Source organism: Serinus canaria, chromosome 1A, assembly GCF_022539315.1.
Source record: "Serinus canaria isolate serCan28SL12 chromosome 1A, serCan2020, whole genome shotgun sequence".
Taxonomy (NCBI): domain Eukaryota; kingdom Metazoa; phylum Chordata; class Aves; order Passeriformes; family Fringillidae; genus Serinus; species Serinus canaria.
In genome coordinates this window covers 55,237,602-55,381,780 of record NC_066314.1, presented here as the reverse complement: position 1 = coordinate 55,381,780, position 144,179 = coordinate 55,237,602, and the positions used below count along the sequence as shown (strand labels likewise).

Sequence of the window (144,179 nt, the reverse complement as noted above, 5' to 3'; positions counted from 1 at the left end):
GGATAGTTTAGATTCAGGACAGGATAAACAAAAGATTAAACAACCTACACACCATGATTTAAGCAATCACTTAGATACAACATACCAAATTAATTCCTCGTTTATGGTATTACAGTGGGGTTACACAAAGTTATGAATTTAGCATGCTGACCCTGTTCAGTGAGAGATGAAGAGATGTACAAATAAGCATCACAAAACACTACAATGTCATTTCACAGAATGCTTTCCTTTCCCTTCAGACATCAATGGTGACCAGAAGTAGTTGGAGCAGAGCTGGTCAGCAAAGGCTACCAGTAGAAAAATACTGAGGAAGAAGAACCACAAGCCATTGCTCTAAGTGAACAACACTGTTTTGTCATGACTGTGTTTGAGTATTTACACTCCAGATTAGTTCTGAGTGTTAAAAAATTACTAGAAGCATATTCCTCTGTGAGTTGAAGCTCACCTTTGTCACAGATAAATAGTATAAATTGCCATGTAATACTTATTCACTGCTGGCTCACTCTTGAGTCAACATTATTTCCCCTTAGTCTCTAGAGCTGAAGAGATTGTGAACAGGATGGTACAGGCTATGCTGCTGAGATAGAATGCTGAAAACAGAAACCATATCAAAACAAATTGCTGACTGCTATCTGTTACTGGTGGAATTTATTTTCTTTTCTTCATGCATTCAGGCTTGTAAGTAGGTGCCCCAAAAAGCTTTACACTAATGCTAGCTCCCCTTCAATGAGGAATAGGTTCTTTTCCTCATTTACCAACGTGCTGCACCAGATGGCCAGAAGTGGGACTCTTCAGGCAGATGTACAGGACTAGACACAAAGAAATACAGGAACATAACTGGACAGCTAACAAAACATGACAGCACAGACAAAATTAACTTGATTCTCGACAGTATTTATTCCACTGCCACAGTGCTACTAATCTTAACAGAATTAAAAGCACTCAACAGAATTAAGAGCATTTTGTCAACGATGTGTGGCACAGATCTCTGCATATGGATAGTCAGCTTTCTACCAGCATAAACCACCCATGTAGACCAGCCCACCACGAACAACTCGGGTGTTTACAGGGGTTAGCCTATCATGCAGATTAAGTCTGAGTTGAAGCAGCCAAGTGTTTTGATCCTCTGGCAGAGTGCAGAGCAAATGGAATATTAATCCTCTGAAATATCATACCATGCAATTTATAATAATCAGGGGAATGATGAGAAAAACCCAGGACAATATTATGGAAAATGGGCCATTTTAATAATCTGGCTTTGGCACACTTGGAGAAGTGGACAAGAGATTCCAGACATATTTGAAGACTTTGAAGGCACCAAGGAAATAATCCATTTAATTCAATAAAAGCTCAGTCTGGAATTGCCTCATTTGCAGCTTGCTTGACATTTGCTGAAATTTTTGGTGCCAGTAAAATAAAATTGCTCTCTTGGTATAATTAACTCACTAACACATTATTGAATTAGACATTAAGTGTGTGTCTAAACTTTTTGTCTCAAAACCAAGAACATGAAATATTTTAACCTAAATGAGACATGAGACTTGACTAGTGACATTTGAATGCAGGGACTGGTCTGTACTCTGTCTCTCAAGAGATTCTGCCATGGGGTCCTACTGTACTGTGTGCCATTTCAAAAGCACACTTAAAAAAATGTTCTGGTTTTGGCTGGGGTGGACATAATTTTCTTCTTAGTTGCTGGTACAGTGCTATGTTTTGAGTTTAGGATGAGAATAGTGTTGATAACACACTGATGTTTTAGTTGTTGCTGAGCAGGGCTTACACTAAATCAAGGATTTTTCAGCTTCTCCTGCCCTGCCAGGAAGCGAGGCTGGGCAGCACAAGAAGCTGGCAGTGAACACAGCCAGGACAGCTGACCCCAACTGGCCAAAGGAATATTCTAGACCATATGACCGCAAGTTGATCAAGGAAACTGGGGGAGTTGGCTGGAATGTGGGAACCTGCTTCTCAGGGATTGGCTGGGCCTAAGTCAGCAGGTAGTGAGCAATTACACTGTGCATCACTTGTGTCACATGTTCTTTTATCTTCATTATTATTTTAACTTCCTTTTCTGTCCTACTAACCTGTCTTTATGGTAGCCCATGACTTTACCTTTTTTTCTGATTTTCTTCCCCCACAGTGCAGGGGAAAGAGGGAACAGCTGTGCTGTGTTAAGCTGCCTGCTGGATGAAACCACAACAAAAAACTTCAATTCACAGTGGGTTTTGTTGGTTTTTGGTTCTTTTGGGTTTTTTGTTGTTTTTTTTTTTTTTCAGATGGACTGCTATGGACATATTGTGACACCTCTATCCATAATGGAGCCTTGTTAGCTATGTTATAAATCACATCAGCACAGAAGCAGATGGCCCGTGGGTGCATGTCACTGAGCACACACTGGAGCTCCTGACACAGTGGCTGAGCCATAACCCAGTACTAAACCATCAAACCACTATTTATGACCTTATTTGTCTCCCTAGACCAATGGGGATAAACCAACCTCATGTTTGGACTGATGGAATGCATCCTCTGACTGGACACTGAAAGTCAGTGACAAATCAACAGTCACTGCCTGCCAGAATTTCTCAAATGGTAGGAAAGGTCCACAACCAATAAGCCACAAGAGCTTAGCATCTAACACAAGCACAAAGCCAAGCGGGACACTCCCCTCTCACCTGCTCAAGGAACAGAGGCTGTCAGTGCACTGCAGCTTGTCCATGAGCTGCATCCTGATACAGCCAGATAGTGTTGTGCAAAACAGGGACTGCATAGAAGAACTGGATTGGTTTTGTGTGATATAACTCTCTTGCATTTGTTCCCCAGGTCATTTGCTTGCAAATTGGTCTCTTACTTCATCAGAAAGGCCAATCAAGATTAGTAAAGAAATCATTGAACCTGCAAAGTATAGCATCAGGGCTATGTGGCATTTCAGGTAAAAGGAATATATTGAATAAAGATTAAAGAATAATTGGTTAAAGGACAAAAAGGAAGGATAATATTTTATTTGACTAAAAGTACTCCTGACAGAGGATGGATGGACTCACTTTTACTTAGAAACACCATCCAGTTCCTGAAATGTCAACAGAAAATAATTCAGGAATTACAAATGTGGTCAAATTTCAAACAAAAGATGCAATTTCAAGTCATGAAGCAACAGATTTCAGTGGCATGACATATCCTTCAGTTGGTCTGCAGATTGTGCCACACAGCTGCAAACAAACTTTGTGGGTGGTAACACAAAGGAGGCATAGAGACTCTCTGGATATATTACAGTATTATGGCACAATTCTGTTTATTAAGTCAATCTTTCATTCTCTGCTTTAATATGTCTACAGTTATATTCCCTCTTCCATTCTCCTCCAATCCAGTTGCACAAATGGAATATTTGCACAAGTCTAACCCAGGCCAACAAGGCTGAATCTCAGCTCTCTCCTGGGGAGGTTATACAGGATACAAGTGCTGCTGTATGGCTGCAGCACTTGCCCCTTCCTGATTTTGGTCTGTGTGCCCAGGTGTTGGTAGTAGAGGGAGGGCTACAGGGGTGGCTTCTGTGAGAAGCTCCCAGAATCATCACCCATGTCCAGCAGAGCCAATGCCAGCCCAGCCTCCAGGACAGACCTGCCACTGGCCAAGGTCAAGCCTAGCAGAGAAGGTGGTGATACCTAGGGGATAATGGATTTAAGAACAAATAAAAAAGTTTTTGTGCAGCTTTAATTTGGTACAGAGAAGAGAGGGATGAGAACACATGAGAGGAACAGTTCTGCAAACACCCAGGGCAGGGCAGAAGGAGGGCTCCAGAGCTGGAATTTGCCTGAGATTCTGTGGTGCAGCCCACAGAGAGGCAGCTGAGGCCCTGCAGCCCTTGGAGGGCAGGAGGTGCAGAGATCCACCCTGTGCTGGAGCAGGGTCCTGGTAGAATCTGTGGAGACAGGATCCCAGGGTGGAGCAGGTGTGCTCCCACTCTGGAGCAGCCTGTTCCTGAAGGACTGACCCTGTGGAAGGGACCCACTCTGGAGTAGTTTATGAAGAACTGCAGGGAAGGACTCATGTTGAAGAAGTTGCTGAAACACTGTCTCCTCTGGGAGGGACCCACTCTGGAGTGGGGAGAGAGTTTTAGGAGCCCTTCCCTGGAGGAGGAAGGAGCAGCAGAAACAATGTGAGATCAATTCACCACAACCCACATTCCTGGTTCCCCTGTACTACTGCAGAGAAAGAGGTAGAAAATTTGTGAATAAAATTAAACCCAGGAAGAAAGGAAGGGTGGAGAAAGGGGTTTTACGATTTGGTTTTATTTCTCATTATCCTGCTCTGATAAATTCAGTTAAGTTCTCTGAGTCTGTTTTGCCCCATGACAGTAACTAGTGAGTGATCTCTTGCTGTCCTTATCTCAACCCAGAAGCCTTTAATTATATTTTTCTTTCCCCTGTCCATTTGAGTGAGGAGGGCAGTAATAGAGCAGCTTTGGTGGGCACTTGGGTCAACCCACCACACCTCCCTACCAGCAGCCTGCAGGGCTCCTGGGAAGTGCCCAGAACAAGAGGGCTATCCACTGACGTATCCCAATCCTACCAGCTTCTAGCTGCTTCCATGCAAAGAAATCTCATGGTTTTTTGTCCCTGGGAATCCTTCTGTCATTGGAAGGAGACTAGCAAAAAGCTCTAGCAGTACTGTCTTGTTAGCAGGAGCAAAAGCCTAACCTACAGGAGCAACTTCCCCCTACTTACAGAAATTTATGCCCTTTAGATGTGCTCTCCCACATATAAGAGCAGTGATACTTTTATTTGCTTGTCCTGTCTTTTTCCTTCTGACATACTCCCATGTACTGTTTATAATTTCAACTTGTATTCTAAAGCATTCCATAGAGGCATCACTCACTACTTTTCAGGATATGTTCATTTAAGTCACCAATAATGAGATTTTTTTTGAATGTTTTTTGCAGTCACACATAGCTCACATAAGGTTTGTACAGTGTATTTTTGGTCATAATTCTCACACGAAAATAAAACATTTAAAAACAGAATAATAGAATGATGGTGATTGAATTTTGTTGCTGACCTGCTGTGGGGTGAGTAATTGCTCAGTAATTAAAGCTCCAAAGACCATTTTATACTTTTCAGTCCTTCACTAACACTGGAACAGCATTGCTTCCTGCTCCAACACTGATGCAGAGGTAATAATTATTTGCAGGGCTGCTTTCTAGCTCTCCAGACAAGAGGTGCTGTTTAAAAAAAGCGCATCTCAAACAACAGGCATGACTTAGGCAATAAAGGAATTATCAAAATACATGCCAATATCTGGATTGATTCAGGATTATTTCTGGTTATACATGCCAGAGAATTGATGGGTGCAAAAAAAAAAAAAATTGAATATAAATTGGTTATCCTAAGAAAATACAAGGAAAAAACCCAAACACTTTACACATATGTACTTCTATAGTTGAAGTCTTTACACTGCCAATACAAATAAAAATAATTAAAGCAGAGATGGCTGTTGTTGGCAGCCCCCAATATTTAGGATCAATATAACAATAAAGAGTGTATAATGCCACTTCAGGTGAACCATTCTACTTGATGTGGCCAAAAGCCACATCCTTATGTAAGTGAAATAACTCAACTGTTAATTATATAGGCCTAGGATACCTGCCTCGATCTGCATCTAATATTGATATATTTGACAGAATTATGGGAGAATACTAAAGAAACCTACGTGGTTTTCACTCATTCTGTCAAGTTCTGACAGCTGTGTCAGCCTCAGGAGATCACTGAGTCCATTTGACATAAGGCATGGAGCATTGCAGTGGATTATTTGGTCTCAGCTGCAGAGCTGGGGAGTCTTCCTGCTTTCAGGAATACAGGATACAGCAGCTCCATGGGAGCTGGGGGTAGGACACCTTCAGGGTGACCAAGGCAACCACATTTGTCTCTTTGTCTCTCTTTAGTTTTCAAACCACTGACAGAAAAAATTAATAATGTTTTTTAACCAAGTCAACAATACTGAGTGATGTGGAGCACTCCAAAAGGCAAAGGCCAAAATCAGTGAATTTTTGATCAGGCTGCAGATTTTTGCTGCTCAGGTTAAGGGCATGCATTCACTCATCTCTTTCTTTCTCACCACCCACAAAGGGCAGTTACACCAAATTAGCAGGAGACACATTGATAGAGTAGAGCAGAGGAAGAGGAGTTTTAAAAAAAAAAGTCCTTTGTACCTCAGTAAGATGGTCCCATCATGAATTTTAGTTAGGACTGGTGATCTCACTGGAATACTCTGGGCAGTTTCAAGGAGGTGACATGCAAGACCACATTGAGCGAAAGCAGAAATCGAGAGAGAGCCTTCAGATAAGAATAGCACAAATATTTTGAATTTTCACTTTACCCATCTTAAACCTATTTGTAGAGATGTCAGTGCATGGTACCTCGCTTCTGCAGCCACCCTAGTGATGCTGCAGTCAGACAAGGTGTCACTTCTTCACTGGATTGTCTCATTGAAGCTGCATAAATTGATTTTCTTTTCTTCAGCTACTTGAAAACCATCATTCTTTTTAATAATGTGGTGCACTTTGAATTAATTTGACTTGGGGTAAGTCACAGGTACTAGAATGCAAGGAAATTCCCTTGAACAATGAAGAGATGTCTTTCAGCTGAAAACAAACTTATGATTGGTCTTAATCTCTGAAAGTTACTACCAGTACTAAACTTGCAAAAAGTGCAGGCTAGCAGAAAGCAGCAGAGCACAGCAGTAAATCTGCAAACCCATTAGTCTTCTAGACAGCTGTTACAAATACAGCAGAAACTTATAGATCTACATAATCTCAAATGTAAAACGTCATACCTTTCATTCAGAGGAGTGCTTTACAACCATTAATTAAACCTCATGACACTTCAGGGAGTTAGTAAAATGCTAATGCCAGTTTGGCAGATGTGTAAATTAGCCTATTTATCATTCAATATTTGAATGTACTTGATCACATCCAAGGGAAACTGAACTGGAACCTTTTTATCTATTGATTTTCCTATGCTAGAGGATATGCATGATACCTCAAGAGATTTGGAGAAGGAATGTTCTGTTTTAAAATTAATTTATTTGGAATAATAGAGCCTCTTTAATTTCCTACCCTTCCACAACAAAATTTAAAAGAAATATTCTCCTTCTACTGTACCTAACACTTCAGAAAAAAACATATACAAGTTGAGGAAGGTATGCAATAAGTTACTATTTCTCTGTTTTATTTGCTTACTCAACATTTTCAAGGGTCCTTTTCCTGCAGAGATAATTAAAGATAAGTGTGACTAAATTACCAACTTACTTTCAAGTCAACCCATTCCTAAAAGCAAGGAAGCAGCACCAGGGGCACAACACCACATGACTCATGATTTCCAAGGAGGAGGGGAAGGCAGATAAGAAGTAAGAAAATTCCTAATTTTCAGGTAATTTAGAAAACCTTAGGTCCATTTGCTCTGGTTGACTAATTTAGTTAATGCTGTAAGTTTTCAAAAGATGAGGCACATTGAAAGAATATATGGAATAAAATACTTGGTGTTGTGAAGCCTAAGTAGCACACTTGGTGAAGGGTAATTTAAGATGTCTGGCCTCTGAAGTCAATAGACACTTGAAAGGACTGGTGGTATCTCTAGCATATGGCACTTTTCAGAAGTGTTATGGAAGGCCTGACCTTGTAATTTGGTGCGCAGGAAAGCAGCTGAAGCTGAGTGGTCTTAAGGCTTTCAGCTCTCTGCCCACTTTCCATCTGTTTCAAAAATCAGGACCCAGCAGAAAATACATTGCAGAATAATCACATAACTGGTCACACATTGTGTCTCCCCATTGAGCTGTACCCTATTTTGGTTCTAAAACCTTTGGAAAACATAGCAGATGCTGAACAGGTAACTGAAAGGGACAATGTAATGACCTGGCAAAGCTGTAGAAGCCTGAATATGATTGCTACTAACATTACAGCTCTACAACTTACTAAGCCAGGGGTAATCAGATCTCCTCCTATGGGCAGAAAGCTGAGTCCTGCACCGCAAAGAGATGCTTACCTCAGTTCTCTCCATCTTTAGTTAGTCATGCTTTGGCTACGCAAACTCATCCAACTTCCTTTGAAGCATCGTGTCCTGACAGCTGCTAGGAACAGGATATCTGACCTGATAGGTATAGCAAATCCTAAATTCCTGGAAAGGATCTCCTTTGAGTGTACTCTTTGGTATTTCCTTTCCTATGGAAATGGGCAGAACTGTCAGCCTCCTTGGAAACTGCAATTAATCCAAGGTGAGGAGCTCATTGCTGCAACAAAGATGCAGACAAAATTGTTTTTTTTCTTTCAGTATGTCTACTATGCAAACATTCTGGCCAAGCCAAACTCAGTAGGTTCAGCTTTGAGCTAGAAGCCAGGTGCTGGAGCTGTGCTCCAAGGCTGTGCTCCTGTCCGTGATCCTATTAAAAAGTACTGTGCTAAATAAATGTCTGATATATCTGGGACTTATTCCCTGAAAGGATCACAAAGTGTTTTGGGTGCTATATATAGGAATCACTTCATCTACCACCAAAATGTGATTACATATGAAGTGAAAGGGAGGGCAGTGAACAGAAACACTGCAGCTATGATGTGAAAAATAGATCAGCTAATTTTAAAGGCAGATGAATTTCTTGAGCCTGAATCAGAGCCTTTGAATGTATTTAACAGAAAACATCAGAAAAATCTTCATTGATGCCCTGTTGTCAGATTCTTGGCTCTCCATTACTGCTGAAACACAGTGGACCTATATTTCTGTAGCCCTACTGGGATTCAGGTTCTGATGCACTTTTGCTCTTTAATCGTAATATGATTGTTTTAAATGTAATTGTGAATACCAGAAGGACCTGCCACAATGATACCAATACCAAACACTGGAGAAAAAAAGCAGCAAAGAAGGAAAGACTGTTGATAAATTACCTGACAACAGCCATCCCTGTAGTTCACCGGAACAGTGACTAATGCATTCACCCTCCCAGCAATCCTGCAAAATAGAGATCATCAGTTACACTGAGGAGGAACCAAAGGCTCAGAAAGACTCACACCCTCCAGGCCCAGCAGCTGTCCTTCCTCTTAGATCACAGTATCAAAGTCCCATCAATGCCTCTTGGAAGAGGCTGAGGATCATCCTGTCTCCCTGGCAACTGGACAGGCCCCACCAGGGTCTGGGACCTAAAGCACTCCCAGGGTCACAGATCAAGACTGACAGCTTGGTGGTTTCTTCCAGCTGTTGCTGTGGAAATTAAGTGTATTCTGGGGTATTTTCTTAACTAGGCTGTGCCAAATCTTTCAGTTCTTGTTTAACACTGACCATGGAGCTGGAGCTTTTCTTTTGGCTCTTCCCTAATGCCACACCATCTATCTCCCCTAGGCCTCTAACCCTGCCCTTTGGCTCAGGGTAGCAGCTAACACTGGGAATGAGGCACCTACAAAGCAGAGAGAGTGATGTTAGAGCTGAAGAAGGAACCCAGTGCCCCACCAGAGCATGACATTACCAGCTACTTGAAAACCACCATTCTTTTAAGTAACGTGGTGCACTTTGTATTAATTTGACATGCTGTAAATTACAGGTACTAGAATGCCTATAACCAGGTTCCAGAGGGACTACACAGCTCACAATTCTGGTTGCCAGTTCTGGAGCTTTTCACCTCGAGGTTACAGGTTCAGTCTCCCTTGGTTATGATTGTAAGCCACTCTTTGGTGCTTGCCCTGACTTATGTGTGTTCCTTGCAAGGCAGTTACCTCTACCTCTCTCTACCTCTTGCCTGTTTCACCAGATTTTTTTTAATGGAACCCATTGTTTGGGTGGATCAATGAAAAAGAATATGAAGAAAAGATCTGTACATGGTAAAAACATGCTAGAATTTTTAAGGGTTTTACTTTCAACAGAATTTTGAGGGACAGAAAAACACAAAATATTCCTCTTCCTTTTTCCTAAGTAGACAGGGGTTGAACAAAACACATCTAGTACTGTGCTGCAAAGAAATTACCATGAAGCAAGCAAGATCCAGTCTCCTGGAGATAGCCAAAAAAAGATGTCAAGTCAGTGAACCTGTGAGAATAGTCTAAAACCCCCAGTCTTACCAGGAACATAGAATTTGCCACCCTGGATCAATTAAGAGACTCCTCATGAGAGCAGTATTTTTGCAAATACATGGAGTAAAGGAGCTTAGAAAGCTTATTTGGGATGTCTTCTGTGAAGTGAAATTCAGAGGCAGACTGATATCTATTTCAGGACAATATGAAAGAAATGTGTGCCGCTCCTAGCAATGAGACAGATAAAGCTAACAGTTAGAAATTATGAATTTGCATTTGAGAAAACCCCAAACAAACAACAAAAAAACCACCAATCAACCAAGCCCCAAAAAATGAACCATCCCCCCCAAACAACAAAAAACAGCCTCCACCCCCAAAACCAATCAATGTGAAAATCTATCTTTTCTCTGAAGGGCACATTTAAATTCAACCAGTTATGACTGAAGCAAATACATAGTTTAAATATTTCTGGCTTGTCCATTCTGATTTAAAACATTTCTGACTCTATTTCCTAGCAAGCTACTGTAAGCATATAGGCAGCTCAGAAAAGTTATGTAGCTGAATTTAGTGAAGATATGAAGTCTTGATATTTGAAAATTTTTTCCAAAGTTCAGCTTTCATGGTCATGCAAGCATGCAAAAAATCTCAACTTCCATTTAGAAAAAGGGAAAAAGCAAAATGTTTTTAGCCCCTGTGGCTACAAGGAAAGATTTGAAAATAGAGATCATAAAGTCTCACAAGGCAGAAGACAAGCAAAAAACCTATGTATATTATTTTAAAACTTTCACCTTCAATGATATTTAAATGCCCGGCTTGGAAATGCTGGACTTTATAATATTTTCTACTTATTTTATATTTTTAGTATTGAGTACTAAAATTCCAAGTTTCAGTGGATTAGAATGCTTTCTTCTCCTGAAGTGATAAATCCCTGAAAATAATGGAAACACTGACAGAATGTAACTTCACTGTCTCAAAAGAGTCACCCTGATTTTTAGTTTCTAATTAAAAACATATTTCTTTCAAAATTGGCTCTTTTATAACTTGTAAATCATTTTGGTGGCAGCTCAGAGGGAAATAAGGGGAATGTTGATCTTGGCAAGCTTAATCTTGGCAAAAAAAAAGAATTTTCATCTGAACTTCGAATTCTTAAAACCTCTTAATACAAACAATATATATACTGGGTCAAAGACCTCTTCAAAAGAAGAAGAAAAAGCAAGTTTGTTAGAAGAATGCACAAGTTTAAAGTTGCAAAGAAATTGTCAGGTATTCTGCTGCCTCCCTGTGGAAGCTGGGATGCTTTAACTAGAATTCCTTTTGAAACCAGAATCGAGTGCAACAGCATTTTTAGTTCAAACTAATTTGCAAGAGTATTTCTAATTATCTGCTGGGTTTAAACACACAAACAATGCACGAGAGCTAAACAGATGGATGCTGTTGAAGGACATGGGTGGGGGGATGGCCATGAAGGTGCTGTGGGTGCTGCACAGGCCCCAAGGGCTGTACCTGTTGCTGGTCTAGTGGCCAAGGCTATGCTTTGAGTGATCAAGGAACCACATCCTGCTACACATTCCTGCTACTCCTATACTAAGCTGAAGAAGAAAAAACAAGTTATTTTTCTACTGTTTTAGCCCCAAACCTGCTCTTTAGTTAGTGCAGGTAGGGAAGCAGCAAAGTGCTGCCAGTGGGTTCAAATGCTCAGTAAATGGAGCTTTCACTTTGGGTCTCCTTCACCTCTGTGGAGCACAACAATGTGTGCTTCTCTTCTGTGCAACTTCTGAGGAAAAAGTGTGGGGTAAATAACTCTGACCCTTCTCTGAAGGAGGAATGTAATACAGAAGACAATAGCAAACCAAGGCATTCTGGAAAAAGCTCTTGTAGAGAGGGAAGCCCTGGAGAGAGCAGCACAGGGGACCTGTGCAGAAGAATACGGGGAAGCAGTGGCACTCCTTGGCCAACACTAGAGGAGACGAGCCAGTCCTGACTCAGCAGGCACTGCCTGCCAGAATCAGGTCATGTTAGGGTCAGCACTGCCCTGCCTGCCCTTCTCCAGCACTGAAAGGACTGATCAGATCTTTGTTGCTCCTCATCTTATATTTCTACTTCCCAAATTTCTTCAGCAGCTGGCACTTACTGCTATGTGATCCAGGTGCAATACAGCCTATCCTGGCATTTCTATTAAAGAAGAGATGGTGATTTGATTCCATCTCCTCTGAGCCACCTGAGCGAGCTGGAGATGCACTGCTCCTTGCTTAAGAATTGAATTACATTCAGGGATATGGGTGGGAGAAACCTTCCTCTAGAGATTAGAAAGGAAACTCAGGAGAGCTTCTTGATTTATGTGCTTGGAATTATACAGGATTAATAACAAGTGCATGAGCACAGACTGGGTGTTCAGCCTACCAGCTCATTAAACATATCTAGGACAAGACACCACTGATTGACCACCACTCTCTGGGGCACTTGTCCAAGAATCATGATAAGGTGAGTCCACAAGAATGCAGGTTTAATGGGGATTTGTGTCATTTGTCCTCTACAAAGTTGACAGTGTGCTCTCCAGGCTCAGGCCAGCACAAACTGTGAGATCATTGCCCCACACTCAAGCTCTACAAAAGATCTCAATGAATCCACCAAAACTGCAGAAAGCCACAGCATATAACCTGCCAACCGTTAATAAAATATCATTAAGATTGGGTTTCCCCTGCAATAATTCTCCCTAGACATTTTCTGTCACATATTTCTCATGTGGCTTTAAACATATCAGGACATGCCTAGTCCACTGAGAAATAACAGAGCAGGACATCACTGAGCTTGGAAGATGCTTATGGAGACATCTGAGCAATCGACCTGCAGGAGTAACTTAATCTTCAAATAATCACAATATTTTGTTTTATTAGCATTAAATGTTGCCGCAGGCTGAAAAATTATCAACTCCTAAAAATATAAGATTGCTTTTTTGGCACAAAGAGCCTCAATCTGTACGTAACTGTCATATTTCTGACCACGCTGATGAGCAAACATTAATTCCTGGTTTTCTTCTCCCTTACCCTGCTCCCTTTTTCATTCCTGTGAGGGTGGTATATCCTCCCAGGGAGCCACTTGTTCTGTCTAGGATGCCCTCATGTTTAAGGCCTGACCTGAACAGTCCTAGAACACAGGCTTTACCTAGAAACCACACCCCACTGAGTTCCTAACTCCAGAAAGGTCCAGGAGGACACTGGATCTCACCTGATTTCCACCCTACCAATGTGAATTTTCTCATGCAGACCAGATGTAAGTTGAGCAAGAAACAGCAGCACCAGCAATGGCTCCATTTTCCACTTCATATAACTACGGAAGCTCTTTGGTAGGATTTTTGTTCCTGCCAAATTTCTCACTTTTTTTTTTTCCTCCCTCTGTTGAAACTCTAAGAGAAAACTTCAGTTTTCAGATTTTTGACTAAAAAAGTGAAACAACTTAAAAAAACGCTAGCAGACACTTCAGGGGAAGGGAAAATAATTTATAAAACTAAGAAAAGCACTACTTTAATTCCTAGTACCACCTTTAAAAGGAAACACTTCTGTTATTTGCTGTCTTGCATTTCTGTCTTTCTCACAGGAAGAAATATTAAAAAAAATATTTGGAGGGATTTTTTTCAGTTCTGTGATCTCTAAACCCCTTCTTCTCAAAGAAAAGGGCACAGAACTCAAAATAAGAGTGTGTGGGAAGAAATGTTCTGTAACCATGTTCTTCCATGGAATAAAAAGGACAATGTAAGTAAGGAGAAAGAAGCCCTTCCATTTACTTACTTTTCATCCATTCTCCATTAAAAAAAAAATAGATGGAACACCTTTCAAGTAAAACAAAGCAGGCAATTCACTTTTCCAAGGGAATATATAAATTATGGAGAAAGCACCAAAGCAGTTTTTCTGATGTTTACGCCCTTTTTCACCTGTGGGTAAGGAATAAGAATGGGAAAGTTCTACAAAAGCAGGAATAAAAGAATATGAGTCTTTTGAATGAGTCAACAGTTCCTGTTTCTTTTTTTTTTTTTCCCTTCCAAAGAACATCCAACACTTTCTCAAAACCTGAAAAAAAACCCCATAAAGTATTTACCTTTTAATGCATCAGTTCTGAGGCCACATCAGTGATTAATGAATGACCAGGAAGATGCCACCCAATGATCAATAGATTGAATGAAAAATTTGTGTTGCTATTTTCCACCTACCTACTTACCACTGCCTGGATGCAGGTGTTTCTTCAGTCTCAGGTCAGACTCTGCTTAGCATTTTCACCTAAATATTAAAAACAAGGGGCATAAAGATCGAGAAGTTGGTAGAGTGTAGAGATGAAATACTACAAGTGTGTGTGGTGTGGTCTTCAGCAAAAAAACTTCAGTATTCAGTGCACATTTAAGGTTTCCAGGGGTGAGGATCTGAGCAGTGTCATCATCCCCTCCACTCTGCCAGCTACAACATGGTTGCCTGAAGAGTCAAAACAGACAAAGGATCCACATATTTCCCTTCTTTGGAAACAGGACTAGCTCCAACAGGACTTTTGTCCACAAGGCCCTATTCCCATATATAACAATCTGTTGGACTCCAGCTGAACACAGAGCCCATAGTTTAGGCAAATAAACAACTACAAATCTGTGGGAAAATGTCTGAAGCAGGCAGAATTTCCAGTTAGCCTGAAAGAAAAAGGGAGAAACATGTTCAGGCTGTAGCCTGTGTGTCATACAGGTAATTTATCCCCTTTATAATCTTTAGGGAGGGAAAAGAAACAGGTCAGCTTCTTGCTTTTTCTACATGGGTAATTTATACTTGAGGACCTACTCAGTCGCACCAGTTTTTAACTAAGTGGCACTTGAGCAATCAGGATGAGCATAACTGTCCCGTGGAGGAAACTTCAGGAAAGCACAGGGAGAGAGTTCAGCTCAGCACCCTGCAGGGCTGCCAAAGCCAGGAAGGGATGGACAGCAGGACTGTGAGAAACACGGCACTTCTGGTCATCTTCTGGTGACCGATCATGGAATCAGTAAGGTTGGAAAAGACCTCCCAGGTCATTGAGTCCAACCAGCAACATCGCAGTGACAGCCCTACCACAGAGCATGTCCCTAATGAAATGAATAAGGTGAATGTGCTACAAACAAACCATGGGAATCTGCTTGTAGATAGGGCCAGGACCTTGCAGATAGGGAGCTAATGAAAGAAATTGTCAGTTCTAGAAAATATTGCTAATTGACACAGAGTGCTGCTTAGCCAAGGCTGAGTAAAGTTCCTCAGCTTAGAGAAAACGAACAAAGACTTAATCCAATTATGAATAGTGTTTTGTTATAAGAGGGGGGAAAAAAAGGGGGGTGTGGAGCATATTAGAGGGGGGCACAGAGTAGGTGATTTGGGAAATCTGTACTTTCCATATTCCTCAGCCAGTGAGGGAAGGAAGAGGGTGATGTGTCTGGAAAATGAGAATAAAAAGGTGGCTGCATCCCCCAACAATTTGAGAGACCCCATGACCTCTTCCTTTATTCAAATAATGTTCTAATAACTCTGTCTCCTTTTTGGACATAAACCTGCAGCATTGTGAATTTTACCACACACTAAGCACCATATCCACGAGTTTCTGCAACACTCTGACAGTTGGCAAATCAAACCCTTCCCTGGGCAGCCTGTCCCAAAGCTTCCCTACCCTTTCGGTGAAGAATTTCCCAACGCCAACTCCCAAACGAGCGCTCCTTCGGCGCCACTCGCGGCCTTCCCCTGAGGGCAGGCCCCGGGCCGGAGGAGGCCGAGCGGCCGCTCCCGCGCCTGCCACGAGGGGGCGCCCCCGCCCCGCCCGCGCCGCCTCAGGCGCCGCCGCGGGATTGGGCCGGGCCCGGGGCCGCGGGAAAGCGGGGAGAAAACCGGGTGAAAAGCGGAGTATAAAAGGAAAGTGAAGGTCGGTACCTCACAGGAAATGCCTTCTCAATATCCTTCTCCAGACGAATTTTTTTTAAGAGCCTGTTAAAAAAAAAAAGTAAGTGGCTTAAATAACATGTTTTTTAAACAAATTCTTATTTTAGACCTTGATTTCAAGTATTAGGAAGAACGTGAGAGTGTGAGTGCTCCCCGAGTCATCGGCGTGGTGTAGGAGAACTTAGTCTTTTACTTCCAAAACCATGATGAAGAGCTGTTTCTGAGTTCTGATTGAAAAAGTTTCTTGTTTATGTTTTAACGAAAAAAAAAAGATATTTTGTCACCTCGGTCTAAAAAACTAAAGGATATCTATGAGTACTACTGACTTGTTTTCAAATAATAGGAGTAATATACAGAGAAATGTAATACAGCTGGAAAATCAAGCCTGTGATGCACGTCCTTGCTTTTTTTTCCTGGACTGAAAAAGATTATTTCACTCATTAAGTATTGATTTAAATTAAATGGATTTGAGTTTAATGAACAAAATTAGATTTTTTTTTAATAGTTCTTAAGCAGCAAATTTCTAGCCAGCTTTGTGAGTTCCACTGTATCAGCAATAGCCTGGAAAAATTTCTCAGTTTTAGGGACTGTTCCTTTATTCCTTAACACTTTTGGGAGTCTGTTTCTCTCTACCTAGATAAGAATGCTTAATTATGAGTATTCTGTAGAGAGTGGTGGAATACAGGTTTCCGTGCCCACACTCTCAACAACGCTGCTTTAAATGACCTTAAGCCATGCTACAGAGAGTAATCACTAAATTCTACCTTAAATTGTTTGGATTTTTTTTGTTTGTTTCCTTTTCTTAAGTAAAAAAATATGTTTCAGACAGGAAAAAAAATAATGTTGCCAGGGAAAAAAAAAATCATTCAATGCACTGATTTTTCAGCACAATCCTAAAGAATTCTTCAAGAGGTTAAAACTGCTGGGCTGAATGTGTTCCTTATCTTCTCCTATTCCTTTTAAATAAACATGTACCTAAAACAAAAGAGTATCTCCCTTAAGGAAATACTAAAGAGAAATTGCCTGTTTTTTAATATGCCTTTGATTTGCAAACCTTTAGAATTTCTATATTCAAACAGTTCTCTGCTATCACAAAAGCTGAAACCTGGCCATTTTTGAGGGGGAGGTATAATCCTCATTCCAGCAAGGAAGATGCTGCACGTTGTGATGGATGGCAAGAGAGTAAACTTGGAGCTCACACAGTGGGAATGGGATCAGTGACATCCTCCACTGCCAGCAGGAAAGGAGCAAAACCAGGGGAGAGACAAAGGATACAGCCCAGTGTCCCCACAGAGAGCCCTGGGCAAAGCCCCCGTGTGGGTATCATGGGTAACTTTGAGCTGAAGGAGATGGCCCTGATCTACCTTTTGATTCTTGGCTACTGATTGCCAAACCACCCTCAAACTTTGCAGGTATTTATAAAAGACCTGCTATTTTCAAGGGGGCTGGGGACCACTGTTCAGCAGAAATTAATACATTATTTAGTTTGGAAAGCATATTAAATTCCTTTTTTAGTTCATTACACTTCACTCCCCGTGAAAGCAGCTCTGTCATTACAAGTAAGATTGCTTTGATATTTACCTGAGCTCAAAAAAATGCCATTTCTCAATCTTACTGAAGATGACAAGTAATAATTAGGAGGGGGAACACTGTCTGAGGAATAAAGGATAATAACAAAGGCAGCATTGCATCTGTTGTTAAAATACTGCAATAAAATAAGACTAGGCATGTACCATCCCATTTTCTCTTACAAAGGGTATGGTTTGAAGGCCAATTAATATGGGCCTTGTATGGCATTACCACCAGGTTTTTAAAATGAATGTTCTTGCTAGGTCAGATTTGGGAGGTGAAAGGAATATATTTATTTTAAAATTTCTGTCACAAAGTTAAAATAGCACAGGTATGTACGTGTGCACTTTGTAGTGACTCCTGTATCACATTCTTCCAATAAGGATGCACATCCATTAGGGATCAGGGGAGGCAGCAGGGCAGAAGGCAAGCACTGGCATGATGTTCCAGGTACAGGGTGAACACAGGGTTCCTCCTCTGTGGCTTTGTTCACCTCTCATCATTTGCCATAACTGTTTTGTCATAAACTCCTCAGTTGCAGAGACCCTTCCTCCCCATGAGCACAGAGTGCCTAGAGGTGGAGTTTTGATACCAGCCTAGGCTTCCATGCCCTACTCTAATGCAAATAATGAATGAAAAGCTTATTGTGCCTTCATGCTGAAGACAGCACCTGAAACACAATCATGATAAATGAAAAACAATCTCTCTCATTTTATCCAGGTCTTTTTTTGTTCTGCCAAAGCCACAAACAAACAGGAAAGAAGAAGATAAAAATAGCACATTTAGTCTTGCACTCTCCTAGTAGGGGTTTGATGACAACACATCGTGGATTATATATACTTCATTTTCCAGCTAATAACATGAACTATTCATTCCTTTCCAGCAGACTACACATTCCAAAAATATTTCATGTATGTTTAATATGCTGATTATTTCCTCCATCATTTTACTAAAGGCAAATTAAATAGACCAAATGATCCCTTCCAGTTGTATAATCCCTTTCATCCAAAGGTCTTAAGGCACACTAGAGTTGTTAATTTGCCATGAAAAACACCCTGCCATAGAGCTGTGCTAATAAATTATTTTGGTAGCTGAATCTAATATACATTTGGCTTCAGAATGACCCACAGTTACATTTTTAGCTTTAAGGAAAGGGAAAACATTCCTTTCCAAGTGAAAGGAAACATTTTGTTTGACCTGAAGTGTTTTATTTCTGAAGAATGAAGATTTGGAAAGAAGTGGCCAGATTCATAAGGAAAGTTGTTTAAATGAAGTTGAGGTTATTTAGCCTTGTGTAGTTTAATGGTTAGGACAGTTTTGGAGGAAAAGAAAAAAATATAAAAGGGGATTTGAAGATAGGTGTATTCAAAAAAGTCATCTTCTTTCTACTTAGGGCTTTTCCTGGAAAGCAGAGAATCCATCAACCTCTCCAGAACCAAGCATCTAAAGTATAAACTCAGGTTTACCTCACAGGGACTTTAGGTACAAGAGAAAGTGTAAGGGAACATCTGAGCACCGCTTAGAAATCCTTTGTGTAGCAACTCAAATCTCCAATTTAGATATATTTTTTCCTCTCCCAGTAGTTTGTTTATTCCCCTTTTTCATCGTCCCCCTAGAATTGTTTTCTCAGGGAAAAAAAGCTTATTCTATTCTATTCTTCATTCAGTACCTTTTTTGCCAAAGTAAATGAAGGCATAATATTGCATGACTCAAAACAAGTCACTAACCACTGAGTTCTAATATTAACATCAGTGAAAGTTGCATGGTATCCAGAATCACTTATTAGTGAAACTGAGTGTAGACCAGAGAATCTTCCTCTGTGGTGACCTTGCTACAGCACAGGTGCCTCAGCAGCTGCAGAATTAACAGGTCTAGGGACTTTTTATGCTTTCTTTTTGGATAGTGATAAGCACAATTCATTCTGTAGATGTTCTTTTATGTGGTTTAAGAGTGTGGGAAGTAATTAAACAAAATTAAGGAGAGTAATTAGGAAAAAAAATTTAACATATAACAAATTTAGGAAGGTGGAAACCATTGCATAATATACATGCAGAATGTAATAGGCATTTTGTAGACAAAGCACTCAACTTTGTAAAATCTTCTGACTAAGCATCCCCTTAGTAGATTTAATTTCAGCATGTTTGCAGCATGTTTAATGACATTTTTGTCTCAGATGCTATTGCTTTGTGATTTGGGTCTCTTGAAGATTATTTTATCTTCTATTCTCTTGCTCCAGATCCGTAATTAGGGTCCTTCTATTAATCTGGGCATGGTGCAAGTGCTGAGAAAGAATTAGAGCGTGCTCCATAGAGTTTACAAGAACACTGCAATTCCATCTTGTTTTCTTCTTTTCCCCTGAATTTTAAGTACCTCACTTGTTATTGCTCAGATTTAGACAAACCTAGCTCTAATTCATTACATTCACAGTAAAATCCAAAAAAAAAGATTACAGTGTGGGCACAGACCTCGATTTGAAGTGTCCCATTACAAGTCATGCATTATTAGTGCAAATACACTTCAGCTATAACCTTAACACCATCAGATATCAAGAAGATATTTTTATGCCTCTGTCATTTCATCCACTTTAGAGGAATAACTCAAATCTTTCTGGATCCAGCACACTGAGCTCTTGCCTTTTAAAGGATTTGCATCACTGAAACTAAGTGGAGATTCTTCCAACTTCCAGACCTATTTCAACAGCTACAAGTGTGCTTCTCACCTCATTTTGCTTTGTGGTTTGAATAATATCCAAATTTTAGGTCTCAAGTGAGAGTTTTGGTAGCTGATTGGAGGTTTGTTTATTTATTTATTTTTGTTTAGTCTCGCTTTTATAAAGTTCCCAGCATTGTTGCTGAATGAATTCACATTGTGTGAGCCCTAGAGGACCTTAACAGAGCGGCCAAATGCTGAATTTAGAAATGTTATTAAGGCACCCCTATTTGTGAATAGGCCTGCCCATGTACCAATAACTGTATTGAGTGCTTGCCACTGTCCAAAATTCAGATACAAATGCGACCTCTGCCACCAGAGCTCTTTGTTCTTTCAGGAAAAGCAATAAAACTAAGAGAAGTATCCAGCTTCTCCATCTATGCACATTGGTACAAAACTGTTTTTTCAGCTGCCTTGTGCTAAGTTAAAATATCCTTAAACCCAAAAACTTGTAGTGCTCCCTGAAAGTAGTTTATATACATTATTTTATGTGTTCACAGGATACCTACACTTGGCCTATTTTGGCAGGTGATGATCTGAGCTACAGAAGACAGGAGAAGGAACCTGTAACCTTAAACCCATGGAAACTTAAGGGAGTGCTGGTATAAGAAAGCATTACACCCAATGAAAACAATAGAAAGTGAGGCAACATTATCAGGTATGTCAGTGAGGGGAAATAAACAGGGTGCGTAACAATAAAACATAAATATCATGTCCACAAACATTAAAAGCTTCTTTCTAGGGTTTTCACGTGTGCAATCATGTTCTCAGTGTGCACATGCACATCTGTCTCTCCCAGAGTACCTCCACAAGTCATTAACTGATTTTAACAAATTTGCCAGGCAGCAAGGTTCCGGACAAACCAAACTTTCAAGCATTAGTGAATTAAGTGACCAGAAACATTACAACTAGCTCTGCTGACGAAAAGAAGGTTATTTAGATTAGGATATTTTTAGATGTCAAGGATCCGTGTGTGCAAGAGTGCCCATGCAAACATCTCAACCATGACAATATTTTCAGTCAGAGATTGCTCTTCCTCGAGACACCACAGTGAACAATAAGATGTACATCTCCATAAAGCACCAGCCTAGTTTTGATATTTAAGGGCTGGACTGTTTATTTTGGACATTTAATATCATTAATGGCAAGATTCAGAAAAATGAGATTACTGCAGTACAGCTGATAAGTGAGGCTACAAGCCACAACATGAAGCACAATGTTCCAGGCACATGGGCTTGGTTTAAGCGAGCAGGGAAGGAGGATGGTCCATACCAGTTTGTAGAAGGAGAGTGTTTGCTGGGTTCAAGCTGACAGAAATGTCACCAGACAGGCACTAAGTGCTGAAAGGCAACTGATGACGTTCTGCTCAGTGTGAAAATCTGACACAACAATTTAAAGTGGAGAGGGAAAGAGAGACTGAGCTTTGGGACTGACATCCAAGAACTATGGCTTCTAGTGGCTTAGCTTGAATAAGCAAGGTTGCTGTTATAAAGCCAAAGGAGAACAGATTGTAGTATCTATGACATAAGACACAGTATGGCAAGGACCCCTATTTTAGCAAGAGAAGAAGCCAGTCATGTTTTGAAGAAATATTTGGCAGAGTAGGGAAGAAAAGGAGAGAGGTGTCAGACCATGACTCTCAAGTTGTGAACCCCTTAGACTTGTTTGGCTTCAGCCTGCTTGTTATCCTCTCTCTGCATATGATACCACCTTTCACATGATTAGCAAAAGCAGCTATGTCACCTCTGCTTGAAGGGGGGAAAATCAAACATATGGCATCCCTCTCAGAAACAGGATGGCATTTAAGGATTAATTAATCATGTAGAAATATTACCAAACCTACCTATGGTAAGTGGTACAAGGATTTTTAGATATTTTAATTATATGGGATGACTGCTCTGCAGAAATGTACATGTTGAGGTTTGACCAACAGCCATTGAAAGTGGAGGAAATACAAAGCTGCTTAGAAAATAAAAAGTAAGTGTTGAAAAAGATGAGACTGGAGGAATTATCTGCCTTGAGAGGGAAATTTATGCAGGGAAAAATGAAAAGGGCAAAAGTTAAAAATGTAAAGAGCATATATTTAAATTAGATTTTCAGGGTGAAGTTTCAAATAAACAACCACTGATCTTAAACAGATTGCAGGAAAATATCGGGGAATGTAGGTACAGGAATACACACAGTCACAATCTCAGTTGTGTGTGTGTACAGGAAACAGGCATTTAGGAAAAGTAACAGGGAAAATACCAAAGGTGTTTGGCAGCTGCCAAGTGGGAAAGGGGACATGAAAAGAACAGACATAGAAGTCCAGTACTATGGAGACCACGTGCAGGAAGAGCACCTCAGTCAGAAGCAACTCTTAGAGAGGTGGAGTCTCTTGAATATTGCTGCAAAATATGGAATTAGCACAAAGTAGCCCAACTTCTGGCTGGATTTTAGTATGTACAGCAGCAGAGAGGGATGTTGTACTGCACAGGTTGTACCAGACAGTGAAAAAACAACTTGGTCAGAAGGAGCAGACTGGACAACTGAGACCCTTGGAATCACACAACAGGTATAAACCAGCCAGAGTTAAAAATAAGAAAAATGCAAAGGGTTGAGTTTCATTTGCTCTATCAAAACCTGCAGGAAAGGTGTAACAAAGTTAACATTAAGGCAGAAAAAGAGAAAAAATTCTTCCTGTACATCACAAAGAGCAACACAAAATTAAGTCAAAAAAGATGGAGCTGAGAAGATTAGAGCAATGCATGAAGCAGAAAGGGGACCAATACTTCAAGGTCAGCAAGAAAAGGTATCTTAGGGTATCATTCTGAGAGATAATTTGTGTAGGGAAGATGGATGAGTACCTGGTTTGAGAGCAGTTTAAGCAAAGTAACAAGAGCCAAATAAACTAGTCTGTGTTTCTTCAACACCACAGGCAGGGTTACCCCCAGCATATTTCTTCTTTGTTAAAGCCATTTTTCTAAGAAGCAGTATTCTCACACCTGCCCGGGTGTTGAATATGTGGTATTTTCTGTCAGAAAAAATACAGTTTTCAAGAGTGCAAATATAAGTTAGCATTCTCCCTTGTAATACTTTATAAATACGGTTAGCTTGCCCTCCTACACACAGTACATTTAACATGTTGAAGACAAATTGACTCAAAATCTCCTGTCTCAGAAAATAGTGAGAACAACATGTTGATGACATTGAAACAGTAAAAGATTGTATTCTAAATGTTCCAACATCTTTGACACATTATTTCTGAGGTTCTAACATCAGTGGCATGAGATTCCTATTTTCCAACCTTCATAGTATTATCTTTCATACTTTTTCTTGGCACCATGAGTAAAAAAATTCCTACTGTAGAATTTTCCTTTCCTTGTCCCTATTCCTTAACTTTAGTATGAAAGGATCCTCATCTCTCTGTACCAACACTTTTTTTCTCCTTACTGCCCATTTGAAAACAGTAAGGTGACAAACAGGATCCATGCAGTGAATAAAAGAAACTAGCTCCTAAACTGTGAAAATTATTCTAGCAAGTTACATGTGTGTGTTATAACATCTGCTACCTGCTGACTCACAACTTAGGCCATTGCAGGTTGCTCCAATTGGAGGAGGAACTGGTTGGTCAGCTATTTCTCTGATGCCACCCTGTTGGCTTGAGCAGAAGGGAACTCAAAGAAGACTCTTTGTATCATCACTTCTACTGTAGTGTTTCTTGGAGAAGCTTTACAGCTTCTTATGGCTTACTAGAATTATAAGGGAGGCTCTAGGATCCAATTCAAGACAATTCACAGCCATATCTGTTAGCTTCACTTACTCATCACAGCAGCTTAGGACAGAAGGTTGACTTCAAAAGAAAATAAAAGTCAAGGAGTCTTTCTAGAGGACTCAATACAAATTACGTCATTTTAAGCAGCTATGTATAGTATAGATCTGTAGTATCTATCTATTAGGGGTTTTCATGTGCTACTCCAAATTGTAGCTCAGCACACCTGTCTTCAGAGCTTTTCACTCCCTGCCAGGTCTCTTTCAGGCTGCTTGCAGGGATGCATGACTAAAGGCTCCTGAGGAGTGTCAGGTATATGAGCAGAAATTTCTGGCTGTGGCATCCTACACATTGTGTCCTAATGAGGGGGGCAGGGGCAGCAGCTTCTTACTGAAAGAGCCTTTGCAATTTTGAGATTGACAAGTACTTCCTCAAATTTTAGGATGAGAAAGGGAAAGGAGCAGTCTTAACCCTGGAAATGCTCTCAGTTGGATATGACAATTTATATCCAGGGCTGAACCCCAAATTATATCCAGTGACACTACTTGCATTCACATCAGATCCATGCAGGGCCCTATCCAAGGTTTAGACGGTTTAAGTTTTCCAATCAGACTTGGCTCAAAAGCAAGATTTGCAGTTCAATGGAAATTTGAGGGGGCTTTTCAGACTTGATTCTAGTCCAAATCAAATCTAAGTGAGATATTTTCAGGAATTCTTCTGAACTGGAAGTTCCCCAAACCATTCAGCTGCTCAGTGATTATCACAGATAAAATGAGCATTGACTTCACAAAGCAGTGATAGGGACTCAAACTCCCAGTTCCAAGTAGTTCCATCTGTGATATGTTCTGTGGGGAGGACATGATAATCTCCAAAGTTTGCCAGAAACTTAGGAACTATCTTAGATCCAGTAAAATCAAACAGGGCCTAAGATGCTTTGAACAAATCTCTTTATCTGAGGAATGACACTTGCTGCTGAAAAAGAGTCATCTCTGGCACACCCTTCAGTCCTGATCTCCACAGCTGAGAAACTCCAAGCTTCTTTTGAATGAAGGGCTCATGTGCTCGGGGTCTTCTCTCAGCACAGCACCCACACCTAAGAGTAGGGGAATACTTCTGGCTTACACCCTCAGAATATCAGTAGTGGATAGTCCCATTTATCACAAGCTGTATTTAAACATATCCAGCAAGCATAGAACGTTTTGGTTTTCCTCCCTTTGGAGTTACGGGCTTCTGAATGACCTAAATAATTGCTACTCCACAAAAAAGTCCAGTAAAAGATTTTCCAAAGTCTTCAGCCCCCAGTCAAGAGTGAGGAGCACTGGCCCACACTCCTGTAGCTTCAAAAGGAGCACAAAGTGCTAATTTCTGCCTCTTGTTGATAAGAAAGTCAGCTGAACTGCCAGCATCCACTCTGAATTCCTCCACTACCTTATCAGAAGTTGTTGCACTGAGATGGCAGGTATTTAATGCTTTTCCTAGCATCTCTACTCAAACACTTTCAATTCAAAACTTCCCTGACCTGTGTATGACCCACCCCAAAATGTCATCTCTAATTAATCCTCTTTGTTACACTCTACTCTACTTTGTATCTGTGAGGAAGCAACCTGGGCAGGGCTCTTTCCTAGAGGAAGGAGAGCCAAGGGAAGTGCTGGGGCCACCAAGCCAGGTGCCTCACTTGCCAAGCCCCATCCCACAGAACTTCAGAATATCTGTAGGTACAAATCCAGAGATGGTGGCCAGGTCCAGTGAAGAATCCAGGTCCTAAGGCAAGACTGTGAAGATGAGACAGGTTCAGGTCAAGCTAGGAAGCCTAGGATTTGAAGTATGGCTTCAGATCTGGCTGCATAGCAGGGCTCTAACCCATAACTTCTCCAGCAAAGATTAAAGAGAGAATGAAGGGGCTGAGGCTGAGCTTAAATAGAGCTCCTGGTCTCTCAAGGATTGCGAGTAGAGGGCTAAGGTGGGGCTAATCAGGGACATTAAGACTTATTAGGGCAATCAGGGCCCTGACAATGCCTTCCCAATGACAATGCCTTCTATGTAATTTTGGGAACTCCTGCAAAATTCCCGAGCAAATAATAAATACTAGTCCTTATTAAAAATATCAGAAAGAGCTGCTTAGCAAAATCCTGCTCAAGAGAGGCTTTTCCTATGTCTCAATGGTTCTTAGCAACTTCTACATCCATTTGTAACCCATGCAAAGGAGATAATATCACTTTACAACACTTCAAATTTCCAGCAGTTTTTAAATTATGACATTGCACTACAGCCTTCTTTTTCAGTAGACCTTGAGCTGGCTAATAAATCTTATAACCTACTGCTTTCCCCTCATCTTTTATAGAGAACTTGATGGTAAACTCTGAACCATTCCCCTGTGAATGCAGTTTTCACTCTTGTGAAAAAAACTCAGGAGTTTTCACTCGCACTGGGACAGATTGTATTCCAGGATGGCTGTTGCAAATGGCATAGTACTCCGGTAGCAGATTTTCTCTGTGGGAATCACTCAGTTTCTTGGGAATCCCTGGAGCAACTGTTCCACTGGATAAGCACTTGTGAAAACTACAGGAGAGGAGGAAAAAATCACCTCTCCCCAAACATTCTCATTACTCTGAACAATCAATTCTTTGCTCCTTTTTTGTTTGGGCTGGCATTTGCAATCAATTCCACAATGAAGTTATTTGGACAAGACATCAATATCAGTCAATGTTAAAGCCTCAGTCTTTTGGGTTTATACAAAACCATAGCTCCACTTATTTTAGTCTGTAGTGGAAGTAAGTTGCCCCTCTGGTTCTGAATCTGAAGAACCACTGCTGGTCCATTCCTACGAGAAACCCCTTTCTTACAAGTAGCTGTGAACATATTCTACAGTTTTTACCTCTTGCAGAACATAAGGTAATTTTTTCTTGTAAGAGGTTCACCTTTGACTCTTAATAGGCTGTCATCCTCTTCAGTAATTTTAATTCCTGTATCAATACCCAGTCCATAAACAGTAGCATCTGTGTCTAACTGAAAATGAGGTTTGCACTCCTGGTCAGTTAACAGAGAAAAAGTCAAAAGAACCATTTCAACTCTGAATAGTAAATCACACAATGATCACTGAAATGACATGGTTTATGCAAATGTTGTATGATATTGCAAAAAAAAAAAAACCAGGAAAAACCTTTTTCTGGTAGGATTAAAGTCCCTCAGAACTGCACATCTGGAAGTCTCTGGGGAGTTCTCTGGTGTCCAAAGATCCTAAGAGTAGAATTCCCCTCTCTGCTGTTATATGTGTCCTAACTTCATTTATTTTAATACAATCCCCATTGCTTTGGGTGCAGTTTCAGGCCCGCAGCTTTGGGTTGATCCCAACCTATTTGTAAATATATCTTATTTTGTTCAAAGATACCAACATATGCCCAAGGTGTTATTTAGTGCAGTGAGTAAGGCAGGAGTAGTCATGGACCAAAGCCTCTGTTAGCAATGCCTCAAATGTAGCTGCCCACTATGACAACCAAAGGCCACCACATTAAATGATGCAAACCTTGCTCGCAGTAAAAGCATTTTCTCTCATTTTTAGGGCAATTTGTATTGCCAAACTTCACGTAGTATTTAGTCTGAAAATCAGATTAAATTTTTACAGAGTCTTGGGAATCATCTATTCATGGAAACTCAGAGCAAGTCTTTTAAAGTGTTCAAGGTAGTTTCTACACAGGAACCAAATCTGCCATGTTTTTTTTTCCTAACAAGAATTATGGTTGACACACAAGAACAGCTGAAGGCTCAGTTATGCCTTTCTGATATGTTTTTTCCATGTCCTTTGTGGCCTTTTCTTTCTTTGCTTGATGGCAAAAACAGATGAGGTGGGTGTTTGATGTGCTGTTTCTCCCTCTGAGGGCCTGGAGCTGGCTTGGAACACTGCAGCCTTGATCTTTGCTGAATCAAGTAGAAAATCATGACACTCAACCAAAATGTCTTTTGGGCCATTTTGCAACTGGCTGTTTAAAGCAACAGTAATGTATCATAACAAATCTAACAGAAACCTCCAACTCCATATCTTTAGTGTTTTCCTTATACAACTATGATTTTTATCCAGTGGGTTTACATTTTTATGTTTTACTTGCCTCCATTTTTTTTCCTTTTTGCTTTTCACTACACTTTAGCCACATTAGCAGGCATATAAAAAAATCACCCCAGCTCTAGACCTACAAGAAATCCTGCTTTAAACTTTGTCTAAAAGATTATTTCAGCCAAAGTTTTCTTCCTTTGGAAAATTATCATCATACTGAGCTGCTTTTAGTATTTTAGGACAATTTGTTCAGAGTTGTAAATGACTTACTCCACAGAACTTACATATTTACTTACAGTATGTACTGAACAGTTCCTCAGAGAATTTGGCACAGGCTGGATTTATAAGGTACCACCTGTCAGCTAACAGTCACCATTATTCACCCAAATTGCACAAGCAGACAGACTTAGTCTGTTTAGCCAAGCTGGCCTAAGGGTTTGGACAAATACAAGCTGAGAAAGGTCCTAGCTTTTCCATTTTGAATATGGTGCCCCTTGTTTCTGGCTAGTTGTGTAATAGCCCTTATTTTCTTCTGTCAGCATTTAGTCCCACTATTCCTTTGCATTACTGTAAAGTTGCTTTTTCTTGTAAGCCAACTGTGTTACTTTTAAGGATGTCTTGAAGGATGAGACAGGCTCTGTTGCTAGCCTCAGAGCTGTGCTAACAGAGCTCGTGGCAGGCAGTTCTCAGCCTCCTTAGGAGTGCTTGCTTCCCATCCTAGAACACTGCTGCGCGAAATCAGAGGTTTATGGGGAAATTCCATTGCTTTTCTATGAGCCAGTAACTTCTTCACTGGCCTCAATCCAGGGAAACATATATATATATATTTATATTTATATTTATATTCATCTCCTGATAGTTTATCTGCTTCTGTGGTGTATGTGCTTTCCACAGATTTCCACAGTGCCCTGCAAGTGAGGTGAGGACTCTGGTTTTGACCTTCTCCTGACTCCTGGCTGTCCTCTAGCCACTACAGACATTAAACCTAAGACTCAAGGCTTCCTCAAAGCTCAGGAGAATGCCATGTCCTTCTGGTGGCCAAGGTGTGCAGTGCTGCCTAGACTGTACATTCTGACCCCCATCCTTCTTGTTCCTTATCCAGCCATCCCCTACATGGGGGACAGCAGATCACTTGTGGGAGAAGCTAATCATTCCCTTTATGCTTAACCCAAAGGTGCAACAGGAGGGGAAACACTGGAGGCCTTTCCCGAGGCTGTAAGAGAGTGGTTCCTGGATGCTGGACTCATTGTCTCACCAAAGGTCAAACACTGCAGTCACTGGAGTGCCAGGAAAGGAAAGGAAGACTCTGCTCATGTTTCTCTCTAAATGATAGATCCACACTTCCCTTACCTCTGAATTTCCTTGTCGTGATGGGTTTATTTGACTGAATTGTGTGCTTCTCTGATTTAATTGTTATGTTATTAGGGTGAGTAAAATAAAGCTGCAGCTTTTCTTTTGCTGTATTAGTGCATTTGGGAAAGGCAAAAAGGAGAGTGGGAGCTTGCCAACATTAATGCTGTCTGTCATTCACAGCCCATTGATGACAAGGAGTTGAAAGCTTGGCAGTTACTCTGGTAATCAGCAACCTGGCTGATGACGAATGGAAAAGATTATGTGAAATTTCCTGAAAGGGGGGAAAAAAGAGTTCTCCAAAGAAATAAAATACAACATGAGAACAAAGGGCAAAAAACCCCAAACCCCAACTTCTAAATCCAACACTAAATCCTTTTTATAATGTTTACATGAAAGACCCTACATGAAGCAGATGTAATAAATGAAAATTTTCCAATAGTAAACTGTGTTTAATGCCTATAAAAGGAATATGTTCCTAAAATAGGAGCAGAAATATGTCCTCTTGATTGTTGAAATGGACTTTTTCTCCTCAGCTGAACAATACATATCACTGATGAAAACCAACCAGCCAAACAAAAAACCTTTTATTGCTCTAGATGGCCTCCCAGTAATATTTTTTGATTTACAATACTGAAAAGCATCTCATCTTTTAGAGCTGTTCCAGATATATATTTCTACAGTTTTCAAAATGCAAATACTTTGTTTTCTCTTTTTTTTTTCTACTTCATTTTCTATTTTTAATGCAGGAGGATACAGATATTTCATCTTACTATTAGGAACATAAGCAACTGCTGTTCAGGTTTTAGAGTCATTTGCAGTACCTCAGCCTCTGACACAGTAGTAAAGTTCAAGAAAAACTCATGTTAAATGAGACTTGGAATTTCATCAGTGTTTAAGGAGAAACTCTGCAGGAGTTTCTCTACATTCCACATGGTTTTGTTGTGACCTGTAACATGCATTATTTGTGACATTTCTCATTTGTCTTAATTAAAAGCTGAATATTATTCCAAAGCCTTTTTTTATTGGCATCTTAGGGAAGAAACAATGATAGCTTGTTTGAGGTTTTGTCCCACCATTTTTCAGTAGCTGCTGGATATACCTACTCAGTTTCACAAGTCACAGAATTGCACTTTGGTATTCAAGACTTCAGCTTTTCATTTTGCTCACAATGGGCAAATGAAAAGGTCTTCTGGTATCTATAGTATTATTAGACCATATTTTTAAGAACAAGAAAAACCCATACAATTGGACAATGTGCAATTGTTTGCTGGGTATGCAAGCAATTGTGAGACTTTTGTTCCTTCTGTTTTGCCAAACACAGCATAGGACAGGAAAGAAACAAATGGCTTTTAATCCTGACATTAAGCAACTCGGGCAATTTAAAGTTTACCAGCAGGCAATGTTGACTGTGCAGGGCTGTGAATAGGGAATTTCTGTCTCACACTGCTGAACAGATACATCACTATGTAGCTCCAGGCTTTTTCCCCACAGGCAGAGTACCACAGCTCTGTATTTTATGAGGAGTTGCAGGGAACACCTAACCCCAGCTGAAAAGAGATCGCTAAGGTTTACTGCAATACAACATGAGGCTGATTTGATTGGTAAGTTTAGTGTTAAGAATTAGCTGTCTATTTATTAGCTTAAAAATATCACACAGGTTAGAGGCCTCCTCCCCAATAAAGAAATGACAATGCAATATTAGTCATTCATCAGACCCACTTCCAAATTTCTGTGGAAAATATGTAAAATTTAGCAAAAAAAAACCCTTTAAACTTTTATTCTTGTGTGTGTGTGTTAGCAGCATGAAGCTCCACTGCCTGAGGAACAGATCTTTCCATTCTGGACAACACGTGATAACGTGATAACCATGTGATAACCATGTGATAACCATGCCCACGCACAATCTGATGTTCCTCTGTATTTGTCTGGGTTTCATGGACATTCAGCCATGCCTCAGAGCTCAGGTGCACCACATACCCTCCTGTCCTGGCAAAGACCACCCAGACTGCGTGGATCAGCTACTCCTTGCACACATGCATTCCATCTGATGCCTCAGGAAAGCACCTGGGAGGTGCAGGCTGGAGTGCACAGGCACAGATGAGCTCTGCAGGGCATGTGCAGGAAGTCTGACGTCCCAGAAGTGATGGGGAACAGAGAACCTGCGAGGAGATGGATGGCACATTTCAGAGCTGTAGGATGTCACTCAGCAGTGATCTACTGCTCCTCTTCTGCTGTGACACTGTGCTGGACAGAAGTCTGCAATAACTCTTATCTGGAAAAACTGCTCAAGAAACATTAAAAAAAAATCCTAAACTGCGCTGGATTTGTTAATTTAATGGGTGGTTTTGATGCACAGGTTTAATTTAAACTATATATAAATAATTGCCAACCACCAAGAAGCCAAATCAAGTACAAAAATTCAGCCAAAATGATGCACTGGTATACAGGTTTATGCTTATCATCTATTTCTGCCTTCCCCAGTGATCATCTGAACTTCATTTGCCCAACTGCCTTTCACTTTAGATAAGAGGATCATTTCCTCCCCTATCAGTTGAAATTAATTTTTGTCTGTTGCTACCTAAGTGCTCACACAGAGTGTTTTCCATCTTCAAAAATAGTAATTCAAAAATGAGATATATAAGCCCTTCCACCTTGAAGTAACAATCTTTAAAACCAAAGCTAACTATTTAGGGGTCCCTTGCTTCATTATCCCAGAATTTGATCAAATTCCCCACAAACTGGGATTGTCCTTGCTAGACAACATAATTCCTTAGTATCTTCCCCAAATTTTTTTTATTTAAAACAAAAAAATCACGTAACATTTTGTTGAAATTTTGTCTGCACCTCTTCAATTGACACAAAGAGATGTTTGCTGCTCCTGAGCTTCAGAAGGTGACAACACCAGCCTGACTGAGTGCCCTGGCTAAGCAGATGGAACAGGATGTAACTGATGCAGGAAAGCAATTTTTGAGAGCTGCAGTTTCTTCTGCAGGCAGGGTGAGTATCTTCTTTGTTTCAATCCATTTAAGTAGTTCAGTTAAGGACTATTAAAGCTGAAAAATCAGCATTAGAGAAGAAAAAGTATGATTGCCTATTTTCCTCTGTGAATCTACAGCTAAACCCAAGTGAGAGGATAAGATCTGCTTTTTTTAAGATTGTAAAAGCTGTGGCTACCAGAAGCTTCCAATTTAATTCCCTTTCTAGGGGCCATTATTTCAGTTACTTCATAAAATATTTTAAAATGCAAAGATACTTTTCAAATGCATCAAGCATTTTTAAGATAGTTTTAACAATTAATTTTAAATGACCTCAAATAAATTTTAGTTGAATGTCAGTTTTCATACAGAGAGAACTTGATGCAAATCATAAATAACTAAACATGTCAAGTACTATTCACCATTTTGTAACAATAGAGGGTAAGAAATTATTTTTAATAAGTTATTTTAAAGCTAAATCAGATGTATTTAATGTGTATAGATATGATGTTAACACCACAGATACAACATTAACTCCCAGCTGAAAAAGAAAAATGGCCAGATCTACTAATACTGATCAGCTGATTTCTGTTTACACATTCACCAAAAAAGAAAAATCCATTTCTCTTACAAAAGACAACTAAAATTTAAAAATTGAAAAGAAGATCTCAATTACCAGTATCAAATCTTTCTGCTTGCTCTTTTAAAGAATATTTGAAATTAAGAATTTTCATTTTTCTCTGAAAATTAAGGATTTGCATCCAGCCACCCTTGCCTCAGCTGGAACATTTAATCAACAATTTTTAATATTAAAGATAAAAATAAATAAGAACAATGCTTAACACATTTTCATCTTTTTTTTTTTTTTTAAGTAGAAATTTATTACTCATATCTCCCATGGGGAAAGCACACAGACTCAAGATTTCCGAAAAAAAGGTGCCTGTAATTACTTTTCCAAGCTTGTATTCATGCATCTGAATAAGTGAATTGATTGTGAATATGTTCTGCAGCTTCTAATAGGTCCTAACCATTAGGCCGATCAAAAATTTCTCAAGCACATTTATATTGCAAAACCGCTGACATGTCAAAATGCGAACTTTCAAGATAAATTCGTATGTTTTGCCAGCAATGGAAGCTGAGGGGGAAGGTTTTCAGGTCCAGTTTTGGGGTTCCGAGCCTCTGCCCAGGGCACGGGAACTTCTCGGAGGGCAGCCGAGGGGTCCCCCTGCCCCGGGCAGAGCCTGCGTGAGTTTGTTTGGCTCTGCGCGGTCATACAGCGCCGTGTGTGGGGCTCGATGGCTTCTTTTCTTTCCTCCAGAACGCTTCCCAGGGCTGTCTGTTTCACCCTGACCTGGAAGAGATGTGGAAAGTACAGTTATTCTGTCCAGAATGGGTATTATCCAGCTCGGGATTTTCAGACTGCTGTTTGATCAGCAGTAAGTCACCATGTGCACCTAACCCAGATGTAACTCCACTAATCGTTGCTCGATATCCAGCAAGCTTTCTTGTCTAGCAGGCGATACGGGAACATGCGAGCAGGAATTAAATTTATTCTTGTAAGGATCTGAATTTTTTTCATTTGAGAATCGCTCTGCAGTTGTGCAGTAAAGCCCTTTACATGTAATTTGCCTCTCCTCAATGCATGCGTTTAACTCTCCTGCTCTCTACTCATAATATCATAGGAATGCAATATTATATATTTATGACTCTACGATGGCCTGATTTCGATGCAGAGGGAAGCTGTGCGTGCTCGGTGCCTCTGAGAAATACACCAAGCACTGTCAGGGAAGGGACCTTCCCTCGGCCACTCCCGTGACCCCCTGCACCCTCCAGGACTGGACCTCCGGAGTTCCCCCGGTGCTCTTCTCGCCCACCACCACCTGCGCTGCCGAAGGGACGGGCAGCGTCTCTCTTGGCCCCGGGGCGCTGCCCGGAGAGCCCCCCGCAGCCCCGGCGCCAAACTTCCCTCTGACCGCTGCGGGAAGGAGGGGGACCAGCGGCACCCCCCACCCCCCGAAAGGCCGGCGCGGAGTTCCTGCCTCCCGACCGCACACACACGCTCCCCAAGGATGCCGTGCCCCGGGCCGCTCAGCCACTCGGCGGGGCCGGGGCTCGCAGCCTCCCCTCCCGCCGGAGGCGGCCCCGCGCCGCCCCCGCTGACCCGCGCCCGCGGCGGGAGGGGACAGCCCGCGCTCCGCCGCAGCGCAGCCCGGCCGCGGGCACCGAGCTCCGGGGCCATGCAGCACCGCGGCCCCGGCGCATCAGCGCTCCGGCCGGGCGGGGAGGAGGCAGGGCCGGCAGTGGGGGATTCCTGGCCCCCCAAAGGAGGTGGGGGAGGCGGGGGAGGGGAGGCGGGGGGGAGGGGAGGCTGAGCTCCCGGAGAAGGAGACGATCGCTCGCACTAAATCCTGCGTCCTCAAGCCAGCCCCGGAGGGCAGGGTACGTATTTAGGGAGATCCCCCGTCCCGCTGCCCCCACAGGGATGGGGATCGGTGCTGGGGTCCGGGCGGCTGCCCCGGGCGGGAGAATCGCGCGCAGGGCCCGTTCCCGATGCGGGATCGGTGGAAGGCGGCGAGGTTCGACAGCCTCCCCCGGCTGGGGACCGAGGAGACGGGGGGGATGGGTCCGCTTGTGTTGCCGTGCGAGGGTCTGAAACCCCCCCAGCCGCACCCCCCACCTACCCACCCCCAAGTGCGTCAGGGTTTTGCTTCTCCCAACCAAGCTTCCCCTTGGCTTCATAAAAAAAAAAAAATAGATATGTATATATGCACACGCACACACACACACATATATATATACATAATATCTATGCCCCAAAGCTAGAGAGAGGGAGACGGGCGGGGGGGGGGGGGGGGCGGTGAGCGAGGGGGGGCGGGGAAGGGCTTTTCTGAGGATCGGGAGAGAGGCGGAGGGAGAGGCGCCGGGAGCCTCGCAGCATCCCGTGCCCCGGCCCCGCGGCGCTGCTGCCGCCGGCCGTGCGGAGCGGCTGCGGAGCAAGGTAAGGGCTGGCACCGCGCTCCGGGGACCCTGCCTGACCCTCCGGGGCTGCTCTCCCTGGCGGTGCGAGCGCTCGCTGGCGAGGGCTGAGCGGCCGCTGCCCCGTCGTGCCCCGCCGCCGCCCAGCCGCGAAGTTACTTTGTTCGCAGAGTTGCCGCGGAGGCCGGACTGGGTCCCCCGGGCGCCGCGGCCGCTTGTCCCTCGCATCCCCCCCCGCCGTGCTCAGCGTCACCGGCCAACACCTCGAAGGAAGCCCCCGCGGAAAAGCCGTGCGTGCCTTCCCCGATAGTCCCCTCGCACAGCCGGGGGAAGGGGTGATGGAAGAGGAAGAACTTCCCTTTGTCGTAGGAGAGGATTGAGTGACCTCCAAAGTTTTGTTCCGGGAGGAAACCGCTCGAATAAGTTTGGTAGGATTCATGCCGATTTGCATGTGATTTATTGCGCCGTTTTTTGGTATCCAGCACGCTTAAAGCAGTATAGCAGTATAGCAGACCAAAAAAAAAAAAAAAAAAACAAAAAAACCAAAAAAACCAAAAAACCCCAAAAACCCTGATAAAAAGGCTGAAAGGTTGAGGACATTTAGACAGAGATTTCAGTTCTTTGCATTGCTTTCTTAAGATTAGCGTTTTCTATCTCGCACTTTCAAATGGGCAGTGTGGAATACATTTATAAATGGTTGTGCTTGTCCGTGGGTAACACTGATGGGAAACGTGAAGAAACTGGGCAGATTTTAAATGCTCCATTCTCTTTGGCGGAAGATCAATAGTTGAAGATTCTTGCTTGCACAGTCTGTACCTTACAATATTATCATTGAGAGATCTGCTGATAATGTATGGTATTGATAGCCATTGCAACTTCAGGTTAATGAATTTTGTGGTTAATTTAGACTAGTGTAAAGGAGCTCCGGATATTCTGGATAAATTGATAAGTAGGCATGATTATTAAACTTTGCGATTAGCTTGTGATGAAGTGAACTCAGTTTTTCTAAGGTAGATATTTAAAATGCAAGGCTACATTTTAAAAGTGTATATCTGAAATCTGACTACCAAAAATTCATGCATCTTTTGAGAAGACCAGTTATGGAGTCATTGAAAAATGGCAATCTGTGTTGCACCTATTTGTAATAAACAGTTTTGTGATGCTGGACACTGTAAATTCTCTGGTAGTGTACTACAAAAATGGGGGGGGGAGGGACGGAGGGGGGGGGACGGACGACAACGATGACACACTGATTTCTATTTGTATATAGTTTTTTTTTTAAATTATTAAATGTAGTAGTTTTCCCTTGTATGATGTGTATGTGACCTGATTAATATTAGTTACTACCCATAAAATTTCAATGGTATGTTTAAACAGTTTTAGCTTGTCTCTTGGGGTTTGTTTCATTGTCTCAAGCTATCCGAGAAAAATCTTTAAAATTTCTTGCTTGTACATTATCCTGTCTATCTCCTTTCTTCTCTTCCTGATCTCCTGTGGTATAATTTAAAGCAGAGTAACTGCAGAGAATACCTGTATATGTTCTTGTGAAGTAAAATGCCCATTTTAAAGATACACAAATGTTCTTGGTGGACAACAGCCATCCCCTCATGCCCTGCATGAAAACCTTCTGGGCTACTATTAATAAGAGACTTGCTTTGGTGTTAGTTTGTGATGCCAAACAACAAACATTAGAGAATGCAAAGATAAAGCTGGTGCTCTGATCTTTGTTTAAACAGGTCATGGTTTTTATTTAATGCTGCATGTTCATTATGGGAACTGTCAGCAGGAATGTAAAGCAGACTGGAGTTCTGATCTGGCATACATTCATAGATGACTTTGACATTGATGTTTCTGCTTCTTCACTAAATGGTTCATAGAATGTAGTGTAGTTTGTGGTCATATTTATTTAATTGAATGTACTATATGAAACCAGAAAAAACCCTCAAGATTAATGTCCTGCTAGGAACCAAATATGTTTAGATCTGCTGCCTCAGGTGCAGTCCTCTTGACCTGAAGAGTTACACTGATGTGGACTTTTCTATTTAGTAGAACAAATAAAAGTGTATAAAGAGATCATTTGTTTTTAAGTCAGCTTGATTTCTGCCACTGAATTACAAGGTAGGAGACTCAAAACCCCTGAAACCAGGACACTGCTTCGTCAATTACCCAGTCAGTTTCTTTTTTTCAGACTTATGGAAACAATATCAAATAGTAATTAGAAAGTGCATTCAAAATTGAGAATTTTAATGCTTTTTATCCATGAGAACTGTTTTTATCTCAGTTGGTTAATAAACATAATAAAAATAATTCAGTGCAGTCCATTTGATCCTTGCTGAATCTTGTTTTGAAGAATTCATATGGGATGTGCAAGGTAAGCTGAAGGAAGAGCCTTTTCACATGTTCAGTTGCGTGAAGGAATATTAGAATATTGCAACATACAGTATGAGCTTTCAAAATAAGACTCAGTGTAGCGCTGGAAACTTTAATTTGTGTGTTCTGGATCATACATCAGTTTGTGTTCTGTGATCATTTTCCATAGGTCAATTTCATCTGTCTAAGAGCAAAGTTTCTAATGATTATTTCTAACTTAAAACCTTCATTTTAAATCCTGGCTATTCTAGGTTATGTTTCAAAATATAAGCAAAGTTGGTAATGTAAGACAATTCTTTAAGGTTGCTGGATTGTTATCCTTTAACTTCCTATTAGAAAATCATCTTTTCAGTCAATGTAATTACAAATGAAATAGCATGAGAATGTGATGCTCAGGCAAGATTGCAGAGTGACAGCCCCTGATAAGATCCATTGCAAAAAGTGGTAGAGCTGTTGCAGTACTGGCTGTTCCCCTGCTCCTGCAGTAACCACCTCTGGAGAAAAAGCAGTTCATTCCTGGGCACTGCTCACTGCTTGACCTCATTGTTGAGACTGTCAACAAGTGTGGCAGTATTGCTGTGCTTTGACAAGGCAGTGGGAATTGTATTAGGATCAACAATTAGCCATCATGGTATATATGAAGCAACTTGCAGTCATAACTGATTTGGAATTCATTATGGTAACCTAACCACAAAATGCTTAGCATGTCCCATTCAGTCACAATTTAAAAAGCTATGATTTACTACAGGAGTAAAGGTTGAGTTCATAATATCATTTAAATATGCTGTATTCTGTGTCAGACTAATATCAGTGCAGTAAGGGCTTGTCTTTACTGATTGAGAGGTGCAATGCAGAAATACATTTCAACTGCAAGCATTAGCCCTCACTTGTTACGTATGTCTTATTTGTACATTTTTCCTAAAACCAAGAGAGCATCACTTTTCTTTGCAAGCTTACTTTTTACATGCTGTGTCCTCTTCACATTTTAAATTTAATTCCTCTGTCATGCAGTCAGCCCAGCTTCTCTTACGGCATCTAGGGTCTTGTCACTGAACCAAAGACTGAAGCCAGCAGAGCAGCTGCACAAATGGCATATGAAGGAGGCTGATGGTGACTGATATTTTTGATTGTTTTTTCCATGTTTTCCTAATTGGCTGTTTTGCACAAGCCTCCTTTTTTGCCTGCTCTCGGAATCGCATCACTGCACTTGCTGCGTTGTGGAGCTCCAGCACCCTGCCCGCCACTTGATTCCTTATCACTTTTTCCCTCCTCTCACTGACTCTTATCAGATCCCATCTTCTTCCCACTTCTGCCTTTTGTGATGCTAATCTTGCATTATTTTTTCCTTAAAGAACATGGAAGGAACATAGTGTGCTGCCATTGCGCTGATAATTCCTGAGCTACGTTGTTTTCCTCCCATATCCTTTGTTGAGTTTCTGGAGGCTCTAATCTGGGGCAGAGACTGCTTTGCTGTAGGGCTATACAGTGTCCGGCATAATTTGCTGCTGGATTTCACCTGTTCTATGGACACTCGTAATGTATTCATAAAAGGATTATTTTGGCTTTGTGGGACAGTCTTTCTTCTGGTTCTTTGGTAGAAAAGCAAAACATTTCTGCTTGGAGGTTTTCTACACTGTATCGCTGTTCTGAGTTTTGTCCCTCAACACTGTGTCGCTAATATGAGAGGATTTGGATGAAAGTTTAAGACACCTTGCCTTATGTAGTGGGGATGGGGTAGATTAGAGCTTAGCTACTGACAGAGGTTAACTGGCTTGTACCTTCAACAAAAATGACAATAAATGTCAATTTCAACACATATTAGTGGAAACCTCATGTTTGTCACTATCAAAGAAAGTTCAGATTTCACCATGTTGATCAAATAAAACAGAAGGGAAAAGAAAAGAAAAATGTACAGTGGGTTTGTTTCAGAATTTGCTTATTTTCCTCCCAGATATTTTTACATTTTAATCTCAGTTTACTTTCCCTCCCTCAACTGAATAGTTTTATTTTAGCTTTTTTTTTTTTATGTCCCATGAAAATCTTTTCACTGGTGCAACTAAAATTTTTCAAGTGAGTGTTTCAAGCAGCCAGTGAATCAGCTGATGGACAGTGCACAGTTCAGGGGCAGCCTTTTTTTATCTCACGTGGACCACGTAGGGGGGTTTTTTGTGGACATGACTTCAGGGTAGGAGGAGTTGTTGTTGACTGTTTTTTCCTTACATCAGTCCTGGAGGCAATACCTGGAAAAATAAAGGTGACAATCCCAGTGACTCGTTACCTGGACATGAATCAGATGACACGAAGGGTTTCAATAGGATAGATGCAGCTAAATGAGGGTGAAGTAGAAACAGCAGAAGTAATATGACAGCATAGTACATTTTCAAAGTTTTGTGTATAAGAGAAAAAAATGTATTGGTAAAGGATTTGTTTGTTTAATTTTATAATTTATCTCCAGGCCTTAGTAGAAAAAGAGACACTGATGTCAGAAGTAGTATCACTATAAATATATTTACATGTGAGCTGTGTTCTACATCCCACCTTTGACATATGTGCTGGTACTTTGGCATTTCATTCATCTTGAACTGCAGGGATGGATAGCCCACTTCTCTTTTGTGCTCTTGTGCTTTCAAGAGTTGTTAGCATCAGATTTCTTTCTGAAATCAGATGAGAATATTGGCAGTAGAAACAAAGCTACAGCCAAGCGGTGCTGCTGCACGAAAAGGGAAGACCCTGTCAATTTATTACCCACAAATTCTACTGAAATCAATTTGGATAAAGTGACTGTCACAAGGAAGTGGCTTTCACCCAGCAGGGCTTGTACTAGTCTAGGAAATGAGGATGTGGCCAGTTGTCACAAAGGAGTAAAGAAAAAGAACATTCTTAAATTTAAAATTAAACCAAACCGTGTCTTAAATATGTTTCAGGACTTACATAGTCTTCTTCTCAGTAAATAATGTTTTGAAAGATTCAGGAATTTAACTAGATGACATGCCCATATTGCAAAGTGAAATGTAGAATCAATTTATTTCCGTTGGAATGTCCATTTTTTGTAATTTCCCACATAACTTGTATTTTTGGCTATTTTCCTTTAGAGTGAGTATTCTCATTTGGGGACTTGTAATTTTTCCTGAATGAATATATACACATGGTTTACAGTAACATAGCAGATTATGCATTGCTGCCAGAGACTAAGGCAAATGTGAGAAATTATTTTTGTGGCTCTTAGATATGTATTTAAAATTTCCTTCCCTAGAGGTAATTACTTACATAGATTTTCTACCTCTGCAGGTATTTTTAGATAACAAAAAGTAGTATCGAGCGAAAATAGTATATTTTTCAGAAAAAACATGGTTTTTTGGTTTTACTTTAAAAAGGATCCATTTAAATATTGAAATATTGCAATGTTTTTATACATTCAAGTACTATCGAATGTAGGATTACAATAATGTGTTTTGCCTTGACAAATATTCAGTCTATTTGTAAATCTTAGACCACTCCAGTATCTAAAATATATTGGATATATCGTAAAACAGAATTTTAAGGTGGAAACAAAGCAATATTATTAGGTTTTGTTGATTTTTCAAATTGAATAAATGAACAGTTTATTTGTATGGATGAGAAATTGATTCAGAAAATGATACTGCCAATGAGCCAAAATAAAACTAAATTTTCATAAATAGAATATTCATTTACTGTATAGTTTTCGGAACTAAGTAGGGAAATGAGAAAAATCAATTGAAAATCATATGAGCATTCAAAATAAGACTGACAAAGAAGGTTTCTAAGCGGTAACTGCTTTAAATAAACACAGAATTGGATTTCTTTGGTAAATGTGCCATTTTTGTATTTTCTAAACTCAGTGTCTGTATCCTTTCCTGGACGCCTTGTCAGAATTTTGGTGTGCTGTAGGTATAGTGTATTTTTGGATGAAACTTCACAGAAGTGGATGTTACCACGTAGTCCCAAAACCCAAATAATTTATCTCATTTTGTACTTGCCATGTCCATGTAATCTTTTTATTACAGTTAAAGCTCACAGGTATGTTCGTGTTCTTTATAAAGAAAGTAATGAGAGACGTGTGCAATATTTATGTTCGAGAGCAAAGGAAGTAACTAATTTGAAGAAAAAAAAATTCAGTCAAGAGTTTTCTCCTACTGTATGTGATAGGTCATTATAACCTGCAAAGGAGGGCAATGATGTGTGTTTTAGAAGGGTGAGAAATAACTTGGGGGATTTTGTTGCCTTTTTTTTTCCCCTAATGCAGGTTAAGGTGATTAGAACTATAGAGAAATAAGAGGTCTATCTAAGTCACTGGTTTTTTTTTTTCCATATTAGAAACCAGATTGCTCAGTGCCCTGCAGATCTGCAGTTAACAAATATGTGATTTATATGATGAGGCACTGAAGTATTAATTGATATATGAAATATGAGATTCTAAACAGATGAGGACAAAAAGAGTAGGTTTTGAGGCTTACAAGTAATTCAGAATTACATTGCCTGGTTTTGCTTATATGGGTAGAAATAGCTATGACTTCCAGGGAAAAGACAGAGTCACAGAACTGACTATTATTTGACTGATAACAGTTATCAAATTTAGATTTGCTGGCACAGAAAACCACCTCAGGTGTTTTCTAAAAAGGCCTAGAAGTGCATTTAGTTTTGTTTATTTTTTTAAATGCAATGGGAAATGTTCCTATCTCTGACGAATCCTGTTAATTTGGGAAGCCTAATGATTCCGTCAGTGGAAGTGTGCATGATCAAACTTAAAATCCTCAAGTGTCTCCATGATATTTGACTGTGCTTCTTTCCCTTTGAAGTCCTCATTTGTCAGGTGAGCACAGCAGGCTGCCAAAGGGAGGCTCAGTGGTTTTGCCTTCCCAGGACCTGTGTTCTGTTTCAGAAGATGAAGAAGAGGAGAGTGTATCTCTCTGGAAAGATTTTAACAGCAGTGTGATTTCCCTGGCTCATCCTTTCCCACAGAAAAATGCCTTTCTAGGATTTTTTCAATATTCATTTTCTGGTGGCAGAACTGAAGATAGCTGATTCCATCGATTGGCCTCTATCTGAACTGTGTGAAATGGGTATTTTAGCAAAAACCCTTAGTATTTTCAGCCTATTTCTCAGAGTAAGTGGTTTCTTTTATAGTCTCAGTATGTTCACTTACTGGTGGTCAGTTTGTAACAAGCATTTTCAGGAGTTAAAGAAAAAGCAGGAATTTGTGATGGTGAAGCTGGTGGCTGCAGAAATTTTACTGTGACAATTGTAGTGATTTTGGGGGTTTAAATAAAGGGTCTACTTCCCCACACATAAGGGATGATCTGACAGTTTATGAGGGGCACTGTAGTATAGGGAATCCTTGGGCCCTTATGAAAGCTCTTGAAAGAGTTTCTTGATAGCAGTGTCCAAGATTTGCATGAGAAACAAGTGTGTCACCATATAGTCTGTCACAAACTCTCATGCTCCTCTTTAAGGTGCTTTACTGCTCTTGTCTTACTGGCTTAAAAAAATACAGCTTTGATGTTTTATAGCTGCATGGAAATGCCTTTTTTTTTTTTTTTTTTTTTGATACTACATTTTGTTCTTTCATTGCCTCCCCAAACATCAGCTTGTCAGGCTGGCTGAGGAAAATGCACACATTTTCTGTAGCTGCCTCTTTGCCCCTGACCTTGGTACTGCCTAGAGTCCCAGCATTCTCTTCTTTCTTTGTCTCACTGGTGGTGGAAAATCTGGCAACTACCCCTGTTCAGCTTCTTGCTGTGCTGTGCTACAGTCACATTGTGCTTCTTGACCTTCAGATGTTTGCAACTTAGCAAAGTTCATTCCTCAACAGAGAACACCTTTATAGTTTTCTCCCAGTTACTGACTTTTTAAAATTATTATTAAAATTATCATAATCAATATTTTATCTTGGTTTCTAATTATTATTTCAGTGACATCTGCATGTAGCTTCAAGTCTGGATTCATATTGTGTGCTGCAGGAATTATTTTCAAGAAGCGTCAGTGGTGTTTTTGGACTTGAGGCCAAGGGTGGATAATGGAGAGAACAGTGGAGCAGTGGAGTGAGGTATGGGGAGAGACAGTAGTCATGAGAGTGAACCTAGAATGAAGCAAAATCTGTGAGTGGAGAAGTGAGATCAAAATAAAACATTGGCTTGAAATGAAAATAAAAAGATAAATAGGATGTATAAAAAGGCTGGGAAGCTCATGTAGATTGGGAAATATTTATGCTGGTGAGATATAACACCAGAAATTTCAGGCTGAAAAAGTTAAAAAAAAAAAAAAAACTTAATACAGAGATTTATTTGAGGACCCCATAAAGTACTTAAATATATCTGGGTAGTCCTACCTGCCTAGTCCAGTAATTCTTTAGGAGAGGTGTTTCAGTCCTCACAGATTATGGTGTGATGTGAAGCCTTCTGAAGGCTGGAGCAGTGTCCATTGCACACAGTGGATTTTGGGGCCCATTTGAACACATGCTGGAGAAAACAGTAGGAAATTAATGTAGAGAGAACATTCCTGCCTTCTGTAAGAAGATGGCTTAGCTGATTTAATAGCTTTTTCTCAGTCTGTGATTCCAACAGCCAGGTTTGTGATATTTATTTTAGTATTCATGTTCTTGCAGTCCTTTTTACATTTCTCTGTTTTTCCCTGGCAGACATCCCGCAGCTCCATAAGTCTGGGGGAAGAGGATGGTTAGCATGTTGTTGCTGTGGGGATTTGAGTTTTAACTCTCTGTGTTGTTAATGCTGGGCATATAATTTTAAAACTTGCATGCTGCAGAAGCAGATAATTACTTCCCTGCTGCATTTTATACCATGGTTTGGGAAAGCAATACGTTTTGGAATATTAAAAGAAAAGAAAAGTTACAATTTGGGGGACTATTGGAAATGGAAACAGAAAGAGGGGAGTAATGGGTGTCAGTCTGGTTATCAGTCAAGCTGGAAGGAGACAGCTTGTTCTGTTGAACACCAAGAATGTCAGTAGTCAGCCAATCACTTATGCAGGAAGAAAACCATAGACTGAAAGGTAAGGTTAAAAGACATCTGTGTATGTTTCTGAAATGAGCTTGAAATCAGCTTGATACTGAATTATGCTTACTGATCTTGTGTGTTACATAGATTATTTCTGTTTAGCACAGGGCATTTCTATGACTGCTGTTGGTTTTTTTTAAGATCTGCCTTTCCTTTTCCTTTCCTTTCCTTCTTCCCTCCCCCTCCCCCTCCCCCTCCCCTTCCTCTTCCCCTTCCCCTTCCCCTTCCCCTTCCCCTTCCCCTTCCCCTTCCCCTTCCCCTTCCCCTTCCCCTTCCCCTTCCCCGAACTTCCCTTCCCTTAACTTCCCAGAATTTCCCTTCCTAGAACTTCCCTTCCCTTTCCAATTGTTTTTATGGTTTTTATGTGTCCAGGGTTGGCGCTGAGTGACTGTCACTGAGCAGAGCAGAAGGCTCAATATCCTGTTGCTTTTTTTTTTTTTTTTTTTTTTTTAAAAAAAGGAAGTAGGTTGTCTTCCCATTTTTCACTTGTATATAGGGTGAACTTTTTTCCAGATATTTGTTGCCATTCTCTCAGGCTGGCCAAATGGTGTGGTCCAGTCACTTTCTCATGTGCAAGGGTGGATTCCCTGCTTAAAAGAGCTCTTTGGCAGTAAGGGTGTGTTCAGTCGTGTACTGGATGTGTTTCTGTTCCCAAACAAATTTGTCTTTTGAGTTAGATTGTGTTGGTACATGCTATTCCACTAACTCAGAAACAGGAAGAGAGCCAAAGGGTGGATATTGGGGTACATGTACATTCATCTGCTGTTCCTGCAGCAGATCTGACATTTGACTTGTGACAGAACCCAAAGAGGAGACTGACAGAAGCTGTTTCCTCAGCTGCTGTGAGCTCCTGAGAGCTTCCCAAGGCTTAAGGGAGATTCTAGGTCCCTAAGGCAGAGCCTTAACTCCTTTGAAACCTCGGTTCAGTTGTGTGTAAAGTGGGCACAGTCCCCGAATTGTAAAAAAAAAGACTGTGTTTTTCAGGTACTTTGAAATCCTTATGTGGAGGTGTGGAATCATAAATTATTTGTCTTGCTGGAGAATATTTCTAGAGGTCACCAGTTCTAATAGTTTCTTTCAAATAGAAGTAGGTTCACTTAGATCAGTTTGCCCCCATAAAATCTCTGACCTTGATTATTCAAACTTCTTCACAAATGCATCGTTTAATACAGGAAGCTCCTTAGGGAAGGTCCTTCACATCTGCTGTCATAATTTCTTACTTCCTAAATGCAGCAACTTTATACTTGATTATTCTTACAAGTATCGTGCCTCCCTTCCCTCCCCCTGCTCTGGCACATTCCTTTGTGCTGCTGCTTCTTCTGCAGCCTGAACTTGGCATCTGAGAGTGTTTGAAATCCCAAATTTTCTTTGTTGTTACTCTAGCATTTCCTTACCGCTCCGTTCTAGGGGAGGGCATGTAGAAATCTGCTCCTTTATTCTGAGGCTGTTTTGCTGTGGCTTGTTAGTGACAGCAAGTTTTCATCATCTTACAGCCATTCAGCCAGTAACAAAAACCAAGCTGAATCCTTCATTTTGGCTTCCTGAGAACAAGATTTTCCCAAACAAAAATACTCTGCCACTTCTTGTAGCACTTAACATCTGCGCTAGTTAAGCAGAGGGTTGCAGCCCAGATTTTTAAAAATTCTTAAGTGCTTTACTGCCACTAAACTGAATTGAACCTAAGTACTTGTAAATAGCTTTAAAAATCTGAATGACTGTGAAGGCCTCCCTCATCCATCACTCTCAGCAGTGCTCCCTTCAGAATGGCAGAAAGGCACATCAGCATGGTCACAGAAAATTCTTCTAGTCCTGCTCTCCAAAACTCTGCATATTAAATGAATTGCTGCATTCTAGCATGGCTTTTCATGAAATACATCTTTGAAACAGATTGCTTGTATTCCCTAGAAGAAAAGAGCCCCTGCTTGCATGAAAGTCAATATTTAAGTCAGACAACTTTTAAAAAGGATGCGAAGTTATACTGTAAAAATACTCACCTTTATAGCTTATAATCCATTTTTTATTAAAACTGGGAAATAAGAGTAAAATTCACATTTAAATTACTTTCTGCTGTTTCTAGGGGATACTCTTTGCATTCCAGTTGGTTTCACATTGTTCTTCCCCTACCCATGTTTGGTACTGCTGTTCTAGACTTGCATAAACTTCAGGGAAAAATTTATTCTCAAACATAAAACCTGTATGGATTTTACATTTTTTAATATTTAGTAACTTTTAACTGTGTGTTAGCCTTGGAATCACTCTGTTTTCCTGTGAATCCAGAATGCTGGGCTAGTACTGACTGAAAATTATTATTTGGAAATAATTGGAAAATAATTTTTCCAATTATTTTGGAAAAGGAAGCCCTTCATATTTATGTTCTTCACTCAAGGAATTGTATGCTCCTCAAGAAGTTCCTTCAGAGGTGCTATAAAACCAGGATTGAGTGCACAGAAAGCCATTCACTCTTCTGTTGATGTAAAGAACAAGCACTTGCAATGCTTCTCTGTAATGTCACAGAGTTTGGGAAAATTTAGTTAAACTAGTTCTCGTTCAATTTACTTGCATTTGAGTTGTGCATAGTCATGTATTCCATTTCAGGTTTGGTGGGAGTTTTCTGAGGGAGGATGGGGAATAAAACTTCATCAGTTCTATAAAAAAGAAAAGAAAGTAAACGATTGTGTTGGAAAAACATTGTGATTTGATGTGGCTTTCTGAATGAATGATGGTCTTACCTTTTGGGTTTGGATTGAAAGTCTAAAATACTTGAGCTATGTTCAAGTAACAAGTTTACTTTCACTCCGTGCTTCCCACCCCTAGTAAAGCGCGTTCGCCAGGTTGCTGACTAGAAAAGTTTGTGTACTTTGGGCAGTTTGTCTTTGTCCCTCCACCTTCCCCTCACGTTACAGAAAGCAAAGGGTGAGCGGAGGAAGTGCCGACAGTTACGCTGTGTGTCTCCCTGTGCTGCAGGTGTTCGGAAGGGGAGCGTGCTGGCCGGGCTGGGGGCTGCCATGGTGCTGGCCCCCGCCGCAGGGAGATAGCAGAGATGGTGGCCTGAGGGCGCCGGCCCCACGCGCAGACATGGCCTTCGCCCAGTCCCACATCATGGCAGCCAGGAGGCACCAGCACAGCCGGCTCATCATCGAGGTGGATGAGTACAGCTCCAACCCCACACAGGCTTTCACATTCTACAACATTAACCAGGGACGCTTCCAGCCCCCACATGTGCAAATGTAAGTATTATAGTGTTGTTATTGCTCCGGCACAGCCTTCGGAATGGTTGTTGCCTTGTCAATGTGGTATTTGATGGACCAGTCACAAAGAATTCAAGGAACACTGTTTGCCGCCTTCCTAATAATATTTACTGTAATGACAAGAAATCAGTCCATTTAAAAAGTACTTTGTTAAAAGATGGGAGAAAGATTCCCTCACTGGTATAAGTGTAATAGATAGTACTTAGGTGTTGAAAAGAGAAATAAAAAACAAGCGGTGGCAATAAAACACGAGATGCTACAAGGATGATACTTTCTGCAGTCTTAATAACTAACGTTTGTTTGCATGGCTGCTGAAAATACCAAGCCTAGATCTGTACAGCACATGTTCTGTTTGGTTAGTTATATTACAGCTGCATACAAGGGAAAAATCATATAAATACATAAAATACTGTGGGCACCCATCCGAAAACTTACTTTCCAAAAGTGCCAAGTGCTTAAAGAGTAATTAAAATAATGTGTTTGTTTCTGACTTCTTATATAATGACAACATCAGTAAAATTAACTGCTCTAGATGATTTATTTGTAATGTAAAGTGGAGAATTATAATTGTGAAATGAAACCTGCCATAAAGTTTAGAGCCAGAAGGAAGAGCAAAACAGTAAAGCTATTACAAATAAATTAAGTATAAAATTCTACTGTAAAATATTTTTATAGGGAATGAAAATGTCTGCACTGTTTTATTGTGTATGTTAAAGAGAGAAGCAGCCTTATCTTTAGATCAGATGACTAGTTTTCATTTTTTAAAGAGAACTCTTTTCCATTAGGAAGACAGAACAAATAGTCACCTAATTTACATTTTTTGCATTTAATATGATTTGATAACTTAAAAACGTAGGTCATGATTTCTGCAGTTAAAAAACTCAGCACTTGTGACTGGTTGAATGCTGTGTGTCTATTTAGTGAGTGCCTTTTTTGGCATAAATTAGATTATATAAAAAAAATCTGATGACTAACATGTATATCAAGATGGTGAGCAAACACTTGGTTTTTGGGGGCAGTATATTATGGTCTGTGTTGGGGTTTTTTAGATCCTACTGAAATGCAAACAGTAAAATTAGTTGAGTGTTAGCACTGGGAGACATCTTTTGTTTATAGAGCTGGCAAATGGTAGAAAAAGTACAAACAAACAAATGTGGGTTCTGAAATACTTTTTCAAATGAAAATGCCAAATGCAGGTTGCCTGATTTGTTGAGGCTTAGCTATTCTTTGTGAATATTCAGACAGCTCCTGGGCACTCAGAGATCTGTTTCCTGATCTTAAAAGCTAAATATTTTTTACTGGGCTGAAAATAAGTTATTTATTAGTATTCACTTAGGTCTCAACAATATGCTGCTTAAACTTCTAACCAGTAAGAAGCTGTGGTACAGGAGGCTTAGGTAGTCAACTACATGATCGAAAACAGCACCCAAGCAAGGAGTTGAAAATAAGATATCTTTAGAAAATAGTTCTTCAGAAGAGTTTAGAAATCTCTCATGAATGATTAATACAATTGAAGAAGCTTGTGCAAATAGAAAAACAGGCCAAATCAGTATAAACATGTACCACAATCTGACCTACGCTTTCTCTTTGTACAGAAATAGTAAATAATGTTTCTGAATACCAGCAGGATTGCTTTTTCTTCCTACCAGTGAACAGAATAGTAACAAAGAAGGGAAAAGTAGACATAAAAGCACCTTTTATTCACATGATTGTTGTGGGTGAAATCTTAGCTCTGCTTCTGTGCATGCAAGTTTTGTCCTTAACTTCAGGGAGGTGAAGGCTTTGTACATGGTTCAAAATACCTCCATTAGTGATGTTGCAGGCAATCAGCAACATTTCACACAGACCTGTTAACATCTGAACTCTCAGAAAACTACTTTAACCACGGGAGGGGGGTGGGGGGCAGGAGGGTTGCATGCTCCTTTTCTTCTGCTCTTCCTTGGTCCTCTGTGCAGGTTTGGATTTCTTATTTGATGTTTTAGCTCCCAGAACATGCTGACAGCCCTTTCTAGACCTGTCGTAGTCTGGCATCCCTGTGCTTGTGAGATGACTGGGTTGCCTCTGACAAGGAGGATGGTAAATTCTGCCTGTGTTTTCAAGTCCATCAGTCATTTCTGGAAAGTGCCTGTCTCACTCCTTCCTGAAGTACTGAAATCTGGTGTATAAACTAACCTCTAGAAGTGTTTTTGCTCTGAGATGTTCCAACTTCGCTTTTCAGTTTCTCTGCAAGTTTTCCTACTGATCTAAAGAAAAACAAAAGCATTTGCACAAAAATAATCAGCAGATCTGTATTCCTCTGCTCATGCTGCAAGCTGTGCATTGGGTGTTGGTGTGACAGCTGCTGTGGGAATGCGTTACACAAGAATATGGGATTGAGCCTTCAGAAATTATTTCCAGTAATACAGCTTAGATGAGTTTGTGAAACTTGACATATGTTTTTACCTATATATGGTCTCAGTGCGTGCATATCACTTCAACATGAGAAATCTGCATCTCATTTATTTGGGTGGGTTTTTTTGTATTGATGCCTTTTTTCCCCACGAAAATTCTCTGGCCTATTGCAGAGAATTTAAAAGTTACACATACCTCATCAACCAGGAAAATGCTGTCCACACCTTCCCCATCCCCATCCAAAGCATGTGCATTATGTGCTGCATGGGGTTGCTATGGTAAGTCTGCTGTTCTTTCCACACAGCTTCCTATGTGAAGCGTACACTGCTCCCTAACACCCAGCTCACTGCTGTGCTGAGCTTTAAAATATTTCTGAAGGAGAAGCTGTACCTGCTTTAAAGGCTACCCTACCACGAAAAGTCAGAGTGGTGTTTTAGACCAGTCCATATCCTTCTGTTTGCCAAGGCAGTATCCATGATTTAAAGCTGGCTCAGTAATGCCATCTGTAACTCGCTTTGGGAAGTGTTGGGCAGGGAGAGCAATAATTCAGTTTACTGGACTGGTGTTTAATCCTTTTAGCTTGAACAGCTACAGTGATAGCCAAGGTCAGCCCCTCACCGTTTTTATCCAACCATCCTGATTCATTTTGTGAACTGCATCATCCTTCACCCAGCTCCCACCAGAGGGCAAATCCTCACCTCCCCGTCTGAGCCCCACCATTCACCACCCACATTCCTCTGCACTCCTGCTGCCTCCCCTGGAGCTTGCCCTGTGCAGCTCTCTCATCCAAAACAGAGGCATTTTTAACATCTCAGCTCTTTTCCTTCATTTGCCCTTCCCCACGTGCCCTACACAAGGAGTTTCCAGGTGCTTGGAGTCCAAGCACTGCACTCTTTGCCACCCAAGTTTTGTAGTTCCCAGGACACCCCTGCTTACATATGCCCCTGGCATGTAGTTCATCGGGTAGGATTTGATCACAGCTGGGTTTACCCCTAAGCTCATATTTAGCTACTTTCTGCTCAAAACCTGGAACTTCAGAAAGACAACCCTAAGGTGTTTGTACAAAAAGGCTGCTCCTCCACCTTTGCTGTAAAAACCCCAAAATTTCTTCTTCCTATGTGACAAAGATGGGTACAAAATAATTGGTTCATACTCCGGTGTTGTAGTTACATTGTAGAAAATGCTAAGACTTTTTTCTGTATTTAACAAGATTTCAATGTTTTAGATTTGTTCCTCACCCTATCACTTATCCTGTGAAGCTGTCAAAAACGCCTCAGTTTATCTGCCTATAAATTTCATAGAATTATTTACACAAAAAAAGGTTGAGTGATTAAAAATTATTATCTTATACCTTTTAAGCACTAAAATGCTTTTTGAAAATTCACCTAGTAAACAGAAGTAGTATTATTAAAAGCAAAGATCTCTATGATTTTTTCGCCCAGAGTTTGTTTATGTAAAAGTAAACTCCCGAATTGAAGAACAGCCAGCAAGGGATAGAAATATGTACTGTATACTGCAACAGTGAGCAAAACTAATTTTATTTGCCCTTTCAAAAGAAACATTGTAAAAGTAAAACAGTTCATAACAATTCTGTATATCTCTCTGGTTTCTGACATTAATGACATTAATATAACTCTTAGTGACATTAATATAACTCTTGCATCTCTTGCTTTTTGATTTTTTTCCACGACAATTCCCTAACTGGAGTAGCAGATACAGTTTAGCTGCATATAGATAGATTTGCTTCCATGTATTCAAACAAAATATGGATTGAGGTTAAAAAGATTGATTTGAAAACAAGTATTCCTTCTATGGCAGAGGGGTGTTCTTTGATTTCCTCTTGTAAAATACAAGTCTCATCAAACTGGGTCAGATCTTCTAGTTTCTTCAGTTTTGCATGTAAAGATTGGGTTCTGAACAATGCAGCCTCACCCCTCAGAGCATCTGATTTCATTTAGTGTAATTAAGCCCAGAAAGTCGTCACTCTGTCCTGACAATAGTCAGGCTTTAACATTTACAGCTGTTGGGAGAGTTTTTATGTTGCTTTGCATTAACACACTGAAACATATCTCCAAAATGTGTTAATTAAATTTGCTCAAATTGAGTAACTTGCAGAAAAGAAGTTATAATTAGGAAAAAAACCCAAACCATCTAAATGTATTTATGTATCTAAAATAAATCTTTTCCCTGTGTACAGTGTAATCATAATTAAACAATGAAATGGGATAGTACTATTCCTTTGAAAATGGCAATATCTTTGATTTATTTGTGAGTATTTGTGTCAGAGTTACTGCCATAGTCCAATCGCTTTTCCCTAATCTCTTTAAATTAATCTATCTACCCAACAAATACTGCAAATGTTGTGATGTGAACATCAAGAATTTTTACACCTCCCATTAGTGTTAGGTTTGTTTTAACAAATCCTTCCATCAGGCAGATTTAGAAGTCTGTGTACTCTTTTGTAAAGGTAAAAAAGTAGTGTTAGAATTGCAAAGCAGACACCAAGGAGTACGTAAATACTTTATAACCTTGTTGTGATGCATTTCCTACAGGGTTGATCCGGTGCCCCATGACGCTCCGAAGCCTCCAGGATATACACGATTTGTCTGTATTTCTGATACTCACTCAAGAACTGATCCCATCCAAATGCCATATGGAGATGTGCTAATACATGCTGGTGATTTTACTGAGCTGGGACTTCCTAGTGAAGTAAAAAAATTCAATGAGTGGCTAGGTAGGTATTGAATTCTGTGTGGATTCAACAGTAAATTTGCTTGCTGATTGTATCTGCCCCTTCTGCCTCCCAGTTAAAAACCATCACACACTCAGAAATCATGAATGTTAATTTGACTTTTAAATTTGAATGGCAGTGAGTGGGAATCAGATTTTTTTCCTTAGATTCGACAAATATTTTTGCATTTTTCTAACTGAGCAAATAGGATTTGTGAGACTATTCATCTGTTCTGCCTTCCCGCTCTTAAGTGTACATTAGGCAACTTCTTGGTGTTAGCAACAATTGAAGTCAGGAGGCCTTTAATGATTTACATAAAACTTCTTGCATACATTGTTACAGCTTTGCTGCCTCCCCTAAAAAGTTGTTGTGACTGAAAACATTTTTCTGTTTAATCCCAGAGGGCTCATAGGTTTGGGGTTTTTTTTTATATCTGAGGCTCAGCTGTGCCACAGAGATGAATTCTGAACAAAGCAAACCCTAGCAAACCCTGTGTGCCTGTGGTTGCTGCCTTGGATGTAGCAGACCAGATGTAGATGCCTTCTGTAGGCAACTTTTGGCACTGCTAACTGAAATTCTGTTCCACTGGGCAACAGAGTGATGATTTACATGTGCTTCTGCAATGTTTTGTATATGCTAAAAAAAAAAAATTAAAATTGGAAAGCATGCACTGTATCCAGACAAAAACCCTCATCAGTGCTGTTCTTGCAGCATTGCAGATACCTTAATTTAGAATAAAAGTGGCTTCTGGATTTTAAGACTTCATTAATTAAAAAAAGGTGAGAGGGAATGAAGGAGTTGGAGAGAGAAAGGACCCAGTTTAAAGGTAACAGATTTCAAGTTTTTGTGTTGATTTTCTTACTTGTAGTTGATATTTTTGCATTTTTTTATGTCTTTTTTTTTTTTTCTACATATTGCAGCAATCCACACTAGGAAGGCACAAAGCAGACAGATGCATGTAGGCTGAAATGGAATTTAAAAAGGAAAGTCAGGACTTCACAATTTAAACAAATATTTACTAGCAAATAATTATTAGCAAGACTGATAAATATTTATTTGAGCTCAGGAACCCAGTAATATGCCCCACATGGAACAAATGGTTTTTTTCTGTGACTATGAAGGTAGGAACAGCATGTGGAATAATTGATATAGAGCTATCAACTCTGTCTCTGTACCCAAAAGGAGCAGGTTGGTCATAAACCAGCAAGTTTTGACCCTGTTTTGTAGGTCTCTACCATGTATTATAGTAATGTGCTGAAAATAGCATTTACAAATTATTCAAACCATATGGTTACCCCTTCTAAATAATCCTGATTTTATTTATCTGCTGGTGTGGGAAGAGAAGTGCTTTGGGATATTGCTGGAGAGCAAGGATGGGGCTGTGCTCATTGCTTGCTGCACAGTTTTTGTCTCCAGTTCTCCATCTGCCTCTCTGCTGGTCACAGCTGTACAGCGTTCTGAAGATGTCTGTAAGCTGAAATCCTCTCAGAATGGTAGAGAGATTTCCCAAGGCATTTCTGTGATGTTCTCTTCATCATTTTTATTCCAAAATAAAGGGCTTAATTTTCTGACTTTTTGGGCATGCTTCCAATTTTCATGGTAGCGTGCGCTTGGGAAAAGGTGATCTTGGTGGTTGGAGTTATATTTTTGCAAGAGCAAAAGATTTGACATACAGGAAGTTAGCAAGTTCAAAGGTTTTTGTTTGGTTTCTTGGCAATTTAAAATAAAGATTTATCTTAAATTTTTAATAAAGTTTTTGTTTGGTTGTTTTAAACAATCAGTTTATCAACTCTTGAATATATTGAGTGTTCACAAAATCTGCAGTAAATGGCAGAATGGTTAAAAGAATCCCTATTGAGAAGGAATTTCAGAGGGTTTTACTGGTTGTCCATTTTTTTGTGACAGCATTAGTCTCCAAAAAAGCTTTGATTTATCTAGATAGCTGCTTCCAGTACCTTCCATAATTTTGCAGCTCCACAGCCAATCCAACCTTCTCCTTCTTCCTTAATACTTTACTGGTTTCTTGAGAAAGTAACTGACAGACTCTGGCACCGACTTTTCCTCCACTGACCTTCTTCCTTGCTGCTGCCAGATTTCCCTGTTTATTCCTTCATGTATAGGGCTCACTTTCCCAATTCTTTGTCTTATCTGTGTCTCCTGCTGTCCTTAGATTACAACTTTGTTTTTGCCTTGCAATAAACACTAGGTTTGGTACAGCTTCCCTTGATCTCAGCTTTGCCTCAAGCAGGAGATACAAACCCTCCTCCTGCTTTTGCTCCAAGTCTCTATGTGCAGCATTGATTCCTACCTTTCAGTTTTGAGTTCTGCTGTACCCTCTTGGGTCTGTGCCACTCTGGTCTCTCTGTTTCATCTTTCCAGATGAACTCGCCTTCAGCAAGTTCAGATTTTATCTTTGCGCTCTACGCAAAACTCCTGTGCCTGTCTGATGGAAAATTTATTTTACATTACCATCATTAACTTCCATGGGACTTATGGTTCTATCAAGCACATGCTCAAGTGTTGTGCTAATAGAGGCACATTGGCTGGATGAGTCATCCCCTAAATCTGTTCTCTTTTTCTGACTGTCCCTGGTTCCCAGGAAGGCCGCTACCAGGGAATGGCACTTAGGTTACTTGGGTACGGCACTTAGGATCCCAGTATTGTCCCTGGCTGGGGCTGGTACCCAGGTGCTCTGTTTTGGCAGCCGTTTAGTCACCATGTTTTATACTTCTGACTCCTAAAGCCTTCTAGTTAATTTCAATTGGTTCTTTCTGGTGATTAATTGCTTTCTGTCATGTGTCTTTTCCTCTAAGCCTTTCTCAGGGAGAGAGTTGAGGTTTCACTAGGGCTGGCTTGGTGTCTAATTCTGTGGAAGAGATAAAATGTTGGTGATCACTGGATGTGCTTATTTTCTCAGCCTTCTCTGGTAGGCAGCCCAGCATTACTTTTAATTTAATATATAGATTTTTCTTCACTGAGTTTTTTAATTACATTTTGTGTCTGTGCAAAGTTTGAGCACAGACACAATTTTGCAGCAGAGTTCCAGAATACGACAGGGATGTTTAGATGAACTGTGCTTATTCTGAACCTACTAGTTTCATCTGGTATTTTCTAATACTGGAAGAGGCAAGTGAAAAATTTATCATTCTTTATTCTGCTTAAGAATATTTAGGCTCTTTCCATATCTGCCCTTAAGATATTTTTAAGGCTGAAGATTGTTCAGAAGTCCTTAAATGCCTTTGATCATCTGTGTCACTCTCTGTACCTCTTAGTTCCACATCCTAACAAAAAGAGTGAGACCAGAACTGTACATGTTACAAGAACACTACAGATTTATACCCTGGTACAGTGAAATTTCCTAGTTCTCTTTTCCTTTTTGGTCTTGTCGATTATTCTGTTTTTAACAGAACAATGAGATGGCATTCTAATAAAATTTCCTAATACAATTCCATGAAGACTTTCCTGAATGGTAATACCTAGTTCAGAACCCATGACTACATCTACAGTTTGTGTATTTTTTTCCAAATTTTAAAAATTATTCTGCATAAATTTATGTTCAGTTTCATCTCCTGTTATTGCCCAGTCATGAAATATCATGATGCACTTTTGCAAGTGAGATTTCTATTTTGCTGACATTTTTCAAGGTAACCGAAACGTTTTGCAGGGTAATTTTCTAAGCTGAAAATTAAGGAAATAGGGGATGAATAGTCAGTTTACAAAGCATACAAACAATGCCAACCTGCTCATTGCCTTTTCTTTTTTTTTTCTGAACTGACCCTTCTCTTGTTATCATATCTCAACTTTTTTGCTTTTTTTATCTAGTTTGTTCTCTTACTGTATTTTTCTTCCAAATTTAAAAATTCAGTTTTGGAGAACCAGAATAAGATGAAGTACAAGGTATGTTCTATTGTAGGAATGAACAGAAGGCCAAGAATCCAGGGAAACTTTCTGATGATTTGTAAGAATGCATGGTATGACTTTGAACGTGTGCTAATTTTCCAGCATGTTCAGGAGATTTTAATGATAGTACTTCAAACAGACAAAAATAATGTGCAGCTTTTTCATTATTTTGGTTTTTGTTATTTATTCCCTTCCTTACCTGCATGTCAATCAAACGTGTTGTGGGACAAATACAAAGACGTATATCCTGCCTTAGTACACTCATCAAATACTGACTCCAAACCATCTCTATTTTTTATCTCCCATATTGTTGGCACTGGAAATTGCCTGCTTGGCTCAGTTGCTCATGTAATTCCCTTTGCTCAAGCCTGTAATATCATTTCCAAATTGCGTATGCTCCAGGACCCGCTGTCACTTTGAGCTTGTGGGTTACTTTCCTGGAAATTTAACTAAATAGCTGATCTGTGCTATAAGCTGCAACACTACTTCCATCTTTTCTCTGAGAATTCTCTTCTGTGCATGGCATAAGCCGCACCACTACTTTCGTCTTTTCTCTGAGAATTCTCTTCTGTGCATGGATTGGGAAGATTACTTAAACTAACACATTGTGTAATATATATTGTTTCAGTGTGTTTGCTTGAGATTTTCCAATTTCTAAGACAGACTCTCTATCTGAGACTCAAGTTCAAGGTAAATTGGAAATAAAAAAAATAAAAAAATGGCTTGGAGTTATAATGGAAAACAATAATTAGCTCTTCAGAGTATTTTCCTGAAAATATTATTACATGTTGTACATACACAAACACAGACCAAAAAAAGGATTACATTATTTGACATGCACTTCAGAAGTTGACCTAGGCAAACTCAGCACAAAGGATAAGATTTTTATTTCAGACTAAAAAATATTTTAGAGTGAAGATGTCTACCAACTGTAATAACTGGCATTACTAGAACATTACCTGTTTCTAGAATTAGACTGTATTTGATCTAAACTTGTCATATTAGATTCTGTAGACAGAATCAGAGATTTGTTAATAAGTATCATCTCTACTTTTTAACAGTCTTGAAAAAAGATCTTCAGAAAAACTTGTGGTCACTAGGCTTAGCTTTACTTTTGCTTTACTACTCAGCTTTGCAGAATGATAGTAATTATTTTTCTTCCTCTCTTAGCAGGTATATTTTTAAGAAGTTAAGTAATACTCACATTTAAAGCAGATTAAAATCATGCTGAAGATGAAAAAAATCAGCTTCAGAGCAGCAAAAGGAATTAGAATTTATATATTGTAGTCATGCCATTTTGACCATTGGTAATTACGCTATTTTTATGTTAATGTAGAAACCCCTTGAAAGAAGTATTTAAGCATTAATTATCTATTTACAAAAGAATGGCTTTGGAAATGCAGTGAAAAACATTGAGCTGTGTAGGGATTCAGAGCAGATGTCAATTTTAAAAGACTGGGCATACTTAAAAAATGTGTCAGTTTTAACTGCTGTTCTTAAATTTATGGTGGCTTGATGCATTTATACACCCAAGGCTCAGACACAGAAAATTGCACTGCAGCACACTGTCCCAGTATTTCACCAGTTCTGGGGAGTTAGGATGTCTTAGGAACTTCAGAATATTAAACTGGCTTCTGTGAGGAATATTTAAGTTGCATCCCTGTATTGGGAAGATGATCCAAAGCGACTATTTTTCACATACACCTCCTGTGCCAGTGGTGAAAAGCTGTAGAGGTGATAGGTGCTCAAGCATTGTTCCTTCATTTCCTCCTTCCAATCCCATGAGCTTCTGGGGGATTTCTTGAACTTTGTACTAATATTGAGCTTGCCTCTTTCCACTAATGCATTGAGAAGTAGCCAAACTCTAGGATTCTGAGTCTGAGTTTTCATAAATACTGAGATCCCTGATCCTTCAAATGAGCAAGTGAATAAAAATACCCAGTCTTATCCCAGACTAGCAGACAAGGGTAGCTTTAGGAAGGCAGTGTGGCCCAGAAGTGAACAACCACAGAACTGGAAAGATCTGGGATGTAAGTCTGTGAACTGTCATTGCCTCTGGCAGAGATATTTGAAAGAGCCTGAGGAAGACAGGCAACCAAATTCTAGTTAGTCATCTTCAGATTTGACAGCCTCTTTATTGTTCCCCCTTGTGAAACTGTGAAAATGATGCTTGATCCACCTACCACATGAATGTGTTGGAGGATTAATTATTCTCAGCACAGCACTTTGAACACCTATTGTGCAGCACTGTACACAAACATTAAACATGGTTATTAGTGCTGTGCACCTCGTACACTGACATGACACATGGCTCTTTGTAGTCTTCCCTTCCAGAAGATGACAAGTGGGAGATGCTGAAAGCACCTTCGTGGGATCTGAAGATCTGAATAGGAATCTGTATCAGTGTGCACAGAGATCCATGTAGGAAGTGTAAAACGTTTTTTAATTGTTACTTTTAAACTCAGTTTTCCCAGCTCCTTCCTTTTCATGGTCCCCAGATACAAGTTGTAATCAAAACTAGAATATTTCAGGGGGCAAAAAAGATGTGGTAGGAATTATATCTCCCCAGAAAATTTAAGACTATAACTATACCCAGGAAGAAAAAAAAACCCCAAACAAACTTATGAAAATGGACTGTGACTTACACAGTTGGTGGCTTTCAAGCCATCAAGTGCCATAAGCTGAGGTGACACATCAAAGGAAGGTTCAGTCCAGGCAGACATCACAGTTGTGCAATTTTTTAGACATTTCTTATAGACCACAGGTGAACAGAAGGTGCAGATCCATGTAACCTTTTGTCTTGATTCAGTGCAGCTACTCTAATGGCCTAGTTATGATTGGGCTGGTTCTGCATAATTGCAGGGTAATTAAATAAACCAGGCTAAAAGGAAGCCACTTTTCCTTTAGAAGTAATTTTGACCAATTATATTATGTGGGTGGGTATAAAGCACAGTATATCAAAGAGCCTAAGTTGTATAACAATCAGGTGGTTTTTTAGTTTGATTTGCCTTCATCTATTTTTAAGGAATCCTGTTTTATCAACGTGAGCGATGTTTTATGTGTTTGCTGTTTTAGTGTTTGGTATAATTACTGTCTTTTTCAATACAAGAATGGATAGAGCTGGAAGGTTACAGATGACTTCAGAGGAGAGGGAGTGTTCATTTACAGTATTATTCCAGATTACACACCATACAAAAAACATGTTAATGTAAATTTCCCAGACATCAGCATCAGTGTTTAAATACAGAACTGTCAAAAAGATGCTAAAAAGCAATCTGAGACAGTTATGCAGTCTTTCCACTGTATCACTCACTGCTGTATTCTAAAAGGTTGAAATGAGAGGAAAGAAGCACTAAGTGGGCACTTACATGATTGTCACTTCTTTTAATGAATACTAAAAATTTTGCTCAGTACAAAATACCAGGAAAGAAACAAAACACATCTGTCTGTCCAGGTTTGCATTTAGCTCAGCAAAGTTGGGACTAGATAACAACTGCAAGCTTCAGAAGAGGTCCAAAGTTAATAAAGATACCTCACTTCGTACAAGAGGAGCCTGGAGTATGGACATCGCAAGTTTGCTCTTGGATTATTTGCAGTGTTGATCTGGTTTACTTGGTTGCTAATAGAACAGGATGAACTCTTAATAACACAGAATTCCACTTTGAACAAGCTCAGCTGCAGAGAAATAGCGAACAGACAGTGCTGCTCAGCAGGCTGCATTATGCAGCCTGTAGTCCAAGTAATGGTTCCCCAGCACTTCAAGTTATTTTGTAAAAATTATGTTCACCATAAAAAGAACCTACTGGAGTTTGGAATTAAAAAATTGCTGCAATAATTCTGTAATTGATGCATAAACATGCAAAAATTAGATGTTTGGTTGACTTTCTTAATTAGTAATCTGCAGTAATGAAAGGAATAAACAAAGATGTTCCTAGCTAAAGAAATATATATGTTCCTATACATATTATATTACCAGAACTGCTGTCATATTCTTATCCTGAAAAAATGAAGGCTAAGAAACTTTCTGAGGAAGCTTTGCTGTAAACTGAAAAAACCCTCCATGGATGAAGTGAAAAAATCTGTAAGATGATAACACGTCTGGCTATATATGTTAAATATAATAACCTGAGCTTGTTGATAGTAAAATAATTTCAAATGATAAGAAATTATATTGATGGAGGAAATTTAGGGCCAATTTTTTTGTGAGATGAGTTGTTCTGGGAGCAGAGCCACTGCTGCCTGACTTCTTGGATCTTGTCTTGTAGATCCGTTGTGGATTCCAAATTGCCTCATTCCTTTGAAACCCCTCCTTCAGATTTGGATTTATTTACCTTAGACACTTTCAGGAAATTCAAGGGAACATAATTACCTTTGAGGTTTTTATGTAGTAAATAGCTTTTTAATCTGCTGGGCAGTTTCAGATAGATATGGAGTGACAAGCAGACAGAAGTCCAAAGCACTGCAAGTTCTATGTTTTCCCTAAGAAAAAAGATATCTTTTGCTAAAACTGCTAAATTAAGGGCAAGATAACGTGTCTCCAGCATTTTATTGCATATAAGGGGAGATTACAAAATGGAAAGGGGAAAATAAGGCAGGAGAGATAAAGAGCCATGTAGCCGAGAGGAAGGAAAAGGATGGGTGAAATCTCTTATCCCACATTAATACAGAGGCTGACAGAGTGGATGGTGGCTGGGAGCCCCATTCTAAATTGGCAGAAGGCAAAAGTTTAATGTGGCCTGAAAGAGAAAGCTCAGAAGCCCAGGGCTGAATCTGAGCCAGTGTGTTTCTGATAGTATTTCGATTTGTAAATGTTTCATTCCAAATCCAAATAGGATGAAGTGGATGGAGGTTGATTATGGAGGAAAATAATTTTAGTTTCTTGCAAATTAAACATAATGAGAGGAAAAAACCCAACACTTATTTTAGGGAAAAAAAAAAAAAAGAAATTTTGCCTAGAAATGAAATTTTTATTCACCCCAAAATATTTTAAATGGACATTTTGCTTCTTTTTGTTTTTCCTTGGTAATGTCAGAAAGACTGTGTGAATTTCCAAATATAACCCATTTCATCCAAGTGGTATTTTAATACAGAAAAATATTTAGGTAAAATTTTTCCAACCAATTCTAGTTGCAGTTTATGGCCAGATTAGAGGCATATTTTAGCAGAATTTTCTCAGGTGCCAAGAACAGAAGGATCCCTGTTCTTTGGACAAAAACACTTGCCTTGTTTTGGCTGGTCAAAAGAAGAGATCAGACAAAAAATGTAACTTCCCCCAAATTCATAACTTTTCTTCTTTTTTTTTTCTTTGTTTGAAATTACATCTTTGACTCCCATAGCATATGTTCTTGCATGTGTTTCTTGGCACTCCTGAAGGGCAGATTTGTTTCTTACATGCTTCCTGCCTTATTTTTTTCTGGGGAATTAATTTTGTCCTGGATATGTGTGCAGGATTCCTGTGACAGCCATAATTTTTCTTTAATATCATTGTATACACAGAGCTTCTGTATTAATACTGAGTTTGTTACCTGCCCACCAGCAAAGCCATATGCTAGAATCAAATGTTAATTGGTTATCAGTTGGGGATTTAGTCCTACTCATCTGCTAGATGGATAGTATGAGAAACTTACACCAGAGTTAATGGAATATACTCTCTAGTCTTGTTAAATTGCCTGTCTGCCATAGATTTGTTCCATTACAATCACAACACAAAATGAGGTTTGAATTTGTTTTAGCATTGCAGGCTCTTTAAAATTCTGGTTTGTTTTCCAGCGTGGATTGACCGGAATCTAGAGAATCAGGGAGGATGGAAGGGACCTCTGGAGAATACTGAGTTCAATCTTCCCCTCAAAGCAGGCATGGTTAGAGACCAGAACCTTGGCCTGGTGAACTCTGAGTGTCCTTGAAGAAGGAGATTTCCCAGCTGCTCAGGGCACCTATTTCACTTTTTTACCATCCTCATGATAAAATTCTTTCCTTGTAGCACGTTCTCACTTGTGCCTGTTGCTGCTTGTCATGCATCTCTGAGAAGCACTTGCTCTTGCATTTTCCTGGGCCCAGGTGGTTGCAGACCAGCAGCAGGGTCTGCCCTGCATCTTCTCTGGGTCTGAACAGCCTCAGATCTCAGTCTCTCCCCTCATCCCAACCACCTTGGCAGCTCTCTGATGGGCTTGCCTCAGTTTCTCAGTAGTTTTCCTGTCACTGAAGAGCCCAGGATGGGACCCCACACTCCAAAGGAGCTCTCACAAGTGCTACGTGGTGGAGAAAGTTCACCTCCTTTGTTCAACTGGTTTTGCTGGTGATTAAGACAGCCAGGGTGCCATGGCCATAAAGACTCCCTGCAGAGTCTTTTTGAGTGTAGTTACTCCATCCTGGGTGCAGCTGTGGAACAACTGATGCACCTGGAAGCATTTGAATTATCTGTGATCAAGAGCTGTTGGGATAAAAAATGGAAAAGCGTTTGTTCTAGGGCTGTGCGTAGGAACACAGCCATATACCAGCTCTAAGATTATGTGCCCTTGGGGATGTCCTGCTCCTAGCTAAGGAAGCCAGGGCTACAAATTGTGCAGAAATCAGTTCCTTACACATAACTTCACAACAGCAGTGCCTAGGCAGGAACAAGATTTCAAAGATTTATACCTAAGTCTGACTTTGTAATTCAAAAGCCCTCAGAGTAAAAAGCAAAGCACATTCTAAAGTCTTCCAAGGAGCAAGTTTGAACAAAATATTGCTAAATCTATGAATAAGCAGCAGAAAATACCCTGTTAGTAAAAAATTAAGATTTAAAAGGTTAAAAGTGTAGTTAAGGAGACAAAGAAAAGGAAATAATTTTACCAAAGCCTGGTGTGGAATGAAAGAATAAAACAAAAAACTGAGATGCATACTCATCAAAAATACAGTTGTTAATTGAAAAGCTGACAGACCTGTAACTACAGCAGTGCCTCTGGCCGCCACTATAATAAATGTAACTGTACATTTAGAGTAATTTGCTAATTTGCCTAAGTAACACCCACAGACAGCAACATGACATAAATACATTAGTGGAAGCAACAGCTATAACCAGCTCATACAGGTTCTTGGCTGCTAGATGGATGGATCAGATGAGCTGGAAAAGATTTACCAAACAGAACAGAAATGGAGCTGGTAACAACATTGTGGGATACAGGATTTCTTTATTCCTTTAAGGCCTGAAGATGCCCATACATGTTGCAGCATGTAAATAACATTTTTAACTTGTGTATGTGTGTGTGTGTGTGTGTGTGCACACCTGGAAAGCTTGTACAGGTGGAGTACACATCTGCTAAATGCCAAGCGTTTCAGAAGCAAAATGGAGAAGTCATTCAGGTATATTATTGAATCTTGAACATTTAACATGTAGTTATAAATATCTGAAAAGAGTTTTTGTTAAATGTTCTAAACACATGTATGTATTTGGTCCATAGGAAAGACTGGAACCTGTACCATCAGCTTTCCTAATACAGGTGTTCCAAGTGTCTGAAACTTGTATTTCAGAATCACCCACATCTTCATCTGGCGAAGTTCAGCCCTGTGTCACCTCCCTTAGGCTACTACTGTTCTGTCTTCCGTTTCCATAGCTCTGAATCACACTGTTGCATTTTATTCTGAAGTCCTGCTCATGCCAGCTTTTGCCATTGCATATTAACTGGTTTTTTTGTGTTCTCTAAATAGACTGCCTCCAGGTTAAGCTTGGGCCATCACTAAGAATTTTTATGTTATCAACAATGCATTTCTAAAATTAAAACCCCAAAAAATTGCTGTCATGGAAGGCGGGTTTAATTTTCAATAAAATATTTCTTTCTGGTCCCAATCTCCTCTTCTGACTGTCTTGATCCTGATACAAATTAACAGTGCAGAAACAAAGCTAATGAATGCAGCTTTGCACAGTTTCTGTCTTTGTTTCCTCCCAGATGTGCTTAGGAGCTTTGTGCTGAGTTATTTGAGACAGGCAATGCCAGCTCTCAGGGGCAGAATCCAGTGAACAACCAAGTGTGGAGTCAGGTGAAAAGTTTCTGTTTCAGTGCTGCTCTCAGGAAGAGCCCACGTGTGTGGGCATATATATTCTTGCCTTCATCAGGAGGTTGTTCTAAGGTTTTTCACTAAATACGGGTTGTAAAATATTCTTGAACATGAGTCACTTTAAATTATAGTCCACAGAGCTAAGGGAGTCACTGAGAAAATGGAGCAGGAAAAAAACCATGGGATAGAGGCAAAGAGTGAGATTCCACTGTGGGATGTGGATTTTTGTCAGCCAAACTGAATCCATCCCATGCTAGAAGGCTTGATATTAATGTCTGGGCAAAGACCCCTCTGGCTGACCCAAGTTCTGAGTGTCAATACAGGCTGACAAAGACCTCAGCTCTGGGAGAAGAGAGCTGACATGATTTTATGAAGCATTACAGCTGATCTTCTTTGAACCCTAATTTCTGTCAAAGAGTTATCATCACTGTCACAGTAAATGATACTTGCAGCACAAATGGCAATTAACTAGAAGTAAATAGTAGAGCAGAAGTCTGCAGACTGGTTTTTAAGGTTGATGAGTTGAAAGTAATTTCAACACATTAATGCTAAGCATGCTAAATCATAGTGTGCCATGAAAAAGACAGTAATGTCATTTACCTGAAATCAGCAGGAATTACAATAACATGTAGTAGGGGTAGGCTCGATTGTTTCAAATATGTGAGCATATTACAGGAACTGATAACACTTTGTCTATCTGTTTGCTTTTATCAGATTTTCCATAAAACAAGTAATTTTTTTGTTTTTCACTGTTTTAGGTAGCCTGCCCTATGAATACAAGATTGTGATAGCAGGAAATCATGAATTGACCTTTGACCAGGAATTCATGGCTGACTTGATCAAGCAGGACTTTTACTATTTCCCTTCTGTTTCTAAGCTGAAGCCAGAGAGCTATGAAAATGTACAGTCTCTTCTAACCAACTGCATCTATCTTCAAGACTCTGAAGTGACGGTGAGGGGATTCAGAATATATGGCTCCCCTTGGTAAGCAGGTTTTCAAGCATACATAAAAAAAAAAATTGTTGATTGCTATCACATCAGCCATTTTGTCTGCATCAGCTGTACTTGGATTGCTGTGTTAGAAAGAAAAGTAACACTCACTTTGATAAAGTTTTTATATTTTCTTGTAATTAATAATTTCTGTGACAAAATAATGTACTGTACTGTGGGTATGGTTAACCAAATAATGATGGGAAAAAAAGATAGTGTGCTCTTCAAACTCTCAGCCAGGAGCTGTTTAACAGTCCATGCAGGGGGCTTTTGTGTCATAAAATATGGTTTTTATCCTTGGTGAATTTATTTAATTACAAGTTAATTTTATTGCAAGGGTACATTCTTTTGACTATTTCCATCCTACAGAAAATATTGGTGGTTCATTAGTGTGTACAGTAGTCACTTAACTTATTTCACTTAAGTCACGAGCTTATTTCAGCAAGTCTGAAGGTCTTTTATTGCATATTCCTCAGGATCTTACTTTCTTTTATAAAGTAATAGCTTTCCTCAAGGTCTAGCTGAGCTTCTAAAGTCAAAACTCAGTGGCAGCTTAATATTTCATGGACACTGCTCTACTGCATAGTGATCATTTAGAACCCTTGACAGTATTGAAGGCAGATGGACTTAGGTTCCTGACTTCCTTGTTTGTGCTGCTTCTGTGTCTCTTACTAATGTTCCACTGCTGTTTATTATTTCTGCTGATGGGCCTGTAAATTGGGATTTTCTGAGCATTTGGTATATGTTTAAAAAAAGTAAAAATGCATTTTAAAAGGCAGGGTTTTAAAGGAATATATTATTCTTCCTTTTAACATCACATCAGGCTGAAATGTAGCAAACAAGTTGTCAAACCTGATGCATATATCCTGATGTGAATTTTCAGTGTGAATAAACTGTGAAATATCTTGGGGTTTTTTTTTCTTTTTTAATGAAAATTGGCTTTTTCCCATTTGGTTATTTGAGATGGGTGTTAATTTTGTCTGAGTTTATTATTCTACATTTGTCTAATTAGTTTCTCTCTTAAATGCACCCTTCTCTTTCTCCCTTTTAGACTTCCAGATCTTTCTGGGGTTTTTTTCCAACCTATCAACCTGCTGTGTTGTAGTTCATATTCCTCTTGTGTGTACAATGTATGCAGTCAATGTGCAGTTTACTTCATTTTGCGAATTACTTGGGAAGATGTTAGGTGGTACCCGTCCCAATATTAACTCCTGATAAATGCCACTTGGCATCTTTTCCCATTTTGATGTTCAACCATAAATACTGTAATTACTCTCTGTTTACAATAAGTCTGACAGCCTCATATCTTCATTGCAGTGTTGATAACCAGGCACCATATTTCCAGTGTCAGTAATAATTTTCCAGGCAGTGAAGTACCAAAAGTTGCATGGAAATCTAGAGAAATTAAATTAAAACAAAACACTATCTATAAAGTAGCACTATGTAGAGGCTAAAGAGAACCACTTGAACTTTCTGTGATTAGATCTGCAACAACCTGTGGAAAATACCTTTTGTCCACCCACTAACCCATAAACAATGTTTCTGTAAAGTCTGCTCTACCACATTCCCTTTGTGCACAAATCCTGACATTCTGCACAAGTTGCCTGAGCTATCTGCCATGATCTATCCTTAAAGTAAAAAGAACTCTTTCCATCTCTCCTGCAACTCCAGGTCACAGCTACTCTTCCACACTACATGTTTTACAATACTGCTAAATCATCTCCCATCCCTTTATGATCCAGGAAGTTGAGTGTTGCGAGGTGTCCTCCGAAGATATTTGCTTTCTCCATCTGGAAGAGAGTCTTGATGAAAGTCTTCCAGCCAAACTGAGGTTTTGTGCTTGCTATTCAGCAATGCAGAATGAAGTTTCCATGCCAATTGATGACATGTCCAGTGGAAACATCAACAGTAGCAGTAACAGCCCTTCATCAATCTATCAGGGCAACAGATGCAGAGTCCCATCAGCCAGGCCACCAGTCAGAAAGCTTGGGAAAACAAACAGCTCTTGTGCGGGCGTTTGACTTGCTGCTGCTGGATTTCAGGCTGTGGTACACTCCTGTGCCTAGTGAACACCACTGTTTTTCAGCATTTCTATTGCTTTACTTTGTTTGCCCTAAAAGGAGAGGTTTGTCGTAGCCTCTCTGGGAAATCAATCTCAGTTTCTTTCTAGATCATAGAAATGCAATCTTTAAAGAGTTACAGAAATTTGCTGAACTTTACATAGTGAATATTTTTTTTTACCTAGCATTAAAAAGCTAGTCCACTAGAAAATATTTATGAACACAGTCAAGACTGTCCACTAGAAAATATTTATGAACATAGTCAAGACCTCAAAATTTTAAGTTCTTTAAGGTTTCAGAACTCCATAAGAAAGTCAAATTTATGCAGTTGCTTGTCTAATATCCTAAAATAATTTTGTTTTTCTGTTTGGAAAATATGCGCCTAAAGTTTCCATTTCTAGTTGCAGCACTGACCTGTTTTACATAACTTTTTGTAGAAATAATTAGAAGATAGAGATATCCCTCATTCATAAAACACTTTGATCAATAGTTGCAAAGTACTTTGAGAACTCTGGAGTAAGGTCTGAGTGAAAGCCAAGCAGTTTTAACTTAGTGTCTTTTACCTGTAGCCATCTGCATTTTATATATAACCTCTACACATTAGATTATACTTCTATTTAAAATGTTTTAGTTACAAATTAAACCATGAGAGCTTGATTGGTTTGTATAACATGCCAGTCTCTAAGGTCTTTTAAATATGTACCAATTGTATGTGGTTAAATATTTTTAATAGCACTTGGTATTTTGTCCTCTATTATTATCTAAAACCAAGAGGTTATTTTTAATTGCACAGAAGAAATGGCACAGTGTTTTGTCTCAGAAACCAAGCTCTAACTCCAAGAGCAAGAATTCAAGTGCCAGATTGAGCCTTTACTCACTAACAAAAATTTAACTGTCTTGTTAATTACACAAGTATTATCATTGAGCAGGAAGCAGCCATTTTGAAATGCCACTTGCAAGGTACAAAAGCAGCTACTTAAGAATTAGTACTTGCAAAAGCCATATCTTGGACCATGGATTATCAGAATAGAGGATAAGGAGAAGTGTGAAAACATCAGAAGTTTCATGAGAAACTCAAGAATACCAAGATTTTAAATGTGTCCAGAGCAATGCTGACTGCAATGGGTAGCTGCTTGGCCTAGGGGCATGATGCTTCTCACAGTGCTTATGGGGTTGGCTGCCAGATCTGGATGAGCAGTAAGAATGCAAGGTGCTTCACAGAATCCCAGGATGGCTCAGGCTGGAAGGGACCACACTGGAGCAGCTGGTCCCTCCTCCCTGCTCCAGCAGGGCCATTCCAGAGCACAGGGCACAGGATTGTGTCCAGAGGGGTCTGGAATATCCCCAATGGGGAGATTCCACACCCTCTCTGCACAATCTGTTATCGGTCACTGCCTAGGGAAGAAGTTCTGCCTCCTGCCCAGGTGGAACCTCCTGGTCCCAGTCCCTGCCCATTCCTCTGGTGCCATTGCTGGGCCCCTGGAGCAGAGCCTGGGCCCTGCTTGGAGCCCTCCCTGCAGACAGGGACACCCAGGGCTGAGGGCCCCTCTCAGCTGGGGCTCCTCTCAAGGCTGGACAGCCCCAGCTCCCTCAGCCTTTCCCTGTCAGAGATGCTCCAGGCCCTAAATCATCTCTGCAGCCTCCACTGGCCCCGCTCCAGGAGCTCCCTGTCCCTGCTGTCCTGAGGAGCCCAGAGCTGGACACTGCACTGCAGATGTGCCACACAGGGCTGGGCAGAGGGGCAGGATCACTCCTGACCTGCTGGCACTGCTCTTCTTAATGCCCTTCCTTCAGTACAGCCCAGATGCTGGGAACCCTTGGGTCTTCTTCAGTATAAAGGCTGGACACTCTGATTTTTTTTTGCAAAAACAAGACATAGGAAAATGCACTCTGGTTTCATCCCAGCAAAACCCAGGGCAGACCCAGAACATATTAACAGACCTGGAAACAATCTTGTGCACACACCAGCTGTAGTTGCTGTGCGTAAAAGAGAAGACTTTAGTTCCTCGATAAAATTTACTGTAAAATGGAAAGCTTCTTGTTGAAAAGTACTCCTAAATTCCCCTTTTGTTCTGAACTGTTATGAAGATAGACAAACTGTCAGATAGAATAACTCAAATAATTTTGTGTAATAATTCCATATAATGTACTTGGAACTGTTAAGACTTCCCAAGGATGAAGCCACTTTCTAGAAGGTTTTAATTTATTTTTCAGTAACAAAATAAAGAAATCTTGTAATAAAAGTAAAAATATAGCCAGCAGGAACACCAGAGAGGTGGCAGAGAAAACACCCTTAGGTGTTTCCAAGACTTGGCTAGACAGTCATGCTGACCAGATCTAGTGGTGGTGAGAGGTAGTGAGTGGTAGGTTGGACAGGAGATCTCCAGAAGTCCTTTTTGAGCCATGTTTCTGTGATTCTGTCAATCCCACTATGGAGCTAGAACTGTGTGTGTGAGGCAGACACCTGAAATGGGCAGGTATCAACAAAGGCCTTGCAACAGGGAGTTTGCTGTTCTTATCACACATACTACAAGCAGTAAATGGTCCCAATAGGTGGTTCAGAAGTCAGGAAGCTGAGATAACAGTAGAAGTTGGAATTTGGATTTGAAGCAAAAGGTCTTTGTCATCAGACAGCATTCTTTGTTATCAGACAGGGTATTATTAACTCTATGATGACATCATTAATGGAAAAATACTCATAATTTATTAGTGAGTATTTGAGTTACCAATTTTCAGCCTTCTATTGTAGTTCATCACCCCCCCTTCCCCCCTCCATTATGTTGCAGGTAAGAGTTTTAGTATTAGCCACAGCTTGAAGACTATAACATCCACTCTTGTTTCTGTAACGTCCAAAGATTTTAATTGCACAATTACACACTGTGTTTGCACAGAAAGACCTGATGCATTCAGTGCACAAGATCTGCTGTGCTTGCTGAACAAGTTCACTGTATTTTAATGCTTTTAGAGTTTTTATTCAGAAAAGCCCTGTAAAAAACAAATGCCTTAAAGGTGCATGTGCAATTAGGTATCAACATGAGAACAGGTCTCTGAGGTTTGTAGAAAAGATGTGCATCTGCTAAAGGACAGGTATTCTGTATTTATGCTCTGATCTGATGGAAAAGGGTGAGTGGTCTTTCTATTAAGAAGTGGATGATTGTGCATTAGTGACAGGATAAGAGTACACATTTTACTTGATGGTGCAAAAGATATGCAAGTAGCAGAAGGAGAAGATCTTTTTCTAGCTTTCCATAATAGTTGTAAGCAGATGTATAGAAGTTCAGGAGAAACTTTGGTCATCCTGCTTTCAAACCAGTGTGCAAGGTGGCAGGAGAGCATTTCACCTCTTTCAGCAGTTTTTTCCATTTTCCACCATGTGAGAAAGGAAGGGACAATCACAACTCCCTTGCAAACATATGACAGTTTCATTATTCTAAATGATATATTGGTCTGGATAACTTAAAGAAGCCCTTTTGGATGAGATTGCCTCCAGATAATATCCAGAGTGGATTTTTACTTGACTTCAATTTTCTGGGGGGATCTATTCCTGTGAAACAGAACCTCATTTTTCTTTTTACAGAAGGGAATTTTTTTTTCTAGTGTCTATGTATTCTCATTTCCTCCTCTGTTCTTTTGTTAAAGGCCTTCTAAACTCCAGAAACTCTTTAATTTCCCAGTCAGGAAAGACGTGAGAGCAAATATTAATGTCAGCCTAGAAAGGCATTTGTGACCATTTGGCCTGCAGTGACAGATGCCTGGGCTGGACTTCTGGGGTTTTGTAGCTTCCCTCCAATGATTAGATTTGGCCTGGCATTTTTACACATGGACCAGCAGCTCTGGTGCCACATTATTTTTCCAGAATTGGGAACTGAGGGAAGAAAGTAAGGTATGTGGGGAGCAGTTTCTTTCTGTTCAAGTCTTGTTTTTTCTAAGTTTAGCAAACTGGCTGAGGCCCATCCTGAGAGCTCTGGCTTTGTCAGAGAAGATGGATTAATTTCGTCTAGTCTAAAGGACATCAACATGTAGGTTGCATTAGTATCAGCCCAAAGCAGCCTTGACAGGAACCTTATTCTCCAAATCATCATCCCCCTTTGGCTGGAGAGCTGGAAATTGGTTCCAACCTGTTGTCCCTTTCTTGGTGCACTGCAGTTGTCTGGACTATTCCAGCCAAGTGTCTTTATTCAAATTGTGCATCCAGTGTGGTCGTGCTCAGCTGTAGGTGTGTAACTCTTGTCTCAGTTGTTATTTTCTTGTCTGATTTGTGTTTTATCACAGAGTAAGTGACTTTGTTATTTGACTCCTTGTCAAATGTTCTCTTTTTTCTTTCTGCATGTGCATGCATGTGTGCACGTGCACTTTGCATAGAAAGGCTGGTTACTTCTATGTGTAAGCAAAGCAGTTTCAAAGAGCATGCAAAGGGCCAAACTGAGGCAGCCTTTTTTTGGTTCCATGCAGACTCCAGGGCTGGGTCTCCATTCCAGTGCTTTCCTCCTCCATCTTTTCAAGAACAGCTCTTTCATTCCACACTGAATTATGTTTCCATCAGCGAAGATTTATAGATTCATTTCATGAGAGGGACACGCTTTCATTTTGCCAGTGATGAATCACCTAATGTTTACTTTCTGGGACCTTGTACAAATTTTTCGTCATTGAGGTGAACATCAATTAAAATGAAATTGTATTAAAATAAAATATTGACTTCATTTAACATAATAAACCTCCCAAGCTGGGAGTGTGGCTTCCATATAGAGCAGCAGCAGCAGCTCAAGGTGTTACACTGTGGGTTTCACTCCCCAGAATTCACAGAAAGAATTTCTGCCTCAAAGTGACCATTCCAATTCTTAGTTCTTACGTCCCTTTTCAAATAAAAAAACCTATTTAGCATTTTCCACATAACTAAAATATACAGGGAATCAAATGTTTTATTACTGGACAAACCATACTAGATGTTTTTCTTAGTAAAATACTTCATCCTTTTATGTTCTTTTTGTGCTGCACCCTTATTGGTCAAAAGATAAAAATACAAATAACTGAAGTGCACTTGCTTCTGTACAGTGTCCTGAGGAAAATTCCCTCTAAAACTCTTCCAAACTTCAGATTGAGTAGATTTCTGAGCATGTGGCTTGTTTGCATGACTGTGCAACAGTTTTGTTTGGATGGATACAGAAATCCTGGAAGTGGATGAATTATAGAATGCTGGGTTTTGGCTGATCAGAAATATGTTTTAAAAGTGGTAGGGGTTCCCTGATTGTTAAAGTTGGAAACTATTGGGAGTTGTTTTAATTAGTGACTTTGAGGCAGGATATAGGAGTGAGTAATTTAGGTAGACTTGATGTGGTTCTTGAAAAAAATGAAAGTAGTCAATGGGAATAGACTCTACTCACTATTTAGAAACGAGACATCTCAGGTTTCAGAAATTTTTGAGAGAAGTTTGGCATCTAAGCCTACCTGATGTGGCTGCTTTACTGTGGTGAGAATGCTGAAGATATTTTATTTCAGGCATTCAGTATAAGGTAGGTAAGACGTAACAGATGTGTAAGAAATAGCAACATGTTCAGAAGAGAGAAAGAAAAGTTCATCATCCTGTTAAAATATATTATCAGTCTGAGGCACATAGATACAGGTTTAATTGTATTTTAACAGAATGCTGGAGGGATATTTTTTTCCCTCTTTCATACTTACAAGAAGCCATTTTCCATTTTGGAAGTGATGCTTCTAAAACTACTTAAAAACACAATGCACTTGTAGTTTAGTTTGCAGCATATGGAAGATCATAAGCATGGTTTTTCGTGCAAAATTATTTTGATCTATTAAGCTCAGCTGTTCAGGGAAAGGGATGTGGAGAACTGAATGATACTGAACTTCTGGAGTGTGAAAGGTCTTCCAGTGGCAGAAAGTGAGATTTAACATCTTGGCTGTTTTAGCATCAGGAATGGGTCACTGGGTCATTTTTCTCCTTATCTTTTCTTTTGCTTAACAACAACAACAACAACAACAAAAATAGCTTAAGTTGGTGCATTTGTCTTGGAAAGCGTTTCATTTTCTGCATGACTTGAAAATACAGGAGACGTGAATGTCATTCAGCAGGCTCTGAGTATACAGGTGCTATTGCTTGTGTGAGCAATCATACTGAATTCAGGAGAGGCCTTTTTAATGAATGCTTCCATACAAATTAAGTGACTGAAATGAATTAGCAAGAATCGTTAACATTTCTGGAAAAAGTGCATGGAAGAAAACAAAAATTTGTTAATTCCAAGTGAATTTTCTCTATCACGTTGAATGAGTATAGTTGTTATTAACTATATAAATTCTGCAATATGTATGTGAACAAATGAAAATGTAGACTGAACTACACCTATTGTAGTCCATAAACACTATCACAGTCAAACCAATGCAATAAATTCTAGTTATTAGGTATTCCTGAGTTACAGCAGTTTAGAACATCGCTTTTTTTTCTTTTCTTGTTGATGAACATTCCAGAAAATATTTTCTCTCAAATAAAGTTTCTTCTCAGCATTGCCTGGGGCTGAGGAGTCTGGAACAGTTCAATCCCAGAGCATCACAACAGAGGAAAATCAGTACTTTAGACACCTCTTGCCTCTTGTGTGCTAGGGATATGGATCAGTTCCTTAACACATTTCACTGTGACCTCTTGCAGGGGCAGGTTAAGCAGTTAATGAAGCCAAAACTGCTTTGCATCCACTTTGCAGTAGAGCTCTTCCACCCTGTCTGTACAAGTGTGCAAGACACAGACACAGACATGCATGTATGCTGAATATAGACCAGAAATTATGTTGATTTCAACATAACAATTTGGGGTAAATCCTATTTCTTGTAATGTCTGAAAATTTTGTGTGGCTTGGGATTTCTTCATGTGAGTGGAGATTTGCAATTACTTGCTTTTCAATGTTCCTCGCTTTAGTTAAATCTGAGAGCAGTTGAAAAATATATTGCTTTAGTTTAATTAGCTTGGTAGGAAAAAGCCCTTTCTTGGACAGTAATTATTAGTTGTATATTATTAAAAGGAAGTAGTTCACGTTCAGTTACTTAGCAGAAATAATTGAATCTTCTGATCCAGTAAACTAGCTCACTTTGGATTCAGCTGGGTTTTAAGACCTGTAGAAGAGGAGACCTGTAATCTCACTATGGGGAATTGGCTTCACTTTCCTGCAGTCCATAAACCACAGTGAAATTGCTATCCCCCACAGCAGTTTTCTCTTTATTTTTCACATTTGCTTGAAAGTTGAATTTTATGAGACAAAGCTGATTTTAAAGTTTAAAGTGCCTGTTGTGTTGTTGCTGTTTTGCTGCTTTTCCCCCCAGTTTTTTTTCTCCTTGAACAAAAGGACTACCAGCTCTATCTGTAGTCTGAGCTGTAGTCCCAGACAGCAGCAATTTCAGGATGCTTCAAAGATGTAAACACAATTGGGCACTGTGATGAGCCCTTTGGCAATATTCCAAGAGAAACACAAATAGCCAACTAGTTTGGAGCGGGTCTATGTGGAGCTGATTTTCAGCTGGAGTAGCTTGGCAGTGCTCCACCAGCTTTTGAGTCATTTATACCTGGTGAGAATCAGCCTTCCTACTCCATGGTAGCTTGTATGTATGCATTTTCCCCAGGTTTTGACACAGTAAAGGTGTTACCGCATCAAGAAGGAAATGGTGGCTCTACATGAAGAACTGTAAATAGAGCCACTGGCACAGGAACTAATTGTAACAAAGCTGAGTTCTTTCTCTTTTCCCTGACTGGATTTTTAGGGGAAAAGTAATTTACCACTTGTGAAACTGCTTTAACATCAGAACACTTCCTCTGGAATTGCTGTTCATAAATTATTTCATTTAATAAATTAGCATTGTTTAAAATGAATTAAAATGAGGATTTTTCTTCACCACTAGTAAAGCAGACAAAATTGGAAGCAATCATAGAATTGTTTAGGTTGGGAATAGGCCTCTAAGATCAAGTCCAAACATAAAACAAGCACTGCCAGGGCCAACATTAAACCCTGTCCCTAAGATCTACACATCTTCTGAATCTCCTGGGCTGGTGATTCAACCTCCCTGGGCAGCCCTTTTCAGTGCCTGACACCCCTTTCCATGACAAAATTCCTCCTAATGTCCAACCTGACCCTCCCCTGGCACAGCTTGAGGCTGTTTCCTCTCATCCTGTCCCTTGCTCCCTGGGAGCAGAGCCTGATCCCCCAGCTGCCACCTCCTGTCAGGGAGTTGTGCAGAGCCAGAAGGGCCCCCTGAGCCTCCTTTTCTCCAGGATGAGCCCCCCCAGCTCCCTCAGCCCCTCCTGGTGCTCCAGCCCCTTCCCCAGCTCCCTTCCCTTCTCTGGACACGCTCCAGCCCCTCCATGCCTTTCTTGTCCTGAGGTTCCCAGAAGTGCCCCAGGATCTGAGGTGTGGCCCCAGCAGTGCCAGCCAGGGGACAGTCACTGCCCTGGCCCTGCTGCCACACCATGGCTGGAACAGTCCAGGTGCCATTGGCCTCCTGCCCCCCTGGGCACACCTGGCTCCTGTCCAGCCACTGTTCCCAGCACCCCCAGGGCCTTTCCCAGCTTTCCAGCTCCTCTGCCCCAGCCTGGAGCTGCAGGGGGTTGGTGTGACCCAAGGCAGGATGGGGCCCTTGGCCTTGTGGAATCTCAGACCACTGACCTGGGCCCATGGATCCAGCCTGTCCGGGTCCCTCTGCAGAGCCTTTCTGTCATCCAGCAGATTCACACTGCCACCCAGCTGTGTGCTGTCCATGAACTGACAGGATGTGCCCTTGATCTCCTTGTCCAGATCCTCAATAAAGACATTAAACAGGACTGGCATCAGTGCTGAGCCCTGGGGACCCCACTGGTGCTGGCCCCACCTGGATGTGGCTCCATTCTCCACCAGCCAGTTTTATACCCAGTGAAGCAGGGCCCACCCTGGCCGTGAGCAGCCGGTGTCTCCAGGAGAATGTGTGGGAGACAGTGTCAAAGGCTTTCTAAAGTCCAGGGAAACACAGCCACAGACTTTCCTCCATCTGCTGAGGTGATCACCTGTCAGAGAAGGAGCTGGGTGGGTCAGGTAGGTAGCTGCCTGTCCCAAACCTGCCTTGGCTGGAACTGATTCCCTGGTTGTCCTGCACATGATGACACTCAGCTCTTGAGTGGATCCCATCCAGCCCCATAGACTTGGGTGTGTCTCAGCAGTGTAGCAGTCACTGACTCTTTCCCCCTGGATTTTGGGGCTCCATTCTGCTCCCTGTCCTTGTCTTCCAGCTCAGGGGCTCAGAACAATGGGGCTCAGAACTATTAAAGAGTGAGGCAGAGAAAGTATTGAGTACCTCAGCCTTTTCCTCAGTCCTTGTCACCATGTTTCCCCCTGTAGCCAATACAAGATGGAGATCCTCCTTGGCCATCGTTTTGTTGCTGATGTATTTATTTTTTTACTGTCTTTTACTGTCCGATCGGCTGTGTGTCTCTGTCGGACATGCGTAGGGTGGTTCGCGTGGGACGGTTCGCAGGCAGCCCGCGATGAACAGACGAGTCTGGACTCCTCTATAGTTCAGTCTTCAGGTTGTTTATTAAATCTTATCTCTAAGGTTTTTGTTCTGCCCATCCAAGATCTGACCAGCAAGGCAGCCACAAGCACTCTCTGCCCCTTTAGGGCGGTCGCACATTCTTATACTGATAATTGCGTATGTGATATTTACAATTTTTCTCCAATACCCATCACCTTTATTAAACAGTGCACCTTTAGTATGAACCAATCTAAAATGCACACATCACAGAGAAGATGGATGACAAGAAGAAGGAGAAAAGCCACGAGGTCGGGCCTGAATCCTCCATCTTGCCTCCATTAGACCCCCCTGTACCAAAATCCTAAAACCTACATTCTATTCTATAAAAACACCTGCCCTACACCATTCAAACCTCTGAAACTTCCATACCCTCATGCTTTGATAGCACGACCCTTGAAGGGTCAAAATCAAGCCACCAGGTGCCTTTGGCTACATTCCAGGACTTCTGAGCCCCCCAAGGAGTCTCCCTGGGACTCAGAGCATCCGAGGTGATGCGCTGAGTTCCCACATTTTACATCAGTAGGCAGATTAGGCTCTATTGGGGAATTGGCCCTTCTACATTTTTCCCTGCATAACCCACAACATCCTTGTAGTCCTCTTGAGTTTCTTGTTCTTCTTCAGAAGGTCCTAAACTCCCTTTTTTCCCCTGAGTTCAGACAAAGCTTTCTGGATATTACAAGACAGGGTTGCACCTGTGCGTGTCAAATATTTCTAATTGTGTAATCTACATCAGATAAGTACATTTTTAAGGTATCTCTGATTCTTAGATAGCTGAAGGATAGCAGTTAAACATGTACATTTTTGGTATAGAAAGCTGTATTGCAGCAGTTTGTTTCCACCACTGCACTGCAGAGTAAATTTAGGACTGTGGGAAAACGTAAACATGGAATTTAGGATTGCTTGGATTTTGTTCACTTTGGGTAGACACATGGCATATGAAGTGTCAGTATGTGCTTTTTTAAACAAGAAGTAAGTTCATCTGTTGCTAGATTGGAAACATTAATAATAATACACTTCATGCATATATGCACACATGTTGCATTAATTTATTAGTTTTGGAAGCGTTTTCATGCTTGTTTAGATCAAAATGGATTTGAATTTTCTAAGTAAAAGAAGGTAAAAAAAATTAAAAGGGAGGAAAATCAGAAAAGAACTGGCAGACAGTTAGTCCATATGGCCTGATCACTCCTGGTATTTTGAGACAAGAATGTAAACCTGGTGAATTACTAAAAGGAGTAACTCTTGGGCTTTCCTGTAACCAGGGGGCTCAGTAACTCAGTGGCTACTGTGAGAGCCTTTTTTGTTGTTTCTCATGGCACCTATTACATATCCTACATATTTTAGTCGTGTTTCATCTGGGAGAGCCCCTAAAAGGGGTATTCCATCTCCTCAGGTGGCCAACACCTTCAGTGTCTTAGCAGACTACAACAAACACCAGCTAGCTGGAAGTATGGAAGAACATTCTTTTTCTTCAGCTGTCTGGGCATCTGACAATGAATAACCATAAAGATATCATGCATAGATGGGCACCAATTTTTTTTTTCCTTCTAGGTTTGCCCCTTCTTTGCAGGTTTTACATTTAAAATGAGATGGTGGCTGAAAACAGAGGGGCACTTAACTTCTCTCCTAACCCTTCTTTCTGTGGCTGCCACCTATCAGTATCTCAAATATGGGCTGGATAACCTGGCTGTATCTATAGTTTTACATCCTGAGAATTCAAGAGACAGAGGGAACAGGCTGTGAGACATCAGGAACTCAAGACCTCATCTCTGCATTAAATCCCTAAGACTGTTCTGAAAATCTGTACAGTTCTATGTCTGCACCCTCAGCATTGAATCTTTTGACTAATTATTCCAAATTAACTTCTACCTTTGTTTGCTTTATTATTTTTAAAAAAATATCAGATGGGGTATAATCATTTGCTTTCCAGAAGAATGAGATAAACTATCTGCATTTGGTACTGGCATATTTTAAATTCAGTCTTTCATTAATTTTCCTCCTTACCTGTTACCTTCTTATTTTCTTATTATGAAGATAAAGTAGATTTCATTTTATTTTTCATTGTTTTATAACAGATTAAATTTAGAAATGATCAGCTCCTATTAGTCATAGCTCATTCTTTCTTCTTTGCAGTCAGAGCTGTATGAAATCCTTTACTAAACAAAAGATGAATGATTTCATGTGTAACTCGAATTGCAAGAGAAATAATTACTGACAAAGGGCCATACCCAGATTTTTATCCTTCTTTCCTTTTGTGAAAACAATAATTTAATTTGATTCAGAGTTTCAAGAGTGACAACCTTGGATGCAAAGCAAGTAAGTCAAACTTCCCCATGGAAGTAGAGTTGTGTGTTATGACCAGTAGAGGATCTGAGTTGCATCATTTCCATTTATTAGTTATAAGTATAAGGCCTTAACTTTCATTTAAAAAGATCTGGCTTCAATATTAAGAATGAAGAAAATTAAATTTCTGTTTATATAGTTTAGTTCTTTTTGCCCACTGCTGTTCTCTAAAAATTACACCCCCCTTGCCTCTATTACATGGAAGTTACTCATAATATAAATCTTCTCATGTTCCTGAAGATTTCTGAAAAATGGTTTTCCTTAGATCTCAGTTATGTTTGGCTCAGATGCCCAGGTGCTGAAAGAAATTTCAAAGCCTGTAAACAAACAGTGCCCTGTCAGTCAGTCTTAGCACCAACGGCCTGATAGCTGCTTTTGTCCTTTTCCTTCCTGCTTTGGATGGCTTTTTTGCATGCAAGGAAGAAAAAATAAAAAGGTCTGTGTTATTTCACAACTACTTTAGATGGAATGGCTGATACAAAAGAAACCCTAAAAATATGAACTTTTGTGAATGCTTACTTGGAGAGAAAGTAGAGTTAAAAATAATAGAAATGCTCAGTAAAATAGTTAATTACCTAATTCATTTAATTCCTTAATTTCTTTTTATAAGGAAAGGCTAAAAAGGCAAATGCAGTAATTGGTAAAATTCAGCTTATGCAGTGGTGGTGAATGTTAAAATATGAACACCTGAAGAACCTGCACACCAGGGAAGGTATGCAGTGTCTATCGTACTGTACACCCATGTTCACAGGACTGTAGTTTGTTATGATAGTAAGATGATATCAAGATCAGGAAAAATTAGACTTAAAAATCCAACAGGGAGTTTTTTTGGGCTGGGAATCCAGGTGTGTTGGAGTTTTGCTTGTGTTTGCCACTGTGGAATCTGCTTTTCATGCTCCATGGCCTTTGACCAGTCACTCCTGCCAGTATGGCATTCAGCTTGGGTAGTCCAGTCTTCTAAATATGGAATATTTGCTTTTTTTCAGGAAGAGGAGTAGGATTGAGAAAGGTGATTTGGTCCATTCTTTTCCCACTGAGTTTCTTGACAGTCACCAACCAATATCTGTTTATTTTCCTGTAGGAGAAAAATGACAACTGTTGTGGAGAAAAGACTGGAGCAAGTTGCATGTGTTTGTGAACCTTTGAAATTTATTTGGTAAGCAAAGGAATTTTGGTCAGAGAACTGGCCTTCCAGCTGCAGAAAAATTAAAAAAAAAAGGAAACAATAGAAATTAGGAAGTACAATGTGGTTCAGTGCTGCACTTTTTGCTAGCGAGGTGTTTGCAAGATGCTGCCTCCAATCCCCTTGAAACAGCACTGCTGTTCAAACCACCCAGAGCTCCCTAAGGCTCCTGGGCTTTTCCCTTGAAATCAAAGAGGGTAATTGGTGCCTGCTGGTGGCAAGATTCGTGTTACTCAGCTGGGCAGCCTAGAGGCAGCTGCTGCAGTAAATCTTGCAGCTCTTGTGTTAGCTGACACCCCCCAGTCCTGCAGGCAGTGCCAAGGGGAGGATGTTTCTGCGAGTGCCACTGGTTTTCTGCCCTGTTGGTTTGCAGGAGTGCCCAGCTACTATGAGGAGTCCCCTTGAGATGGAAAGAAAGGAAGCCATTCTTTGAGTTAAAAGGTTTCAATTGAATCAAGGCAATGGAGAATCAAATTTCAGTCTTTCATCACTTGTAACAGAAAAATCCATGCGCATTGATAGTTCTCCCCAGTCAAGTATCCCTTGTTTTTAGGGCTGCCTGTCAGACTGAGATGGGTACTACTGGTTTGAAAATGAAAAACCTTCAGTTTTCTCATAAAGGGCAGGTCAGATGTGTGTGGTGCATCCCCACCTTTTGCAGTAGATCACATGTAAAGCTAAGTAAAGCCCCATTTAAATGACAAAAGAATTCTTGGGCTACATGTTAGCTCTTTCCCATAGTAGCTGAAAAAAAGAAAAAAAATCCTAATAAATAATTAGGGTGGTAATATGTTTGACCATTATTTTTTTTAGTATGACTCTTTTTTGTTACTATTAGAACAGACATGATCCTTTCAAAGACAACTAAAGTGCTAATGATAGCTAAGAAGGTCATTCCTAGGAGGTTAAACTGGTTTAATTAGGTTACTATAGGAGTGCAGAAAGATGTTAAGGGGTTAACCTATAAGAGATTACATTGTAGTCAGTGTTCTGTTAAAGTTTGAATTAATTTTTCCCATGGGTTTTTCACATTCTAATTTTCAACTAAATGAGACATCTGTTTCAGAAAAGGAAAATTTGCTATGGTTGTCATAGCAACTATCATTCCGTAAGAAAATTATTCCAATGGTTACTTTAGAACAGAAAGATAGAAATTCAGTACATAAAGCAACACCCGATTTCTAGCACAAACTCTGATAATTCAGCCCTTTTTGTGTGGCAGTTTATTTGGCCTGCAAAACTTGTTCAAATGTTTTAAACATAAGGTTAATTGTGCTGTAAACAAATTCACCTCTGATATATTTTCCCCCTTGACTCTTACATGTAGACAATCATTGTTCTTATCAAAATAACAAACCACTTGAATTTCAGTAGAGTGTTGGAAACACTCAAACTGTTCACTTAAAAAAGGTAAGACCTAAATCAAAGTAGGTTTCTACAGATGAGTGCTTCACTTCAAAGGTGAAATACATTAATGATGTATGTCTTTAATTGCCAAATAAATTTTTCTTGGGTTGGATTCTTTTTTTCTGACAATAGTGGATTTTTCTATTGTAGGACATACATGACAATAGTTTCTTTGTCAAATGTAATATTATTGAAAAATACATTATATTTTCCTGAGTCAGCACTAACTGGAAATACAGAAATTCAGTGTACTCTATATAAAGAATTTAACTTTGTTTTCAGGTTCTATCATAAATGCAAATTTTGGACAAAGTTGTCTTTGCATGATATTCAGGTCATGGTGAGCTCGTTAGTGGGTATTAGAGAAGAAGGCTTTTTTCCCTACTTAGAAACTTTTATAGCTGTTTTGGAATAAATTTTCAGAAGAAGGGGCTTGGGGATTTATAAAATCCCTATTTGCTTATAAAGATGGTATTTGCTTTGGGGGTAGGGGCACTGAAGTGTGTGATTTGTCTTTCTTGTCTCCGATGTAAAGCATGCCAACATCCTCCACTGAATCCTTTCTTGGACCTGGGATATTTTTTCTTTTTTTTTTTTTTTTTGCCAGAAATATTCCAGACATTTCCTTCTATCTCAGGATTGTCACAAAAGACAGCATAATGGCAAATCACACAAGTTGTAACATCTCCCCTTCACAAAAGAACAGCTCCAGCATGCATAACTTACCAGCCCCGATGCAGTCACCACAAAGGGAGCGAGGGAGGGAGGAGGGAGGGACGGGGGAAAGTGCTTCTTGTCTTAATAAGCAGATCATGCCTATTCATAAGGGGAAATGGGCTTTTTTAGAAAGTGGCCATGTGTAGTCCAGCCCTGGTAGAGGCAGGCAGAGGCTCTAACAGCTGCCTATGTGGTTTGTGGTTTTCTGGATTTCAGCAGAATTAAGCTGACTTCTGGTGAGACCTGTGGCAGTCATGAATATTTCTCTTTAAAAATGCTTCATTGTATTCTCAAAATAATTATTTTGTGAGTTTTTGACCTGTGCTTCTTGGACAAACACTGGTCTTTCCCCTTGGTTTCCTTTCTGTGTCTGGCATACCTATGGACAGTGCCTCCCCTCACTTCCCATGGGACCTGGGGACAATCCTGTCCTTGCACACCCCAGGCATATCCATTGAAACTGTCAGTGACTTAAAACACATTATTTACTGTGCTGACACTTCTTTTGCCACCTATTTGCCCTTGCAAATATTTTGTCAGTGAGATGTTGCTGCTAGAAAATGTACCCTGGGCCTACAGACAATTTGCCCAACAGTTGTGTATTTTCATCTTGGTGAAGAAAAATACTTGGCATGTTAAGTGTGGAATGCAATCCCAAGGCAGGAAAGGATGAAGAGTTTAGAAAAAGCCAACCACTGTATATTTTTACAAAGCCTTCCACTTCTGTAATATCCAAGCACCTCACAAACTTCAGTTTTTTTATTTTTGAGGCATTCCTCTGTGGTAAAAATAATTTCCTTATCTCAGTGGTGAGCTGAATGTAAGGAAGGGCAGATCCAGCTCCACAGAGCTTGTGTGGTTGCTGTGTGGCAATGTCACATGGTAACATTGCTGATACCTTGCTGCACAATAAGCCAGTTAGGAGAATCCCATAATTGTTTAGGAAACGACCTCTGAGATGATCGAGATCCGCCATAAACCTGATGCCACGAAACCGTGTCACCAAGTACCACATCTGCACATATTTTAAATGCTTCCAGGCATGATGACTTAGCCACTTGACCTATCAGGGAAGAATTTTTCCCAATATCCAATCTAAACCTGCCCTGGTGCAACTTTAGGCCATTTCCTCTTGTTCTATTTATTGTTACCTGGGAGAAGAGACCAAATTCCCACCTTTTTAAAACCTCCTTTCAGGTAACTTTGGAGAGATAAGGGCTCTGAGCCTCCCTCTAGACCCTGGCAGCAGGAAGGTGAGGAAAGGCTACTTGGAATGCTGAACAGGTAACCAGAAAAGTGTGAGTTTGTGGCCTGATGTAGGGATGTGTCTTTCTTGGCCAGCGGCCTTGGCCTGAGCAGTGTTACTCAGAATAAGATTTGTGCTTCACTGCTAGGCATTTCTCCTTCACACACCTTCTTCACCTCCCTCATCACAGCTTCTGAAGGCTGGGACATATATTTCTGGTCCTGATAGCAGATGTTCAAAGTTTCACCTTTTGTTTTTTCCCCTGGGGCACCTGTTCCTCAAGACCCTGGTTATCCAGGGCCTGTGATGAAGAGGCAGGGAATGAGAAATAAAGCCTTTCAGTCATCAGTAGTTGAGCCTCTTTTTGTCTGTGGAAGGAAAACCTTTCGTTCATTGTTCTTCAGATATGGGTATGGCCACAAGACGTCAGTCAAGAAATTATTAAAACTTCCAACCTAAAACTAACCTCTCAATTTTATGACCTAGAATTGGAGCCTAGTCAGCAAGACATAATTTACACTGTGATATAATTGCTGTGAAATATAGTTTTTTAATCAATGGGATAGCAAGATACAGATAAATTATGTTCTGACTGGCAGTGTTACAGTCCCGCTGCTCCATGATGAGCTGCTCTGTAAGTACATTTTTCAAAATGTAAATGCCTGTCTGATAAGGAATCCTGAGTGTGGAAAGTCTTACTTTAAAGCAAGTCAACACACCAGCGGACAGAAGAAATTTGTGTAAGAGAAGCAGCAGCATTCTTGTTCTGATGGGATGTATCCAAGTATGGAAACAAAGCAGAAGAGATGATGTCTCTGACTTTGGAGCAGGATCTGTCATGGTGCCAGGGTCTGTCCTTGCCCAGCTGGTCATAGGCTAAGGGCCAAACATGCTGGGAGCCAATGTGAAATATAAATCACGTGGAGGTGTCTGAGACAGCTGTTCTTCTAAATGTTGTGAGAGTCAGCGTGATAATCCACACATGGAGATCTTGGTATCCAGGGCTTGTAAGTAGTTGCAGCAATACTGTGAATATTTTACTCCATGCTGTCTACTGAAAGTGGGGAGGACTGCTCATATTTGCCACACAAGTTAAACTACACTGCTTGTATGGAAAGAGGGGATTACTGTGCACACAAAGAAAATGAATGCTATTTGTGTCTTCAAATTCCATGGTAGTAAAGAGTCAACCTCAGTATTTTAATTAGATAACCAGTACATGGAAGTAGCACTGAAGACATTCTCCTCCTCTCTTGGCAGGCAACCTTGGTTTTATGGCTGGGGCTTTAATCTTCCACGAGGCCAAGCACTATTAGAGAAATGGAACCTTATTCCAGATGGAATAGATATTCTTATAACACATGGACCACCTCTCGGTAAGAAAATAATAGTGCTCTTAGCTATGTATTTCAGATGATTATATGGTAACTGATGGCTCTCCTTAGAAAAAGAGTGCAATGCTCACATATAAAAGTCAAAAGCAACATGCATACTGATTTCAGCAGCACCAGGACTTCAGCTCATGATTACCTATGATATTTCTGCTCAAAGGCAGGAAATTAAATAATAGCTTTAAAAACAAAATGTTAACACATAAAGCCATAATAGCTTTACAAATAAGCAGGGTCTAGTTTTCCTATGCACATCTCTAATCTGCCACTGGTGAAATTACTAGATTGAAGGCATGGAGCCTGTTTAAAGAGAAATGCAGGATTAGGATTTTATTTTTTATCACTTTCTCCCTGACTTGCTACTACATTCTCCCACCAACAAGTACTCAGAATCTCTTTTTTCCCTCATTATGCTGACTTGGTACACCTTCTGCCTCACATACCCAGACACTCCCCATTGTTTGCCTGTTCTTTGGACAGGATGGTTGAATTGCTTATCTGTGATACAATTTGGCAACATGAAGAGATCAAAAAGAAATAGTTTTGCATGTATATTTTCCAATTATTTTTGATATAGGTAATATAAAAAGCTATCTATCTATAGGAGATTTTTCGTATTCCTAGAACATTTTGACATTACCTTTGCTACAGAAATAATACAGTCACACAAACTTGTCCAAATTCAGTAAAGGCTCAAGGCATCTAAGCTTTTTTTCAATGTATTTAACATTCAGCAGTCTATATTTAATGTGACTGTGTGTTTGACTCTCACTAATTTAATAAGTGGACATGAACAAGAAGCATGCACTCAAGTGTTCTGCTGAGTCTTACTGTGCTTTGTGTGAAATGAAGGCAGTTGGTTTCTTTAAACCTTTAGATTCCCCAATTTCCTGAAGCTAAAGCTCTCGTCTTCCACCCTTTCTTCTCTTTCAGAGCTTGGAGGAGAAAGTATCTAAAGGGTTTGTGTTTTGTTTTCTTTAGAAAGACATGTTTGCATTCCACTGCTCACTAATCCTGGGGGAAAGTAGCTCTTTGAGAGCAGAGTTTCTCACAGTTAGGGGTGTGTGTTTTGATTCTTCACCTAAGTGGAGTCTCATGCCGTGCCATGGACTGATTTTAATATGAGCCTGTAGTGTAAAAGTGGATTCAGAAATTAAGTGTTTCGGCCCCGAGATATCAGCTCCAAACCATTGGTATGGGCGTAATCCTTCCTAGGTTCTAAGGCACAGTGCTGTGTCTTTCATGTAGTTTTATTTAACATTCATATTTAAAACTTTTTCAGAAGCTTCTTCAGCACTTTAAAAACCCCTTTTCAAGCCAGCTGGCCAGCTGTAAAACAATCCAACCTTCAGCTGACTGAGGAGTCACTTGAAATCTAATGTTGGAAAGTGGAGAGATTCAACCACCTTGTTGCTTTAGCCACCAGGCCTCTCCAGTAGCCTCAGGCATCAGCAGAGGGAGGAGGACCCCTAAAGAGCACTGCAGAGCTGGCAATCAACAGACAGACTTTGATAATAAATTTAATAGCAAATTTATTAATTGAAAAGTAAATTAATAATTGCAGAAATTCTAAGGAAGGGCCACCCACCTCCAGTGATTGTACTGGAGTAATGTGAATTCCCTCCATCTCCAGTATGTGGTTTGTTTTTTTCTTTTAATTCTTTATCTTCAATCATCCCCCAAGAATTCCTTTATGTTTTAGAAGTTCCTGTTTATTTATCTCTCTCTTATTGATGCATTAATAGATGGCTCAAGCACAGAGCCCTCTGCCTGAGGGCAGGAGCTGTTGGTCTCCCTGACACCCATGGCAACAAATATATGAAACTTCAAAGAACTTAGCACTCTGCTTAACTTACAGAACCACCTCATTGTGCAGCTCCATCCACAGACCCTTTGGGGGACAGGATCCTCCTTGAGCCTCCCAGCCAATTATTTTAACCAGATTCCTGTTGTTCTGATCTTGGAACTCAGAACCTCACTAGAGTTGTTCCTAATTACCATAAATAGCAATCAGTCCTCTTGCAAATTCTGGGCTTTTTTCTCCAGCATGGCTGGCTAAATTCTGCCCATCATCCATTTTCTGTGCTGCTCTCTGATTCCCTCACTTCAAGAGTGGGCATCCTCGTGAACAAATCAATAATACATTATTACATAGATTTGAAATGATTTGATTTACATGCAGAAGCACCATTAAGAGTTAATGAACTTTGTTTTTCATTTAGTCATGTAAAAAAAAATCCAAGTAATTTTTCTCTTCTGTTTTAGAGTAGTGCTTTGGGATGAAAACAGGGCAGGGATAGATGGGAGGTTCACAGAGGATGGGAAAAAAAAGGTTAAAACAGCTATTTTGGACAATTTTATTAGTAACCTGTTTATTATTATTAACAAAGATATACAATGCATTTCATAGCTTATGAAATATAGAATTTGTGATTATGGGATCAGTGTTAAGGCTCATTTCCATATCAGCCTATTTTTGTTTCCTAAAGATCTCCATTTATGATTCTTTTATTTCTCTTCCAGAAGTTCACTTTATTTTCTTTGGTTTTAATTTAATTTCACCTTTAAGTCTTCATTTGCAGCTGTCTGCTTGATAGTCTGTGACAAAGATTTATACTTTCCTGACAGCTGCAGAAACCTGTTTCAAGTAACCAAACATTAAAAAACACCTAAGATGAACTCTAATTGTTAGCTAGGTGTAATCAATTATTCTTAGTCTGTGTAGTCAGGTGTACATAATAAGCTGCAAACATATGGGAAGGCTTCAGAAGGTTGATAATGCATGTAAACAAAAACATGTTCAATATAAATAATGCTTAATTTAATGGAGAAATTAATTTTATGGATTTTTGTTTGTGAAGTTTTTGAAGTGGAAATACTTTCGGCTTTATGTTCACTGCAGACATTTTGACAATTAACTGTTTCAAATCACTGCAGTTATAAAACCTATGGCTATAATATGTTTACTCTGAAAAAAAACCCCAAACATGACTTTATTCCAGAGGAATTGCTGGCCTCACTTTAACACCATAAGTACTATTTTTCTCTGGTGAATTTTGACCTCCCTTCAATGGCACATGTGAATTCAGCAGGAGTGAGCATTGCTCATTGCCTTGCTGAACTACTGGCTGTAGTTCAGCAAGGCTTTCTTTTTCTACATTCCCTGACAGGTGCCAAACAGCACCTTCAGGTCATTGTCCATGATGAGAACTTCCTCTTTTTGGCACTTAGGATGCCCCATTCCCAGCTGGTTTTGGTTTGTTTTTTTTTTTTTTCTGAAAATTGAACTTAGATCTCTGAGTAGCTATGAAACAAGTGCAAACTTTTGCCATTTTGGTAAACCCTCACAGTTTACCAAGCCCAGTTTTCAAGCACTGGCAGCTAAAGAGGTATTTCTCCATGTGTTAACCTAAGCTCTAGCAAAGCTGAGAGCTTTTCCAAGAGGTTGAATACCACACTTCTGGTCTTTTAAACCCATTGGTTGGCTGCTTAGCCACGCTTGAGTGGACATCAAAAGTAAATGTATGAAAACCAGATCCAGGCTCTGTACCTCTGGCTAAAAGCGCAATATATTCACACTACTGTAGAAAATCCAAGAGATGCAAAGCTATGACAGGCACACAGGGAAAATGTCAGAACAACAAAATAAAACCAGGAAGATTTTATCTTCTAGGTTTCCAAATCTGAGCCTGATGAAAATGACTGAACAATAGAGAGAAAACAGATTGGTTGTTGCAAACACTCCAATACAACATCCTCCTTATACTACTACTTGGAAAGAAGCATGGACTTCAGTTGGCAGTAAACTTCCCCCTGCAGTATTTTTAGACAGAGAGGCAAGTCAATGTAACATTTCCGTCTATATTCATAAGAATTACATTTTTACACAATTTTTGTGCAAGTAAATGCAGCACTTAAATGCATCTTCTGCAAAAGGCCTGAGTTTCTCTTCCTATTTGGGATCCACCAGTTTAGGGAAGTGGGGCTTGCTGTGCTATGAAGTGGTTTAACTCAAGAATGTCACTTTTTGGGCACGTAGTGGATTCCTCACCTGAGCTCCACTGCTGTAGGATTCAATGTGATAACAATAGAGTTGTAGACAGATTCCATTACATTGGTTCAAGTGTTCAATCTAAAAAAGTAGGTCCCAGGACAGGTTTTAAATAGGTTCTTTTAAATTCTTTAGAGGCTCCCTTTGGATTTACTGCACTTTACACCCCATTCTCTTCAGGAAGAAAAAGTGGTAAAGCATTGAGTTATTCCAATAACAACAGTGCAAAAAAATGCTTTGATTGCAGTGATTATTTTTATTCTTTGAAAAAAAAACTGGAAAGGATTATCATAGTCCTTTTTATCCAGATGAGCTTTTATGATTTTCCACCAGTATTTTTGTTTCCTTCCTCTTCTTCATACCAAGGCAGACAAGTTTTTGCCATTTCAATTCTGTGGCTCTTTGTAAAAAGCCATGAGACATGAAATCTCAAAAATGCTATATAACAGCCCAGCTTTGTGGATCAACTGTCTTAAAGCTTTCCTTTCTTTTCCAAAGGTTTTCTAGACTGGGTTCCTAAGAAAATGCAACGAGTAGGGTGTGTTGAGCTGCTGAACACAGTCCAGAGACGAATACAGCCAAGGCTTCATGTTTTTGGACATATCCATGAAGGTCAGAGAACATTTCTTTTTTTATATATGTTTTTAGAGAAGTCTTAACCAGCATTTGCAAACTTGAATGTCTAAACTGAAGCACTTCTTGAATTCAGATACATATTTAGCTGTATATTTGGAGCTGTATAATAAGTGAAATTGGCTCATATCCACATTTCAATACTTGTACTTGAGCTTATCTTTCATTTTCTGCATCTATAAAAGAGGTTGATGCTTCCTTCACAGGGATGAGTGCTGTGAATTTTAAAATAAGAACACAAGTGGTTACAGAAAGCGACTAAATATTAGGATGGCAGATTTTTTTTCCTCAGCAGAATCTGTGCTTCACAATAATTCATGTAAGATCTCTGTGTGTCAACTTCTGTGGTTGTAAAAAGGGTAGGAATATTTTGAGGGTTGCTTCTAATGCTTGATCTTCGAGATTGTACAATAACTGTTGTTTCTCCCCATCACAGTGTATATGAAGTTGAAATCAAGAGGGGTATCACCACTGACTGGTATAGAAGTTCCAAGATATTCATGGATGCATTTGATTGCTTTGGCAGGGGAAACATTTTGTGCTCAGACAAAACAAGTGGTTCTATTGACTATTTGATATTTAACTGGGAAAAAAGAAAAAAAAGAGTACCCTTTGCACAAGCCAAGTAAATGGTAATAGATATGCTCTGCTGAAGTCAGTGACAGCAGTTCATCTCCAGGCAAAGGGAAAGGTAGATGCTGCCTGTCCTGTTCACAGAGTAAGGCTTCAAGCAGTGCTGCCACCCCAAGCAGAAAGCAGTGGGCTGTGCAGGAGTGAACTATTGGCATGTACGTGTGTATTATCAGCTGCTCCATCTTTGGCAGCGTTAACTTACTGGCAGGAAAAGGTACTCCACAGCTGCCAGTTTTCTGCTTCTGGGACTGCTCCAGCTTTTGCTGTAGGATTGCTGTGGGTCTCAGCAGTGTAGAGATGGAAAACCTGGAGGAGCTGGCATTCAGATACTTCTGGTTTTGTGAAGAACCCTTCCTAAGATATCCCTCTCTGACTTGCTGCTGGAGGTTTTCACCACGGCACATTAGAAGTGACATGGCTGGTGGTGTAAAATTAACGGATAAGATGCTCAGATCATTATTTTATAGCTCAAGGATTAGGTCCATTCTCCTCATTTGTCTCATCTGCAGTGACCTGTTAATGCCTGGTTAAAGTCCAAAGTGCTGTTAAATCACAGAATAAACAAATAATGCTGCTAGAGCACTCTGATATTCCAACTAAGAGAGCTGGTGAATATAGTTCGAACTCATTGTCATTTCAGAAATTATAAGCCAAGAGGGTTGCAGGGGATATAAGCGAACAGCAAGCCATGAAGCTTCAGGCAGGTAAACAAAATCACATCTGCTAAAACCAAGTCCAACTTTGGCTCTCAAGGGAAAAGAATGGCACCTCCATAGAATATTAAATCCTGTGAATTAATATAGCTGGCACAGTAGGTATCAAAACACAGAAACAAGGTACTCTTCTTGTTAACTATCATAATTTAGAGAAAACAAATGGGGAACTGCAGAGCCTGTTTTTCAGTGGGATGCTAAATCTCTGCAGAGGAGAATTCCCATTGCAGGCAGCCTGTGCAAACAAAGCTGCACTTTGTAGAGAGAATGCATGATTTGAACAGATGAGTTCTTCCTCGGAATGAGCATAGCTACATCTGCAGCAGTCATTTATTGAACATCTGGGGGGAAAAGGTGCTTATAAGAGATGTTTCTTCTCTATTCCCTCTTTGCACTACTATGTCTGCCAAAAAATAGCTCTGCACATGGGTTTGCTGCTGATGTACCCATGGAAAGGACAAGCAGCATGGCAGGGGCTCTGGCTAAAATTCTTATTTTCCCAGTGTAGCCAGTACTCCACTGAGGTCATGGCCGAGAAAACCCTGCTGGCAGTGGGACAGGAGTGAAAGCTGCAGCATTAGGAATCTTCCAGTAAAAGGAAGCGTCTGGTCTCTTCAACTGTGTAGCCAAGGAGACAGAAAGTCCCAGCCATGGTGCTGACTCCCCTCCGTGCATTTTGTGTTTTCCTCAGAACCGTCATTCTGTGGCAAACAGAAAGGGATTTAAAGAAATTCCTCTGACAGGAGCCTGACAGAGTTTTCTTCCCTCCCTGAGCCCTAATTATAGTGTAGTTTTTTCATGAAGGTGTAGGGGTCCCTGCATTATTCAGGGTGTTTTAAGGAACCAAAAAGAAAGGATTTGGCTACTGTTTATTTGTTTGCAAAATATGCAATTTTCAGTGCTGTGAAAGACACAAAATTGCATTCAGAGAAAACATAGGGTCCTCAGTACCTAGGGTTTGAATAGCTAGAGCTTAGTGTGCATATAGCACTGAATACATTTCACTATTAACTTTATGAAAGGTGAAATTGAATCTTAGTGCAAATGCTTTCTACCAGGTGATTTCCCCAAAATCATGTCTTTCTGATGACAAATGCAGTTCTTCATATCGATCATAATATTTCAGTGAAAGTTTCTGACCTTAGGCTTTTAGCTTTCGTAAAATCAAGCTTATGGGTTTTTAGTGATTCATTAAAAGATTTTTGACAATGGAGAGTGTCTTCTTTTTCATAACACTAAGGCTGTCAAAGGGCTTCTTCTTCACTTTCTGAAACAGCATTTCACTGTACTTCTACAGGAATTAGAGCTGAAAGTTTGTTTTTCTGCAGATTTAACTCTGGAATTGTTTGCCCTGGGTGTCTAGCCAGACATGAGATGTAGCTGAAGCTTTTTCACCGCTGGTGAGACACAGAGATGTGTGTGCTCTCCTGTGGAAATGTTCTGATGTTTTGAGGTGTGAATTCACCTTGTCTGTTAGACAATGCATTCAATAATAAAGCCATTTTTTCTCAGCCTGGGCAGGCATTTTAGTGCTTTTCCATCAAGTTTGGTCAACAAGTTCAAAGACAAAGCAAGAAGAGGTTCCTACTAGGCAAATCCTGCCCTAATGCACATGCACATGTACTTGCTTCAGTCAAGCATTGTTTTTTCTTCACTGGTTGCTTAAAGGATGTTCAACACAGGGCGGGAAAAAAAGGTGGGAAGACTAAAATTGCCCAAAGTTTGCTGCACTGATGACTGCAAGCCTGAACAATCAGGAGCATCCTTTCCAAAACTAAAACAATTTTAAGAGAAAAATCTCTGCAGAGAGAAGTATCTATCTTTCTAAGGAGGTTTAGTGTGCTGGCTGCCAGAGATAATAGCCACCAGCTACTGAGTGCTCATTTTGCTTTTCTTTCACAATTTAAAAAGTTATTCTGTAGGACAAAGGTGGTATTGATACAGGGAACAGTTGTGTTTTGCACAAAGATAATTTTTAAATTCCTTCTAAGTAATAAAAAAATGTGGCACTTATCATTGTGTGATAAACATAATTAAGAATGAAAGAAGATAATCAGGAATAATGAGAGTAACCAGAATTTTTCTTCCTTTTTTAGGTTATGGTGTCATGGCTGATGGAACCACCACCTATGTGAATGCATCTGTGTGCACTGTGAATTACCAGCCACTTAATCCACCTATAGTTATTGACTTACCTACTCCAAGGAACACATGATTATAATGAGGATTTAAAGTTGTACCCGACACATAAGCAACTTTATATTGCTGTCTGAGAATCCCAATAGGGAACCATTCAACAAAAAAAAGCAAAATCCTTTTTTTCCCTGCTAGCTCTTCACAGATAAATTTAGAGTAACAAAAGTGGACAAGGAACAAAGACATTTTGGTGCCAGAACCAGATTAAAGACTAACATTTCACCATTAAAATGTTTGTGAACACAGAAAAGTGAATGCATTCTACACATATATATCTAGATATATATATATATATATATATAGATATATATCTATATATATCTAGTAGGGGCTTTTGTACATACCATATACTGGACTTATTAAAAGAACAATGTCTTTCAAAGGAGTGTTTCTTTAAGAAAGTTTGCAGTTTAAACATAAGTGTTTAGACTAGGATTTCCTCATTGCAGGTGTTTTTCAGTGAGCTCTTGGTAAAATAAAAATAATGGTAAAGATGTTTTCCCTTAATCACATGGCAGATATAAAAGATGGCGCACAAATGACCAGTCACAGGAGGAAAGCTATTTCTCCAAGTCCTCCAGATCTATGTCTTTGCATCTATTCAAAACCAATGCAATACAGGCCCTAATTCACTGCACTGAAATGAAGTTTTACTACATCTGACATTACAGATGGCAAGGGAAATGGTGCATATAGCCAGCATGCTGTAAACAGCTCAACATTCAAGAAGGGAGACTGAGTTAAGTGCAGTATAAACTCAGGAATTTGTAACCTGGCCTTGTCTGTTTAAAAAGAAAAAAAAAAACAGATGACATTTCCCTTAAAAAAGAAAAGGAAAAATATAGCTGTGTTTTCATATGGTAAAGCGATATGTTATTGTATTTAAGGAAAAAAGAAAGAACCTGCAAAGAGCCCACCCAATGATTAGTAATGGTTTTTTAAATAAAACCTACTGGGACCATTGGTTTAAAAACTGCTAATGGGACATCCAGCCAATGATGAGATTACTGGATTGAATTTGGCCCTGGTCAGGAGTGGTTGAATGTCATTGTGATCATTTTGTCCTTGGGAACATGTATGTCAAGGGGAAGATATCAACCCAGAGTGTAGTTTGAGCACTCCCTTTTGGGTGGCTGTGAGTGAGAGGTTCACACCAAAGCGTGCAGAGCAGATCTCACCTCAGGGGACCTGGTACTGCTGTTTGCCACTCATGGACACTGCTGAGAGATGCTCAGCACAAACCCAGTAGAAACCCATCTGTTGTGTTGCTTTTGGCACCAGGCAAAGCAGGGAACATGGCAGGAGCTGGTTGGGATGGTCCACAGCCACCGTACTGCCAGTGCAGCTCTCCTGCAGTGCTAGCAGAGGTATTGAAGCTGCTGGGATTTCAGTCCTGTCCTAGGCAGAAGCTTAAGAATTTTTTTGAAAGCCACCAATAAAAACCCCAGGGCTTCAGACATGTCCTGCAAGAAATGGATTTCTGTCTTGAACTAACAAACATGTCCTTTTGACTTGATGGAGATAATTTAACTGCTGTATTCTGAATGTGGGCATCCTGAACTGGGGGCTGACAGCATCTAGGCATTAATCTTATTCACACAAATTGGGCACACCACAGCACTGCCAGCTCAGAGCTAGTTGCAGATCTGTGCATAGCCCACACCTGCACACATACATTGGAGAATTGTGTGTGTTACATGGATGTAAGTGTGAGTTTTACGTAGCAGCTGCATGTACGTTATACAAATAAACAATTTAAAATATCTGTGTTGCAAAACCAGGCCATGTAAGCCTGGATTCTCAGCTCGGTGGGCACAAACTCTGCTTTTCACTGGCTTCCCATGTGCAGCAGCTCTTTCAGGTGCTGCCTGGAGCCAAGTTGTTCAGGCCCAGTAACTGACTCATGCTGTGAACCCACAAGAAGCCACTAGACCCCCCCGAAAACATGACAAGTCACAGGTCTGTCATTTCTTGTAATCTGTTTGGTGACTGTGTGTCTAAACTAATGCGCTGCTTTGTTTTCCTGAAAATGAAACCCAAAACAATAGGTGACACCTGCAACTGGTTTTTGGGGGAGTGGTTCACAAGTGCATGAGCAGTCTGCCATTAATTCAGATGGGGCCACTTTTGTCAGAGCTACTGGTGTAGAAATTTCAGGATCAGCTCCTAAATCAGTAGGAACTGAAATTCATAGTTGAATACGAACTCCTGTCATCATTGGGAAGATGAACAATAGCATGTAGTTAGAATAAAAGTGGCTTATCTAGTCACAATTCAAGTGGTTTGCAACAAATGTGGCAGGAAATTGGCTGTATGTTGAAGTCTGAAATGTTTACATTTGTTCACGGCACTTAAATGTTAAAGTGAAAGGAAGAGGTCCTTTTATTAGCCTCAGCAAAATTTCTATGTCAACCATAAAATATTCTCTTAAAAATAATTTTTCCTAAGGTAACTTCCAAATACTGGGTATTTTTATGTGAAAAGGATATGAAAGCAACTGTTACTTCAAAATATCATTTAAAGTACTTGAGGTATGAAAGCTTAAAGATTATTTAATCATTTTGACATAACTTGAGTGTTGTAATTTTTGGTCAAGCATGTTACACAAATAAAATCTTAAAAAAAAAAAAAAAACCCAACACACAACAAAAAATAAGGTCTCTTAATGTGCAGCTCATGTGATCAGCTCCATGTTGGAATGACTGCCATCTTCTCCAGGGGTAGGAGCCAGGCTGTGGGACATTAAAGTTGTTATGGAGGGGGGTCAGCAGAGGGTGTCCTGCTCTGTCTCCCATCTTCCAGCCACCACATCTCCGGCAAAGGGTAACAAGCTTGAGGTTCAGGTTGCAGAGAGAGGGGAAAACAGCAACCACTGCCTGTAGTGGATGTATTTTGGTGGGAGAGTGTGCCAGGTGTGCCTGGGAAGCACGGAAAAACTACTGGGGGAGTGCTGAAGCAGAGCTCCGGAGAGGTCAGGGACTGGGATGCTGTCCTTTGGGAGTGGGCAGCAGTTGGGTGGAAGGAGAGTTCCTGATCTGAGTTGGATGTCAGGACACATCTTCACAGAGAGGGAGATTAAGGCCACGTGAATATTTTTATTTTAACTTTGTGGGCACAGAAAGACCTGAGTTTCTGATCTACCTCAGATAAAGGAGGCCATGAAAAGGAAGATTTCCACAAATCTGGCTGTGCAGTTGTCAGCTCTGTTTAAATTTGGGATGACCTCTCAAGTAATTTCCTGCCCCACCTCCCCTTTGCTGACCTTCACTGATATTTATCCAGGTAGCAGCACTCCTGAAGGAAGGTGTGCTGATGTGTATCACTAATGTGTGCATTCCCATCACCAGGCAGAATTGTTGGCTGAGATTAATTCTGGTTCATTTCAGCAATGAACAGGGGAGATATCACTGCACGTCAATGAAAAAAAAAGATGACAAGATTATTTTTACCTCTCTCAGTCACATACGGCTGAGGATGTGAAATGTTCCTTGACTAGAAGGAAAGAGCAGGCTGGAACTCAGCACCCACCCAAGCAGCTGCTTTTGGTGCTCCAGAAAGGATCAAAAACCCTGTCTCAGGGTCATGCTGGGGACACAGAAGGTGGGAAGGTGCTCTGGTCTTGCTGCAGGAGGGATCCAGAGGAGATAAGAAGTGGTTTGTCTTTTCCAGTCACTGACTGCTGCCTACAGTCAATGCAAATACTTCAGAGGAAGGAGGGATGAGACATCCCTTAGAAGGCAATTTTTGGAATAATCTGCCCATGGGGACCTTTGCCCCCATTCCATTTATTGCTGTTTGTGTGAAAATTTCTCTCTTAAAAGCTATATTATTGCTTTCTACTCAAGTAACTCACACAAAGCAAATATAGCTGCAAATTGTTTTTACTTTCAGGTACATTCTTGTCCCTTTCTTGCAAGTCTCTCTGCATCTGCAATTTTAGTGATATTTTGGAACCGGGAGCACCCTGGATGATTATGCAGTGTGCATTAGAATAACAGTATTTCACTCATCCATGTACGTGTGCTGCTGCTTGGGTTTATTGACTGTCCCTTTGTTCTCTTTTTATGTGCAAAATGAAAATAGGAGTACTTATGTGCACCTCTTTTGTGCCATTTGTTATTTTGTATATTGGCCATTATGTTGCTTTTTACTCACTTCATCTGAGATTAAAATAATTTCAATTCTAGCTAGACTCTATTCCTAACTTCCTTACTTTCCCATCTTGGAAATGCTCCCCTCCTCTATTTTTGATGTATCGTTTGGGAGTTGGTGAGAGGCAGTAGTGCCAGAAGAGGATGTCTTCTTCCTTCCTATCTGACCATTTAGACACAGTTCTCTGCTACTTTCTTTCCTGAGTTTTACCCAATATCTTCAATTTTTTTAGGAGTTTTTGGGATAGTAGCATGTATTTGTAACCCTCAAAGGACCACTGTGGTGAGCTGCCCATGGCCTTAGTTTGGTTTTCTCTTCAACAGGTGAGAACTGATCTGTACTTAGTACAACTGTCACTCCTTCCTCTCAGGGAGCCTTGCCCAGGCTGTGTCTGTGGTAGGGATCTTCTTCCCCCACTCTGGCCAGCTCCCCTGTCTTTGGTTCTGCCCTTGGCAATCCTCATCATCCCTGGCTGGGAAAAGGAGCTGTGTGACATTTGTGCAGCCTTCATCCTGCTTTTGAGGTTTTTGTTTCTTAGCTGCTGCCCAAACCTTCTTTGCCCCCCATGAATAGCTCTTCCGCAAAGGTCTTTATCAAAACCTTTGGAATTGTCTACACCAATTATATCAGCGATAGCTCTTCTGGCCAGCACTTTGATGTACAAAACCTTTCAAATAGATTAAAGGCACAGGCTTTTCTTCTGCACAAATCGGTTGGCATTGTTTCCCCCCGCCCAGTGAAGTATGTTCCCTCTCCAGAGCATGACGGACTAAAACTGAGCAGAGCAATTAAGCTCACCACATGTCACTGGGTGTGTGCACGCCATGCCCTTGTGCTCTTTGGTCTCACCCACTGTGGGCCTGGTTAGTGGACAAATGCTTCCTGCTGTGGGAGAAGAGCCCATTCTCTCCCTCTGAGCTCTGGTCTTGCCTCTGCATGGCCTTGGGGACGGGGGGACAGCTATGGGAAACAACGACAAGACAGGTTGGCTGTTTCCAGAACTCTCATTCCATTTATCCTGTCAGTGTCTCTGTGTTCTGAATGGGGTGAGCAACTTGAGCAGGGCCAGATGGGAAAATGCTGGTTGCTATAAACATGTTGCGGTGGTTTATGGTAGAATGAAGCTTCAATGTCAGAGTAAGGGAAAAGCTTTGCCCAGCCACATGAGCTGCCCAACATCCAGGAAAGTCTGGGGAGAATCAAAGGTGATGTTAAAGAACCCTCCTACCAGTGAAGCTCCAAGTGCCCCTTCCCCACTGCAATTAGAGCCTGGCTGTGGGGGCTAGGGCTAGCCCAGCTCACTGACAAGAGAAAATTGGGAATACTAGAAGATATCAAGATTGGTGGTACAAGCCTCTCCACACAAGCCACTGGAAGGGTGAGAAAGGGTCTCAAAGGGTGCCGAGATGCTCTCTCTCAATGAGTGCCCCCTTGCCCACAGAGGAATGGCTACATGTGTCCTGGTAGAGACACTGCCTGTGGGGGTGTGGGGCTGAAGCTGATGGAGGGGACTAGGGGACTCCATCTGTACCTCTGCAGGGCACAGAGCCAGGTGGTCACGGTGTTGTGTGCTGTGAACTTCAGACAGAAGCTTGTCCCTGAAGAGTTGCTCTTTCAGCCTGGTGGTGCTGCTGCTGCGCTGAAACACAAGGGACAGGAAGCAGCAAGGTCAGGTCCTGCATGGCTTGCACTTCTGGTGTGCAGAGGAGGCCTTTGTGTAGGCAGAGATACTGTCCTCTGTACCCTGTAGTAACCCACAGTGGCAAATTTCAAGGTCTCCTGGCAACTTTACCTCCCATCATGATGACCTGGACCAAATTTTCTAGAAATTATAAAATTATGCAGGATAAAGCAGTTAATACAGGCAATTAAACCTGTAATTCTGTTTCTTTCTACTCTTTTCTAAGGTTGTTGCATGGCACAGCCATTCTGGTTGCATCTGTTATGTGGTATTTTAAAATGCTGCTTCACTGTGTCAGCTGCTGATTATGTTGCCTTTGTCACCAGCTCCTGTGCTTCCCGTGTTCACTCCTGGTGGTCCCTGCCATTTTACAGCACTCACACTGGAGCTCCCTGAGAAGTATCTCACCATGGACACCCCCACTCTGGATATCTCTTTGGGGCTCCCCAAGGGTGAGGGTCAACCCATCCTGGCCTTGTTTTTGAGCCCACAGATAAAACTCAACACCTTCCACAGCAGCTTTAGCTCCAAGGAACTGCGACAAGCCAGGAGTGGTGTAGGAAAAGGAGACAGATCCTTCTGCTTGGGAGGAGCCTGGGGACAGCTACTGCCATCACCCCAAGCCTCTCCAGGTGAGCCAGTAGCTGCATATGGGGTAGGTTCCCTCCACTGGGAAGGAAGAGCCCTGTCCTGGGGGGAATGAATACCAATACCAAGCAGAGCAAAGGCAGAGCAGGACAGCAAGGTAAAGCATGGCAGGGCAGGGCAAGCCTCCAGAGAAAATGGCCCAGCAAGGTCCACAGCATTGGACCTTGTTCCATCAGTTGTGAAATGATACAAACCTCTGGCACCCCAATAACCTTGTAGCCTGCCTGTGCTGCTTCCCACCCCTCATTCACACACCAGGGATGCAGCACCTCTGCCCCTGCTTGCAGTGACATAGATCCTCTGTAGTGATACACACAGGAAAGGGAAATCTGCCAAGGAGTCGTGAGAAGGAACTGCTTCCAACCTGCTTCCCCATCACCTCAGCCTGTGCTCTCTGGATGCCCATCTCTGAGCAGTGATGATTTACCCCCATCACTTCAAAAGCACCTTCTTTCCCCACCCGTTCCAGCAGTGCAAACATAAATATGTTTATTGCTTGTTCAGAAAGAAAGAAAAGCTCTGAAGAGTTACCTATCCTGTTTGTTTCTGCAGACACCCTTAACAATAATTAATCATGTATACTAACATGGGGTCAAGAGACTTGTCAAAATTACAGCTCTCGAGTGGTAAACAGAGCTCATGCAATTAGCAGTCCCCACTCTGAAAACGTTAGGATTGATTCATTGTTCTTTCTAACATCTAAGAAAGTCAGGGAAGTAATAAATCATGAAAATATAGACAAGGCACTCAGCAAACTATGATGAAGACACTTCATCAGCTGCCTGCAGCTCTGCGTCAGTGTGTTTGCACTGGAGTCAACAGTGAGCTGGTTGCATGACAGCTGGAGCCACCAGGCACTCACAATCACTGCAACAAACTCCAAAATTTTGTGCCCTCTTCTGAGTTAAAAGTAGGGGATTTCTTAACTGCTTTTAATCCAACTGCTACCAAGCTTATGCCATCCCTTAAAATAAAGGCACAAGAGCTTTTGGTGCACAGATTTTACTCAGAATAGCAGGACTTTCTCTGCCATCCACAAGGCTGTGTGGGTGGAGGGGAATACAGTGCAACTGCATTTGCTGGTCAGAACAGGGTCCTTCCATGTCTACATGAACTCAGGACACCACAGTGCAAGACACCTGTCTCTCCTGGATGCTGGATATGCTTTGTTAAAGCAGCCCCTTTTAACTTGAAAAAAAAAATTTAAAAAATCAATATTTGCTAAAGGAATAAAAGAAAAAAGGACAACACTGACAAAAAAAGAACAGTTCCTCCAAACTTTGAAGTTGGTGTTATCTATTAGAAACAACAAAAGGAGCTCAAAGCTGGGAGATGGAAAGGAACAAAATGTATGAAAGCAAATTACTTGAATGGGGCTCTCAGAAGTGATGGTGATGTTTTGTGCTCCCTATTGGCTTTGTTTCTGTTTCTGAGTGAAAAAGGAGAGCCTACTTTAAAGTACAGCCTTGTCTCAGTAGTCTCTGCTTGGCATTATTAACAGTGGTTGTGTTCTGAAGTTGTGATGTTGGTCTAAGAATCATCAGGAACTCACAGTCCACATGTAGAGTTGAAATAGGAAGGTGGTATGTGGGGGTTTGTTATTTTTTAATAAAGACAAAATAAAGACTTTTTGTTCTTTAAAAGAATTTGCAGTTGTAAGAGGTAGTTACTTCTCCTGACTCCTTGATGGTTTTAGAGGCTTTTCCTTTCCTAGGTACATGACTTCAGAGAACTGCAAAGCTGTTCCCACTTGAAGAGAGAGCTGATACCAGTGGGAGTGGCCTTGTCAGAAGCCCAGGGTCCCTTGAATCTGGAGAGCAGCTGTGAAGAGCTAAATGACCCAAGTCTTTTTTCCAAGTGGCTCAGGTCAGAGCACCTCTGGAAATATCCAGTCTAACCTCTTGCTTTAAGCAGTGGCAGCTGCTCAGGGCTGCTCCAGCTGAGCTTTGAGGATCTGTAAAGGTGCAGAGCTCATCAGCGCTCTGGGCATCCATGCTGGTGTTGGACCCCTCTCATGGTGTAAAATGCTCTGCCTGTGGAATGGAAAGCTCAAGCCCTGCATTCCCCAAGGGAAGCCACCTGCCCTGCTCCCCAGCCCATGTGGCTACACAGTGGCATTCTTCAAGGAGATGTCCAGAGTGGTGGTCAATGCCAGGCAGCCACCACATCCATCTGGCTGTCCCATCCACTCCAAATCTTAATGTACATGGAAAGCCACAGCAAAAACCTGGGGTCTGCCAGTTCTATTTCTGCTGCTTTGATGTCTTCAGTGCAATAGTTTGATTTGCTTTGGTTGTTTCCAGAGAGCAAAAAGAAAACCCACTCTGAAGAAGCGGGTGCTGGTCTTGGTCCCTCTCAATTCAGCAGAAGAATGAGCACTGAGCTCAGCAAAATGATCATCTAAATGAGTCAAAGGCACCTTTATATGACCTCACCCTAGGGTTTGTGAAACTTTTCAAGATGTTTTCAAGAGAAGCCATGTTCATTTTGGACCATGCTCTTTTCTGGCTGAGCTGAAGAAGCCAAGAGTGATGCCACTGTGCTGGACCTTCACTTTCCTGAGCTGCTTGAGATCAGCCTCCTTTCCATGGGAGAGGTTTAGCTGGGATATGAGACTTCAAATGAAGGAACTGGAGCTATGGCAAGCAAAAAGATCCATTCATTGGGAAAGGGTTTTGCTTTAGAAGTTGTTCAATTGATGATTGATAAGTAAATAGGGTGCACAGGCTTCTTACTATTTCCCTAAGTCTGAGGAATTTTGTGTACTGGGACAGTGAAAGGCAGAGAGCATCCCCTCACTGAGTACCTGGGAGAAACAGGGAAAGACAAAACCAGGGAGGAAGATCAGCTCCTGTTGCTTGGGGGAGGGAAAATGTCTTACAAAGGGCAGGCTGGCACCAAAATGATGAACTGACAGTGGAACCACAGCAAAAAGGACAATACCTCCTGAAAACAGAAGACATTGCTGCACTGATTCATGATCTAACTGTATAAAATTTACACTCTGAATGGGACTGGGGGAGAGGGATGTCTGCTTGGAGGAAAATAAAGGAAATCAGAAGATGCAAGGATCTCACAGTGAAAATGCTGCTTACAGGAGGTATAAGTTAAATAAATTTTGCTTTTTAGGGCAACAGAAAAACAGCATGGCTTGGAAGAGCTCCCCTTCTGCAGAAGACAGGGCTGTGAGGAGCTGCAAGGGGAGGTTTCAATTAACAGAAATGTCTGAAGAGAAGGGACCACCAAACCCTCAGACTGTTCAAACTCTCAGTGTTGGCAACATATAATAGAGACAGACTATGTTGGGCAAAAATTCCTAAATTGATTGTGTATCAAGATTAAAAGCCCAGGTAATAAATGCAAGGAATAGAAATTGCCTATTTAGAACCATGCATTAGAACTAGCTGATATTAATGAAACCTAATAGGATGACACATGACAGGAATGTTGATTAAGTTGTTTATAATCTCTTTAGAAAAGATCAACTGGGCAAAAGGGAAATGAAAATGGCTCACACTATAAAATGTTGATGCTGGCAACTATGAAGTTAGTCAAGTGGAATATTTATTCATCCGATACACCTACAAAGCAAAGCTTGCAGTGTTCCTCCAGGTGATACACGCTTCACACCATTACATTCAATAGAATCATAGAATATCCTGGGTTGGAAGGGACTTGCAAGGCTCATCAAAGTCCAACTCCTGGCCCTGTAAAGGACAAAGACAACCCCAAGAATCCCACCATGTTTGTAGGAACGTTGTCCAAATGTTTCTTCAACTCTGGCAGATTTGGTGCTGTGACCACTGCCCTGGGGAGCCTGTTCTAGTGCCCCAGTCACCCTCTGGGGAAAAAACTTTTCCTAATATCCAGCCTAACCCTCACCTGACAGGGCCTCATGTCATTCCCTCAGGTTCTGTCACTGGTCGCCAGTGAGAAGAGATCAGCTCCTGATCCCCTGCTTCCATTGTGAGGAAGCTGCAGACTGCGAGGAGTCTCCCCTCAGTCTCCTTCTCCAGCTGAACAGACCAAGTGCCCTCAGCCACTCCTCATAAGGCTGCCCTCCAGACCCTGCCCCATCCTTCTGGCCTCCTTTGGACACTCTCCAACAGCTTAATGTGCTTTTTATGATTTTTATGTTGTGGCACCCAAAACTTCCCCTAGGACTGGAGGTGAGGCTGCCCCAGCCCCGAGCAGAGTGGGGCAATCCCCTCCCTGGCCTGGCAGGCCATGCTGGGCCTGGTGGCCCAGAACAGGCCGTCCCTGCTGGCACCAGGCCACTGCTGGCCCATGTCCAGCTGGCCACAGCCTGGAACCCTCAGGTCCCTTCCTGCAGCTGCTCTGCAGCCTCTCATTCCCAGTCTGTCCATACAGCCGGGGTGCCCCATCCCAGGGGCAGGATCCCCTATGGAACCCCACAGAGTGGGAACTGCCCAGTCCCATCATTTCTCCAGGGCTCTCTGCAGGGCCTCTCTGCCCTCCAGGAAGTCAATAGCTTCTCCCAGTTTGTCATTGGCAAAATTACTTAAAATTCCTTCAGATCATTAATGAGGATGTTCAAGAGCACAGGGCTGACAACAGAGCCCTGTGGGACCCCACCAGTGACTGCTGCCAGCCTGGTGTCACCCCAGGCACTGTCACCCTGTGTGCCTCACCCATCACAGGATGCTCACCCATCACAGGATGTGTTTATCCAGCTGTGGGCTGGAAAGTTTGTCCAGAAGGATCCTGGGAGAAGCAGTACTGAAAGCTTTGCTGAGGTCCAAAATGGTTACATCAATCAGCATCCCTTGATCAATCTGGTGGGTTACCCTGTCATAAAAGGAAATTAAATTGATCTTTTATCCCTGTAGAGGAAGGCTACTACTCAACCATGTATCAATATTGTTTGCAGCATACTCCACACTTGTCATTGAGAGGCAGCTTGTTCTGAACGGTAAAAAGTAGAAATTTCAGTCTGCCAGAATTTCTGAAGTCCCCAGATGGCAATTTTCTGTCAGAAAGGCTACTTCCAGCAGGGACATCTACATCATGTCTCATCTTGGCGGACAAGGAGAACTTGTTCACAGAATTGAGGTTGCTGAAGCAGCTTGAGGTATCAGCAGCCGAACTTTGGTCACATCCACTGTGTGAACATAAAATAAGGAGATAAAACCACGTCAGATAAACTCTTTGTCTTTCAAAAGGGAAATTTCTAAAGAGCCAAATGTTAACACACCAGTGAGGAGGAAAAACATTTAAGCTAGAAAATAGAGATGGTATTTGCAAACTTTTTAATCAAGTTTGCCAAAGAATAGTCCCAGAATAAAGAGAGACTCAGATGAGTTTCAAAAAAACCCCACCCTGGTAGGGAGGGTAAACAAAAGAAGACTCAGAAAAAAGATATATGAAGGGAGGAATTTATGATAAAAAGGAACAAGTAATAAGAATACAAAACCAAATGGAAGTGGGAGGTAGTATTGAAATGGTGGAATTTTAAGATTTCTTTGCTATTGCAGACAAAATGGCCTGTGGTGCTGGTGGGACATTGCACACAGCTACTTCTAAGCCTAGCAGTCCTGAAAGAGCATGTTAAATGGAAATTACCAAATTTTTTGATTCAGAATTGTATCTGAGAAGTTAGGTTTTTTAAGCAGCTAATAATGAATGAATGTTCAGACACATTAGGACTTGAGAGAAGTCTCAGCAGTCCAGAGAAGGCTGAAATTGTGCCAATACTTTTAAAAGGGAGAGAGAAGGGCCAAAGCAAGAGATCATTACCCAGATGTTGATGCCTGGGAAAAAAAGCAGTGAGGGGGTTGATTGTGCAAGGCTTTAGCAATAAAGAATTAAAAGAGACTAATAAAATTAAATGCTAATCAAGGTGGGTTTAAGGTAGATGGATCTTCTCAAACTAATTTGATATCTTTTTATGAGATTACAAGTTTAGATGACAAATGAATTAGTGTTAAGGTAAGAGACTTGGTAATAGACTTCTGTAAAGCACATGACTTGGCACCTCTGTCTGGTATTTTGAGGAAGAAAGAGGAATGATATCATTTCAACAGGGCACACAATAAATGAACTAAAACTCACTAAAGGGTGTAATTAAATAAGGAATCATCTTGAAAAGGCTATATTTTTTTTCAGGGTCATCCAGGTACTGGTTCCTGCCCTGACATGTATTACATGCTACATCTTGATCAGGAAACCTGCCTTCCCCACCCCAAAAGGTGTCGCTGAAACTTTCAAAATGAACCAAGTGTTGGACAGCAGGAAATACTGAATGGGATGTCTCACAAAGACACTCTGGTCCAGAGTGTTTTAGAAAATGAGGTACAGCAAATCAGTTCTACATTTCAGCATGGACATGTACAAACCTGAATCCCTCAACACAAGGATATGGAGAGACTTGTCTCGGGAAGAAGAGCTCTGAAAGAAGAGGCCTTGGATGTGTGTTTGGCTGGCATAACGCGTGCCCAGAAGAGCAAATGCAGCAGTTGACTGGGCAAAGCTGGCAGAGGATGGTTGCATGTCTTCTGCCTTTCGTATCCCTGTGGCTGAGATATGAAAATGCCCAGGTCAGACATCCCTGACTTCAGCATGAATTTAAGGAGCTGTAATTGACTCCAGGAAAGCCTGTGGAGACAGGGAAAGGGCCAGAAAATTTGTTCTAAGAGATGAAAATCTTGGAAGTTAACTCTGTCTTGCTGAAACCAGAAGAAGTTTAAGTTGATTTTGCTGTGACCTTTATGTAACTGCAGGGTGCACCAGCTGGAAGTCACACAGAGGCAAATTCACATCTGAAACAAGGACACCATCTTAAAAATGTATGTATTCATATGTGTGGATATGGTACTTTCTTTACAAAGACAGTAATTAGCCACCAAAACAACCTTTGAATGATTGCACTGAATCTTTGCAACTGGCAATTTTAAAATCAAGGTTTGATGTGTATCTTCAGACAGAAAATAATTATGGGAGTCCCATTCATTAGCAATAAATAAACAAACAAACATCCATGTGAATCCTTTTAAGTCAAGTGTTGTGATTTGGATCAGGCCCTGCCAGTGCTGTGGGAAAGGCTGCAAAATGACCAGTGGCCAGGGTGCTTCAATCTCACTGGGCTTGTTCACACCCCTGCAACTAAGGAAAATGCTCTTTTACTTAGGCACGTCACCTCACACCCCGGCAGGCAATTAAAATGCAAATTAAAAATGTTAATTAGAACTGTTTCAACATCTATTCTAATGCACAAGATGGGAATTCTGTACAGTGTACCAAGAAAGATGCATTGTTCCTTAGGCAAAACCCTTCTGCCACTCTTGCTCTGGAGTGAGCAGAAAGAGCTGCTATTTTTTTTTTTTAAGCTGCAGGAAAAAAAATATAAAAGAAAATGGAGTGCTGAGATCTGATCCTGATCTCAAATGCTGGCATCAATCTACCAAAGCCAGAGGAGTGGTTGTTAATTTAAGGAGGTCAGGATCAAGTCCTGTGAAATTACTTACACTGAAAGGAGGTGAAAAAGGGTATCTACCCCACAATGAAACATCTGTGCAAGAACTCATTTTACTATTTTCCTCCTGTCCTTTATTTTTTAAATCACACCCAATTTAGGGGTAGTCACCAAGACAGACTCCAGCTAACCTGAGGCACTGGAGGCCACCTTGTTTCAATGGGGATTTTGGAGGGAAGGAGGAGGCTGTGGCACAGAACTCAGCCTCCATGGCTCTGCCTGCTCAGCACTTCAGCTCCGTTTTTACACTGACAACAGCTCTGTAAATGCATGCCAGCAGATCTCCTTGCCACGTTAAATATGGAGTTGCTCATCCCATTAAGGCTCATCCCAATACACCCTGATGCTTAAGACAACTTTCTTCCCTTTCCTACTTAAAATCTACCTACATCAAAGATGAAATCTGGAGCTGTGATGGGGTTGTTTTTACAGCTATTTGAACAGCATGTTATACCTGCTTATATGAAGAAGATGATATTTGTATTGTTGCTAAGAATTCATGCCAAGCATAATTTTGGGGCATTGTGAAGATATCATATTTGCATATTTTAGTGTCCTGGTTTGAAAGGAAGTGGTTTTTTTTTTTGGAGACAGTGGTTAGCCCAGTGGGGGCTCAGGTGTGAATATTGGCATCTGTTTGGGCCAATGAGGAGATGGTTCCGCCTCTGAGAACACAGGGTATAAAAGTAGAACTCCCAGGAGTGACACTCTCTGGCTTTTCGGTGAGCAACGGAATCAGGTCGGTTTCTCTCCCCCTACGGCTGTAGGCCGGGTAGGGGAGGGGAAGAGGCCACGAGGCGGCATGAGGTAGGCCGGAGGCCTTGGACCGTGGAGAGAGAGAGAGACTGGGGGGGGGGGGGGCCAAGTGAAAGGATGGAGGGATGGAAGTAGTGAAAGCACCGAGCAAATTCCCCCCCTGCTTCCTAGAGAGAGAGAGAGAGAAAGGAGAGAAAAAGAGATAAGACGCGCCTCGCAGCTCCTGGGAAGTCGGCCAAAAGTGAGAAGGGAGAGTCCGGCACCTAAAAATGATTTTAACCTTTTTTTCTTCATGATGGAAACCTTCCAAATGTTGATCCTCCCAGAGGAAAGAGATAAGAACAAGAAGAAATGGACAAGTGAAATGAGAGGTTTGTGTGAGTAGGGAGTAGTGGAGATAATGAGAAGAATTTACTTGGGAGGAGATAAATGGAGGAGCAGTTTTTTCGGCTGAACTTTTTCTTGTATGCTGTGGACGGACTAACTTTCTATTGTAACACAGAGACTGCGGTTTTGGGGGGAAAGCAATGGCTCGGATCCAAGAAAGACAGTGAAGAGTGGTGATGGGCAGAGATCAGGAATGAGGAAGATGATCTCTGTCGTGAAGCCCTAGCCCCAGGGGAAATGGGGGGGATTTTGTTATCCCAAAATGGAGAGACTGTCATTTTCTGGAACTGACCAAAGTATCCTTAAAAAGAGAAACCCCAAAAGCAATCTTCTGGTCCATTTCCATGGTAAGAGCATGGAATATGGAAAGGGGTTAGTCAAGGAATGGTACAAGGAGAAGACTCCTTCCTCTTTAATAGAAGGTATTGATTGTTTGAAGAAGGATAATGGACTAAGAATTAAAACCTGGGAGATGGAGACTGAAGGAAGATTTGAGTTTGTACTGTATGCTGTGATGTGGGTTGAGAGGGGGAGGAGAAATGTGTTTGAAAGATTTCCATTCTGTTCTTTGTGTGTGTGTGTGTGTGTGTTTGTGTGTGTGTGTGTGTGTGTGTGTTTGTGCGTGTGTACGTGTTAATAAAGTTTTCTTTTCCCTTTATTCCTAAGTTGGAGTTTGCTTGCTCTGTTTCTGGTCACATCTCACAGTAGATGCCAGGGTGGATGTGTTTTCATGGAGGCACTGGCATTGTGCCCAGTCTAAAACCATGACATTTAGGTATTGATATAATACAAAATTCTCTTTATGACTCTTTTCACAGCATAATAATGCTCTTTCCACTAAAGGCATGACAGCCTTTAGCTTAAAAAATTCAAAAACAGAAGGAAATTGTTTTTTAGAAAACGGATCTTTTTTTAAAATCTGATTTTCATTTTCCCGTGTTTGGACCATCCCTTACTGCTCATGACCTGCTGCACAGCATTCTGATAAAAACAGTAATTGCACAAAGATACAAGCACTTCACATAGTAATGCCTTAATCAAACAAATGACTGCATTTGGAGGAAGTTTGATTTTGTTTCCTGAAGCACACTCTATTTTTAGCCTTGCAGAGCCCATGCCAGTTGTCCATGTAGAAGATGGCTCGCATGAATCTTAGGGTGGAAGCACAGGGGCTCTCTCCAGCTCCTCCTGGCTGCATGGCTGACCCTTGGAAAACAGAAGCGGCTGCCAGAAAAATCCCCAACTCCTATTTCAGAGCTTATCCATCCAGCAGTTTGCAATCTTAATATAAAAAATTGCCTTGGTTATCTCAAAATGCTGGCAATTGAAATTCAGTTTGTTGGGTTTTTGTTGGGGTTTATTTCTTCGAGGTTGTATAAACAGTTGGTAAGTGACATCCCTGCCTTTTAAGAACTCAGTAAGAGAACCCAGCATGATTTGATTTGTTTTTACAGCAAAAAGATTGTTCTTTAATCCCTTTGGAGTGGTTGGATTTGATACTCCTGCCAGTCGAACTAATGAAAAATCCTCTTGCAGAGAGTGTGGAAGCACAGAGCCATCCATCCTCTCACTGCATTGCCTATTCTGAAGATGGTGGAAGCTTGAAAACTGCACAGCAAGGGACAAAACTCCTGCATCCCTCCAAGGAGCTGCATTCCATGCCAGAAACCAGTGCAGGAATGGAAAACTTACTGTATTTGATACAAAATTAAAAGCAGTTATCAAACAGGAAGCACAGGAGATTCGGGGAAAACAAAAAGCAAACAAAGAAAAGGCACACCCAAGAAATGATACTCAGTATTCTTGAGTAGTTAATTTTTTCTCCTTGGCTGTATGCACTATTGTAAAAATAATTTGTGCGCTATTTGTGTTAATCTTGGGTATCAAAGTAGCAACTGACTGTTTAATTAATATGAATGATAAATTCACTATATAAGCTGAACGGAGTAATAACAGAAACCATTTTTTATTAATGGAATTTTTTGTAATGATCTGTTGCGGGAGAACTTCCCTAAATAACGGCAGTTTCAGTTTCCTCTGGTAATCAACTATCTAAGCAGCAATTTCAGGGACATACAGATAGGCATCAATTTTGGGAAAAAAGTCTAGCAAGCATTTTTTAATGCTTATTTCCAAATGCATCCAATTCCAAATGTATTTATTTTGTAGTAGAGTACTAATTACACAAATCTTAGAAGCTAAAAGAGGAAGAATATAAACCACCCAGCCTTAGGCCTCCTCAAAGCTTTTTACCTAAAACCTTTGCTGCAGTATTTCCTGAAAAGTTCAAAAGGCAAACAAGCATTTTCCCAGAAAATAAACCCCTATGTGTTAAAATGTTCTGCACTGAGAATCTTTGAGATTCATGCAATGGTTCATACATTCACTACAAATAATAAGAAAAACTAAATTACATTACTCTACCCTTCCCCATTCCTAAGACTTTCCTTGAGATATAAATACATATTTTACGTGTGTTTGTACACCCACAACTTGCTCCATTTTTGCTCCCCATAATATCTGCTGACTTCTCTTTGTGTTTTACTTGGGAGAAAGAAAGATATCCAATCAGCACAGCTGACAAGGGCTCTTTGGTGTTCTGATGAAAACTGATTTAGGAACTAGACAGTAAAATATTTATCTAGGAATTCTTCAGAGTGGGTGTTTAATTGTTGATATAATCCCAGGAAGCAGGCTCTGATGATCATGTTAGCCTTTAATTATCACAAGAGTTCAATGGTCAAACAATTATCTTTCCTAGCCAAGATCTAAATACTTCTTGAGGTATTTAAAGAGGCTATCTTTCTAGAACTGGTAATCTAACCAGAGTTTTTTGTCTTCAATTCAATTTACTGTTTATTGTGTAAATACATATATTTATATTTATATTTATATTTATATTTATAGTTATATTTATATTTATATTTATATTTATGAATATTATTATGTTTATATATTTTTATACTTTTATATTTTTATATAAATAGACTGTGGTAGGTACATCCCTAATCTGTTTCCCTCCCTTCCCCATCCTTGGACCTGCTCTGTGATCTCAGAAGATCCTGATAAGCCTTGACCAAACTGGTGAATGATGCCTTGAGGAAACCAATGGAGCCATGAGGCATGCACTGATTGTACCAGGAGCTCCTCCATGGCAGAGGGGCTGGACCATCAGCTGCCCAGCTGAAGTGGGAAACAAAGGATAACCATTTTTTTGACCTGAATCATGTCCTGAGCGAAAACAGCCCCACTGGGAATTATAGCCCAAATGAAATATTACAATTGATGCTGCACTTTGGGCAGGGGAAGGGCAGTAGTTACCAGCTTGAGTTACTGCCAGGTTGGAAACTTAGTGGTGACCAAAATCATCATCTGGAGACCCTAGAAACAGCATTCAGTCCTGAGTGAGGCCCTCTGAGCTTTCCTGGATTGCATGGCTGTGCCAGCAACTCCCTTTGAGTGGGGCTCCAAACCCTCAAGCTTGTGATGCACAAAGGATTGTTACTGACAACAAGAATATCCCCCTGCCCACATCCCACATGGAGGTGCAACCCTTCCCTTTGGGAAACTCCAGGGGATCTGATGTGAGTATTTCACTGATCCCAAGGGGAGCTCTGGGTAAGTGCCTTTGCACACACAGGTTTTACCTCTGTGTGTGTGTGTGAACTGATTCTGGAATGAATGTTACTGCCTCAAATCCATAGCTAAGGCACTGTTATAATTCTTGTGAATCCTACTGAATTGCTCTGCAAACGCTGAAGTCATTAAATGCTGCTAAACCCTTTTGTATCCTTATCTTTGCATCCATATCCTTTGTACCCTGACACTCTCTTCTCTCTGGGAATGCTTCTCAAGGATCCACTCCCAGCTTCCTTGTAATTCATTCCAAATTGCTTCTAATTTGATCTTCCTGTGGATGTTTTAATCTGTACAGCAAGTAATAGAGTGGACCTTGCCATCAAATTTTGTAAAGTCACATTTCCACAAATTCATATTAAACCCTACTTTTGCCAGTACTTTTGATGATGTCCTAAAGTAGCCAAATCACTCATTTGCAACATGGAGAAAGGTGTGGTACCCACACATAGCTGGCATCTGCCCAGATTTCAGTTCTTGGTCCATATAAACATGTACTAAAGAATACACATATGGCACTGCACTGCAAGCAGGGGAAAAAGATGCACTGAGAAATAGGATCCTTTTTTTTTAATAATAATGAAGGCAAATGTATTAGAAGTAGTACAATTGGAAAATGGCAAATGAGAAAATTCAATAGTTTGCCTTGTAAACCTTTTTACTGAAGTTAAGAGTGTGTCAGTAATAAAATGCATAAAATTTTAAAATAATTTCCTTAAATGAATTGCTTTGGAAATGTGTTAAGAAGCATTATTTTGACAATGTTAATTGTTGTCTTTTTCTTTTTTGATAAATGGATTATGCAAAATTAATTCCCTCACTGTGTAGATTTAATCTACAATACAGGACCGCTGTCAGAATTTAAAACTATTTTGAGTTTTCTTATGAATAGATACAAAAACCCCGTACTCAATTAATTTATTAGTTTGAAATTATAAATCTGTCACTGTCTTTATCTAGAGTTTCCTGCATTTGGTCAAATCCTACTGTACAAATGCCCAGAGAAAATAATTATAGGATATTTTTGAAGTTCTATCATAGTATTCTAAAATATTGGGTGACATCTGTTATGACAGTTCTTTACTCATGAAGAACCTACAAAACCCAGAGACAACTTAAAAACTTACTCCACTGCTTTGAGTGAGAAAGAAGTAAAACCATTAATTTACTTCACTAAAATTTCTTTAAAAAAATAATTTGATAATCCAGGTTCACTCCTAATTTTCCAAGACTATTAGAAAATCAAACCTTCCCTTATTGTCTCTTACTCTTGCCAAGCTAATACTGTCTCCCTGAATGGAGATAAGAACACCAGGATAAGGAGGGGTTTTGTCCACTTTCGACTGGGAGTGGGCAGTACCCCCCTCGGGAGAAGCTAATTTACAAAAATGAAATGTTTAAAAGGCTTTCATTATTGTCTGGATATGAGGTGATGAAAAGATGAACTACTTTCCTCTCTATCCTCCTTGGGTGATCTGTATTCAGAGAACAGAAACTGTGCAAAGTCCCAGACACATATCACAGTGCCCATGATGCAATTTCAATTTTAATTTTAGCATTTAATTTTCATGGGAAAAATGCTCAGCCTTCCTAAGTGAGAACCCAGTGGAACAGGGTTCATGTGGTTCACCTGATGCTAAAACACAGGTGCATGTGCCTTACACCTTTCAGGTATTTCACCTGGTACATCTTTCATCCCTTCAGCAGTTTTAAATATTCTCAGTGCCCTCACAGGAAAGAATATATTGCATTAATTTCTGAGGGTTACTTCTGGGTTTAGATACACAGAGGAATTTAACCAGGCAACTGGCCAGTGATCTGATGTGTCGTTATGTACCTATGCTGGTTGTATTTAGTTTCTTGGTAAACTCAGATTAGTCTGCCTCTTTCCCTGTTCAAACCCAGCACCAGAAATCACTGATTACCTCTTGCAGATAGAACAGTCATAAATAGCAGTGTTAGTACAACAAGTTAGTAGAAAGCTAATTTCCCTGTCTCAGCAAATTAAGTTACCTAGGAGATAAAGAGATCTCTATAGCCCAAAATCACTTGATATCTTGTCAAACAGCAGGTTCATACCTGTCTGGTAGGATTTTGGAATCAGAGATTGCTTCTTGATCTAGATCCATGAAGATTTAGTGTTGATTTTGTGACTGGTTTTTGGCTTTTTTGGGTTTTTTTTTTCCCCTAGATTATGTCACGTTAGAGAGCTCGACTTGAAAGCTGCTGCCATTGCTTTAACTACAAAAGGTAATCTCACATACTGGAGGTGTCCTAGCCTGTCCAGCATTAAATGGGTTCAGGGCCCCACTCTATTTTCTTGCAGTTGAATAGCAAATATTTAGAACTATTCCTAAACAGATAGTAATTATTATTATTATTAATTAAAATTGTGGAATTAGTAAAGTTAAGCAAAATTCAAATGTCTCATGGACCTAGATGAAGCATCACTGATATTCAGAATATGTGAGTGTGTATTTGCTGTTTGAGGAGATATCAGGTACCTGAATACTTGCAGAGGAGACAGAACCCTAACCTAGTAGAAAATCATTAATATTTTCTGTAGAGGTTGATCTTGTCCCCCAGTGAGTTACAAATGAACCAGTTGCTGAAGATTGGAGGGAGGCCTGATCTTGACAGGCCACACCAGTAACCAGCAAGAACTAGTGATATATAAGAGTAAGGAAAGAGGAGTGAGGGGAGTCAGATTACTAGTGCAAGGACCTGGACCAGTCAGTGTGTAGAGGAGCTGCCTGTGAGGAGCATCAAGAAGGTATGAAGCTCTGATATTACAAACACCTTGTGTTCTGATGATGCTACAACGTGTGATAACTAAGACAACAATTTTCCATCAGGAAGCTTAGGTTAGTGTCCTGGTTTAGGACAAATTAGGGGAAATCTCCAAAAGGGAGTCCCCTAAAAAAAAAGCCTCCAACCACCCCTCCCCCAATACCGGGTTCGGGAAGGAATTCCTCAGAGGAGCAAAGTGGAAAATAAAACCTATTTAATGACAAGTAACAAAGGAACACTCCCCAACAAAAGAAAAGAAAAAAAAAAAGAAACCAGGCAGTGTTGTGGAGGGTGCTGAGCTTCTCTCGCAGACTTCGGGGGGTCCTGGACGTCCCAGGTCAGGTCCGGAGCCGGTACAGTATCTTCAGGGGAGGGTAAGAAAGAGAGAACGAAAGAAGAGGAGGGGAAAAAAAAAGAACAGCGCAAAAAGCAAGCAAGCCAAGCTAAGCAGCAGCAGCAAGCAAGTAAGCAAGCCAGCAAGCAAAAGCAAAAGCCAAGGTGCCCGGTCACCCTCACCCCCTCCCTCCCTGCCCCGCCGCGGCAAGACGGCCGGGGTGGTGGGGGGGGGGGGAGAAAGAAAGGCGCAGATGCCAGACACAACACACGATATTGGGATAAAGGCTGTCACCCCACGACAGTTAGACACCTATCATTTTTAAGCTATTATTTAATAAAGGGAACTGATTTGTCCGAAATCTGCAATGTTTAACATTTCATACAATTTTATCATATAATTTAAAAGTTTTCTTCATTGGTGTCCAACAGTGCAGCATTTAGGACTGAAATGGCTTCTGGTCCAGGACTTTGTGAGCCAACAAAGATCGATGGGTGGATGAAAATGACTGGTATTTAATGACAGCATCATGAACCCAACTGGGCAGAACTGTAATGCAGAATGAAAAGATGCTGGATTGTAATATTGCCTTAGTCTGTGACTGGCTGCTGAATACTTGTTTACAAATTATTGCAAGATTCTGTTTACACAAGATTATTTTAACCTATAACATTTTGATATTCTTGGGAAGTGCAGATGGTATATTTACTTAATCACTGTCAAAGCCCTAACTTTTTATTATTTTAAACTGATTCTGAAGTCAGTGTTACTTCTGCTCAGTGTTTTCACATGTGTTACGCTTGCCTTGTTTCAACTCTTTTTTCAGTCATTTTTCATTCTCATCAGTGTTCATTTTTCTGAGTGAAGTTTTGCTTAAAAGTGACTGAATGTATAAGCCAACAGTGGGAGTGGTAAGGTATTTAAGAAAAAAATAACCCCATTCCTTCCTACACTTCTTCCTGTGTTAGCAGTTTTTGAACATTTCTATGGTTCTACTGCTAGACCATGGGGTTATTTTCCCCAGGGACATGTTGTGACCTGCTGTTTATACCTGGCTCAATTTGTTACATTGCTGTACCCTGAACTGCAAAATTAATTTCAAAACCTTAACACTGGAGTGATGAGTAAGGGGCTTTTCTCAAAGGCAGCAAGCTCCAGTCCTCTGGCAGGCTCTGGGTCTGATCTACCTCCTGTTTCTTAAAAAAATACATCTCCATCTCAGCTTCTCCCACTCTCCTGGTATTCATTGTTGTAACTGAGAGCCAGCTGTACATGTCAGTGGAGCTGTCACAGGCAAAGGAATGAGCAGCTACACAAAAGATGTAGTTTCCAGCCCAAAGTACTGAGTACCCCTGCAGACTGAGTGGAGGGAGAAAGCAATTTATGGTGACTGCAACTTGGGTTATTTTCATTGCTCAGAGTCTGGACGCTTCCATAAAGCCTTAGGCTGTTTTTTCTCTCAGGCTTTTGAGAAAGAGAAGGAATTGTGCTTGCCACCAAAAGAAGAGGGGTTTATTTGGGCTTTTTATGATTCCTCTTGATGTCTATGTGCACTTAGGTGGAAAGGACTGAGAAATGTATGAGGATATTTTAACTCAGAATATTACCTTATACAAAGGTGCTCAGACATGGATAGAGACCTTCATTATTTTTTTCTGAATAGAATAAATTTTTAAAAATTTATATTTTAAGCAGCTGCATAGGGATTTAAATATTATTGCTTTATCCTCTCTGGAATATTGGGATGGAATTTCACAGTATTGAGTTTGTATCTAAAGAAAACCTTATGTAAGATAATGAGGTACTTTGAGGCAAAATTTAATGGCTTTACCTTACTCTCCCTACTGGTAATGAATACTTGATAATTCCTAATGATGCTTTCTTCATACCTTCGTAGCAATATGTTCATTCTACATCTAAAAACAGTTTGGTAATGTAATTTCTCTACAAAATGCTGCTACTAACCATATCTAAACTAATTAGGCACAGTCAGAAACAGCCTAAAAATGTAGCATGCTCGCTGAATGAGCAGATTTGGAATTTGGCTCTGTTCCTACTACAGAACTCGATTGGGATGCTATTACTGATGCCTTCCTTTCTGGGCCACAAGAGCCAGATTTCTGCATCTCTTCTGATCTCCTGCGCCCTGGGGTGGCGCTCTGGGCAGAGGGGAACAGCTTGTGTGTGGCTGTGGTGCTGGGGCTTCTCTGCCTCTTCATCACAGCTTGGGGAGCAGAAATGTGGGGCACGGAGAGCTGAAAGGGCACAGTGTGACCTGACCAGTCCTGGCTGCTGGTTTTTAGAGACCACCACCAGCAGAGCAAGTGAGAGCCTCCTCTGGGCTTTCCTTACACTGCAGCAGAGGCAAAACTTGCTGTATGTTGTGGCCATCCGAGTATACACCCCATGCACTTTTTATTTCTAGCTTGCTTTTTATTTTAACAAAAGTTCTTGAATCATTAGCTCTTGTGTTTCCCCAAATTTTAGCAAGTGTGGCAAATTTGCCATGTGACTTTGATTTACCGAGCATGATCCCAAGCAGTTAAATGCTCCAGTTGAAGGATTTACCAAATAAATACTAAGCCATTACTGTCATGGGATTTTAAAAAAAAGAAAGAAAATCCTTGCATAAAGTGACTATAGAAACAGGTCAGGAAATATCCTGTTAGTACAGCAAAAACTTACTCTCCTGTGTGTCCAACTCAGAGTACACAAGCCATTGTGAGCCCTTTCAGAATTCTTGTTGAGCAAATTGATTGGGACCTTACAACCACTTGGGTCACTTTAAGTCTGATTTGCTTTTGGTCTGCAAAACTCTAGGTAAAAAGTGTATTGTATACTCTTCGTGTATTCAAAATGACAGTATTCATTTAATGGACCATTACCATTTCTTATTATTTTGTAATAAAATACTAACCTGTAAATCATCATATTTTCCCCAAGCTCTTTGTTATTAAGCAACAGATACTGTGTTCACAAAAAAGCACTGAAATGCCATCTTGGGCCAAATCCAAACCAGTTCAAAGTCACTGAGTTATGAGATGACTGGTTTGTCACTGGGAAGGCTCAGGGGTTCTGCAGTGATCCTGTGCAGAGCCACAGAAGGAATAGCTTGGGAGGATCCTGATACTCTGTGTCTTCCATTGCTCCCTCAGCAGGACTGGGGCGGGAGGGGGTGGGGGGGGAGGTAGGAGGAAAACCTGAGCCCAGAACACCACAATATATGCACATGCGCTATGTTGGCTTCTAGGTCCAACATATAACCTCATTTTTTTAGTGAGATTGCCCAGTGCTGCCTGAAGGGTTTCACTGGTGCAGGCTTGCTGAGGCCTCACCAAGATTTCCATGGAATGAATGCTGCAGGAGCATTTATCACAATCAATGTTCAGGCTGGCTGGGATCTTTCCAACAGCACCAAGTTTTGGGACACTTAAGTTCTCTTCCCATTGTCTTACACTGCCCAGTCTAGCATTTGCAAAGAGTAACAAGGAGTTTTCTGTTGCTTTCTCTGAAAGTTGGATCAAATCACAAAGGATACATGCAGCTGATTGTCTGGGCTTCTCTAAGAAAGAACCTATAGTTAATGAAATAATTGAGCTCACAATGGGCCAATGTTTAGATTTACCAGCACTGACAATTGGTTTGCATCTTTAATTTGCCCAGTCTGTTATTTCTTTTTCAGTAGCTAAACACTTCCATGTAGAAGTAGTCAGAAAACTCAAGCATGTTCCAGGCAATGAAAAATTCTAAATATTTTATTTTTCTTTGTTGCAGGTTTGGTTTTACTAAAGAACGTGGGTGCAATTCTGCAAGGGGGATGTTTAATTTTTCTTCCTGGAATGATTTTCCTACTTTTCTGTGAATCCTATCACTAGGCTGATGCCAGCGTGGCAGTGGAGAGGACCAAAGGCCTTTTTTGATAGAATCTATAAGTACTGATGCCAAAATGAAATAACCCTACTACATTCCTAATCCTCTTACCACTCTCAGATCACTGGTCTTCATGGCAAGTCTATCACTAACAGCTGTAATTTGGCATCTACCAGAAAGTGGGAAAATCCAGCAGAATGCTTCAGGACAGGTCACCAAAAACATCTGCTGGAAAACCTCATCTGCCAGCTCTGCCTAGCTTTTTTAGATGATCACAGATAAGCTGCCTGTATTTTTTTTTTATGCTGCTTTTGCAGCTATTAGGCCTTTTTAATTTGGGGTTGGTTTTTTGTTCTCAGAAACCTGATTATGCTTAAATGCACAAATTTTATTTGTGTCCAAAGGATACGAAAAACATATCAAAAAGAAAGGGAGAGGATGCACTGGAATAGAAAAAAATCTAGGGTCCATCTTTGAAAAAAAAAAATAGAGTTTATCTGCCAAAGCTTGCACAAAACTGGGAGAACAAGGAAAAAAAGGAAAATCCAGGACATTTTTAATTGAATTAGGCCCTTAGTGTGCTGTTGAAACTACTAAACCTCATGATTAGACATAGTGATTGAGTTGCAGTATAGAAGAATAACACTTCAACATCAGATTTAAATCAAATATATGCTGCATTTGCATCCTGCCTAAGTACCATTGAGGGGAATTTCTCATGCTATGGGGTGAACCTGAGTGATGCCACTATCTCAGAAGGCCGTTAAAATTCCCCAGTTATTGTTTTTGCTCCAACAAATTATTTCATCCAGAGGGGAAAAAAAAAAAAGGAAAAAGGAACATAGAAAATCTTCACAGCCTTTAGGATCATGTGTATTATATGCCAAACAACACTATCTCTACAGAAGAGCTGGGCACTCTTGCTCCTGCTGGCCCGGCACCTTCTGAGCTATGTATGGAATTGTAAGGCTGAGGCTGAGCTGATTTCCCACTGAGCAGTGCTTTATTCCATAAGCACAGAATAAAGTGGGTCTCATGACTTAAACTACTAATCAAAGCAAAGATTATCACAGCCTGCCCTTAAATGAGCTGCTCTCAGCTTGTGACTGTTTTGAGAGTTATCAGTATTGCTTTTTAGGGTCTTCATTATTGATTTTTAATATAGATCTAATTGGGAACCTCAGATTCCTTTTGATTTGATCTTTTTCGGCAGAGACTTAAACCCTAAAGGAAACTAGTCACCTCTTTGATGCGTGTGCCAAGCTGCCATCAGACTTCAAAGGACAAAGGATACATTTTGAATTTCTTTTCAACTTTCCCCCACTGGCCTGGCTGCTGCCACATTATGAATTATAAACAATTGTATTTTGTGCTTGTCATTGCACTTCACATTTTATATGAGGATCTCAAAGTGTATTACAAACTTCAATTAAATAGAACAATACCCCAATGAACTGGGTTAGCTACAGTTGAAAACTATTTCAACACTCAGTGAAGTCTAGCCATTAGAGGGACTGCAGATAGTACAAGCAAGTCAAGGGAGTTCAAGTAGAGAGAAGAAGAGTGCCAGTGGCAAAAAGGGGATGTCATTAGGTGAGATAATAATCAACACCTCACTTGCAGCATGTTTACCATCCTTAGCCTTTCATTAAAAAGGTAACAGTATCAAATTCAGAAGACCAAGTCATATTTCAGAAAGAAACTCATCATCTACTACTTGAGACAGTCTCCAGCTGAGCCTTGCTAATGGCAAACAGTAAGTGGCCATCATCCAGGAAAGGATAAAAGACATTTTCTGTGAAGTCACCCAGACTACGACTGTCAGTAACAGTTCTGTAACAGCTCGGAGCAATGACAACAGTCAGAATGGCAGGGGTTTGGATTAGCAGTGGCCAAACCTCTACCCAGATTGGAAGGCTCTCCTGGGGTGTCTTCATATAGATCTATGTAGGCATATCTTTGAGGGGCCTGTCAAAATCAAAATATCTCTGAAAATACAGGGCTTGAATCTCACTCTCACAGAGGCTGGTGCTTACATAAATGAGCCTCCTCAGGCCTGCCTCTAGTTACTATTATGGATGACAGTTTCTATCAAGATTTTTTTCTTCACTTGTCTGAGGTTCTTTTAAGTATAAAATAGCTCCTGTGTCCTTTCGCTTCTTCTTGAGTGTAAAGTAGACAAGATCTAGCCTGGAGGACTCTTCAGCTGCCTCACTGCATCCAAAAGGGAAAGAAACAAAGAGATTTTCCACAGCTCAGGAAGGTGTTTGTTCTCCTGCCTCAGCCAGTATAAGCCTTACACATTTCTACCTGGTGTTTCAGAGGGAGGAGCAAAGAGCAGGACCACGCTGCCACTTTTGTCCCACCTGATGTTCTGCACTTGCACTTGGGAGCTCAGCAGAAGTGTGGCTACTGGGATGAGAGCACACAGGCTGTTTTGGGGGGGGTTATGCTATTTTCAAGGGGGAAAAGGAAAATGTTTTTAGTTTGTTTTCAGTGCTTCCATCCGCAGTTTTACACCTCCATAGCAGTACCTGATAGCATGGCAGACTGCGCAATCACACTGCTGTAATTACAACGGAGGCTCCACTACTGCCGGCCATTTATAGTCCAAAATGTTGGCCCAAGAACTCAGAGGGTGTATCTGCAATGAGCAAAGTACCAGAGCAGTGTTTTGTAGTCATGGACAAGTCTGAAGGCTCTGTGTCTTGTCCTTCAGTTTGCTTCCCACTGGCAATGATGCATTCATGGGAAGAAAGGTGAGAGTGACTTGAAATAAAACCTAAAACCTTTCAGTCAAGGTTCCCTCTGCTTCACCTTAGTCTTGGGGGAAGGAAAAACATTGGCAAAGATAAAAAACCATATTTTTTCATTTTAAGCTCAGGAGAAGCAGACCCTTAGGACACACTGGCCTCTCAAGGTTCTCCTGATGTTAGCACTGAGCTAATCAGATGGTTTGTGCTGCCCTGACTTCAGCAACTCATGCTAATTTTAAGGTTCTGTGAACTATTAATGCTAATCTGGTGGAATCTTTAAGCAGGAAAAGTAACTGAGAGGTAGCCAGGAAGTGTCAAACACTTGCCCCTTTCTTTGTCCAAGGAGGGCAGGACAAAATAGCTATTGGGAAAAAAGAATTTGCATTAGCTCCCATGGAAATACTTTTCATCCCAGGCTTTTTTTTTTTCTCCATCAACTGGAAGTGAATTAATTTAAATTGAGAAAAGGAAACTTTTAAGATACAACATACACACATAAAGAGCTAGAGAAAGAGAACTACTGTGCTTTAAGTTCACACCTTCAGTATTAGCAATAGCATCTCCATGACTTTGCTTCAGAAACCCTGTGATTATTATAGTTCATAACCATACTCAGAGATAAGGAAAAAAGTAATCTCGCACAAATGCAGCAACAAATGTTCATGGAAGGATAGTCTGAAAGCATTTTCATTTCATCCAAATTTTTAAACTGCTTGCCTACACATAGGAGTATGCAAACACATGTCTCTAGCCACAGCCAATTTACCCAGTTGTACGCTTAAATTAACAAGACAAAATAATACAGTTTTCTTACTTGTCCTTCAGTCAGCCACTGGAAATGTCAGTTACATGCATATGTACTTCTCTTTTTGATACTGTATTATCTGTTGAAGAGTAAATATCTTGAAACTCTTGTGCAACTGTGTTAAAACCAGCAGTCAGTACTTCTGGTATCTGTGAGGGGATGGCTCTCCCTGACAGCTCCCAAGCAGATTTAGGCAGAGTGACTTTTTGCCCTTCCTCAGTCTAGACAAGAAACATACACAGAGAATCGTTAATGGATCCACTGAATAAATTATAAAACGTTGGTGTGGCATTTAGCCTGTTGAAGAGGGAAATATCCATGGAGAAGGCGGCCTCTGAGATCCCGCAGGCAGTAAAACCTGCTTCCATGAATTCTGGTTTGCACCACAAAAGAGAAAAGGAGCTATGCAAGTAGTTAAGGGGGAAAAAATAGACTAGAAGTCTGGTGACAGGCCAACAAAAGCACAGGATTCCAAGGCTGACCTAAACTAAAAAAATTGGTCTAAAAAATTCAGTGATCTTACAAAGAGGTTTATTCTGTCAATGCAGAAAAAAGGGCAGTGAGTGCTAACTAGCCCAAAAAATCCCAAACGTATTCTTCTCATCTAAATAGTCTTTAGCAAGTAGTGGAAAACTCTTTGATTGGAAAGGCACTTCAGTCCTAAGATGAAAGAGAGGGCAATTATGTCCCTTTCCTTTCTGAGTTCAGGTATATTTAGGGCAGTGCTTTTTCATCTGGTCATCCACAGTAGGGTTAGTGCAGCGAAATGACACAGCTGAAGGCTGCAAAGGTACAGAATGTGTGAGAAGGGGTGGAGGAAAGTGTGTTAATGCCAGCACAGGATACACGCAATCCCCTGTTTTTCAAATCTAACATTGGTGTTTGGCTTTTAAAACCTGCCACTGGGGCTTATTACTAGCTAAACTCCCATTGTACATTCTGCAGGGTGGAAATGCACACTTTGGGTAAATACAGGAGAAGGTCATATCATATGGCAGGCAAAAATAAATAAGACAAAAGGCTTTACTCTGCAGTTGCTTGTAACAAACTGCAGAGTAAAGCAGTGCTAGGCTGTGATATGGACGCACCTGAAAAAGCCAAAAATCTAACGGCATGCAAAAGCCTAAATTTTGTAAAGTTAAATATCAATGAAATCTGTGCAACATTTGCATTCAACCTCCAGAATTAGAAACTTCAGTTTTTTAAAATTAAACCAAGTTTTACTTGTAAAACAAGTATCAAGAATGGCACAATATTGAAGAATAAGAATAATAACAATTTTAAAAAACACTATCAGAATTTTGAAGAAGACGCTGCTTATTTTTGGGAATGAAAGCTGACTTTCCACCCACTGTGCTGTCTAATCTAAATATGTCAAATATCATGAAAGCAAAGTTTTCACAAACACAAGTAGCAGCCAGTTTTACTATAGCTGTGGTAAGAGGTCCTGGTAAAAACAGCAACAAAAAAAAAAAGTCTTTTTGGTTCAAAGCTATTTCTTTACAGCATGTTAAATATTACGATTGCATTTTATAACCCCCATGCTGAAGCATAGAATCTTTGCCACCTTCTTGCTCCATTCGATATGAAACACCAAAAAAGAAACAGATGGCTTTTGGTCCTGTGCTCCTGTTTCCTTGTCACATCTCACATGATCATTATAACTGGATGGAAAAGAAAATATGTTTCTTACAGAACTGCAAGAAACCTGCTTCCTAATTGGAAAAAAACTCCTCTATCTTGAGATACAAGTACCACTTTTCAGTATGACTGAAAAAAATCACTATTTCAGTATTATTTTAGAGAAAACATGCATATGGGGCAGGCATTACTGTTGGATTATGAAGAGAAGAAATAGGAGAAGGGGAATCATGCATGCAGATGCAAAACTGGACTGTGCCATAGAAATGAAGATTGCGGTGCACCTTCAGCCTGCCTGACATTGCTGTAACTAAAAAGCACTGTACTGCTGCTTTTAATTCTTCTAATGAAGTCTTGGGGAAAGTGTTACTTCTGTAATCTTTTAAAAAAACATCTTTTATAAGTGCAAGCTTTCCTAATTTATTTAATCTCAAGAACTTTTCAGAAGACCTAGTGCAATTTGATCTTAAAATGGTTGGAGAACCAATAAAAAAATAAATCACTTGTTCTTGCAAAGCATGGATTGAAAATTCCTGTACCATGTACATTCAGAGTATATCCCTGACTCCATCATTCATGAGCAAAAATAATCACCTTTAGCTGAAATAATGGAGCTGGAGATGAAAATATCAGACTCTTGACAGGGCACTGGGTTATTTAAGTGGCATTTCTGCATTTGAAACTAGCCTTGGACACAGCGTGGGTTTCTCTGTCTGACTCTCAGCTCATGGATGAAAGGGAGCAGCAGCAATGAACTTCTTGAGGGCTGTAGAGTGTTTGCACCAGTAGTGTTTACAGGATATATATAGTGGAATTTCCACTGGATTGAAAAGGGTTCTTTTGTTCTGTTCTGCTGTTGTAGTGATTTTTGGCTATTTACTTCCACATGCCCAGTTCTCCTCAGCAAGCTCTGTGTGGGTATCACTTCAGAATCCAGGGCCATGGATTTTCTTATGGGCCACCTTAGGTAGCTCACTTGCTGTTTGAAGAGGAGCTGGTTTTTTCTTTAGAAAGTTCCTTGCACAGCCTCATGTCCTTTTCTATAAATGGCATAACTGTGCTGAATAGTAATAAAAGAAGGTTCCACCACCCACACCTGCTCAGTGAAGCTCCATTCCTGCAGCTCCTTCCTGCTTCTGGAAGATTTTTCTGTTAAGAGCAATTCTTAATTAGTTAGTAAATCAGAACATCAAGATAAACTAGAATTTTTCTGGACCTGTCCAGAATTGCATTACCCTGTCACAAGTCTGACCTCCCCTTTCTGGAAAAGCTCAGAAAGCAGACCTTGGGAAACAGCTGACATAAGAAGGCCTTTGTATCTTCCCCTGAAATAAAATGTGTTTTCCTCTTTGTATGTAAGAATGACCTTGGCCAGAAGGAATCATCATTTTGACAGCTCACACAGATTTAGAGGCTTCTTAGCTTAGCCATGGGTCCTCCTTTAGCCTCACAGAACAAACCTTCAAGTTATTTTATATAAATGCTCTTCCCTAAAGATGTGTGGAAGCAGTAGGCTTAGTTGCCTGAGCACAGATTAGGGTGGAAATGTATTTTCTTCTCATGTTCATATAACCAGTAATTCACCAGCCAGCCTGTTCCAGCTCTCAAAGTCTCAGCACTGTAGAGAAGCTTGTGTTTTATCCCTGGTTTACACGTGGAGCTGTACCCTCATCAGGCAGTGATCAGACTGGCTCCACGAACCTGAGTGCTGATTTACACCTGTTAAGGATTTGATAGCTTCTGTGCAACAGGAGCTTGCAATAATAAACCCAGCTACAGGCAAAAGATGAAAACTCCATTGAGGGTCATACTGTAATGGACCATTTTCCTTTTGACCAAATTTTTGCAATACACAGATTGATGTTTTGAGGTCTCACTTGCAGGATAAGGTATTCTCGGGAGTGTTTGTAATATGCAAAATACACAACAGTTTGACAAAATTATTTGATGAGTCAAAGGTGGCTCACATGCCTTTGTCTTGCCTGGGAAAAAAACCCCACATTTTTCTAAATGCAATAAAAATAACTATTGTATTAAATAACTATGAAATATTAAATACATATTTGGTTGGGGGGAGGGGCCAATTGAATCTGCTTTCCTAGAGGAACTCCTTTGAGGGCTCTCTCCCAAATTTGCCCTGAACCAGGACAGGGGGTAAAGAAATGGGAGCCACAGTGAGGCTCTTTATGTATTCTTGTTGCAATTTCACCATAGAATGGGTCAGCAAAATCAGATTCAGGTCCACACATCTGAATGAAAGACTGGGATAGGAACCTGAATTTAGGAAATAAGGTTGTGGAAAGACTGATGATGCCTTGTGAAGGCTGATCTAGAACAGAGACTAGACAGAGCTAAAGAGCAAAGTAGGTATTTTTTAAAAGGCTTCAATGGATACACCTTGGGCAGCACAAAAGCCCAGCCAGGGCCACACCCTAGATGCGTGGACATAAGCTTTAAGATGAACCCAAAAGTGTCACAAAATGGATGACCAGTCACAGGATCTCACACTTTTATAAGTTTTGGTCCATTTGCATATTGCAGTTAATTGTCCAACTATAGCCTTAGCTTATGAAGTCCCATCCCTCTTGTTTTTCTCTCTTCGGCCCATGTTGTTTATGCTCTTGAGCCTGAAATTTGGATCATTTTCCCTTGATCCCCAGCTAGAGAAGGAATTGTTTTGTCTGGTTACTCTGTGAAGAGCTTACTATCCCCTAATATGAAGCTCAGAACTAGACACTAAAGCAGTACAGAATCTGAAAAATATAAAAGCCAAAACCTGAGGCATCACTGAGGATGTCACTTCTCTGCTGCATGGGGGTTTTGAGCTCCACAGCTTCAGTGTAGAGTTGCACTTTGTGCACTTCATCACTCGCAGGCAAACGGGTGTTTGGGGAGGCACAGCACGGCCACACTCCATTTGTGGAGCTGGTGTGTCAGCACTGTCCTCTCTGCTGATTTAGGAATAGCAGAAGCTTCAGTCCTTGGACCTACAGATACAGTTCTCCCAGTGCCAGACTTCAAGAAGAGATGCAAACTTACTGTACAGGAGGAATCCTCTCCCGGGTACCAGTCCAAGGAGAAGGAGGAAGAGCACTATGGATGAACAGACAAGCCTGCAGTTTTGCAGGCAGGTTGATTAGATGGCACTGGCTGAAAACAAAAGGCACACAGCACTTGGCAGCATGAGACAGACTGCAAAGAAACTCAAAACAGGAAGCTAAATATAAACAAAAATAGAGAATTTAATGTGGAAACAGGAAGTTCAGGATGAAGCTAAGCCAAATGCCTGATTTGATATTATTGAAATATTCTGCAAATTTTTCTGCAAAGTCTTGGAATTCAATCTGATTTCCAAATGTCATCATTTTATACAAAAATACTTTTGTTTAAAAAACAAAAACATTGCTTAATCAGTTTCCATTCATTCCTGTAATTCCCTTTGTCAGCTGAAAGACACAAGTTGTCAACAAACTCCCGGTTAGCTCAGGTCCTGCCCTTAAACAGGCAGGAGTGGTAATTTGTCACTTCTGCCTGTCATCTCAACCTGAGCTGCCCTCTCTCTCCTCACTGCCGGACTCGACAGGGGAAGGTTTGGTCTGCTTCCAGCAAATCACTCAGCAGCCTCAGCTCCAGGAGGGCTAAACACTGTTTGGCCTTGATTATAATCCATCCTTTCTCCATATACTCCCATCTCCAGGTAGCTGTGCTGATCCTGGATGAACACCTTGCTATTCTAGGCCTGACCAGCATGCCCTGGATTAGTGCTTTTAACACTTTACTGCTTCTGCTTCCACCTCTGGAACAGCTCACAGTGGGGAAGGACATTTTGTTCCAGGGGAAGCCTGAATGCTGACTGCAGCTTTCATTAGTTCTGACAGCATTGGCCACTTGTGCCATACCAGAAGATCTCCACTCAGGCCTTACTAATCACAAGACTGGCAGACCAGCCAAGAAAAGTGTGTGTTCATAGCTCCAGGCGCTGGGTTCTTACAAATATTCTTAGGGAATCCACCTGTGGTACATGGAATCCCACCTAAGCCAGTGCCCTGTCTGTCTCCTCCCTCAGCTCCTCTGCAGTTAGCTGGCAACATCCAAGCTAAATGTCATTAACCATGATTCTTTCCTGCTGGAATATTGAGCTGCATTCACACTGCTTAAAAAGTTTTACATTTCTTTAATTCTATTTTTGTACTGCACAGCCTTACAGCTATACAATGATGTATTTCAGTGGGCATCCTGCTCGTATACAGATGCTGTAATGTCTGTTCTAGAGAGTTAATCATAATGTAAAGCTTATCAACATATGTCAAAGCCATCAGAAGATCCAGTGACACATGAAACATTTAGAAATAATTTCCATAAGATTTTTTTTGTCTCTCCTTATTCAGCTGTTTTCTAGGGAAAAAAAAACCTGTATGGCTTTTGGTTTTGTGAATGTTTTCCTTTGTGGTTATGGGTTTTATTTATGAAGTGCCATGTGAGACAAAAGTCATCCCAGGCTTATACTTTACTAGTTCAGTAAATTTTCCATACTTTAATGATCAAGCTGCATATTTTACTTGTTACTTTTTAATATACTTCAGTGATCAAATTGTATAGCGTAATGATCAGTTTTCCTAATGTGCCTGAATGAGTTGCATACCTCATTAATTTACATACATATTTTACAGGGTAAAATTGGAGACTTTGGATGAAGTGAATAATTTAACAAGCAGCCTTTTCTCACAACCTGCACTGGAGCTTAGGAACACTTGTAAACCAGGGTGGGATGAAATTGTAAAGGTGTGGGTGGGAAATATTGGTTTGAACTCAAAATGAAAACAAAAGATTTCAGAGCACCTGGAAAGCTGAGCTAGCACTGCAAACCTGGTTTGTATTTGCTTTGTCTTTTCAAAAATATTTCCTTACGGACTAATTTTGGATTTCAATGACAGATTTATCTGTTCTACCACTACCACAGCCCAACAAGCGGTTCAAGGTGAACATTTAGTGTTTTAAAAAGCAGTTCAAGCTCCAGCCCTGTCGTGGACCAAGTACCTCGTAAAAGATGTGGAGGCACTTTGTTTTAATGCTTAGTTGAGTTGCAAAGTATTGGGGGACTGTTAAAAGAGACTTCATGTAAAAACACACAGCCCTGTAGAGTTTGACCCCAAGGATTGTGCAGCCTGAGGAGAGGTTAAGGATGCTTAACACCTCCTTGGAGGAGGAGAAGACATCACAGCCAACCCTGCCCTAACAAAAGCAGCTGCTTGTGTTCTAAAGGTACCCCAAGAGCTTGCTGGTGGGTCAATATCACAGGACAAAAATAAATCCTTTCAATAATTATACAGGCACGTTATAGTTTATACCAGTGGTCCTTCTGTTGATATGACTCAGATGAAACCTACTGAATTTATTCCAGCATAAAAGCAAAAAGGGGAAATGTGGCATTTGCAAACCTTTAGAAAGTATCCCATTATTTCATACCTGAGAACCATGTAACTTATTTGTAAAGACTATATTTTAATTTCAATAAGATGAAAGCATAAATATTTTCTAGTCCCCAGCTATTTTTTAAATAACTATTATTACGGACAAAGTAACAGTTTTATATTTTATTCTCTGTAAATACAGCATAAATATTTATAATAACTATTATAAATATTTATGCTGTATTTACAGAGAATAAAATATATTTAAGCAGCCTTATAAAATTTTTAATAAAGCTGCACTTACAATAAGCACTTTGGTAAAACTGCCTATTGCCAACTGACACACAAAGTCTTTAACCAGCTAGAAATGCCTGCAAAACATTACAAACATTTAGAAACACACTACAAACTTTTGGAGCTGTTTATGGATTTTCCTTTATTAGAAACCTGTGGTCCTTCCTCTTCCTTCTCTTGTGCATCACTCAAGCCCTGTAATTTTGATACCTGATACCTGACAGACTTTGACCTCACTGGTCTCACTGGTTTTCCAGCTTTTTCTTTATGACAGAAGGTTTAATCTCTGTAAAGCTGTTTAGCACAACATTCCAGTATTGCCATGGCAATAGAGATGTACAGCTTGCCATTGGATGACGATAATTATTTTTTTCCCATTTTACTTACGCTTCAAGCACGTACTTCCAAGAATGAAACATGGTTCCTTTCTTAGGACATAAGCTGCAAGTTAATACTCTTTTCTAGTAACCAACTTTCACATCCTTAGCCAGGTTCAGAAATTAACTGTAAGGAAATATCATCTGGACTCCTGAACACTCAGATCTACTCACACCTGCTTCCTGCTGGAAAAGGCAGACTGAGAGGTGTTGCTACAGGCCCCCAGCCAGGTGATAATTAGCATTGACTCCATGATTCTCAGAAGGCTGATGAATCACTTTATTGTACTACACTTATTAAGAAACCCATTGTCCCTACACACAGTCACGATACAGGCAGACCTAATTGGTCCTTCAATCTAAACACCATCACCACTGGCCAATTCAGAAACCACCCTTTGGTAAACAAATCTCAATAACACATTCCACATGTTCACAACAACAGGTGCAGCAAGTAAAAATAAGAATTGTTTATCATTCTTTTCTCTGATCTTCTCACAGCCTTCTCCAGGACGACACCTGGGGAAGTTTTGCGTTGCTCTCTGTGGCCAGAGAGCTGCTGCTACAGAGAGGGGAGAAGACAGAAAATTAATAGCACAGAGACTTCTTTGATTTACACTTTGAATAATGTTCCTCTTATTTGCAAACATGTTAAGGATGGCTGCACTGATAACAGGACAAGATTATGAACTGAGGGATCTGCTCCTACAATCTGCGCCAAGTGAGACACTCTTGGCACTGGCCTCTGCACAGAGAAAGAGCAAATCTGGTTTAATCCAAGTTATTATTAACTCTCATGTTCAGAACATCAGAAGATGCTGTCCATGACTGCAGCCAAGATTTTCTCTGTACTTGATTAATCTCTGTATTGACCTTCCTCCTATACCTACTCTGCTATTTTAGTTTGGCACCAAGAACCTGGTGAGATACCCACTCCATTCATTTTTCTGTATGCCCCTGCCAGTCCATCAGAGATCATTTGGCATACTTGGATAGCCCATGTCCTGCATCACCCACATGGGGCAATCTGGCTGCATCCATGGTCATGCTTCCAGCCTGCTACATGTCCAAACCAAAATCTAAGTGAGTGTACAGCTTAACTTATTAGAGCAGTTTGAAGGAGCAGTTTGTAGAGTTAAATTGAAATCAACAGAAATATATGTGACTTTTTGAAAATATGTGAATATATGTGAATCCCATGCTTACTCAGTCATTGCTAACACATCCAATCCTATCTTTTACAGAAATGTATTATAGATTGGTGGCTCTTCTGATGTCTGAGGTAGTTTATATTTCCCAGAACACTTTCCAGTGTATTGTGAAATGCTTACAAATGCTGAGGTTCTTGAGAAGGTGCCTGAATTGTTTTTCTCATCATTTAAAGGGGAAATGGCCCTTTCAATGGAAAGTACTTGCTGAAATTCCAGAGCTTGCTTACTCCACCGTCATCTTTCCCCAACAGAGAAAATGCCTGAGAAGCAAGAATTCAAATTATTCAAGCAAACCTACACATTCCAAAAGAGCAGTCTTTTTTAGTAGCCATTTAGCAGTTCACATGGAAATACCTGAGATCCATATGCCTTTTAATTGCAAGTGTTTTTTACATGAAGAAACAAACCACATTTCTCAGAACCACATTTAACTTGAAATGTACTTTTATTTTAAAAATAAGTTGCAATTGTTGAAATGAGCCAAAATTACTTTGCAGTTCTCTAACATGTAAATGTAAGCATGGAAACAAACGACAACCTGCACTAAAAGCTAAAAGGCATTATAGCAAATGTCCAAAGATTCCAGAAATGGTAGTGGCTAAGACAAGAGACAAAGCAAACAAAAATATTAGAGGGCTGCCTTAAATAATTTACATTAAAATATTTTTTCATTAAACTCACCTGAGCATATGCAATATGCCTTTTGTCACTCCCACCATGACTGCTGGTGAGGCAAGTTCATTTTCTGGACTCAATAGCCTTTCATCCTCATTACCTTCAGCTCATCCTGAAGGCTTACTGTCTTCTCATCCTGCCTTGCACAAAGTTCCCAGTCTATTCCTTGTGGGAGTTTTCCAAAGGTTTCCCAGAGGAAACAGTTTAGAGAAGAGTTGCAGCAGCAGAAATTTGGAGACAACAGTTCAAGAGAGTGGCAGAAATACCAGTCTAGAAAAGCTGTGGGTCAGTTTGTTGTGACCAAAGCTGTGGCAATGTGACCCCAATAAGTTTGGAACAAACATTCCAGGAGTCTCTGGATAGGGTGAAAAGAGATTTCTGTAAAGCAGCAGCATCTCTGTGGAACTCTTCTTTGAGTTCTACTTCCAGGGACATCACTAGCACTGTGTTTGTTGAAAGCTGTGTTATTTCTGACTGCACAGAGGAGGTTTCAGAAACAAAGCCATTGATAATCCACTAACTGATGACAGGGAGTTTCTATCCCCAGTATCGTCCCAGGGACTGTTCCCTTCCCCTCCCCTGTGCAGGCAGCAGGTCTCCGGTGGCCACACACAGCTGGCTAGGATTTTACAACATTGATGTTCCTTGCCCCAGGTCATGGGGCCAGAAGAAAAGGGCTGGTTTGGACCAAGGTAGAAGGCAGGACCACAGTGCTGGGGATGCAGGGTCTGCCTCTAAAAGCATTAGCTTAAACTGGGTCTGAAACTGCAGATGCAGATGACACAGGTCTAGAGTTCTTTGTGATGGCAGGGTTTTCTTCAAGGTTTTTTTGATTATTCTTTCCCATGCTTGATAACAATCTTGCTGTGGCAGGAAGAGCTATTTCCTCCAGAGGCTGCTGCATTTCAGTAGGCTGCAACACAATGGTCTAAGACTGCTTAGCATACAGCTTTTTCTTTTCCATTCAGAGCTTTCCAAATTCTAGGGAGAAGTGGTTATTTTTATTGTTCTCATTTTACAGGTGGAGAAACCAGGAAGCATGCTGCTTGACAGCTAATGCATCTTATCTGTCTGTGTCAGAATCAGAAGTGGCCCGGAGCATAAATGCAGATACTTGCAGAGCCCCAGGTGACAGGTGATAACTTCTGCAATCACTATAATGTGCTCAGTTCTGATCAGATGTCTTTATCCTCAGTTGCTACATGATTCTTTTGCCTGATAAAACCCTAATTCCTGCCTGCAGTAGCACATTGTATCTAGTTATAACAAATCTCAGCTTAGAAAAATCAACAAAGCTGTTTGGGAGATGTGATATTTACAGGCTTGGGACACAATTTACAGACAACTGGAGGAGGAAAGAGATTGGGATTGGGGTTTTTTTTGGGGGGGAGAAGAGAGGAAGGCCCTGATAATTTGCAGTTTGCTTTTTCCTTTCTAAATCTTACTGTCACGAAACCTCTAGGCTTGATTTGATATGTTCTCTTTGTGGAATTAGCAGAATACAATCAATTAAGAAGCCCGAAGTTGTAAGAAGAAGATATTTCTACATAGGCCAAGGTTGTTGGTAGCACTCAATAGCAGAAAAGTTTTGAAGCCTTTGGGGTAGTACCCAGCCAGGCAGAAAAAAATAGACATTAGGTAAGATGAAACTTACTTTATACAACAAATCCTAAGATGATGTAACTGTTTCCTTTATCTTTATTAGGGTTTGTTCTACGCTGAGCTCTGCAAAGCTTGCAGGTGGTGCAGTCTGCTTTTGTTTCTGCTGGTATTGAGATGCTCTGCCATCCTCAATTGCTCTCAGGAAATCAAAATAAGAGAGCTTGCTGTCATGAATGCTGATTCCTAAGCTAAGGGAAAAACACAGAATGAGATATCAATGATTTTAAATTGTTATCTCATGTTGTCTGAACTGATTAATTATTATGATGTATTATTTGTACTGCAGCAGCTCTTCAAGATATGCTTGTGGTGTCAGTGTATAAATCTTGTTAGTTCCAACCCCAGCTTTTTATCAGGTCTAAGATACCCATCCTGTCATTTAAATTCAACCACAGGCTCAGATGCAGATCCAGGCCAATCTCCAGATGCTCAGGAGGAGACCTGCTTTAGTCTGGGCACAAGAGGAAAACCTTCCTGTCCATCAGCAATAACTCCTTGCTTTTCAAACACAGCACACTGTTTGGATCCCCATTTACTGATGGGCTCACCATCCCTGATGTGGCTGGAGGACATGCAGTCTCCCAGCTTTGTCTGCAGAATTCTTCTTCACATCACAGTGCAAAACCAATCTAACAGACTCTGCTGAGGAAGGGATGTTCTTGGTGCCAAGTGCTGCTACTGGACCTTGCCTTTCAGCTTTACAAAAACACCTGTGACTCACAAATGCTTACGTGTTGCTTAGCCTTCCTAAATGTTGTGATCATTCTGAGAAGAAGCAGCAGAACCAAAGGCAACCTTGTCAGCTGCTGCCAGACCTGCACTATGATATCCAGCACTTTTCTGTGGTTGGTGTTGTGGACATAGCAACACAGATCTATACTCACAATTTCTCCACCACACGGGAAGTAACCAAACTTTATTCCATATGGCGCTCCTGCCTATGGTTATGACAAAGGACTTAACTTCTTTCTCAGCCTGCACTTCACTTGGCATGGCTTGGCAGGTCACAAGAGAATTATTGAACACATTCTTGGCAGGGCTCAGACTCATTGTCTCAGGCACAGGCCCTACCCTCTTTGGGATGCCCAGTGAGCTGCACAAAGGGCTGGTGCTTCTGGCCCTGCTGCCGGTGCCTTGGGGTGGGAAGTGTCCAGCAAGGGTTTCTCTCCCCTTCACTTGTGGCCAGCCCATACCTGGGAGCCCATCCTGTACCTGGGAGCCCTGCCCATGGGCTCTGCAGGCTGCACTCAGAGCTGCCCAAATTTCTGTCTGTCACCTGGAACCTCTGCTGGATCAGGGGCACTGGAGAATTCTGTGTTCTGTCACACTGGAAATGGAGTGGGACACAGAGCTGACTGCAGAGAGCTCCAGGTAACAACACTGAATATATTTTTGCATCAGATATCAGCAAGGGGAATCATGAGATCTTGCATATGATGGGGAATGGTTTGGGTTTTTTTTTTTTTTGCAGAAGACTTTGTTACCAAACTAAATTAAGTGTTATTTGCATATTTTACTACAGAAGGACTGGAATTCAGGCAAGCTTCACTTATACACAAAATATGTGACTACAAAAGTTATTTAGCATGAAAAATTAAGACAAGATGAATAGCCCTGACCACTACAGGAAAAGCTATTTTCAATGTCCTGTGACTTGTGGATTCTTAATAAAAAGGCACCTGATATATTTTAAACAAGGACTCCAAACAAGCCCAGTGAGCTTGTAGAGCTCATCACCACAATGGATACAGGAGCAGGGGCTTGCTCTGCCCGTTTTTTTCCTTGTATTAAGCCAGTGCAGCCAGACTGTGGAATTTCCTGCTCTTAAAAGATCACCAGAGAGTCTCCAGAATACAATTTACACCAGGCATGTTTGATACAGATCCACTGACTGCCATGGAACTATTCCAGACTGATGTTACAGTTACCATCTCAGAACTATGGGTTCTTCAGACACATGTGTTATACAGACAGGTTCTATGCTGCAGGGGAAAGCCTACATTTTTAATTTTTTTCAGTCTTGCACTCAGCATTTTTGTTAGAATTATGACCGTGGCAAGTCCTAGAGAGTCAAGATTTGACAGAGGAGATGGCCCCACCACACAACCCCGATTTTCTTGTTTAAAAATGAATTACTGTAACACACTTTTATCATCTGTTTCCACAGTAAATCACCAGGGACCAATGCCTCAGCTACCAATCACCAGAATATCCAGTTACAAGAATGTCTAATTAATGGGGAGAGCCCTTAAAACAAAGAGGAAGCTTTATAAAACAGCCTGGAAAAGAAATCAACTATAGACCCCATATCTGCTACTAAGGAAAAAAAAAAAAAAACATTCAAGAGCCCTGATTTTGCATCTTGCAGCTGCACAGCACTCCCACATACTACCCGTGTCAAGCTGGCTCCAATATTGGAGATAGTGTGTGGAAAAGGAAATAATCAACACCATTTCAGTGGAGAAATAAATTGCCAAGTGGGCATTAAAATTTTAGTAATAAAACTAAATGCATATGCTAATCTACTCTGTATTATTTAGAAAAGACTATTTTGGATCAAGAAAGGAATAATCTGCACAAAATTACAATGAATGGAGGTGTTTATCATCAAGAGGTCTTTGAGAAAGAAACAAGCAGCAGATTCCTATTAAGGTTTCAATTCATAAAAAGTTGATCACCCAATTAAAGGTGAACTGTGAAAAGACTTTAATTTTATTTCAAAAAGGAGTCTGGTGTGGCAGGCACTGGAGAACAAAACCCAGTGCTGCCAGGCATGTGACCTCTGGGGGCTGGCTTGGTGCAGAGAACTGCAGTACCCAATGTTGGAGCAGGTCCTTTGTGTTCTTCAGCTTCTACAATAGAGATTTTTCTTCTTTCTCATATTAATACAGAGAATGAAAAGGATAGCTTGTCATGGCAGCAGCACTGGATCATTTGAAAGCTAATGTTATCTTATAGCCTGATTTAATTGTGTTTCCATTTTGAACAAGATGTTGCACACCCTTGCTCAGTTAAACTGAAATAAGTGAAACAACCTAGCAAACAAATGCACATACTCAAAGAATACTTAAAAAAAAAAAAAAAAGAAGAAGCCATTTAACTTTTTTTTGCCTGCAAAATCAATTCATTATGCAAAAATATTTTTCACACATCTGCAGTTTTAAACCTGTGGGTATCTCCATTAGCTTTAACAGAGTTTTTTCCATTTACAAACACTCAGAGAAGCTTATAGGCTTTGGTGGGTTTGAACAAAGAGGTCCTAAGAAAATAATCATACAAACCTGTTTAGATAACTCCTGAAATCATTATCATCAAGATAAGGCTTGAATTCTTGTAATGTCTTGTGCAGGCCACATATTTTTACATAGCCATCTCTATTTTTATCCTTTATGAAAGGTGTCATTGAAATCTTGGAAGTAATGACTGAATTTATTCCTAAAAGACAGAGGAAGTTTATTTTAGCTCCTTTGTTAAATGGGCTAAAAGGATACAAACAAATACACAGAACAGGGGTGGAGGGGTAGGAAAAGATTTTGAGCTTTTTTATCTGGGTGTGGTAAGTTCATAACATTTATTCAAAGACTGCCAAATTGTTCAGAAATAAACTTTAAGTCAAATATGCCCTCCATTTATTTTGTACATGGAATTGTATGGCTTAGGCCTCTTGTTATAAAGAAATGTTACTTGGGAAAAGAACTGGTTCCTCTCTCCATTCAGAACTGCAGATGCAAAACACAGTTCTCTCTTTTAAAGCCTGTCTTGATCAGAGTTGCAAAATGTTTATTATTACTACAGTCATTAAAATTACAAGGGTTTGGCACCATAACTCTCTCCAATTCTTGAGGCTCCTGAAACTCTGACACAGCAAGACAACTTCAAAAAAACCTGCCGGACCTGACCAACACCTGGAACAGAACAAGGCCTGATCCATACCCGTGTGCTGGACTTCAGATCAGGACCTTCAAACCTTTCTGAGATATCACTTCTTGCACATGATTGAATTCAAGCCTCAAAGTCTTGACTTTTTCTCCCCCTTCATTTTGTCACTTACATTTCACTGACATCAGGGACTTGGATCAAATTTGGAAACTCAGGCAACGTGATTCTCTGCATCTTGACTCAATCAAAAGCCTCTCTGCAATTTGTTCTCAGCTGTTTTCCTCTCAGCTTTGCAGAATCCTTGGTTTTCTATTTGTCTTTAAGGAGCTGTAAGTTCAGTCTAGCCTTTACAAGGACAATGTATTTTCCTTGCCTAGTTTTTCTCCTAAGAATCCAAACTTTTGGAGTTTGCACTTCACAGGAACAAAGAGCAATTTCCCCACAGCCCTCAGGGTCCAGGAAACACCATTGTGTAAGGAATCACCCACCAAAAAGTCTGAATTATGAGAGGACTTCTGTGGGCTGTTAGCAGTTGATTTATTACGTGCTTCAAATCCACTGTACCTTCACTGTTATGTGGACTAACTCTCTCCTTAACCAAGTTTCACTGGCAAGAAACCGTTTTTTCAACATTTTTCTCAAGTTCAGCTGAAAAGTATAGATTACTTCTCAGCTTCACAGCTTGCTTGAACTGTATTTTAACAGTTTTGGCTCAGCTCAGTGTTGTATTCAAAATATCTGGAGATTCCTTGAATGTTCTGTAAAGTGTCTTTGATTGGTAGGTTTTTCTCCAACCTAAACTTTATTAGAAAGCTGAATGGTTTTACCTAAAAAAACCCCCAAACCACTAAAAGTCACACTACTTTTACATTCTGGAAGCTGGTCTTTCCTTTGCCTGCAGAGTGGTTTGTCTTAGCTCTGACCATACAGGTAGGTTAGCAAATATGTGACATTCCTTAGAACCAGAGAGCAGAGGCAGAGCTCTGCTGATTATAGAAATATTCCATATTAGTGAGAGCCAGAGCTTTGCTCTCAGTCTGTGCCCCAGTCCTGGTTTTGACAGGTGTCCTAGAAACACAGGCCACACATTTCCTTTTTTTTTTTTTTTCAATAATACTGCCTGTAAGCCATCTTTTGAAGACTTTAAATGTCTTCTGGTGCCAATATATGTAAGGCCAGGGGTTGTATTTATTAATGCTTTTAAATTGGGCATTTGTTCCCACATTTACAGCTTAGTAAGTCCATTTTGTGTACTAAACCAAAAGCTACTTGCACAGATTTCCTGTGTGAAATGAACTCTCATGTAACATTCCTGTGCAAAGTGGCCTCTGCACACCTTTGTTATCCTTGTGAGTGGCATTTTTGTAATGACTCGGGCTTGTATTGTTGACAGTTCATCTTTTATGATATTTCTCCTCCCTTACATTTGCATTTCTGTCTAATCACATTCTCAAGCCCTCAGATGTTTTTTTTTCAGATTTCTTACTGATTTTCTCTTTACTCAACATCTCCAGTTTAAGCAGGGCAGTTTGTTCAAGTTATTGGCTCTCCCTGTGAAAACTCAAGAATGAACTTCAAGCCTAAAGGAGATCTTTGAAAGAAAACCCTCTTGTCCAGGGGCCAAAAATTGCAAGGTGTTAAACATCTTGGCAGACACAAGGAAGTTTGCTTAGATCCAGCAGAACAATGTGGATTTTTAATTTTTGTAAAAAATTTGCTGGTGTTTGTAAAAAGGTATGCAGCCCTTTTACCATCCTTTACAGGAGAGTGGCTGTCCTGAAACAGGTACTCGGTCCCAAGAACAATCTCAGACACCTCTCTTTTCATCTTGCTGTTGCTCACTAGCTCATTTTCAAACGTCACACTATTACTCCTAAAGAATGCAGCTCCTTTAGGAGCTTCTCTCTCACAACCAGAAGGATGCTCTTAGCAGCACACGTTGTTGTGAAAATACAGCTCTGCATTCTGTGTCTCCTTTTTCTCTGACACTAAAGATCTCTCAGTGCTGATAACCAGTGTTTATGGATCTTTCTCAGCTCAATGCTTTAAGCAGGCACAGGGATAGGCATATTTAAAAAATCAAACACTTTCTGTCTATAAATTTAAAGTACCCCGTTTATATTTTTCAAATTAAGATCAATCCTTTGATACAAATCAGATTCTTGTTAGACATCCTCAGTTTTAATAGTCTTTCCTCTACATGGAGAGATTCCTGGGCCAGATATTTTGCAGTGTGTTTGGAGATAGCAGCGACTGAGCACCACTTTTTAATTTAAAGGTTGTTTATTCTTAGTCTGCAGCCCACTTTTGAAGCTTTTGCACAGCATTTCTTTGTGATATTTTGTTGTATTGCATGTTTGTGCACCATCACATAGATCTGGGAATATGGAGGGTATTTTCTTTTGCCTCTGCTTTTTCAGTTGCAGGGTCCTGCAAAGTGACTGTATTTCCTATAGCTGCTGCAGAGTTTCTAAACTCCTGAACATAATGTGAATCTATAAATTTTCACTTATATCACATTGGCTACTTGCAGATAGCTCTAAGAAACTTTAAATTTTTCTTGGTTCCTTTTCTGACAGACAGCATGTCCTTCTCCCCTTCTAGTATTTCCAAATTGTCCCTTAAACCTGTCCTAGCTTGACTAAACAGCTAGGACAGGTTGTTTGTTTTTTTTTTAATCCTACTTTTCTGGGATCTTTTCTGTATCTTTGGATCTTTGATTTGATCCTTTTAAATGGAATCTCTGAAATGTCATAGCTACTTGACTGATCCGTTATTTTAAGATCAGCCAAAAATTCTTCAAAGGATTCCTCCCTCTGCATTCTTATATGAAACCTGTGTCTTTCAAAAGTTCAAGTTTCCTTGTGAGTGCAATATTCCTTCAACTTACTTTCTGTAACTGCATGGATTGCCCTCTCACCCCAGCTTGGTTTCATGCCATTAAAAACTTTGATAGCTCCTACTCTTGCAATATTCCAGAAAATAGTTGTGAGCTTCCTTATGATTAATCTGGGCACTGGATATAAGTTCCAAGGCATGATGTGAGGCTTTTCAGGGAAACTGCAATAATGCCTGTGTGATTTAGAGGCTCTAAAAGCCCCTGAAGAGCTATCACTTCTTCTCTCACTTTCAAATCTCTCTTTTTCTGCTCAATTCCTTCCTCTCTTTCACATCCTACTGCTGATGCCACGTGGCACTGGGCTTACACTCACAGCAAGCCTCCTGTTGGGAAGAGTGTGGAAGAGCTCTGCAGAGGGTGCCCAGCAGCCAGGGTGCACTTGCACTGCCTTCCTGCTGGCTTTGCCCTCCCCAGTCTCCCTATTCCTATTACTGACTAACCAGCTCCAACTCAGCCTCCTCATAGATACCCGACCCTAGAGATCCAACAGCTGCTAATCACATCTCTAGATTTAACTCTTATTATGTTCAGAAGCCTGCAGACTTTCAGCAGAGAAACAAATCTAAGATCTCCTGTCAGGGAAGGGTTTGCTTTTTTAGAGTTTGCTTTAATCCCACAGCTTTGCAGCAATGGGGCAGTGGTGGAGGAAGATGGGGACTGAGGCCCAGCAAGAGGCTAGGAGAGTCACACCAAGGAAGCAGGACAGCAAAAACCAAAGCCAGCTGACCACACTAAGGACAAATTGTGATTTCAGCCAGACAATGATCTCTGCCAGCCACAAATTCTGTTCAGCATAGCCCCTTCCATCTTGTCAGGGGTGGGCTTTGAACGGTTGATATGGTCCATGTTGGACCCTCATTGCAGCAAAATTCAGCAACCCTTTTTCAACTATATTTACTTTCAGTGCCACTCTTCATCACTGCTGTCATCTTCCACTTAAATCTTCACAGAATAGTCCCAATGAAAGTAGAGGCTGAGATTTTGAGATTCGTACATTTGGAAAATTGAAGCATTCAACATTTTTTGGTCTAATAAAAGATTTCCAGGTGGTAATTATTCCACTCACAGCAATAAATATCTACATGGGGAAAATGAGGATTAAAACCATAGATCAAGCTCCAATACCAAAAAATAATATTTTCTTGCAAATGTTTCTTATTTTTTCTTGAAGATCTGCAGAGCCACTGCACACTGTTCAGTGTCTGTTTCTAATTTGGGCAATTTGTTCCAAAAGCAAAAGAAAAAAAAAAAAAAGTGCAAGGCAGTATGTTTTGAATTGTAAGATGCCCAGAGCTTTTGTCTGCCTCACAGTGTGCAATCACAGGGCCCTGAAACTGCTCCAAAGCTGGTAGGGTGAGGTTCACAGCCCTGGCAGGAAGGCAGGAGAAGGACAGAGGCTGGGGACAACCACTGGGCAGGGAAAAACGCCAGGACTTGGGCAAGGTCACGGAAGGGGGAGCGAGTGCTGCTCCCAGTGCTGCTGAAGTGGGTCCTGTAAAGAGCAAATCCACACTGCAGACCAAGATCTCCTCCCACTCCGAATGGGGAAGGTGAAATGGATCAGTTTCCCAACACACTGAGAAGGAAGCGGGGGCTGAGGCCCATGGGGAACACCCTGGCTTGGTTTTGCAGCCCCTCCATCGGTTTTGCTGACCAAGAGCCGATCTCCTTACACCCACCTTAGAGTCAGAGGGGTGGTCCCCACCTCTGCTTCTCACAGCTCAGCTTTCTGAGGGGCTTCGGGAACGGGAGGCTGACACTGGGCTGGACTCTTGCCTTCACAGCCTTCACACACATGGATGTTTTCATCCACTGCACAGTGACTCCAGCTCTAGAGTAATTTATGGCTTTCCATGGCCTTACATTCAACTTCTCTCTCACATCAGATATCCAAGAGAGAAAACCAGACAGGCACTGCTAGCACAGGACTGCTGCCACTACTCAGGAGGTGGGTGAGGAAGAGTGGGAGGCAAAAAGAGAACATTCAGCAAAACTGAAAGGTGGTGATAATCAATAACAAGACTTACTTTTGCAGACCACGAGTGATTAAACAGTGAACTCATTCCCAGACAAAGTTGCAGATGACAAATTTGAAAATATTAAAATCAGAACTGGGTGTCCTATATATAAAAATCAAGAAAAGCAGAATCTAATAAATAATTAGAATGCAGTTTTGGAAAGGGTTATAAAAGTCCCTTCTGCAAACTGTCAGCACTCAGAATGAGGGAGCCCCCAGTGCAGGGGTCAGAATATTCCACATCCATCTATTAGAATGCTGCTCTACCTAAGCCAGGAGAATCTGGCACCAGCTGCTAGCACATAACTGCATCCAGGTCTGTGTGCCCCAGTCTCCAATTTCTGTTTCTCCAAATAAAGGTTAAGCAATGTGTATCTGTGAGTGTGGTTGCAGTTCTGACCACGGTTGTTGTTACAATAGGTTCACAACAGTAAATCACTCTGAAGGATGCAATCCTGCCAGCATCACACATCATGACTACTTCATTTTTACCTGGCATGTCTTCTCCATTGATTTAATTACTCTCCAGCTGCTTCAGGAGGAGTATTTTGCATCTTTGAGCCACACTGTATAACTTCTACTTGCAGCACACAGCATCTTCCTGACTTGCAGAGCTGCTTCTTATTTACAGCATTG

General features: G+C 40.6%; 1 protein-coding gene across 3 annotated transcripts; it reads left to right on the top strand.

Moving 5' to 3' along the window:
• Positions 1–34,726: 34,726 nt before the first annotated feature.
• On the top strand, positions 34,727–94,443 carry MPPED1 (metallophosphoesterase domain containing 1). 3 transcript variants are annotated; one of them, XM_050970041.1, is made up of 7 exons: positions 34,727–34,813; positions 47,716–47,978; positions 52,943–53,128; positions 65,818–66,039; positions 85,814–85,929; positions 90,494–90,607; positions 94,071–94,443. In XM_050970041.1, the coding sequence occupies exons 2-7, from the start codon at positions 47,827–47,829 to the stop codon at positions 94,187–94,189; spliced, it is 909 nt and encodes a 302-aa protein (XP_050825998.1). In that variant the 5' UTR covers positions 34,727–34,813; positions 47,716–47,826; the 3' UTR covers positions 94,190–94,443. The 3 variants fall into 3 exon arrangements, with proteins under 3 accessions (XP_050825998.1, XP_050825999.1, XP_050825997.1); XM_050970042.1 differs by lacking the exon at positions 34,727–34,813 and adding an exon at positions 35,337–35,372; XM_050970040.1 differs by lacking the exon at positions 34,727–34,813 and adding an exon at positions 35,658–35,778.
• Positions 94,444–144,179: the final 49,736 nt, after the last annotated feature.

Excerpts from the sequence above, each read along its gene's own strand:
- MPPED1 (XM_050970041.1), top strand. The coding sequence starts at position 47,827 with ATGGCCTTCGCCCAGTCCCACATCATGGCAGCCAGGAGGCACCAGCAC. Across the intron at positions 53,129-65,817 it reads TTCAATGAGTGGCTAGGTAG|CCTGCCCTATGAATACAAGA; the intron begins GTATTGAATTCT and ends TGTTTTAGGTAG. Across the intron at positions 90,608-94,070 it reads TTTTGGACATATCCATGAAG|GTTATGGTGTCATGGCTGAT; the intron begins GTCAGAGAACAT and ends TTCCTTTTTTAG.